The sequence below is a fragment of the Rhinoderma darwinii genome, chromosome 3 (genome assembly GCF_050947455.1).
Source record: "Rhinoderma darwinii isolate aRhiDar2 chromosome 3, aRhiDar2.hap1, whole genome shotgun sequence".
NCBI lineage: Eukaryota > Metazoa > Chordata > Amphibia > Anura > Rhinodermatidae > Rhinoderma > Rhinoderma darwinii.
The window spans coordinates 94,710,044-94,854,222 of NC_134689.1; the positions used below are offsets into that span (position 1 = coordinate 94,710,044).

A 144,179-nucleotide genomic window follows, 5' to 3' on the forward strand; every position below is an offset into this window, starting at 1 on the left:
GCTGTGCGCAGCGCATGACGTCACAGCGCTATGCGCCGTGCACAGCATTGAGACGACAGAACTCCCGCCGCGGCCGAATAGGAAGGTAAAGTTAGCCCTGACTGGCGGGGACCGACTCCCGGGACCCGCCAATCAGCTGTTTTGAAGAGGCCGCAGCACTCGTACGAGAGCTGCTCCCCTTCATTCCTGTTACTTCATTCCGGTCACACTGAATCCGTGTCGGCGATTCACAGTGTGAGCGAGTAGTGAAATGAAGGGGAAGCAGCTCTCGTACGAGTGCTGCGGCCTCTTCAAAACAGCTGATTGGCGGGTCCCGGGCGACACATCAGCTATTGATGGCCTATCCTGCGGATAGGCCATCAATGTTTAGGGACTGCACAACCCCTAAGCCTACGATGTTGCAGGCTTAGGGGGCCCATGAGACAGGATCACAGATTGTGTGATCCTGTCTGCTGGGCCCTGTATCTAAGCCAATCACATGGTAGGCTTAGATACATGGCCCATGCGTGATCCTGTCTGCTGGGCCCTGTATCTAAGCCAATCACATGGTAGGCTTAGATACATGGCCCATGTGTGATCCTGTCTGCTGGGCCCTGTATCTAAGCTAATCACATGGTAGGCTTAGATTCATGGCCCATGTGTGATCTTGTCTGATGGGCCCTGTATATAAGCCTACCACACTGTAGGTTTAGATACAGGGCCCCAGCACACAGTAATCTTATACTGTATAAGATTACTGTCTGCTGGACCCTGTATCTAAGCCTACGTTGTGGTAGGCTTAGATACAGGGTCCCACAGACAGTATCACACATGGGCCCTGTATCTAAGCCTAACACATGTGTTACTAATCATTTTTTGTGTGTTTTCTTACAGGTTCGGTCGTTGGACTACGTCGGATTCCAGGACTACTTCGATGACAGCTTTTTTTTTATTATCAATAAAATGGTTAATGAGGGCTGTGTGGGGTTTTTTTTTTATTTCAATAAAATATTTTTTCTATGTCTTTGTGTTTTTTTTTTTTAAACTATATTACTACCGCCTTAGTAATGGCCGCCGGCTGATTGACGACGTCCATTGCTAAGGCGGGGCTTAGTGTTAGCCGGTGCAGCGGCTAACACTAACCCCCTTTATTACCCCGGTACCCACCGCCACCAGGGGTGCTGGGAAGAGCCGGGTACGATCCAGTACCTGACCATCTGTAGTGATGGTCGGCCACTGGGGTGGCCGCAGGCTGGTATTATCAGGAGGGGAAAGGCCAAAAACAGTGGCCCTTCCTACCCTGGTGATGCTAGACTGCTGCTGCTTTATTGTATCTGGCTGGTTATGAAAAATGGGGGGGACCCCACGTCATTTAAAAAAAATTGGAAAGAACGATGTGGGGTCCCCCCCAATTTTCATAACCAGCCAGATACAACACAGCAGCAGCAGGCAGCATTACCATGGTGGGATGGGCCACTGTTTTTGGCCTTCCCCAGCCTAATACTACCAGCCTGCGGCCACCCCGGTGCCTGCCCGTCACTACAGATGGTCGGGTACTGGTTCGTACCCGGCTCTTCCCAGTACCCCTGGTGGCGGTGGGTATCGGGGTAATAATGGGGGTTAGTGTAGCCTCTGCACCGGCTAACATTAAGCCTCGCCTTAGGGCGGCCATTACTAAGGCGGTGATAATAAAGTTTAAAAAGATACAAGCACATAGAAAAAATATTTTATTGAAATAAAAAAACAACCCTCATTAACCATTTTATTGAGAATAAAAAAAAAAAACGCCGTCATTGAAGTCCTCGTATCCGAAGTCCAACAACCGAACCTGTAAAAAAAACACAAACACAAAAATAATCAGTAACACATAAAGAAGCAAAATTATTATTCTTACCTGTCCTGGGTCCAGCGCTGGAGCCGCAATGTCAGCGAGCTGGGCCCTGTATCTAATCCAATCATGTGTGATACTGTCTGCTGAGCTGTGTATCTAATCCAATCATGTGTGATACTGTCTGTTGAGCTGTGTATCTAATCCAATCGTGTGATACTGTCTGCTGGGCCCTGTATCTAATCGTATCTTGTGTGATACGGTCTGCTGAGCTGTGTATCTAATCCTATCATGTGTGATACTGTCTGCTGAGCCACTGTATCTAATCCTATCATGTGTGATACTGCCTTCTGAGCCACTGTATCTAATCCTATCATGTGTGGTACTGTCTGCTGAGCCACTGTATCTAATCCTATCATGTGTGATACTGTCTGCTGAGCTGTGTATCTAATCCTATCATGTTTGATACTGTCTGCTCAGCCACTGTATCTAATCCTATCATGTGTGATACTGTCTGCTGGGCCACTGTATCTAATCCTATCATGTGTGATACTGCCTTCTGAGCCACTGTATCTAATCCTATCATGTGTGATACTGTCTGCTGGGCCCTATATCTAATCCTATCCTGTGTGATACTGTCTGCTGAGCCACTGTATCTAATCCTATCATGTGTGATACTGCCTTCTGAGCCACTGTATCTAATCCTATCCTGTGTGATACTGTCTGCTGAGCCACTGTATCTAATCCTATCCATAGTTTATAGGGTCGTAGTGCTATAGATATGCTATGCTTATACACACACTTTTTTTTGGGTGGACACATATGTATTGGGGCTATTTCCCCTGACATTGTAAGCCCTGAGGGTATGTTCACACGGCAGCGTCCGTTACGGCTGATATTACGGTGCTGTTTTCAGGAGAAAACAGCACCGTAATTTCAGCCGTAATGGCATGTGCAGGCGTCTTTCGCTGCGTCCATTACGGACGTAATTGGAGCTGTTTTTCTATGGAGTCCATGGAAAACGGCTCCATTTACGTCTGAAGAAGTGACAGGCACTTCTTTGACGCGGGCGTTTTTTTTACGCGCCGCCTTTTGACAGCGGCGCGTAAAAAAAATGACCGTCGGCACAGAACATCGTAAGACCCATTCTAATGAATGGGCAGATGTTTGGCAACGCTTTTGAGCCGCATTTTCGGACGTAATTCAATGCTAAAACGCCCGAATTACGTCCGTAAATAGGGTGTGTGAACGCAGCCTTAGTGACGCCCCGGCTGCTAGTGCTGCATTGTTGGGTCACTTAGGAGACCCAGCGATGCAGCTGAAAGCGGACCGTCGGCCATGAGAAGTTTGCGGGGGGGGGGGCCCAGTAAGAATTCTTGCATCGGGGCCCATGAGCCTTTAGCTACGCCCCTGCTTATAGGACAATAACATTCCATCACAAGACAAAAGCCTGGCATTTATCATTCTTCACAAAAATCTTTGACAGTCTGGGCAATAATAGTGGGTTACTGCAACACACTTAACTCCTGTGTTGAAATAAATGGAATTCTATCTTGGTGAAGGAGTCTCTGAAGTGAAAGTAATAGAGCTCTGGCATGACATGCCTAAGGAAATGATAAAGGTTGGGTTAATGAGCTTTGTGATGTTTAATAGACTACATAGCGTGATGCCTTGTTCTGGATAATATGAATAGTTACACTTCGCACAAGAAACCAAATGACTCTTTCCTGTAATAGTGAGTTGTATAGGCCATTTGACATTGACAGCACATAGGAGTCTCCGAGGATGGCAGCGACATTACAGTCATTCGAGCAATAGGATCTCCAGACAGTGTCTGGCAAACTATTGGGTACAGCTAAGAAGATATTTCAAGTGGCTTAATGTATCTTGATTTTGAAACTTCTTTTGACCAAACAGCTTTGAACAAAAAGAAAAGAAAAAAATATATATTTTGTCCCAAAAACAAAAATTCTTCATTATGTAAAAGAATATAAATAAAAAAAAGTACACATAATTGGTATTGCTGCATGTGTAACGATCTAAACTATAAAACGATCGTGTTTTTCAACCACGTGGTGAATAAAAAAAAGCAATGCTAGAAATGACTTTTTTGGGGTTAATTCTGCCTCCCAAAAACAGGAATAAAAAGTGATCAAAAAGTTGTATGTACCCCAAAATGATACCAGTGAAAGTATTAATTCGTCCTGAAAAAGCCCTGACACAGCTCCATCGATAATAATATCGTAGAATATGGTGACACAAAATCAAATCATTTTAATTTTTTTAAGTGTTTTTATTGTACAAGAGCAGTAAAACATAACATAAACAATATAAATTTTGTATCGCAGCAATTGTACTGACCTGCAGAAAAAAGTTTACATGCTATTGATACCGCATGGACAATTCTGTAACAATGAAATGCAAAAACAATTGTTTTTGGTTTTATCAAAGTGTGTGAACCCACCTGTCATAATAAGGCAACCTCTTTTAAGTGGTTCCTAGTCTAAACAGACACTGAGCTGAGCGTGTATGTGTATTCAGAGGTGGATCAAGGATTGAATCCTGGGAGGGGGTGAAAATATTGCAATTGGTGACTCACTTTGCCTCTCTCTTAAATATGTAAACAAGACCATTCAGACAAATAAGAAAATTAAAGTGGAGCATAGAAATACCTAATCATATGGTCAAGGACAGACCTACACTCGCTTTTTCAGTCAGGGACAAGTGTACACAATACAAACAGAAATATAGCCAATAATACCGCCATACAGTGATGATATGGTGGTCAGATACCAGTTCTACACTGACGGTCTGCAGATTATTATTAAAGGGTAACAAAACTCTCCAAAAACTTTTAACATGTCATAGTGACATGTCAGAAGTTTTGATTGGTGTGGATCCGAGCACTGGGACCCCCACCAATCGCTAAAGCGAAGAGGCAGAAGTACTTGGGTGAGAGCTGAGCAGCTTAGTTTCTGATCAGCTCATGCTCCTACGCGTTTCACCAGTTGTACTGGCTCGTCAGGGAGATATAGAGCCTCACGGCTTGACAGATAATGTGGCAATAGCAAGCTCTATATCTCCCTGACGAGCCAGTACAACTGGTGAAATGCGTAGGAGCATGAGCTGCAGTTAGAATACGGTCTTTATTATAGGGTCAGGTTCCAGAGACAACTGGGTCATTCTTGTTAGAATGGGGGCCCGGAATGTTGTCAACAGTGAGGGTTTAACTAGACGCAAGGGACAGACAAAAAACGATTGTGTAACCGGAGTGATCCTGAGCAACCCTGCTGTATACGTTCTGGATGTTTAACAAATACTTGGCAAGCTAATACTAGTGCTGCATTGGCTATTTGTTTCAATAGCACAACCTAAACACATATTGTTATTCCGTTTTATATGATGTAAAAAATGAAAGGTTATATTTGATACATTATCCCTCCTCTATATATTTGTATCTACTATGGGGGCTGTATGGCACTATTTACAAGGGGGGGGGGGTCTGTGTGGCGCAGTCTACAGGTGGCTGTGTGTGGCGAAATTTACAGGGGGCTGTGTGTGGTGCTGTCTACAGGGGGCTATGTGGCAATATCTACAAGGGAGGCTGTGTGACACTATATACAAGGGGTGCTTTGTGCCACTATATACAGGGGGGGGATTTATGGTGATATTTACAGGGAGGCCTGTATGCCACTATGCACAAGGGGGAGGTGGGGGTGCTATCTACAAGTGGGTGTAACACTGTCTACAGGGGGGCTGTATGGCACAATTTACAGGCGGCAGTATCTACAGGGGTCACTATCTATAAGGGGGGCTGTATGTGGCCCCTAGGTTGGGGGTCCAGTCAAAAGTTTGCTATGGGGCCCAGTCTTTCCTAGTTACGCCCCTGGTCACCCCTCCTGACATGTCTGTTTTAGTAAATACTTGTATTAGCTAGGAAAATTGCAGATAAAAAACAAGGATCTATACGGCGCTGCTGGTTGTTGTGGACAGATAAGATTCCTGAGATCGGGTATATAGTTTTGTAAAAAACTGTTTAATTGCAACGCGTTTCAGCACCGAACCGGCGCTTTCATCAGGCATAGGTTTACAGAAGAAAAGAGACAAGTTTATATAGCGCCAGTTCAGACTGGATAATTGCACAAAAAACCGCGAAAACACAGCAGCAGGTCAAAGTTCAAAAATGTACAATCTAATAAAACATATCATAATATAAATACATGGGGGAAAGGTAAAAGGTATAGATAATAAAAGGCTGTGTGCTCTATAAAAGAATGTTTTTGGAGCGTAGCAAGTTAAAACGTAAAATGTGTAAACTATTATCATCGTTTTATTAATTTTATTGACAGGAAAAATGTGAAGGTGACATCGGGAAACTGGGGTGGGTAAACGTTGTTTAACTAAGGGTTTGTTTGTGTTGTTTTCAAGAAGTAATACTGTATATTATGTTTTGTTTACATGTCGCCACGGGAACCAGAAGGGTAACGGAAGCCGAAGCGCTCCAAAAAGAAGTGGAACGCAAGATGGAACGCAATACGCGAGAGAAGGATGGGATGCTCAAGCAGGACCGGCGGAGGCTGCCGGGCCGAGACGGAATATGAGCATCGGACGATGGGTGAGTAAAAGATGATTATCAGATATAGATGCGTGACAGAAACTTAGATTAAATAGGCGGGTCTATCACTTGTGGGTATTTGAAAAGGGCCGTACATCAAAACTAGCAGCTGAGGATAGCAGCGGTCGTATGTCCACAGCTGGAAGGTATGTTTGACATCATGTGTTATATTTAGCAGGAGAACTGGATCATTCGTTTAATGAAGCAAATGACACGTGAAGTGCCCTCGGATAAGTGTAGTAGTTGACCATTTGAAATCTGCCCGTTTTGCACATTCCTACGCAAATCTGTACATGGGGTCATTCGAAAAAACATATATCTATGGCGAACACCCCTATAAAAACAATATACTACTTTACAAAAGATACATCGATGATCTGCTTCTAGTGTGGAAGGGCACTGAGGAGGAAGCTGTGCGCTTCATCGATACTCTCAATAAAAACGATTATGACCTAGCATTCACATATACCTTTTCTCCAACATCCATAGACTACCTAGACCTGACTATTAATTACGACATTGTCAGCAAAGAATTTATAACAAAGACACACTTTAAACTAGTTGACGTCAATAGCTATATTGACTTCAGAAGCGCCCATCATCGTCCCTGGTTGAAAAACGTACCCTTTGGTCAATTCCGTAGGATTAGAAAAAACTGCAGTACTGACAATGACTTTGACAAAGAATGCGCGGTCCTTGAAAAAAGGTTCAAAGATAAAGGTTTCCCAAGAAATCTCATAAAAGGTGCACGATTAAAAGCTTCTAAGCTTACTCATATATCTTGCCTTAACCCCTCAATTAAGATTCCAAAATTGGGTACAATTAGTCCCAATCTCAATTTCATCACCACCTACAACAGGGGCAATAAAACAATCAGGAACATACTTTCGAAACATTGGCACATTCTCAGAACTGATCCGTATTTAAAGGACGCATTACTATGTAAACCTAATATTACTTTCAGACGGTCCCTATCCCTTAAAAACATTTTGGCCCCCAGCAGAATAAATAAACATCCTATAACTAACACAGACTTTCTTTCCAGTATAAAAGGTTCATATAAATGCGGGCACTCGCGTTGCCTTTGCTGCAAGTCCATTAGCCACAGAAAATTGGATTACACATCCACAGTCACCAATGAAACCTTCAGCATACAGTCTCTCTTAAATTGTGGCAGTTCTTATGTCATCTACTTATTAGAGTGTCCGTGTCATTTACAATACATTGGTAGAACCACTCAGTGTCTGAGAACCAGAATTAATAACCATCGGTTCAATATAAACAACGGATACCTTAAGCATAGTGTTTCTAGACATTTCTTCCATATGCATAACTGCAAATTCAATAATATCAATATCACTCCAATAGAACACATCAGTAGTGACGTCCCAAATAGATTCAGCAAATTAAAACAGAGAGAAAACTACTGGATTTTTAAAATGAACACACTTCACCCTTTGGGTCTAAATGATATTACAGAATCATCTTTAGATTAATCGAACCGATTATCCTTCAGACCTCCCCAATATTGCAGTATCCAGACACTTCCAAATTTCAAATGGTCAACTACTACACTTATCCGAGGGCACTTCACGTGTCATTTGCTTCATTAAACGAATGATCCAGTTCTCCTGCTAAATATAACACATGATGTCAAACATACCTTCCAGCTGTGGACATACGACCGCTGCTATCCTCAGCTGCTAGTTTTGATGTACGGCCCTTTTCAAATACCCACAAGTGATAGACCCGCCTATTTAATCTAAGTTTCTGTCACGCATCTATATCTGATAATCATCTTTTACTCACCCATCGTCCGATGCTCATATTCCGTCTCGGCCCGGCAGCCTCCGCCGGTCCTGCTTGAGCATCCCATCCTTCTCTCGCGTATTGCGTTCCATCTTGCGTTCCACTTCTTTTTGGAGCGCTTCGGCTTCCGTTACCCTTCTGGTTCCCGTGGCGACATGTAAACAAAACATAATATACAGTATTACTTCTTGAAAACAACACAAACAAACCCTTAGTTAAACAACGTTTACCCACCCCAGTTTCCCGATGTCACCTTCACATTTTTCCTGTCAATAAAATTAATAAAACGATGATAATAGTTTACACATTTTACGTTTTAACTTGCTACGCTCCAAAAACATTCTTTTATAGAGCACACAGCCTTTTATTATCTATACCTTTTACCTTTCCCCCATGTATTTATATTATGATATGTTTTATTAGATTGTACATTTTTGAACTTTGACCTGCTGCTGTGTTTTCGCGGTTTTTTGTGCAATTATCCAGTCTGAACTGGCGCTATATAAACTTGTCTCTTTTCTTCTGTAAACCTATGCCTGATGAAAGCGCCGGTTCGGTGCTGAAACGCGTTGCAATTAAACAGTTTTTTACAAAACTATATACCCGATCTCAGGAATCTTATCTGTCCACAACAACCAGCAGCGCCGTATAGATCCTTGTTTTTTATCTGCAATTTTCGTACCTAAGCGGTCTCCTCTGGCGACCGGCCCGGATCTGGCAGCAGCTACCCCGTGGACCCCAGTGCTCAACTCTTCTAACCCACACGGTGAGCATTATATTTCTTCACCTTCTTACATCATCTTCTTTGATCCATACCAAGTGGTGCCGTGGCTTTTTTTTTTTTTTTTTTCTCTCCTTGTATTAGCTAGGAAATAACAGTTCTGGAGCACCTTCTCTTAGAACCCTGCATTGTGCAAATTCCTGTTATTTTTTTCTAGAAATGTATAACTAATTTGACTACTAGGTGTTACCACTCCCCTTGTCACAGAGCTGTGCTCCTACATACTGGTCTAATCCTCTGAACCAATCATTGCTGACATTATCAGACTGTGTAGGGATACATTCTTTTGACAAGGGAAATGGTAACACTCAGGTCAACTAGTCAATTAGACCTGGGCTACATGTAGCACTACTGATTGATTTGAACTAGCAGGTGACAGCTACAGTCCACAAGACAGCTGCAGCTCTATAGATAACATGTATGAGTTGCATTACAAAAATTGTCCATGTAGGCCAGGCCTTATTCATAAATTTTCAAGAGGAATAATAGAGGAAGGTCAGAACACAGAATTCTAAGAAAAGATGCTCCAGAATTTTTATCTCATTGGTATATAAGCATTTACTATAACAGACTTGTCAGGATAGCGGACAGCTTCTCTATAAATCCAGTGACTTACAAGTGACGTCTTCTCTGATTACAGACATTCTTTTCCCTTTCCTTCTCCATCCTACCCAGACTGCTATGATGACTTCTCTTGACAAATGCAAAATTTCCTACTGAGACATCTTTGGCCTCGTGCTTTTAAAGCCGTCCACAGCCTCTGTAGCAAGACAAATAACTTAAGACCCCAGACCAAAACCCTAAATTAATAAGACCCTAGTTCAGATCCCTTTAATTAATCAGAGCCCAGATAAGACCACCTAAATCGATCAGATTATCTAAATCAGACCCCTAATATAATCACACCACAGATCCCTCCCCCTAAATTAGTCGGACCCTAGATCAGAGCCCCTAAATTAATCAGACCCCAGATCAGACCCTTTTAATTAATCAGACCACAGACCAGAGAAAAAAAATTACAGATTCCAGATCAGACGCTTATACTGCTGCTTCTCGTTTCCCACTTCTATTCAGCTTCAACATGTTGTGTGGGCCACCGCACACTGCATCCTGACACTGGAGGGTGTTAGGTCCCAGAGGAACGACTATTAGAGCTGAAAGGAGTCCGGGAGCAAGGAAAGGAAAGATAATTGGAATCGGCCGCTATCTATTGGATAAATCTACCAGATAGCGACTGATTAATAAAGTCAGCATAGATTGTTTGTGTATGGCCAGCCTAGCAATAGCTAAGTTAAAATAATAGACAGCTTAGGGCCCTTTCACATCAGCATTCCTTCCCGCTGAGGGGCTCCGTCTGAGGTTTTTTCAGGTTAACCCCTCAACGGAAAGGCAAACTGAAACCTTAGCTTCCGCTTCCCTAACCATTGAACTCAATGGTGAGGGAAACCTAGCTAATGGTTTCCGTTTGTCACCGTTGTGACAGGGTTTCATAGCGCAGTCGACTGAGGGGTTAACCTGACGGAAACCTCAGACGGAACCCCTCAGCGGAAAGGAACGCTGATGTGAACACAGCATAACACAGAGCTGAGTAAGACAACAATGTTATTTGGGGACACCTGGTGATGTTACTGTTCCTCTTCAATTGTATGTTGATCCTGCTGTAAAACACACCCTCTCCTGTTGTGCAGTAAATATTACATTTAGGATGGCCCGCAGGAAGAAACGACAGCATAATCTTAACTAAATTAATATGATGTTATCACATAAAAGAGATGAATCGAAAAAAAAAATGGCTTGTTATTGTGTTTTTCAGTTTGTTTTCAGTGCTGTGACTAATGTCACAGTAATAGATGTTGAATAGATCTGCAGAGAATTTCACTTGTTTTTTAGGATTTGCACTAAAATTGAATGGAAAATAGAATGGTCAATGACAAAAAAAAAAAGGAAATATGTATTGAAATTCATAGAAAGGATATAACAATTTACTGTTTGTGTTATAACAATTTACATACCTTGTTTTCTGAGAGAATATGACCTTCTGTGAATAATGTCAAACTTTTTGGCAACAAAGCTTTTATTTCTCTATAATTACATGTTGTCTCTTCTTCTTTTTTCCTTTCCTAGGAGATATTCTAAACTGTAATTGCTGAACATTTGAGGAAGTCAAAGAGCCAAAATTATTTCGTTGGTCCTAAAGATTTACAGACTAAAAATAAGTCTGCATTTAACTTGGCATATAACTAAAACGATTCCTAAGAGAGAATAAATGGTACCAAAGAACAATATTTCAAAACAAGTTGTGTACAATGAGCATCGACTGTAATACTCCGCTTCTTGCTCTAACTGTGGATATACATTGGAAACCAAGATTAATGATCACAATGTAATTTACTACTAATTGTGTCATTTATCACTTTCATATTTAGACTGGACCTCTTAATGTGGCCATAGGCTTGACAAGACTGTCAGCTCATTCATCTGACATATAAAGCCCCTATAAACATACAAACTTAGATTCGTTCATCTTCCAAAAGAACAAAGGATCAGGCGAGTTCAAATCCAATCTATCTGATCCTTCTTTCCTCCAACGGCAACACTTGAGGGATCATAGACCGTAAGAACATGATATTTTTAATATTTTAATGCTTCTTATAATTTTATATAAATTTTCCCATTATAAAGTTGTCCAGTAATGGTACTGAATGTTCTTATTTGTTGGGTGCCAGTATATGTGTCCCTAGGTGTACCCAGATAGATAAGTGGATAGTGAGTTATATGCAAGATATATGAATAAAAGGGTGCAGGTGGAATTTCAGTAAATATGCTATTGGCTACATTTTTTTTAGCATTGTTCTGAATGTAATTTGATATTTTATAGGATCATCCAGAAAAGGGACACGTCATTATGTTTAGAAATTAAATTTTAGATCTATAAGTGGGAAGCAGCTTATTTTGGTACAGACGTAAAACCAACTACTCAATGGTTACTTACGTTACACTGATGCTACATAACATGTTTATACTGACTTTGTTTCATAATGAATAATACCAGATTCATAAGATCCCTTTAATATCAAGAATGCAGAGAAGTTTGATGTGAAGTCTGAGGTGACTCATTCATTCTTAAAGGGACATCTTAGTCTTCTGTGAAAAAGCAAAGTTTTCTCATTTCCAAGAAAGTCCGGGTTGGTCAGAAATTCGAAATTGTTCAGCGCGCTGGAGAGTTGTATCACAGAGACAAGTTGGTGGGTTGTCAAAGTGTCTGCTCTAAAGAGCCGATGCCCTGTAACTTTATTTATACCAATTGTATGCTTCCTCATTAACATAGAAGGACTCAAACATTAACCAATTACAAAGCAACAAGACATTCTAAACTTCTATTGGCTATTAGGAATTATCCAATCAGCATTAGCACGTTAAGGCTGAAGTTCCCCATATATGGGGAATGCCTATGTGTCTGGAGCATGGCCTAAAACCAGTCTAAAACCGGTTTTAGGGACTTTGGTCTAACTCAATAAACATGTTTATTTTAACTGATGGAACCCTGTATATGTGAGGACATGAACACATTAACCCTACGCTCACAATACCTAAAGGATGTGTGCACCTATCAACTATCTTATGTTTTTTTGGGTTTGTGATTCAAGACCCCCACAACGTGCTAAAACTAATAGTTTGTTCCCCCTAGTTAGCTCTTTACGGCTTCAGTTTCAGTCCACTGCACTTAGAGATTTCCTTATTTCTGTGTGAAGTTGACATCATTTCCCCATTATTCTTTATAGTTACATAGTTAGCACGGATAAAAGAAGACATATGTCCATCAAGTTCAACCAAGGGATGGGAGAAAGTGAAGGGATGGGAGAAATGGTAGAACTTTGTTTTACCCCTATTGATTCAGAGGAAGAATAAATAAATAAATATAAAAATTACCCATAAGGCATTAACCAATCTTCCCTAAAAAATTCCCTCCTGATCCCAAGTGGTAATCTGACTGGATCAACATTCAAACAGGAATTCTATACATTGATACAGGCGATGATATTTTTTAGTTCTAGGAAATTATCTAAGCCTTTTTTAAAGCCATCTACTGTTCCTGCTGTGACCAGCTCATGCGGTAGACTATTACACAGATTCACAGTTCTCACAGCAATTAAAGTAACCGAAGGGTTAAGTAGTTTACCCCTTATCATTCCGACTATGAGAATGAGATAAAGAGCTAACGATTGATTTTGTGTACCTGGTTTGTGAAACCCCCAGAAAAGTTTAAAGTTCAGTTTAAAGAGGCTCTTTCACCAGATTTTGCAACCCCTATCTGCTATTGCAGCAGATAGGCGCTGCAATGTAGATTACAGTAACGTTTTTATTTTTAAAAAAACGAGCATTTTTGGCCAAGTTATGACCATTTTTGTAGTTATGCAAATGAGGCTTGCAAAAGTCCAAGTGGGTGTGTTTAAAAGTAAAAGTCCAAGTGGGCGTGTATTATGTGCGTACATCGGGGCGTTTTTAATACTTTTACTAGCTGGGCGCTCTGAAGAGAAGTAACATCCTCTTCTCTTCAGAACGCCCAGCTTCTGACAGTGCAGATCTGTGACGTCACTCACAGGTCCTGCATCGTGACGGCCACATCGGCACCAGATGCTACAGTTGATTCTGCAGCAGCATCAGCGTTTGCAGGTAAGATCGACTTACCTGCAAACGCTGATGCTGCTGCAGAATCAACTGTAGCCTCTGGTGCCGATGTGGCCGTCACGATGCAGGACCTGTGAGTGACGTCACAGATCTGCACTGTCAGAAGCTGGGAGTTCTGAAGAGAAGAGGATGTTACTTCTCTTCAGAGCGCCCAGCTAGTAAAAGTATTAAAAACGCCCCGATGTACGCACATAATACACGCCCACTTGGACTTTTACTTTTAAACACACCCACTTGGACTTTTGCAAGCCTCATTTGCATAACTACAAAAATGGTCATAACTTGGCCAAAAATGCTCGTTTTTTAAAAATAAAAACGTTACTGTAATCTACATTGCAGCGCCTATCTGCTGCAATAGCAGATAGGGGTTGCAAAATCTGGTGACAGAGCCTCTTTAACTTGTGTTTTTTCAAAGGTGGGCACTCAGGGCCTTTCCGACAGGCTCCCTCTTTGTTTAAAGAGGCTCTGTCACCAGTTTATAAGTACCCTACCTCCTACCTAATCTGAAAGGCACTGTAATGTAGATAACAGTTGTTTAAAAAAAATAAAAAAACGTTTCTTTTTGACTCAGTTATGATGATTTTTTATTTTATGTTAATTTGTTCTAACGCCCAACTGGGCGTTTTTTTTACTTTTGACCATTTGGGCTTTGTAAAGAGAAGTGTATTGCGCTGACCAATCAGCGTCATGCACTTCTCTTCAGTCATGCCCAGCTGTACTCACAGCGTGATCTCGCGGGATCACGCTGTGCTGTCACTTACTCACAAAGTAACTTCAGGCTGCGATGTCTCTTCATTCCGCCGATACTTTGGTAAAGTTACTGTGGGAGTAAGTGACAGCACAGCGTGCATACAAACTGTTTCACCCATGCCTGTGGCATTAGCCAGTGGACTGTCCCAAGCTGGGTCCCATAGACTCCAGCCTCCAGAACAGTATGAATGTGACAGCCTATGATCACAATTTGTCTCTTGTAACACTTGACTGTGTGTTTGTAGGTTTGTCTTGTTTGGAGGTTGTTTCTTTCTGTTTGTACTGTGTTTGATGATAAAGATCTCTAGAGACTAGAGAAAAGGTTATCCTATTGTAAGACTATAAAAAGGACTGGCTCGAAAGTGACATTAATTCCAAGTTCTGGGAACTGGTAGTAGAAGCTCCAAAAAGGATAGTTCTTCAAGTAAACACCGTCCAGGGGGTGGTGGTCATCTAGCGGTTGATATAGTGGCCAGTAGAGATCTCCTACTGCCTTTTTGTTTTAGAGAGACTGAAAAGACTATAAAAAGTGCTGACTAGAATAGAATTCCAAGTTCTGGGAACTGGTATTAAGAAGAACTCCAAATGGGTAGTTCTTTAAGTAAACACCGGACGGACGGTGGACATCTAGCAGTTGATATAGTTGCCAGTAGAGAAGGAAAGGAGTCGGTAGAAGGTTGTGACAGAATGTTCAAACAAACAGGAATGTCAAAGGGAGGTTGTTTAGATAGTTCAAGATGGAAAACTTTCATAGAGCAAGAATGAAAAGCAGAGCTATGGAAGAGTGTTTCAATGAATGTTGAACAAGGTGGCTACAAGGAAGTTGATATGAATGGTATGTGTATACAGGAATAGATTTTAACAAGAAGAGTTGCTGTACTAGTGATGATGAAGACTAATACAGCAAGGCACATTGCAATGAGTAATGTGGATTATTACGAGAAGTACGATGTAGATATGTATACTGTGTGTGTGTGTGTGTGTGTGTGTGTGTGTGTGTGTGTGTGTGTGTGTGTGTGTGTGTGTCGAAGACGAGTCTGAAGTGCAGACTGGTGCAAATGAGAATGGACTGACAAATGTGGGAAATCTCTTCCCAATGTTAGGAACACAAAAAGAAAGAAAACAAATGAAAAGGGTAGCAAAGCTTACAAATTGAGCCCGTATTGCATAGCTGATGGGCTGGAAAACCAAGTGGCCACAGTATAAGATTGATTTTAGATATATACTGCATGCTCTCCCAATCTTAAAACCATATGTACTGCTTAATGTGAGATGTTTGCCTTGATCCAGATTGAGAACATTTTGTGTATCTACTGAACTAATTGAACTGTTAGTTGTTTTAGAGTATGTAAAAAAGCCCTAGAACACTGATCTTAAATACAAGGTTGTGAAAATAATCTGCCTTTTTAACGTATCTTTCTATAAGATTTAAATAACTAAGTTAGCTGTGTAAAATTAGGTTTTAGAATTATAAATACAGCAGTCTTAGTTTCTTTCAGCATTTTGTCTTTCTGAGACTCATAGTACTACAAGAATGGGTCTGAGAGTAGGGGGTGGTGAGGCAAGACGCAGCTGATTAGAGTATGTGGGATTGTCAGAAGGGATGTAAGCGGTAATTGTGTCTTATCTCCACACACTGCTGTTTTTAGTGCCACCCTTAGTAACACACAATACTGTGAGGTGCTCTCTCTTGTGACTAAAGGACAAAGCTATTGATATGGTCTGAACCATGATCTCATCATGGTCTCACACGCTATAGTTAAATACTACAACAAGCTAAGACCAAGTAGTTGTCCACATAAAAGATAGATCACAAATGTGGACTGCTGGAAATGCAGTGCCAGGCATGAGGTGTCTTGGGGTGTCTTGGTGGAGCTAGACTAGACTCACTGAGTATGATGTCTCCCTCCTTGCATTTTCACATGTTATAATCTTTAACCCGGCTACATTGTTCAAACGTATGAGAGGAAGAGAAATAAAATACAGATAGAACATAAAGATATTGAAAATTCTGAGCCTCGCCATGATTGCTTAAAATTAGTAAAGGGTAAGACACAGGGTCTAGAAAATGTATGTATAGACCCTATTCCTAATGCATATCTTGAGTGTTTTTTAGATTGATCCAGATACCACAAGGATGGAGAATACAAAATTGGATATGCCGTGGTAACCACTAATGCCTTAATGAAATGTTGTATAGGTATGGTGTACCTGAGGTGCTTGAAAGAGAAAGAGGTACACATTTATTTTGCCAGGAGAAAATCACTTTTCTAGGCCATTACATATCCCAGGGGGCCAAACATTTGTCCCCAGCTAGATTGGTAGCAATACGAGACACTCCTGTCCCAGCCACTCCCAGACAACTCAGTGTTTTTCTGGGACTGGTGGGATACTGTAGGGAGGGGATAACAGGGACGTCCAGCCTCCTAAAGCCCCTGTATGACTGTCTACCCCTCAAGCCATTCCAATTGCCGAATGAGGCCCTCACATGTCTTCACCAATTAGTCTTACTACTGCAAGAAGGTCCTGATTTAGGACAGCCCAACTATGAGCTTCCACTACAATACTACAGGGTCCAAAAGAGGGGAGTAGTGATGAGACTGATCAGTTAAATCCCATTGAGACACTGCACAATTGTGTTTACTTAATGAACTAGGAGGTCTACTACAAAATGTGCATGAGACACCAATAAGTAACGCAGATTTTGAGATTTTTGTAGATGGTTCCAGATTCCACCATGAAGGCACCTACAAGACAGTATATGCAGTAGTCACGATGCATGAGGTGATCATACAAAGACCACTCCCACCTTCTTGTTCTGACCAAGAAGTGGGGTTGGAGGCATTCACTGAGGTTTGCAACCCAGAAAAAGGTAAGACGGCCAACATTTACACTGACTCTAGGTACGCTTTTACCATCGCCCATGATTATGGGCACATCTGGCGTAGTAGGAACATTGTTAGATCATCGGGTAAGCCAATGATGACGTAAGAGCAGTAACCAAAGTATTACAGGCCTGGTTAAAACCCAGCCAAGTAGCCGTAATAAAGGTGCAAACCCACATCGAGGAGACCACGCATGAGGCCGTAAGCAATACAAGGGCTGATAAGGCTGCCAAAGCGGCTGCAATGTTGACCCTAGACAGTGAAGAAGGGGTTAGCAAGTTCACCCAACTGACTGGGACAGGAGTAGACCTCCAGGTGTTGAAGGGACTCCAGCCACAATTAGACAAGGTAAAAAGCACCAATGGCAAGAGAAAGGGGCTGCCCTGAGAGAGGATGGCCTCAGGGCTGTAGGGACTAAGTAATGTCTTCCCAGGTCTCTATACTCAATGATGACACACCTGGCGCATGGATGTACGCACCTCTCCAAGGAGAGTATGTGCAGCCAGGTATCAGCAAATTGGCTTGCCCCTGAAATTAATAATGCCGCCACTAGGCTTGTAGCAGCCTGCATGATATGCGCACAGCATAACATAGGAAAAACAGCAAAGGTGTCACGGACACAGGGTATGTGGACCCACTAGGCCGCTCCACCATAGCGGGGAGGCAGCTGACCAGGTCACAGTCTATGCGAAAGTCAATGGCAGACAGTAATGCTTGGGTACCTGAAATAGTCCGGGCGGTGGCTGTGGCTACAGCACAGATGGAGGCTGGTGCGGCAGGTGGCGCCAGACGTGGAGGGCAGTATGCGATGAAGCAGAAGACACTGGACGTGGCAGACGACACTGGACGTGGCAGAAGACACTGGACGTGGCAGAAGACATTGGACGTGGCAAACGACACTGGACGTGGCAAACGACACTGGACGTGGCAGAAGACACTGGATGTGGCAGAAGACACGACTCCAATGCTGGTAGGCACAGGAACTGGAGCAATACGGATTACAGGAACGGGTAACAGCTGGAACGGGAAACACTAAGGGATCATTTGCGAGACAGACTGGGATAGACTAACAACGCTCAAGCAAGGATTAGAAGGCCTGGGGCCTTCTTATAGACCAGGAAATCGTGGCAGTTGATGATGATGACGACTTCCTATTTGCGCGCGCTGGCCCTTTAAGGCCGGGCGCGAGTGTGCGCGCGCACCCTACGGGACACAGCCAAATGGAGCGGAAGTGAGCGCTGGCGTCTCCTAGGAGGGAGACGGGGACCAGCGCTCACGGATCCATGGCTGCGGGCGTCAGGAGGTGAGTAAACCCGACGGCCCACGGCCATGGACGCTACAAAAGGTATCAATGAAAAGTGCACTATGGCCAGATTACTCATTTCGGAGACTGCAGATTGATTACATACAACTACCCAAATTAGGTGTGTATGAATATGTTTTCGTATGCGTAGACCTGTTCTCTGGGTTCCCTGAAGCCTGGCCAGTATCTTCCCCCACTGCAAAGAACACAGCCATGAAAATTCTCAGTAAAGTTGTGTGTAGATATGGGGTCCCTGAGACCATAGAGAGTGTCAGGGGAACCCATTTTACTGGAGAAATTATGAAAGAGGGATCAGTGGGAATAGAACAGCCTTTCCACACTCCCTACAACCCCCAGAGCAGTGGTAGGGTGGAAAGTATGAATGGTACTCTGAAGTTGAGGATACAAAATCCAATGGAAGAGACAGGGAAGCCCTGGACTGAATGCCTTCTCTTACTTTGTACTCAGTCCGGATAACACCTAACCGAAAGTTGAGCCTTAGCTCCTATGAAATCTTGTTTTGTCTCCAAGACAGGCTTGTACTTCCCTCAGCAGTTACAGGCATTGCATGGGGACCTTACCCCGTATGTCGGGACCTAACAGAAGCATTTACAACAATTGCATAAACGTGTATTTTCTTTTTTTTTTTAAACCTTAAAGAGTAACTAAACGTTCAACAGACTTCTGACATGTCATAGTGAAATGTCAGTAGTTTCTCTAACGTTTAGTTACCCTTTAACTCCACAGACGGTACACACAATACAATCCAGTGATTGGGTCATCCTCAAAAGACATGTGAAGAAAAGACTTGAGCTAAGGTTTTATGGGCCCTACCTTGTCCAACTGTCCATGGCCACTTCAGTAAAGCTTGTGGGAAAAACTGACATTGGCCAACGCCAGCCTCTGCAAGCAGGTGCAGGAGCCTGGACTGTCGTCCTCCTCTGCCTGATGACATTCTGTGGCTCAACCCTAAATGAACATTTGAAAGATAATGGAACAATAAGTGGACACATGTTAGTGTCCCTCTTCCAATAGTGAGGCATGTTTTTGACCTTTGGTGGGTCTTTGAAAAAGGGTGAATATTACGTCACTTAAGTTAAGGTATACTACTAGTTGTAAATTGAAAATTAGCTACTGTTTGGGCCGGTATGATTTTTCTTTAAATCTTGCAGGTTTAGCAGTTAAGAATGCACATAATATAGTGGAATGTATGTTTGATGCTTTGAATATATATTGTACTATTAATCCTAGTAAGCAGCTAGCATATAATAGTCCTACCTCACTGTTGCACAAGGAGGAATGTGCCAGGTAATAGGTCCCACATGCTGTCATTATATAGATCCGAAAGGCAACATGCAAATAAAAGCAGAGATACAAATAGTTGATGAAATGAGGAAAAAGTGGCACCAGGAACACTAAGAAAAAGAGGATTCATGGTGGGGGGGGGGGGGGACGACGACACTTTTGAATTTATGAACCCAACTAATTGGTTTATTGGGATAGGCGGATGGATCTCTGGACTACTACATGTCGCCGCCCAGCTGCTTATAGTCTTATTGTTGCTATAAGTAAATTGCCTTCATGTATGTCTAAAGTGCCAAAAAGTATTACCCACAGGCCAGCCACCAGGCCAGAACTCCCGACCTATGAATTTTTACAGATGGGATAATAGAATACTGAATGAGATCCGAACAAATGGGATAGGTGACCAAGCGGGGCCAGTGCTCTGATGGGGGGAATGGAGTGAAGATGGTTGGTGAACCCTCCCTTTACCAGCTATGAATAAGACCCTGGCTGGGGCAGAAGTACCTCTGTGAGGTATCCTGATGTACTGTAAGCCAAATTATACAAACATAAACAAAAGAGGGGTTTATGAAAGTAACCGTAGGGTCAAGTAGTTTGCCCTGTATCATTCGCACTATGAGAATGAGATAAAGAGTTAATGATTGTTTTCATGTAGTGGTCTGTAAAACCCCCAGGAAATGTTAAAGTTCAATTTAACTTGTTTTTTTTCCAAAGGTCAGGGCTCAAGGTGTTTCTGACAGGCTCCCTCTTTGTTTAAGTAACATGTATGTATATACCATAAGTAATCTTAAACCTAATTGGTTAAACTGCCTCTGCAATAAGGCTATACTTGTAATCGTGCGTTTTCTGTTGGCTTTTGTATGTTATCTCTCTTTGGCACCCTGTCCGGTATAAATAAACGGCACAGGGCATCATTCTACAGAGAATTCTACATGAGATACTGAAGTACTTGTCTGTGTAAATTTCTCTGATGCATCATTATCTAATTTGAACTCCGAGACTGGATTCTTATGCTTCATGCCCACTTCAGTCTTTTCCTTCAGGGTGCTAGCCGTTTTTCTGACGGCTTGCACCCTGACCCATTCATTTCAATGGGGCCATGCACACTTCAGTTTTTTTTGACGGTCCCGTTGCTCCGTTCTGACAAAAGTAGAGCATGTCCTACTTTGGTCCGAGATTCCATGATCGTGAGGCCCATACAAGTCAATGTGGACGTCAAAAAAACTGAAGGCACACGGAAGGCATTCGTGTGCCGTCCGTGTGTGACAGAGACGTTGCCTAGCATCTGCCGGGCGGGCAGAAGTACATTACAGATATAACACTAATCGGCAGCCACTTCTCTCTATCCAGCACTGATAAAATAAAAAGCAGTTCATATGTACCCCGGTCGTTGTCTTGGTGACGAGTCCCTCTTCTTCGTCCAGTCCGACCTTCCTGTATGACGCGGCAGTCCATGTGGCCGCTGCAGCCTGTGATTGGCTGCAGAGGCAGTCACATGGGATGAAGCGTCATCCCAGGAGGCCGGCCTTCTGACATCATCCTGTCCGGCCTTCTGTTATGACTTTTATCCCATGTGACCGCCACTATAGCCTGTGATTGGCTGCAGCGGTGACATGGGATGAAACGTCATCCCAGGAGGCCGGACAGGAGGAAAAAGCAGGGAGTTCTGGGTAAGTATGAACTTATTTTATTTTTTTAAATTTCATTAGAATTGTATTTTGCGAGCGCCGAGCATAGTCATTCTTCAGCGCTAGTCACTGTCCAGGGTGCTGAAAGAGTTAACGCCGATCAGTGCAGCCCATTAAAGAGGCTCTGTCACCAGATTTTGCAGCCCCTATCTGCTATTGCAGCAGATCGGCGCTGCAATGTAGATTACAGTAACGTTTTTATTTTTAAAAAACGAGCATTTTTGGCCAAGTTATGACCATTTTCGTATTTATGCAAATGAGGCTTGCAAAAGTCCAAGTGGGCGTGTTGAAAAGTAAAAGTACAAGTGTGCGTGTATTATGTGCGTACATCGGGGCGTGTTTACTACTTTTACTAGCTGGGCTTTCTGATGAGAAGTATCATCCACTTCTCTTCAGAACGCCCAGCTTCTGGCAGTGCAGATCTGTGACGTCACTCACAGGTCCTGCATCGTGTCGGCACCAGAGGCTACAGTTGATTCTGCAGCAGCATCAGCATTTGCAGGTAAGTAGCTACATCGACTTACCTGCAAACGCCGATGCTGCTGCAGAATCATCTGTAGCCTCTGGTGTCGATGTGTCCTCGCTCGTCTGACACGATGCAGGACCTGTGAGTGACGACACAGCGTGATCTCTAGAGAACACGGCTGTGTCTGCACTGCCAGAAGCTGGGCGTTGTGAAGAGAAGTGGATGACACTTCTATACACAACGCCCAGCTAGTAAAAGTAGTAAACACGCCCCGATGTACGCACATAATACACGCCCAGTTGTACTTTTACTTTTCAACACGCCCAGTTGTACTTTTGCAAGCCTCATTTGCATAAATACGAAAATGGTCATAACTTGGCCAAAAATGCTCGTTTTTTAAAAATAAAAACGTTACTGTAATCTACATTGCAGCGCCTATCTGCTGCAATAGCAGATAGGGGTTGCAAAATCTGGTGACAGAGCCTCTTTAACTCTTTCAGCATCCTGTACAGTGACTAGCGCTGAACAACCATGCTCTTTCAGCAACCTGGAGAGTACCATGCTCGGCGCTCGGAAACACGGAGTGCACACGAGAACCACACGGATAACAAAACGGGCATACGGATCCGTCAAAAACTACCGATAAAACGGTGAAGGAAGTGTGCATGAGGCCTTAGAGTACCTTTAGTTCTCCTGAACCTAGGCTACTCTGACACAGTAAAGAAGGCTTGTCACTTCTGGAGATTGAAACATTTTTTCTCCAGACAGAGGGAGTGCCCCCTTGTCTTTTGAGGGGATTTTACATGGAACAGGTTATCACTATATTTCTTCTATGGGTCATTCATATATTTATACAAGTTAATCATGTCTCCTCTTAGTTGTCTCTTTTCAAGACTAAATAGGTTTAATTATTTTAATCTTTCATTATAACTAAGATTCTCCATGCCCCTTATTAGTTTAGTTGCTCTTCTTTGTATTTTTTCCAACTTCAAGGCATCCTTTCTATGAACTGCAGTCCATAACTGCACTGCATATTCTAGATGAGGCCGCACTAAGGCTATAGCGTTCATGGCCGCGGTCCTTCAAGTTTACTCACCCCCTGAGAACTATCTAAACAACCTCCCCGGGAAGCATCATCATCAATTAACCCATGATTTCCCGGGACTATAAGAAGGGCCCTGCCCCTTTGCTCATTGCCTGAGCATTGTTAGTATTCCCATGTCAGTCTTGCAAATGGTCCCTCAGTGTTATCCAGTTCCCGTTGTTTCCCTTGCCCTCCTACCTGTATCCCGTGCTGTGTCCTTGTCCCTGAGCCAGTTAGTGTTTTAGTCGTGTCCTACTGCACCTGCTGTCTTCTGCCATGTCCCGTGTCAGTTGCCTCATCCTGTGTCGTCTGCCACTTCCAGTGTCATCTGCCACGTCCAGTGTCATCTGCCACGTCCAGTGTCATCTGCCATGTCCAGTGTCATCCGCCACGTCTGGCACAACCTGCTGCACCCACCTTCATCTGTGCTAAAGCCTCAGCCACTGTCTGGACTATTCAGTTACCCTAGTGCGGGACTTTGCATTGCTTGGGTGCTCTGTTGTTTGGCCGTCTGCCTCCCCGCTACGGCGGTGCGGCCTAGTGGATCCACATACCCACAGACTGTGAATACAGGCTTTGTAAGGTGGTAATAATATGTCCCTGTCCCACGAGTCCATGCCTCTTTTAATACATGATATTATCTTGCTGGCCTTAGAAGCAGCTAATTGACATTGAATGCTGTTATTTAGTCTATGATCTACTAGTTCAATCAGATACTTCTCAACAAGTGACTATCCCAGTTTAGCTCCCCTAGGATATATGATGCATTCAGATTATTAGTATCTAGATGCAAACTTTACACTTATCCACATTAAACTTCATTTGCCAAGTGGATACCCAAACACTTAGTTTGTCCAAATCGGCTTGTAATTTATGAACATCTTCCATAGACTAAACAATACTACATAGCTTGGTGTCATCTGCAAAAATATAAACAGTACTCTTAATCCCATCCCTTATATAATTAATAAGTAAGTTGAATAATAGCGGTCCCAGCACTGAACCCTGGGGTACACCACTTAAATCCGATAACCATTTGGAGAACGAATCCTCCTCATAAAAATCTCTGAGTAAAGCCAATGAAGAATCTGACTGCAATGTTCTGTAGAGTGTGGCTCAGGCAAATTGACGATGGCTGGCTGCTTGCTTGGGGGCCCCTCCCTCATCTAGGGGTTGGTTCTGAAATATAGGCCTAGTAGGCCGCAAATGGCTGACTGATTACGGCTTTACCAGCTGCCTGTGGAAAGGCTCCTGTCTGTATTCACCAATGCTCAAGACTCTTTCACTTATTCGTCGATGGCTACTGTCCGTCACCTGCATCTCGATCCAGGACCACAGACTCAGTCCCAATGATACGCCGTGATCAGCTTGATACATTTTTCCAATACCTCAGAGTAACTCTCCACAACACTCAATTGAAATGCAGCCCAGGTCACTCCCAATCCTCCACCCTACACTGAACTACATTAGGTACCGCCCACTGCGTGACAACATGGCCTAGTCACGCAGGACGTCATAACCCAGTTATGGCACAGCAAAGCAGACAAAATAGCATCTGGGCTATTCATCTTGGCGTTAACAGTTTTAGATGCCCAAATAGCTAACCATCATGCCACCTGTCAAAGAAAGGTAACATTACAGAGCACAACAGCAGCACAACATAAATAACATATACACAAGCTACTCCTCCTCCTCGAGTGCCACATAGGGGGAGTAAAAGGCACAATGAAAAAAAAAAACGCATGTTACCACACAGTGCACATCAATAAGCAATATACTATACTTGCATAATATTTACAATGCCATTATGGGACAAAAATACAATAAGTGCCCTTTAAGGGTTGGGGTTCTCTCCCGCCATATACAGTTCTTCAGTGAGATACAGAAAAATGCTTGTCCCTATGAACTGCTTTGTCCTACATATCTCCAGGTCTGAGAACGATTATACATGTGAGTGACTGACAGTGACAGCTCTTTTAAAAAGCAACATTTCTTTATACAGATTTACGTTACGAAAAGGAAAAGTAGGTCAAATACATGGCCCCTAGAAATATAACTAGAATGACAGAGGCAAAGAAAATGTTCACTTTCACCAACACTTTAGCTCAAGTGTAATCATTGGTGATTCCAGCTGTCAAAAGTACTGGAACCCCAACAGACTCTATTGCAGTCAGTGGGGTCTATCAGTGCCCACTAAATTGCCATTCTATTGATCCGTAAGGTTAGGGTCTCGAATCATGGACCCCAATTAATAACATCTTCTGATACAGTATGTCTCAAGGATATGTCTAGAATATAATACTGTATGTCTATAATATTTAAAGGTACACATAACCAGTAAGAAGAAAAGTAATATTTCAATAATGCTATGCATACTATACTTAAAGATGGCCCAATAAAATATACTATATAGAGTAAAAGATCATGTTACACCAAAAAACTATTTACACTTTGAATGCACTAGTGTCATGGCTTCAGTTTGTAATGTAACCATGACTGCTCTGATAGAATTCTGTTGCAAAATGAGCCAAAAATTGGACTTGTGCCAAATGCATGTGTTGTAGAAGCTTTTTAATTTTTTAAATGTCTAGAAAAATAGGTGTACCTAAGAGTGCTGTAAAATGCATCAATTTTGTTAACGATCTGCACCATTTATTGGGGCAAAATATTGGTGTATAGGTACATAAGCAATGAGGTGGCATAAGAATGAGAAATGTGTCGACAATGTCTAAAGTTGTACTAAACTTATCATGCCACATATGCCATCTAGATAACTTTGTTATAATTTGTAAAAATTTCATTGATTCATAAATTCATGCAACCTTCAACATTGTTGATACATGTGCCACATTGTATTTTAAATAGGCTCCCATAGTGAAAAGCATCTAGTGTGCAAAGTTTCTTAAAAGTTCTATGCCAAATTTTCTGAAACTTTTGTTTATGAACATGATAAACCTCCGTATAACCAGTGACTAAAACGGGAACTGGAGGATATTTCTATAGAGATCTATGAATGCATCCCACTAATATAGAGCCATTTTTTTAGAAAGGACAATGAGAAGAAAATAAAGCAAGTAGTCTTCCCTGCGTCAAAATATTGGGCAACTTAAAGCGGTTTTCCCATCAGAGACATTTATGACATCTCCACCTCTGGGACCTGCACCTATCTCTAGAACGGGGCCCCCTAAACCCCGTTCTACTGCGAGCTACGCTGTTTCCGTAACTACCATTCAGTTCTATGGGACTTACTAAAACAGCGTAGCTCAGCGAGCGACACTATTTACGTAATTCAGGACGCAGATGCAATTGAATACTATGACAGAGCAGGGAACTATCTGCTACTTGCTCTGTCATTCACTCCTGGAGTGGAATCCCCGGCCAGAACTTTGCCGATGCTCTGACCAGGGATTCCGCTCCTAGAGGGAGTCCCTGACATCCCTGTCCATATAGGTAATGTGACATTTGGGGCTCCTGCTGGAACAGAATCCCTGGCCAGAGCGTTACCAATGCTCAGGTTGGGGATTCTGCTCCTAGAGGGAGTCCCTGTCTAGGAGCGGAATCCCCGGCCAGAGCGTTGCCAACGCTCTGGCTGGAGATTCCGCTTCTAGAGGAAGCCCCTGACGTCCCTGTCCATTTATATACACCTCCCCTTCATGTAGTAAGCACCATTGGGGCTCCCTCTAGGAGTGTAGTCTGTCCATATAGGTAAAGTGACGTCAGGGGCTCCTCCTGGAACGGAATCCCTGGCCAGAGCGTTGCCAATGCTTTGGTCAGGGATTCTACTCCTAGAGGGAGTCCCTGTCTAGGAGCGGAATCCCAGGCCAGAGCGTTGCCGATGCTCTGACCGGAGATTCCACTCCAGAAACAGCCCCTGACGTCACTGTCCATATATGGATAGTGACGTCAGGGACTTCACCAGAAGCGGATTCCCTTGTCAAAGCGCTGCCAATGCTCTGGACAGGGATTCCGCTTCTGGAGAAGCCCCTGATGTTAAGGGGCTCCTTCTGGAGCGGAAGCCCTCGCCAGAGGGTTGGCAATATCTGGCTGGGGATTCCACTCCTAGAGGGAGCCCCAATGGCTCTATCTACATGGAGGGGAGGTGTAGCGCTATCTACAGGGTGTGGCGTGTGTGGCCCAATCTACAGGGGGGGAGGCGCTATCTACAGAGGGGGGTGGGTGTAGCACTATCTACAAGGGGGTATGTGTGGCACTATCTACAGGGGTTGTGTGGCGCTCTCTACAGGGGGTGTGGTGCTATCTACAAGGAGGTGTATGTGGCCCTATCTACAAGGGGGTATGTGTGGCACTATCTACAATGACCTATGTGCGGCACTATTTACAAGTGGGTATGTGTGACACTATCTAAAAGGGGGTGTGTGTAACACTATCTACATGGGAGTGTAGCACTATCTACAGGGGACTGTGTGGCTATCTACAGAGGGGCTGTGTGGCTCTATCTACAGGGGGCTGTATGGCTCTATCTACAGGGGCTGTGTGACCCTATCTATATGGTGGCTGTGTGGCTCTATCTACAGGGGGCACTGTGGTATTATCTGCACAGGGCACTGTGGCAATATTTAAAAAGGGTGTGTGTGGAACTATCTACAGAGGGCACTATGGCACTATCTACAGTTGGGCCATAAGGCACTATCTGCAGGGGGCCAAGTGGCATTATCTACAGGAAGCAGTGTGTGGCAAGATCTACAGGGAGCAGTGGGTGGCATTATCCACAGGGAGCTGTGTGTCACACTATCTATTGGGGGCAGTGTGGGGCACTATGTACGCTGTTTTTTTCGCTACCAGTAGTGGTCAGCACATATTGCTTAGCCCTATTTATAAAGTGAGACCTCACCTGCCCGCAAACAACCAGATAACAGAGAGATACTGGCCACCATAGTAGTTGTCAGCCAAACTAGTACAGAAATTATTGTTCGTTAATTGGTTTGCAGAAATTCTGGAAAGAAAGCTACGCCCCATTATCCACAACCACCAGATAAATCATGCCCCCATAAGACACAACCACCAAAGAAGCCACACCCTAAGTGTCCCTGGGAAAAAAATTTAAAATATTGTCAACTACGCACTAGGGTATATCAATAACAGCACCATTCAGGTAAATTTGAGTTTTTTTGAGTTTTTGACTGGAGTGACTCTTTATATGTCAATTTCTTGTTACTGACTGGCGGCCTGGATGCTGTGTCGAGCTCTCCTCACTATTGTCAGTATTATATTGATTGATTGTAGTTAGGGCCAGTCTTAGGGTGTGTGCCCTGTGCCATTGCACAGGACGCATCACTCCAGCAGGTGGAAAGAGGCACTGCGCTAGCTCCCTTCCCCTGCTTGTGTTTCAGGAGCACCTGGGCCCGGCGACTCTGCAGCTGCCTTTCCACCCAGGCGCTTCTTCTCTCAGTGGCGTGGCTACCGCTGTAGCAGCCGTAGCAGCTGCTAGCGTTGACACCGGGCTTGAGGGCGCCAGTGCCGCCAGCAGGTATGTACGACCCAGGGGCGTAACTGTCACGTGGCGGGGTGTGGATCCACTGGGCCGTACCGCGTAGTGGGATGGCAGCTCACCAAAGAGGTATGGTACAGAGTCTATTGTCCAGAAAAGGGTACCTGAGGAAATGTAGACAGTAGCAAGGCAGGCTCCGCTGGGACCAGGCAGCAGGTAGATGTCAGGCGTGGTGCAGTAGAACAGGCGTGGAGATGTAGCAAAACACGACTACAGCTCAGCACGGCAGTAGACCAGGATGGTACTGATAGCATGGGAAACAGGATACAGGTACGGGGAACACTGGGAAGCTGGAAGACACTTAGGAGACCATTTGCAAGACAGACTAAGGGAAACAACAACAACGCTCAGGCGAGGATAATAAGGGGGGTGACCCTCTTATAGTCCAGGAATTCATGAGTTGATGATGATGATTTTCCCTCCGGGAGACAGGCTCGTTACCCGGAAGTGAGTGCCAGTGCCTCACAGGGAACGATGCAGCACAGCAGCAGGATTTCCATGGCCGCGGTCGTCGAGGGGTAAGTTAGAACAACAGACCGCGGCCATAGAAGTTACAGTAACTAGGAAAGACTGGGCCACATAGCAAACACGTAACTGGGGCCCCCTTTATAAATAGTACCCCCTTTAGTATGTGCCATACAGCCCCCCTGTGGACAGTGCTATATAGCCCCGCCTATAGACAGTGACCCTTTAATGAGTAATTAGCATATAGTGTGCACCGTTTTAAAGGATTTGGATTTTAAAGATTTTGCTGCATCTGAAAAAAATATACCAGGGAATGTTTGGAAATATTGTCAGGTCATGTATTACTGCATGGTGGCGGTTCAAGGGGTTAAACTACTAGACAGGTTCCCATTAAATATACAATGAATTGAGAACAATTCCATCTGCACAGAAATTATGTTATTATAAATATATCCTATAGAATTTCAGCTCGAGAACCAAGCTCTTACATATATTCAACACAAGAACCAAGCTCAGTACAAATATACAGCACCAGTACAAAGCTCAGTACATAAATACAGCACTAAAACCAAGCTCTGACATATATACAGCACCAGAACCAAGCTCAGTACTTATATACAGCACTAGAATCAAGCTCAGTACATATATACAGCATCAGATTCGAGCTCTTACATATTTACAGCACCAGAACCAAGCTCAGTACATATATACAGCACTAGAACAAAGCTCAGTACATAAATACAGCACTAGAACCAAGCGCTTACATATATACAGCCCAACACAACCAACCTATGTACATAAATACAACACCAGAACTAAACTCAGTACATAAATACAGCACTAGAACCAAGCTCAGTACATATATACAGTGCCAGAACCAAGCTCAGTACATATATACAGCACCACAACCAAGCTCAGTACATAAATACATCCCCAGAACAAAGCTCAGTACATATATACATCCCCAGTATCAAGCTCATTACATATATACAGCACAAAATCCAATCTCATACGTATATACAGCACCAGAACAAAGCTCAGTACATAAATACAGCTCAATTTAGTGCAAACCCTGCCGTATAGGTTTGTATGGTGTAAAACTACAGCTCCCAGCATGGCACGAACAATGGTAAGGAGATTCTGGGAGATGCTGTTTCACAAAAAAAAAATCATACCACCCATCATCTCGCTGCAGATCATACAGTGACTACAGTGCTGATTAGAGGCAGAATAAACATTTACATTAAGTGTCTCACCGGTGATGTCTCAGATTCTAGTTATTTTCTTCTCCCTCCAGACCTCTATGATGGATTTCTTTCGGCCACGACCCATTTCTGCAGTTTTCCGCTCAGATGTCTTCAGCTTCTCACTTTTAAAACATGTCTGCACCTATAAACGAAGTTAAAATTCTCAGCACCTCTAAATATAATAAAGCACCATACACTGCACCTCTAACTATAATAGCGCCATACACTGTATCCCTGATTATAATAGTACCATGCACTGTGTCCCGCACACACCCTGCCCCCTGTAGATAGTGCCCCCATAGCCCCTTGTAGATAGTGACCCCCATAGAGCCTCTGTAGATAGTGCCCTACATAGAAGCCCCTGTAGATAGTGTCCCACATATAGCCCTCTGTAGATAGTGCCCACATATGGACTCCAGAGCTGTAAGGCAATAGTGCTAACCACTGAGCCACCGTGCTGCCCTACATATAGCTTCCCCTATAGATAGTGCTCCACGTATGGCCCACCTCTGTAGATAGTGTCTCACATATAGCTCCCCCTGTATATAGTGTCCCACATATAGCCCACCCCTGTAGACAGTGCCCTACATATAGCTCCCTGTAGCTAGTGCCCCACATGTAACCCACCCCTGTATATAGTGATCCCGAAATATAGACGACCCCCCCCCCTGCAGATAGAGCCCCCACTATAGATAATGCCACTCACAGTTTTGTCTGCTGGAGCTGAACGACGCGTCATTCAAGGGCGCTGAATGGCAAGGCAGAATGACTTGCCCTGTCAATCAGCGCCTTTGAAGTCGTTGAAAGGCGCTGATTGGTGGGGCAAGTAATTGCCCCACCAATCAGCGTCATTGTAAGTCCCGGCCATTCAGCGCTAATGCATGTATTTGTACCTGCGTGCTATAGACGCAGGTGCAATTACTGCAAGACGGCGTGGCTGTCGCTAGCACCAGGGCCCCCCGTCGGTGCTAGCGACGCCTACGGGCATGAGAGGGCTTGTGTCGCCTGGTCCATACATGTTGGAGGCTCGGTGGCGCGGGCCCCGTAGTAGCAGCGCAACCGCTATAGCAGCCATAACAGCTGCTAGCAGCGCCCCTGGGCATATGGGGGGGGCGTGTCAGCTGGCGGCGGTATGGGCCCCCTCAAGCCGTGGGCCCCGTAACAGCCGCTACAGCTGCTACCGCAGAAGTTACGCCACTATACCCCCATGCCCGGTGGCACTGCTAGCAGCCGCTGTGGCTGCTACAGCGGTAGCGACGCCACATTCAATAGTATCTGCAGCCTTAGGATGCATATACTATTGAACACTATAGCAGAGCAGGGAGGTACCTCCCTGCTCTGCCATCTACTGGGCTACAGGCCGTTAGTCCTGCAGCCTATCAGGCGCAGGGAAAGGATCCCTGCGCAGGCCGGCGTGAGGACGTTACTGGATCAAGTATGGATCCCGACGTCGACGTTATGGAGCGGCTTTGTTCATCGTTGGAACAGGGCCTAGGTGAGTACAATTTATTTTGTTTGGGGGCACTGTCTACAAGGGGAGGTGGGGGTTATATGGCACTGTCTACAAAGGGAGTTGGGGGGCAGTATGGCACTGTCTACAAGTGGAGGGTTTTATGGCACTGCATAGAAGGGGGAGGTGGGGGACTGTATGGCACTGTCTACAAGGGAGAGGTGGGGGGTTGTATGGCACTGTCTACAAGGCGGAGGTGGGGGCTATATGGCACTGTCTACAAGGGGGTGGTGGGGGCTGTATGACACTGTCTACAAGGGGAGGTGGGGGCTGTATGACACTGTCTACAAGGAGGTGGGGGCTGCATGGCACTGTCTACAAGAGGGAGGTGGGGGCTGTATGGCACTGTCTACAAGGAGGTGGGGGCTGTATGTCACTCTACTAGAGGGAGATGGGGGCTGTATGGCACTGTCTACAAGGGGGGAGGTGGAGGGCTCTAAGGCACTGTCTACAAGTGGGAGGTGAGGGCTGTATGACACTGTCTACAAGGGGGAAGTGGGGGCTGTATGACACTGTCTAGAAGGAGGTGTGGGTTGTATGGCACTGTCCACAAGAGGGAGGTGGGCGCTGTATGGCACTGTCTACAAGGAGGTCGGGATGTATGTCACCCCACAAGAGGGAGGTTGGGCTGTATGGCACTGTCTACAAGGGGGAAGTGAGGGGCTGTATGGCACTGTCTACAAGGGGGGAGGTGGGGGCTGTATGGCACTGTCTACAAGGGGGAGGTGCGGGCTGTATGGCACTATCTACAAGGGGGATTGGGGGGCTGTATGGCACTGTCTACAAGGGGGAGGTGGGGGCTTTATGCCACTGTCTACAATGGGGAGGTGGGGGTCTGTATGGCACTGTCTACAAGGGGGAGGTGGGGGGCTGTATGGCACTGTCTACAAGGGGGAGGTGGGGGCTGTATGGCACTATCTATAAGTGGAAGGTGGGGGATTATGACACTGTCTACAAGGGGGAGGTGTGGGGATTATGGCACTATCTACATGGAGGCTGTTAGGCACAATTTACAGGGGGGACTATTTACAAGGGGGGGGGGCTGTGTGTGGCAGCCAGGGGAGGGAGGCATTATACTGTGTGGGGGCCACTAAGCGGACATTATACTGTGTAGGGGCATTACAGTGGCAATATACTGTGTTTGGCACTTAGGGTACATAATACTGTGTGGGCACAATTAGAGGACACAATCAGTGTTCCCTATAAGGTGCGCAGCTGCGCGGCCACGCACCTTCCACAGTCCACCCGCTCACTAATGTTTAAAGGCCGCACACTGTCACAGGCGGCAGGCGGATGCAGTGGCGTCGCTAGTACTGGAGGGGGCATCCTCAGGACGCACATACAAATGAGTACTATAGGCTGCAGGCCACATTAGGCCTGCGGCCTATAAAGTGCTGGGAGTCATGCGTCCCACCGGAGAGGCAGTGTATCGCTCCGTCTGTCGCAGGAACGGAGCAAGGTAAGTACAATCTTTTTTTTTTTAAGGAGCTTTTGGGAGGTGGGCTGTGTACCGCTATATACAAGGGGAGGAGTGGGGCTGTGTAGCGCTATATACAGGGGGGCGAATTGCAGTGTAACACTATATACACAATGGGAGGAGGGGGGCTGTGTAGCACTATATACAAGCGGAGGAGTGGGGCTGTGTAGCACTATATACAAGGGGAGGAGGGGGGCTGTGTAGCACTATATTCAAGGGGAGGAGCAGGGCTCTGTAGCACTATATACAAGGGGAGGAGGGGTGCTGTGTAGCACTATATACAGGGGGAATTGCTGTGTAGCGCTATATACAAGGGGAGGGGGGCTGTGTAGCGCTATATACAAGGTGAGGGGGTTCTGTAGTGCTATATACACAAAGGGAGGAGGTGGGCTGTGTAGCGCTACATAGAGTGTGATAGGGGGGCTGTGTAGCACTATATACAAGGGGAGAGGGGGCCTGTGTATCACTATATACAGGGGGGGAATTGTTGTGTAGCGCTATATACAAAGGGAGGGGGTCTGTGTAGTGCTATATACAAGAAGAGGGGGGCTGTGTAACGCTATATACACAAGGGAAGGAGGGGGCTGTGTAGCGCTATATACAAGGGGAGAGGGGGCTGTGCAGTGCTATATACAAGGGGAGGGGGGTCTTTGTAGAACTATATACAAGGGGAGGGGGGGCTGTGTAGCACTATATACAAGGGGAGTGGGCCGCTATGTGTAGCACGATATACAAGGGGAGGGGGGCTGTGTAGCACGATATACAAGGGGATAGGGGGCTGTGTAGCACTACATACAAGAGGAGAGGGGGGCTGTGTAGCACTATATACAGGGGGAGAGTGCGGCTGTGTAGCACTATATACAAGGGGAGAGGGGGCTATGTAGCACTATATACAGGGGGGATTGCTGTGTGACACTATCTACAAGGGGTCTGTGTGGCATTATCTACAGGGGGTCTGTGTGGCACTATCTACAGGGGGGTCTGTGTGGCACTATCTACAGAGTGGTCTGTGTGGCACTATCTACAGGGGGGCTGTGCGGCGCTATCTACAAGGGGATCTGTGCGGCGCTATCTACAAGGGGGCTGCGTGTGGCCCTATCTACAGGGGGCTGCGTGTGATGCTATCTACAGGGGAGTGACGCTATCTACAAGGGGATGCCTGATGCTATCTACATGGGGCGGCTGTGTGTGGAGCTATCTGCAGGGGGGTGATGCTATCTACAGGGGGATGTGTGTGACGCTATCTACAGGGGGCTGTGTGGCACTATCTACAGGGGGCTGTGTGGCACTATCTACAGGGGGCTGTGTGACACTATCTACAGGGGGCTGTGTGGCAGTCTCTACAGAGGGGCTGTGTAGCGCTATCTACAAGAGGTCTGCATGTGTCGCGATCTACAGGGGGCTGCGTGTGATGCTATCTACAGGGGGATGTGTGATGCTATCTACAGAGAACGGCTTTGTGTGGCGCTATCTACAGGGGGGTGACGCTATCTACAGGGGGTTGTGTGTGACGCTATCTACAGGGACTGTGTGGCGCTATCTACAGGGTGTCTGTGTGGCACTATCTACAGGGGGTCTGTGGCACTATCTATAAGGGCAGTGGTGTAATGAAGGATTCTTCCATTGATGCCTAAAATTGGTGTTTATAATTGTCTCTTTTATTGGTGTACTTGTAATATTATAGCATTTAAAAAAGTAATTAAGACTAATTTAAAATAAGTTTTTTTATTCTCTTACTTAGTACGCTATATTAGCATTTTCTGGGGGTATTACTTTTGGTCATCAGATCGCCCTCCATTGATGGAGACTCGCCCTGCTCCCTAAGTGCTCCGCTCAGGAGCTGCCAAGACGTAGAGGAAACATGGGACTCCATAGTGTGTCCTTGAAGGGGTTATAATATATTATGTTATTAAATATTATTATACTGTATGGGGCAGCTATGGCGGCATTACAGTGTATGGGGGGCACTAAAGGGGCATTACACTGTGTGGGGGCACTACCTATCGGTGTGTTGGGTGTTACGTTCTTAATTTTGTTTTATGAAAAATTATTTTTACTTTTTGAGATACAGCTGCTTTGTATCCTGTATACAGAGTAGCTGTATCTTTCACTAAGACCTGAGTCCGTCAGATCAGTGGCACTGACGGGTTCAGTGTCAGCTGGTCCTGCATGTCTCTGACATGCAGGATCCACCTGTCATCGATCACATCTAAGTTGTGATCGGTAACAGGTCGATCCTGCCTGTCAGAGAGACACCCGACCTGCTGACACTGAACCCAACAGTTCTGCGGACCTGATGGATACAGGTTTCAGCGCAAGATACAGCTGCTCTGTATACAGGATACTGTCACAAAGGGTCTGTGGACCCACTGGGCCGTACCGCCTTGGAGGTAAGGCAGCTGGCCAACAGGGAGCAGGTGATTGTCTATAGTTCTATAGGTACCTGTGGCAGCTCAGACAGCAGCGGGGCAGGTTCAGCTGGGACTTAGGTAGCAGACGGACGTGAGGCGAGGTGAAGCAGGTCAGACGTGGATACAGCACGACACGACTTTGGCACAGCACAGTGCTAGACCAGGAAGGTATGGATTGCTAGGAACAGGAACTGGAAACAAGTATAGTTACAGGGACAGGGACTGGAACAGGGACTGGAACAGGAAACACGCTAGGAGGCCATCACATAGACAAACTATAGGGAACACAACAACCCTGAGACATAGAACTAGGGGGCTGGACCCCTCCTATAGTCCAGGGTACTCACGGGTCAAAGTTCGTCCATGAGGTCCGGTGCGCGCGCTGCCCCTTTAAGAGCGGGCTCGAGCGTGCGCGCGCACCCTACGGGATCCGGCCGAGGTTAGTAGACACGAGCGCTGGCGTCTCCTGAGGAGGAGGCTGGGGCCAGCGCTTGCCGACTCGTGTCTGCGGCTGTCAGGGGTAGGTTGGAGCTGACAGCCCGCAGCCACGGACATTACAGATACAAAGCTGTATCTCAAAAATATATATTTTTTTTAAATAAAAAGTGTTTAGAAAGTTGCACCAAACACACCAATTTTTATAAAAAAACAAACAAACAAACAAACAAATTCAAAGGTGTACATAGCCTTCAAAGGAGTTATCCAGGTTCCCAAATTTATTTTCTGATGGCTACAAATGACATGAATTAACAAAACACGCGCTCATATGCTGCCTGCATGTAAACTATCCCTGGGGGAAATTATAGGTGGGTCAGTGCTGCTTGTTTTGTTAATTTATGTAATTTTGCAGCCATTAGTAAAAAAAAAATAAGAACCTGGATAACCCCTTTAAAATAAATGTTCATAAAGGACCACAATGTGCTCTGTTATGTTACATAGAGGTCATAAAGAGTGGGAAAGATTGAACAATAAGTAACAGAGGGGTAAAAATAAGAAAAAAGTCTAATAGCACCCCTAGCGATCCTTTATCCCTTAGGGTATGTTCACACGGCGGGGGTCCGTAACGGCTGAAATTACGGGGATGTTTCAGCCTGAAAACATCCCCGTAATTTCAGCCGTACCGGCATGTGCAGGCGCTTGAACGCCGCGTCAATTACGGCCGTAATTAGCGCTGCTCTTCATTGGAGTCAATGAATAGCGGCTCCAATTACGGCCAAAGAAGTGACAGGTCACTTCTTTGACGCGGGCGTCTATTTGCGCGCCGTCATTTGACAGCGGCGCGTAAATATACGCCTCGTGTGAACAGACAAACATCTGCCCATTGCTTTCAATGGGCAGATGTTTGTCAGCGCTATTGAGGCGCTCTTTTCGGGCGTAATTCGGGGCAAAAACGCCCGATTTACGGCCGTAAATAGGCCGTGTGAACATACCCTTATTGTTCATGTGAAGTCCCAGGAACCAAATACAGTAGACTTACCCTCTCTTTCCCTTAATATAGCTCTACCTCAACTATCTATATATCTATAGATACAGAGAAATATGACAAGAATACAAATTAGGGTTAGTCTCGAATAAAATGCATTGTTCTACAATGTATAAAGGACCCAGCAATGTAGGCGTTAATAGTAGTAAAACCCATTCTGTTGATTGGCTCGTACAACCATGTGATGTCTGAGAACCTGCCTGTGGTGTGAGCATAGGAATCTGTAAGAAGAATTCAGAAGCGAGCCAGCAGGAAATCTTAGGACGAGCTCCCTTGCAGGTAAGGATGCTTCAATCCTCTTACAGTCTCTGCAGGTAAAGATATAATGATAGAGAACATGCAGAACTGTAAATAAGATAATGCATATTAATACATGTAAGGTTGAGAATTCTTGGATTGAGTATCTATAGAGTTCAATTATTCCTGTGATATATTATACATGATGAGCAGAGTCAGGGATTATACAGTTATACATAGGAACCATGGTACATGTATAGGAAGCAAACTGCAATTATTCCTACGGATGATATTGTCTATATCGTTCGGCTACTAACGCTTTCTCTACCTCTCTGTTGGAGTCTCTAAAGAGTTTTCCATCACAATACATTTACAAACAAGCATGTCATCTCAATTTATAACAGACGGCCCCTCCATTCTCAGCCCCGCAGGCACCCCTCCTGCTCTTTGTACTTAGTGGATGAGGGAAGATTCATCAGTTGGCATTCCGCGTTCTCTATCTAACTCCGCTTACACAATGGGAAATATATGTATTAAATGAGGCGCGTGTCATAGACATTTGATTGTCAGAACATCTAGTGTTTTATATAAAAGCAGATTTTCTTTTTAATTCGTAACTGTCATAATGGATGTTCTACAATAAAGCACATCAATTTTCTGTCTGGAGTGTACCTGAAAATACATTTCATATGTATCTGCGAAATGATAGGTTACAAAGCAAGTGCAGTATATGGGCCCATAAATGAAATCGTATTATGTAGCCTTTCCTTTCATATAATGCTCAGCAGAGATTCTATAAATTGTACAATATGTCATTTAATATTCTAATAATAAATAAAAGTCAAGAAGTTACAAGTGACACATTATAAAAGGTCCGTCTGGATATTTTATACCACTACTATCATTGACTGATGATCTAAATGGAGTCGGCACTTGTCGATAAGAACATGGACTCTGTAACCTTGTTGACCACAATATATGTTGCAGTGGTTTCACAGCAATAATATATAGGCTTCATCTGTTGTACAAGCAGATGACTGAAATAAGGCAATAAAGTAGGCAACTGGTTCTTTCATTTCACTAAATGCTATATATCCTTGCAATGTAAAAGAATAATAGACTTAGTCTAAGGTATACTAGTATGTTATATTTAAATTTTTGGAGTTTATATGGCAAAAGGTATGGCGCCAAAGCTATCTCCTAATTTCATGATCTTTTGCTAGATATGTTTACCGAATACTTGTTAAGCAAGTCATACCCATGAGGCAGCCTTCGGCTAACTGCTCGTTTGGCCAACAGCTATCTCTCCCATAAACATGCATGCTCACATTGGCCCAGGCCTGCATGTTAATTTCAATGTGAAAAGGGGAATAAGCCTAACCTATGCCACAGGGAAACAAAACATCAACAAACATGCCCGATCCTTCTTACCTGCAACGTCTGATTGTCAGTTTGTCTCCATACACATAAGATCATCATCAGCTGATCCCACTAGAATCGGTGGGTTTGGCCAACATGAATATAATTAGGGTATGTTCACACGGCCTATTTACGGACGTAAATGGGGCGTTTTTGCCCCGAATTACGTCCGAAAATAGCGCCTCAATAGCGCTGACAAACATCTGCCCATTGAAAGCAATGGGCAGACGTTTGTCTGTTCACACGAGGCGTAATTTCCGCGCCGCTGTCAAATGACGGCTCGTAAATAGACGCTCGCGTCAAAGAAGTGACCTGTCACTTCTTTGGCCGTAATTGGAGCCGTTATTCATTGACTCCAATGAATAGCAGCGCCAATTACGTCCGTAATTGACGCGGCGTTCAAGCGCCTGCACATGCCGTTACGGCTGAAATTACGGGGATGTTTTCAGGCTGAAACATCCCCGTAATTTCAGCCGTAACGGACGCCCTCGTATGAACATACCCTTAAGGTTAAGGATAATAGCTAGCCTTAAAGACAACTTTTTCTGATAGAAGTTGTCGGGAATTGGCATCAGAGGGAGAATTTTTTTATACAGATGATGAGCGTTACTATGGCAGCACTTTGTGTAGTACAATAGCTGCACGGCACTCCGTTTATTGGTGATGCTCGAGTAGAACTCCACTCCATGAACCAATATAAAAAATGTAAGGTGGGGTGGTTATGGTGTGATGCGTATCCACTTTAACATTTAGATTAACAATATGTACAGTTTGTTTGCCATTGCTGATGGTGCACTCGGCCACATTTATTATATACATTCTTCCCATGTGGGAGGTACAGCACTTAGTTACAACTATATATAGGTGGAGCAGGCTGGCAAGATAGCTGGCTTGTTGTTCTGTGTGACTGGCATAGTAAGAGCTAAGGGCACCCCATCCTTAAAGCGGAAGTCTGCTCCGCCCAAAAAGTCTGCACCAAGGTTGCTGCGTTTGCGTGGTTCGGGCCTATCGCACCTCTTTGTAATTGGTGGTGGCTGACTGCTAACTAAGAAGGCCCCTATAGACCTATTATATAAGAACCTGCTATTTCTAAGTACTGTATTTTTCGGACTATAAGACGCACCTGACTATAAGACACCCAGGTTTTAGACAACAGAAAATAGGAAAAAATGACATATTTTACCACTCTTAAAAAAAACAAAAAAACAACTATTGGTTAACAAAAACGAATTTGTTCAGTTTCACCACATTCTGAGAGTCATAACTTATATTTTTCCATTGTTTGAGTGGTGTGAGAGCTTATTTTTTCCGGGACGAGCTGCAGTTTTCATATTTCACCATTTTTTTGGTACGTACGATTTCTTTATCACTTTTTATTTCATTCTTTTTAGCACTATAGTGACTAAAAGATAATGATTCTGGGGTTTTACATTTTATTTTTTTTACGCCGTTCACTGTGTGAGTCAAATAATGCTATATTGCAATAGTTTTGGACTTTTACAGATGCAGCGATACCAATTTTTTTATTTTTACATTGTGCTTGGGGAAAAATGGGAAAAGGGTTTTTTTCTTACCTTGTAAACATTTTTTACACTCCTAAAAATGTATCTAACTTTTTTTTACACACATTTTATTAGTTCCCATAGGGGACTTGAACCAGCAATCATTAGATTGCTAGTACAGTACACTTCAATACATGGATGAGGTAATTCGCTGAGCTATGCTGTTTCCATAACTCCCATAGTAGTGAATAGCAGTTACAGAAGCAACGTAGCATGCTACGCTGTTTCCGTAACTATTATTCAGTTCTATGGGAGTTACGGAACCTGCGTAGCTCAGCAAGTTACGCTGTTTCTGTAACTCGACCATGTAACCAGGAAGTGGCAGGAAAACAGCGGAGCCGGGTAAGATAGAACGGGGTTTAGGGGGCTCCCACTCTAGAGATAGATGCGGGTCCCAGAGGTAGGACCCACATCTATCTGACATTTATGACATAACCTGTGGATATGTCATAAATGTCCTTCATGGGAAAACCACTATAAATGCTGCGGTCGCAATTTAACTAGTTAAACGGCCAGGAACAGCGCCATCACTGTTGCTGGCCATTAGAGCAGCGTGTCAAAATCTGACACCTGCAGTGTAATGTGCAGGCTCAGCACGTGAGCCCGCTCCATACATCATCCCCTCCCAGCTCCATGATGTGCCGGCACATCAGGGGTCGGGAAGGGGTTAAGTAAGGAGCGGTCAGGGGTCCCGGCGCTGCCGGGTCCCTTGACTGCCGACTATAAGACGCAGGGACTTTTTAGCAAGATTTATTCTTGCTAAAAACTGCGTCTTATAATCCGAAAAATACGGTAGTTTTCATGTTGCTAGACACTGCAGGATCACGCATAGCTTTTGCTTATAACAAACGTTTCATTTATGTTCCTCCTCTAACCGCCTAGCTAGATCTCTTTACAGTGTAGGCTACCTCCCAACTACTGTTTGCTCTCCGGGACCCTGCTGCAGCTCAGGCCAATAGCGGATTGTCTACCACAGGCCCTGGGCTGTTACCCAAACTTGGGCCCGCCTTCTTCACCGCCGCCCTGTTGCGCCGTAACTATTATTAACACTACCTTTTTGTGCAAGCATTAACAAATGGATGTTACGATTCCCCTTGTCAAAGGGCTGAGTCCCTACATACTGACAATCTCCAGCCATTGATGACAGTATCACACTGTGCAGACACACATCATCCTGACTTGTCTATCAGTTCTGGACTGCACAAAAAAAATTATATGGAATACAAGTATTTCCTATAATAAACATGTGAGGAGAGGTGACAGATAACTATATATATGTGACTCTATAAATCCAGTTACGCACAGGTAATGCCTTCTCAGATTCTAGTAGTTTTCTTTTCTTCCCCATACGGTCCAGACCGCATGACGACTTCTCCCGGCCATGACCCATTTCTGCAAAATTTGCCACTCAGATGTCTTCGGCTCCTCAATTTTCCAACATTTCTACACGAAGCTAAAATTCTCATGTTGCCACACACTGTGCCCCTAAATATAATAATAACCATACACTGCACCCCTGGATAAAATAGTACCAAACACTATTCCCCTGAATATAATTGTGTCAAACACTGTAAAGTACAGCACCACATACACAGTGCCCCCTGTAGATAGCACCACACCTCCATGTAGATAGCGCCACACACAGCCCCTGCAGATAGTATCACTGTGGCGAAACCGGGTCAGTGGGGGTCGGTTTACGCCAAGAGAATGTGGGCGATAGATTCAGGCGACACAGATTAACAGGGGACAAGCCACAGAGGCGCGTTTATTAACAGGGACAGACACACACAGAACCAATGCATTGCTGCTTCTCCCCTCTGGGCTGGATGTGACAGGATACCTCACTATGGGGTCTCTCCACTGTACCTTTCATCCTTTGGGGTGTCTCCAGATCCTCCTTAGTTAGATGGGACTCCAGCACTTGTCCTCTATTACTGTCCCTAGGTCAGGTACCATCTCTGAGGTAGACAGCCCCTGCCTGCAGCTCACACTGCTATCTCATCCTCTCCTGGGCAGCAACTAACTCAGTTCTCACACAGCACCACAATATCCCTCACTCACCCCCCCCTCAGGAATCAGGCTTCCTGCTCTTGCCCCCTCCTTTTTCTTATTTACATTAGACAAGTTCCCGCTCTCAGTCTGTGACTCATTCTGCTACAGTGTAAGATTAACCCTAGAGGGGAGGACATTGAAGCAGCACTGAATACAATACAATATAAAACAACTGGTTATCAAACATAACGTAATGTAGTTTGAGGGGACATATCCCCATCTAGCACCGGGCGCCATCTAAGCTATGGCACCCGGATGGCGGGAGTGCGACGGTTTGCGGCAGGCTTAACCTTTATCTGGGTACAATGCCTGTAACCGTCACCCGTTCCGCCACAGACCTCCCCCAGCTTAGATCCAGAATCAGTCCTGCTGACCCTCTGTCGGGTCAGTGATGAGATCTGGGCCCGGTGCTGTCAGTCTCCGCCCATCAGTGTCCTGCTGCCGAGAGAGTCCATCAGCATTCCCGTGGTCCCGGACCTTTTTATGAGAGATGGTAAAGTTATAGGATTGTAAGGCCAGGCTCCACCGTAGTAAACGCCCATTGTCCCCGGCGGTTCGGTTCAACCAACTGAGAGGACTGTGGTCTGTGACTATGGTGAACTCCCTCCCATAAACGTAGGGCTGGAGCTTCTTTAGAGCCCACACGACAGCCAGGCACTCCTTCTCAATGGTTGCGTATGCCCTCTCTCGGTCCAGCAACTTCCGGGAGAGGTACGCGACCGGGTGTTCATGGCCCGCCTGGTCCACTTGGCTCAGTACCGCTCCCAGCCCGACGTCTGAGGCACGGTTTGGACTATGAACCGCCAGTGGAAGTCAGGGGCAGCCAGGACAGGGGAGGTGTAGAGGGCAGTCTTAAGGCTCCCGAAGGCCGCCTCACAGTCAGGGGACCAGGGCATCAGTCGACTGAACCTTTTGGACGTCAAGTCGCTCAAGGGCTTGGCCAGGGTACTATACTGCGGGATGAATTTTCGGTAGTACCCTGTGACTCCCAGAAAGGCCCTAACCTGCTTCTGGTTGGCCGGCCGGGGCCATTGGAGAATGGCCTCCACCTTGGCCGGCTCGGGGCGGATCTGTCCGCTGCCCACTCGGTGCCCCAGGTAGGTGACTTCTGCCATCCCCATCTGGCACTTGTCGGGGCGGATGGTGAGGCCGGGGTACCGGATGCGCTCCAGGATCTGCGCCACGTGCCCCAAGTGTTCCTCCCAAGTCTCGCTAAAGATAGCGATATCGTCCAGGTAGGCCTGGGCAAACTCCTGACACCCCACGAGGATCTGGTCGACCACCCTCTGGAAGGTCGCGGGGGCGTTCTTCATCCCGAATGGCATGCAGGTAAATTCAAACAGGCCGAACGGGGTGATGAACGCCGAGTGCTCTTGGGCTTCCTTGGTCAGAGGAATCTGCTAGTAGCCCTTGCTGAGATCCAGAGTGGACACGAAGCGTGCCCCTCCCAGCCTATCGAGCAGCTCATCAATGCGGGGCATCGGATTGGCATCCGTAACGGTTACCTCGTTCAGCTGCCGGTAGTCTACACAGAACCTCGTGGTTTTGTCCTTCTTGGGGACCAACACAACGCCGGCGGCCCAAGGACTGTGAGATGGTACAATGACCCCCATCTCCAGCATTTCTTCTACTTCTTTCCTCATCGCGGTCAGCACTGAGGGAGCCACTCGGAACGCGAGCTGCCTCAGGGGTCGGGCTCCTCCAGTGTCGACCTCGTGAGCGACTAGGGAGGTACGTCTGGGGGACGCGGTGAACAGGGCCTCCTGGGCTGCTAACACCTCCCCCATCTCCCTACTCTGCAAGCGCGATAGCTGGACATCAAGCTGCACATCTGCCAGCCCTGTCTGGCGTCGGCCCTCTGTCAGTAGGTCAGGGATGCGGTCCACGTCAGGGTTGTCCATGGGCGGGCAGCATATCGCGACCGCTCCTACCTCCCTTACCACATAGGCCTTGAGCCGGTTTATGTGGTAGTTCCGTACCCACTTTTCTGCCTTGTCGTGGGCTACTAGGTAGTTCGTCGTCCCCTGTCGCCCCACTACAGTGTACGGTCCAGCCCAATTGGCCTGCAACTTGTTGCCTCGTACTGGTGCGAGGACCAGTACCTTCTCCCCCACCCCCAGCTCTCGGGGTCGGGCGCTACGGTTGTACTCGTCCCATTGACGGCTTCGAGCTACTTCCAATCGCTGATGGGCCAAATCCATCAGCCGTGCTAGGTGCTCCCGCATTTGGCTCACATAGTCTACTACCGGGATCTCCGGGCTTGCAAACTTCCCTTCCCAACCTTCCCGGACTAAGTCCAAGGGTCCCCGGACCCGCCTCGCGAACAGCAACTCGAATGGGGAGTGCCCGGTAGACTCCTGCGGCACCTCTCGATAGGCAAAGAGAAGCTGCTGCAAGGAGCAGTCCAAGTCTCTCCCCTCCGAGTGGATGTATCGGAGTAGCAACTGCTTGAGGGTACCGTTGAACCTTTCACACAGTCCGTTCGTTTGGGGGTGGTAGGCGGTGGTTCTTAAAGAACTCACCCCGTGCCGATTCCAGAAGTCCTGCATGAGTTCTCCCTGGAATTCAGATCCCTGGTCTGTGAGTACCTCACGCGGGAACCCCACCCGGCTGAAGATGTCCATGAGTCCCTGGGCGACGTGCTCAGCATCTATGGAGGACAGAGCCACTGCGTCCGGGTATCTGGTAGCGAAGTCTACCAGGGTTAGGATGTAACGCTTTCCCCCTCGGCTGGGTGGATTAATGGGGCCAACCAGATCTATGGCCACCCGCTGGAAGGGCTCTCGGATGAGGGGCAGCTGCCTGAGCGGCACCTTGCGCGGGGGCCCCGCCACCCGTTGGCAGACAGGGCACGAAGCTCGGTACCGCCGCACGTCATCAGTCAGCCCTGGCCAAAAGAAAGCCTTAGAGAGCCGGGCCCTGGTGGACCTGGTCCCAGTGTGACCCGCCGCGGGTATATCGTGGGCCAGGGCTAACAGTCGTGCACGGTAGGCTTGGGGAACAAGCAGCTGTTTGGAGGCGGTCCAGGGCGACTCGGGCTTGGTCGGGGCTTCGACCCGGTACAACAGCCCGTTGTCCCACTGGAACCCTGCCTGGGCGCCTCCACTGGGTGGTCGATCGGTCAGGCTACGGGCAGAGGACAGGGAAGGATCCGTATGCTGGGCCTCCCTAAAAGCGACCCTATCCACCTCCCCCAGGTCTGTCGGGGGGTTCGTTGGGTGGGTCAGTTGTGAGGCGTCAGGGCCTTGGGTACTTACCACCGGCGGTTCGGGGAGCGGGGCTTCCGGGAGAGGAGCTTCGGTGGTTACACTGGTCGGTGGTGGAGGCCGGTAAAGGTTCTCCATGGCTTGGCTGCAGGTCACGGCCCCAGCGAACTGACTTGTGAGACCGTTCCCAAGGTCGTTCCCCAATAAGACATCGGCGGGGAGATCCGGCATGAGCCCGACTTCGACCTCCCCTTTTCCGGGGCCCCAGTCCAGGTAGACTCTGGCGCGGGGAATGGACTGCTGCTGTCCGTCCGCCAGGGCAATCCGGGCTAATCGCTGGGGAAGAACCTTAGACTGGGGAACCAGGTCCGCTCTTACCAGGGTCAGGGATGCCCCCGAGTCACGGAGTCCTTGGACGGTGCGGCGTCCCAGCACCACGGGCTGTCGGTGGCCCTGCATGTTGGCAGAGACCTGGTTCGTCACGAGGCTCGCAAGCTCTACGTGGTAGACCCCCTCCTCCACCTCTGGTGCATCTAGGAGGTGGTCACACTCATCGAGGTCGCCCGCCTCCGGGCAAAAGGCAACCCGGGTTGGGGTTGGTCTGGGAAAGGGCACCGTTGATTGGGGCAGTCCCGTCGGATGTGCCCCGGCTGGTGGCACCCATAACACTGGCGGGAGTCCGTAGGGCCGCGGACCCTTGGAGGGATCGGGGCGGCCGTAGGCTGCGGCTGGGGTCTCATCGAAGTTGGCCGTGGTGGTTCCGCTATTTTGGTAGGGGCTCGGAGCTCTCGGCGTTGGTCCTGGTGCGGAAGGCTTCTCCACTGGGGTCGGTGGGCCAAGAACTCGTCGGCCAGGGTGGCGGCATCTTCAGGGGTGCTGGGGTGGCGGTCCGCGACCCAGGCACGAACGGGGATCTCCATCCTGGAGAGGAGTTGCTCCAAAATGACAAGGTCCTCCAGGGCCTCCCGACTGAAGGCCTTCTTCCCCTCGGCCCACCTGGAGCAGCTTAAGCGGAGCTGGGCTGCCAGTTCCACATGGGTACCCTGGCCGGCGAGCGTCAAATTACGGAACTGCTCTCTGAAAGTCTCTGGGGTGATCGCATACCTCTTCAGCAGGGCGTCCCGGAGGCAACCGTAGTCCCGTCTGTCCTCTGGACCTAGGCTCCGGTAGACTTCAAGGGCCCTCCCTTGCAGGCTGGGCCCCACGTAGCGAGCGCATTCGGTGGTGGGGATGTCATGCACCTGTAGCTGTGTCTCCAGCATGGTTAGGTGCGCATCGATATCCGTGGACAAAGGATCCAACTTGGGGAGGTCGTTGTATCGTAGTTGGGGTCTTCGGGGCCCGGCAGGGATTGGGGTTGTTGGTTCTGGCGGTGCCACTGCACAGGCCACAGCCCCAACGATGATCAGGCGCTCGGCCTCAGAGCTTTGAGGCCCCAGAGCGGTCATCAGATCCCCCATCCGCAGGGCCTGGGCATCCGAGATGGTGCTACGGCCGGTTCCCTGGCGACTGGCCGATTCTTCGGGGCAGTAGTCAACGTCACCCTCGGCCATCTCTCCCATCTCGGCCGGGTTCGCCAGGTCCGAGGCTTGGAGCTTCTCAATCAGCCGATCCTTGATGTCGCGGGACGAGAAGGCAATGCGCCGCAACCGGCACAGCTCTTGGAGTGTAATTCGGAGGTAGCTGCCATAGGGGACATCCTCTGCTCCGCCGGGAGGATCCATAGAGTCAGGCTCCATGACTGGGGATTTAGGTGCCTGTGGTCCCCCTGTACTGCAACACGTGTGGCAGTCCGCCCTTGAGGTCTGGCCGCGAAGCGCCGGATGGTACCAGGGTACCTATCCCCTGCCGCTTCCCCAGGAACGGGCTGAATCTATCCCACCGCTGCCACCAAATGTGGCGAAACCGGGTCAGTGGGGGTCGGTTTACGCCAAGAGAATGTGGGCGATAGATTCAGGCGACACAGATTAACAGGGGACAAGCCACAGAGGCGCGTTTATTAACAGGGACAGACACATACAGAACCAATGAAACCAATGAAACCAATGAAACCACACTTGTCCTCTATTACTGTCCCTAGGTCAGGTACCATCTCTGAGGTAGACAGCCCCTGCCTGCAGCTCACACTGCTATCTCATCCTCTCCTGGGCAGCAACTAACTCAGTTCTCACACAGCACCACGATATCCCTCACTCACCCCCCCCTCAGGAATCAGGCTTCCTGCTCTTGCCCCCTCCTTTTTATTATTTACATTAGACAAGTTCCCGCTCTCAGTCTGTGACTCATTCTCCTACAGTGTAAGATTAACCCTAGAGGGGAGGACATTGAAGCAGCACTGAATACAATACAATATAAAACAACTGGTTATCAAACATAACGTAATGCAGTTTGAGGGGACATATCCCCATCTAGCACCGGGCGCCATCTAAGCTATGGCACCCGGATGGCGGGAGTGCGACGGTTTGCGGCAGGCTTAACCTTTATCTGGGTACAATGCCTGTAACCGTCACCCGTTCCGCCACAATCACACACACCCTCCTGTAGATAGCGCCACACACAGCCCCCTGTACATAGCGCGACACCCCCCCAGTAGATAGCGCCACACACAGCCCCTGTAGATAGCATCACCCACACCCCCCTGTAGATAGCGCCACACACAGCCCCCTGTAGAATGTGTCATACACCCCCCTATAGATAGCATCACACACAGCCCTGTAGATAGCATCACACATAGCCCCCCTATAGATAGTGCCACACAGACCCCCTGGTGAAAGTGCCATACAGCCCCCCTGTAAATAGCGCCACACAGCCCCACTGTAAATAGTGCCACACACCCCCTTATAGATAGCGCCACCACCTTGTAGATACCACGCCCCTGTAGATAGTGCCACCCCCTGCAGATAGTGCCACAAACCCCTTGTAGATAGCGCCACCCCCCTTTAGAAAGCACTACCCCCCTGGAAGTATAAATAGTGCCATACACCCCCTGTAGATAGCACCACCACCTTGTAGATAGCACACTCCTGTAGATAGTGCCATCCCCTGTAGATAGTGCCACACACCCCCTGCAGATAGCGCCACCCCCCTTTTGAAAGCACTAACCCCCTGGAAGATAGCGCCACACATACCCCTGTAGATAGCACCTGCCCCCTGTAGATAGCACCATCCCCCTTGTAAATAGCAAGCAACACCCCCCGGTGATAGTGCCACACACCCCTATAGATAACACCCCCCTTTTAGATAGTTCCACCCCCTGTAGATAGTGCCACACACACCCTGTAGATAGCGCCACCTCCCTGTAGACAGCACTACCCTCCTTGTAGATATGACACCCAGCCCCCCTGTAGATACCGCACACAGCCCCTCTGTAGAATGCGCCACCCCCTGTAGATAGTGCCACACTTACCTGTCCCCGTCCCAGCGCCGTCCTCTTCTCCGACGACGCAGGCCTGGTCTCTTTTGACCAGGCCGCATCCAGTGGACCGCCTGCATGACAAAACAAGACCGAATGGTGAAGAAGGGAACCGATGGTTCCCTTGCCTTGCCAGTGATGTCCATTGTACCTGCGTCCAAAGGACGCGGAAACAGTTGAGGGGCCTTCAGTTTTGTGGTGATTCGCAGCCAAAATGTGATAAAACTGCGATGGGGATCCGCCACTGTCTCAGGCCCTAACACAGATACTGCTGCGCACTGTTCTGTCCAGACTTCGTATGTCTCCTCAGTTCCAGCTCTTTCTCTTCTCTGAGACTCATCGCTCCTCTAGTCCAATCCACTGCAGCAACGGAGACGGCTAGAAGCTCACTGCCTCAAAAGCCACTACACTCTCTTCTGTTCAGCTCACAGAACGCAGTTTAGGTCCCATTTGGCAGGCTCATTGCCCTTTTAACCCCTTAACAAAGAAGGACGGATATATCCGTCCCAAGCAGGAGCTAGTTTCCGCATAGAGACGGATATATCTCTGATCTCGTGGGTACTGCACAGCCAGGCTCCTGCTGCAACTGTCGGAATCGAAGCGCTATCCGATTCCGGCAGTTTGACACAATAGATTTTGCTGTCAAAGCGACCGCGGTATCTAAGGCATCTATTGTTTTTGAGAGAGGGAGGGAGCTCCCTCTGTCATCACATCAGCAACCCCGTGACGAGTTCTCTGGGTGCCGATTGGTTTCCAAGGCATGGCCAGTGACGTGGCCTACTAGATTTTACACTGACAGGCAATAATGATTTGGCATACTAAGTATACCAAAGCATTATATCTGCGATTAGATAGCAAAGTGAAGTTCCCTAGTGGGACAAAAAAAATGAAAACAATTAAATAACGTTTATGAAAAAATATATATATTACAGTGAAAATAAAATAAAACCACATTTTTTTTCCCTAAAAAGTGATTTTATTTAGTAAAAGTATCCCAAAAAATAACACATACACATATTTTGTATTTCCGCGATCATAAGGACTCGAACAATAAAGTTAACACATTAATTAAACAGCCGGGTGAAGGGCGCCCAAAAAATGCAAAAAACAACGCCAAAACGTATTTTATATTATATTTTATATTATATCTTCCCCCATAAAAAATTTAAATAAAACTTAATCAATAAGTCCCATGTACCCCAAAATAGTACCAATGAAAACTACACCTTGTCCTGGAAAAAACAAGGCCACATATGGCTATATCGACGGAAATAAAAAAGTTACGGGTCTTGGAATGCGGAGATGAAAAAACAAGTAATTATTTTTTTATTTAAAAAAAAAAAAAGGTTTTTATTGTGCAAATGAAGGAAAACATATAAAACCTTTATATATTTGGTATCCCCGTAATCGTGCTGACCAATAGAATAAAGGCAACATGTTATTTGTGCCGCATAGTGAACGGCATAAATTTGTAAAGCGAAAATCAATGCTGGAATAGCTGCTTATTTTCAATTCTCTCCTAAAATAAAGTTAATAAAAGTTAATCAATATATTATATGCATCCAAAAATGTTGTAATTAAAAAATACAACTAGACCTGCAAAAAACAAGACCTTATACGGCGATGTCGACGAAATAAAAAAAAAGTTAGGACACTTGGAATGCGACAGTGAAAAAGAAAAAATAATCCTTGGTCATTAACGCGCAACAAGGCTTGGTCATTAAGGGTTTAAATACAAAACGCCTCCTTCAGGCAGGATGACGCACTGTTACAGAGCTTTAGCAAATGCAGCCAAAGATCTGGGCTGTACATCCTGGCTTAAACAAAGCAAGCCAACATCCACCTCACCTTAGGGTATTTTCACACACACAATTAAAAACGGCTGAAAATGACGTAGCTGTTTTCAAGGGAAAACAGCTTCTGATTTTCAGCCGTTTTTGAAGCAGAAAATGTTTTTTGGAGGCTTTTTTAAGCCGAATTTACGTTCATAACGTTCGTAAATTGACCTGCGGCGCGGAATTTAAATCTGCAGCATGTCAATTTATCATGTGTTTTCGTTGCTTTTCTGTTGCGGGTTTTCCCCATTCCGCTGCAAAAATCGCAACTGAGAAAAAAAAATAAACCTTCATACTCACCCTGAACTCCCTGCTTCTTCCTCCAGTCCGGCCACCTGGGATGACTTTTCATCCCATGTGACAGCTGCAGTCAATCATAGGCTGCAGCTGTCACATGGGCTGTTACGTCATCCAGGGGGTGAAAAACTGGATAGAAAAAGACTTGATGCTTTTCCCATTAAGTCTCAATTATTCACAGAGTATTAAAAGAGTTTATACTAAACATGTGCTTAATGAATTTCTGCTACCAATGAGCATATTTACTAATTCAGATGCGGACAAAGAGCCTCTGTGCAAGAATGTGCGTCGGCCCCTCCCTTAAAGAGGCTCTGTCACCAGATTATAAGTGCCCTACCTCCTACCTAATCTGATAGGCGCTGTAATGTAGATAATAACAGTGGTTTTTATTTTGAAAAACAATCATATTTGAGTAAGTTATGAACAATTTTAGATTTATGCTAATTAGTTTCTAAATCTAAAATTGTTCATAACTTGCTCAAATATGATCATTTTTCAAAATAAAAACCACTGTTGTTATCTACATTACAGCGCCGATCAGATTATGTAGGAGATAGGCCACTTATAATCTGGTGACAGAGCATCTTTAAGTGACACAGGCCGTAAACAATACACACGTTATGCACTCATCAGATGTATGCACACACACATATCAGACAAATGCAGCACACACGTCAGAAAAGCGCAGCACACACACCAGATACAGACATTATGTTTATGGAACTAACTGAGGTAGCCGAGCGCTCTACTCAGCTATCACTGTCAGTCCCATAGATAGTAAAAGGAGTAGTGGTCACGCATGTGCATTACAGCTCCATTCACACACGGTGCCCGCATCCTATTGATCTCTGGGGTTCCAGCGGTCAGACCCCCAGTGATCAGGCTTTTATCAATTTGATGAATGTTGTTTAATGAAAAACCCATACTTGTCAACTGTCCCACATTTGCTGGCACTGTCCCGAATTTACAGAGATAGTCCCGGCAAATTACTGTCCCGGCAACTGCTACATTCAATCGTATCTACGTACTCAGGACGCAAATACAATTGAATACTATCATTACTATGGCAAAGCAGGAAACTATCCGCTTCCTGCTCTGCCATTCACTCCTCCTGGAGCAAAATCCCCGGCCAAAGCGTTGCCGATGCCCTGGCCGGGGATTCAGTTGCAGGGGGTGCCACTGACGTTACTGCCCTTATGTGGACAGTGAAGTCAGGGCTCTCACTATGAGCAGAATTCCCAGCCAGGGCATCAGCAACGCTTTGGCCGGGGATTCCGGCACTCCAGGAATAGCCCATGACTTCACTGTCCTTATAAGGGCAGTGATGTCAGGGGCACCTCCTGCAGCGGAATCCCTGGCCAGAGCATTGTCGACACCTGTCCAGGGATTCCGATTATAGAGGGAGCCACAATGGCTCTACCTACAGTGAGGGGGGGAGAGGGCTATCCACAGTGGGAGTATATGGCACTATCTACAGTGGGAGTATGTGGCACTATCTACAGTGAGAGTATGTGGCACTATCTACAGGGGGAGTATGTAGCACTATCTACAGGGGGCTGTGTGTGGCACTATCTACAGGGGGCTGTGTGTGGCACTATCTACAGGAGGGCTGTGTGTGGCACTATCTACACGGGGTCTGTGTGGCATCCTTTACAGGGGGTCTATGTGGCATCATCAACAGGGGGTGTGTGTGGCATCATCTACAGGGTGTGTGTGGCATAATCTACAGGGGCGGTGTGTGGCATCATCTATAGGGGGATGTGTGGCATCATCTACAGGTGGTCCGTGTGGCATAACCTACAGGGAGTATGTGTGGCATCTACAGAGGTTGTGTGTGGCATCATCGACAGGGGGGAGTGTGGCACTATCTACAGAGGGCATTGTGTTATTATCTATAGAGGGCATTGTGGTATTATCTACAGAGGGCATTGTGGCACTATCTACAGGGGGAAGTGTGTGGCACTATCTACAGGGAGCATTGTGTGTCATCATCTACAGGAAGCAGCATGTGGCATCATCAACAGGGAGCAGTGTGTGGCATCATCTACAGGGAGCAGTGTGTGGCATCATCTACAGGGAGTACTGTGTGGCAATATATACAGGGAGCAGTGTGTGGAATCCTCTACAGGGAGCAGTGTGTGGCACCATCTACAGGGAGCAGTGTGTGGCATCATCTACAGGGAGCAGTGTGTGGCAATCTCTACAGGGAGCAGTATGTGGCAATATCTACAGGGAGCAGTGTGTGGTACTATCTACAGGGAGCAGTGTGTGGCAGCAACTACAGGGAGCAGTGTGTGGAGTCATCTATTGGGGCAGTGTGGAGCACCATCCAGAAGGTGCACTGAGTGTGGCACTATCTACCCTGGTTTTTACACTGCCATTAGTGGTCAGCACATATCGCCTAGCCTTAGTGATAAAGGGAGACATCATCTGCCTGTAAACAACCAGATAACCACAGACATACAGGCAGCATGTGTGGCATCTTCAGGGGTTGTGTGTGGCATCATCTACAGGGGGAGTGTGTGACATAATCTACAGGGGGTCTGTGTGGCATAACCTACAGGGGTCTGTGTGCTATCATCGACAGGGGGAGTGTGGCACTATCTACAGAGGGCATTGTGTTATTAAATGTGGCGAAACCGGGTCAGTGGGGGTCGGTTTACGCCAAGAGAATGTGGGCGATAGATTCAGGCGACACAGATTAACAGGGGACAAGCCACAGAGGCGCGTTTATTAACAGGGACAGACACATACAGAACCAATGAAACCAATGAAACCAATGAAACCACACTTGTCCTCTATTACTGTCCCTAGGTCAGGTACCATCTCTGAGGTAGACAGCCCCTGCCTGCAGCTCACACTGCTATCTCATCCTCTCCTGGGCAGCAACTAACTCAGTTCTCACACAGCACCACGATATCCCTCACTCACCCCCCCCTCAGGAATCAGGCTTCCTGCTCTTGCCCCCTCCTTTTTATTATTTACATTAGACAAGTTCCCGCTCTCAGTCTGTGACTCATTCTCCTACAGTGTAAGATTAACCCTAGAGGGGAGGACATTGAAGCAGCACTGAATACAATACAATATAAAACAACTGGTTATCAAACATAACGTAATGCAGTTTGAGGGGACATATCCCCATCTAGCACCGGGCGCCATCTAAGCTATGGCACCCGGATGGCGGGAGTGCGACGGTTTGCGGCAGGCTTAACCTTTATCTGGGTACAATGCCTGTAACCGTCACCCGTTCCGCCACAATCACACACACCCTCCTGTAGATAGCGCCACACACAGCCCCCTGTACATAGCGCGACACCCCCCCCAGTAGATAGCGCCACACACAGCCCCTGTAGATAGCATCACCCACACCCCCCTGTAGATAGCGCCACACACAGCCCCCTGTAGAATGTGTCATACACCCCCCTATAGATAGCATCACACACAGCCCTGTAGATAGCATCACACATAGCCCCCCTATAGATAGTGCCACACAGACCCCCTGGTGAAAGTGCCATACAGCCCCCCTGTAAATAGCGCCACACAGCCCCACTGTAAATAGTGCCACACACCCCCTTATAGATAGCGCCACCACCTTGTAGATACCACGCCCCTGTAGATAGTGCCACCCCCTGCAGATAGTGCCACAAACCCCTTGTAGATAGCGCCACCCCCCTTTAGAAAGCACTACCCCCCTGGAAGTATAAATAGTGCCATACACCCCCTGTAGATAGCACCACCACCTTGTAGATAGCACACTCCTGTAGATAGTGCCATCCCCTGTAGATAGTGCCACACACCCCCTGCAGATAGCGCCACCCCCCTTTTGAAAGCACTAACCCCCTGGAAGATAGCGCCACACATACCCCTGTAGATAGCACCTGCCCCCTGTAGATAGCACCATCCCCCTTGTAAATAGCAAGCAACACCCCCCGGTGATAGTGCCACACACCCCTATAGATAACACACCCCTTTTAGATAGTTCCACCCCCTGTAGATAGTGCCACACACACCCTGTAGATAGCGCCACCTCCCTGTAGACAGCACTACCCTCCTTGTAGATATGACACCCAGCCCCCCTGTAGATACCGCACACAGCCCCTCTGTAGAATGCGCCACCCCCTGTAGATAGTGCCACACTTACCTGTCCCCGTCCCAGCGCCGTCCTCTTCTCCGACGACGCAGGCCTGGTCTCTTTTGACCAGGCCGCATCCAGTGGACCGCCTGCATGACAAAACAAGACCGAATGGTGAAGAAGGGAACCGATGGTTCCCTTGCCTTGCCAGTGATGTCCATTGTACCTGCGTCCAAAGGACGCGGAAACAGTTGAGGGGCCTTCAGTTTTGTGGTGATTCGCAGCCAAAATGTGATAAAACTGCGATGGGGATCCGCCACTGTCTCAGGCCCTAACACAGATACTGCTGCGCACTGTTCTGTCCAGACTTCGTATGTCTCCTCAGTTCCAGCTCTTTCTCTTCTCTGAGACTCATCGCTCCTCTAGTCCAATCCACTGCAGCAACGGAGACGGCTAGAAGCTCACTGCCTCAAAAGCCACTACACTCTCTTCTGTTCAGCTCACAGAACGCAGTTTAGGTCCCATTTGGCAGGCTCATTGCCCTTTTAACCCCTTAACAAAGAAGGACGGATATATCCGTCCCAAGCAGGAGCTAGTTTCCGCATAGAGACGGATATATCTCTGATCTCGTGGGTACTGCACAGCCAGGCTCCTGCTGCAACTGTCGGAATCGAAGCGCTATCCGATTCCGGCAGTTTGACACAATAGATTTTGCTGTCAAAGCGACCGCGGTATCTAAGGCATCTATTGTTTTTGAGAGAGGGAGGGAGCTCCCTCTGTCATCACATCAGCAACCCCGTGACGAGTTCTCTGGGTGCCGATTGGTTTCCAAGGCATGGCCAGTGACGTGGCCTACTAGATTTTACACTGACAGGCAATAATGATTTGGTATACTAAGTATACCAAAGCATTATATCTGCGATCAGATAGCAAAGTGAAGTTCCCTAGTGGGACAAAAAAAATGAAAACAATTAAATAACGTTTATGAAAAAATATATATATTACAGTGAAAATAAAATAAAACCACATTTTTTTTCCCTAAAAAGTGATTTTATTTAGTAAAAGTATCCCAAAAAATAACACATACACATATTTTGTATTTCCGCGATCATAAGGACTCGAACAATAAAGTTAACACATTAATTAAACAGCCGGGTGAAGGGCGCCCAAAAAATGCAAAAAACAACGCCAAAACGTATTTTATATTATATTTTATATTATATCTTCCCCCATAAAAAATTAAAATAAAACTTAATCAATAAGTCCCATGTACCCCAAAATAGTACCAATGAAAACTACACCTTGTCCTGGAAAAAACAAGGCCACATATGGCTATATCGACGGAAATAAAAAAGTTACGGGTCTTGGAATGCGGAGATGAAAAAACAAGTAATTATTTTTTTATTTAAAAAAAAAAAAGGTTTTTATTGTGCAAATGAAGGAAAACATATAAAACCTTTATATATTTGGTATCCCCGTAATCGTGCTGACCAATAGAATAAAGGCAACATGTTATTTGTGCCGCATAGTGAACGGCATAAATTTGTAAAGCGAAAATCAATGCTGGAATAGCTGCTTATTTTCAATTCTCTCCTAAAATAAAGTTAATAAAAGTTAATCAATATATTATATGCATCCAAAAATGTTGTAATTAAAAAATACAACTAGACCTGCAAAAAACAAGACCTTATACGGCGATGTCGACGAAATAAAAAAAAAGTTAGGACACTTGGAATGCGACAGTGAAAAAGAAAAAATAATCCTTGGTCATTAACGCGCAACAAGGCTTGGTCATTAAGGGTTTAAATACAAAACGCCTCCTTCAGGCAGGATGACGCACTGTTACAGAGCTTTAGCAAATGCAGCCAAAGATCTGGGCTGTACATCCTGGCTTAAACAAAGCAAGCCAACATCCACCTCACCTTAGGGTATTTTCACACACACAATTAAAAACGGCTGAAAATGACGTAGCTGTTTTCAAGGGAAAACAGCTTCTGATTTTCAGCCGTTTTTGAAGCAGAAAATGTTTTTTGGAGGCTTTTTTAAGCCGTTTTAGGGGCTGTTTTTCTATTGACTCTATGAAAAACAGCTCCAAAAAACGGCTCAAAAAGTTACATGCTCCTTCTTTTTACGCGGCGTCTTTTTAATTATTGCAATCCGTAAAGAGCATCTATAATGTTTTGGTCTCTAAATCAGACTTTCTTCAGGCATCTGTCAGAAAAAATTATAAAGCTTAACAAACTGTCCTATGAACACTATGTTAAGATTTGTCAGGAAGGTCTGATTTATAGACTGAAACGTTACAAATACTATTTAGTGATTGCTAGAAATAAAACTATATTTCACAAGCAAATCATAAAAGTGCTTAGTGTTGTGTTTATACATCACATTGTGCAGATTGTAATGTTGTCATAAACCTCTCAAAACAAAATTCATAGGACAGAAGAGTAGATATCTCAACATGACTAAACTCCAGATGAGTAAGATATGGGGTTTTAGGGGATATGTCCATCTTATGGCAAAAAAATGTATTTGTATTTATTGTCCACACATTAGCCTTATTCTGGGTTCCCACGTAGCGTAAACGATGCCGAATTTACGTTCATAACGTTCGTAAATTGACCTGCGGCGCGGAATTTAAATCTGCAGCATGTCAATTTATCATGTGTTTTCGTTGCTTTTCTGTTGCGGGTTTTCCCCATTCCGCTGCAAAAATCGCAACTGAGAAAAAAAAATAAACCTTCATACTCACCCTGAACTCCCTGCTTCTTCCTCCAGTCCGGCCACCTGGGATGACTTTTCATCCCATGTGACAGCTGCAGTCAATCATAGGCTGCAGCTGTCACATGGGCTGTTACGTCATCCAGGGGGTGAAAAACTGGATAGAAAAAGACTTGATGCTTTTCCCATTAAGTCTCAATTATTCACAGAGTATTAAAAGAGTTTATACTAAACATGTGCTTAATGAATTTCTGCTACCAATGAGCATATTTACTAATTCAGATGCGGACAAAGAGCCTCTGTGCAAGAATGTGCGTCGGCCCCTCCCTTAAAGAGGCTCTGTCACCAGATTATAAGTGCCCTACCTCCTACCTAATCTGATAGGCGCTGTAATGTAGATAATAACAGTGGTTTTTATTTTGAAAAACAATCATATTTGAGTAAGTTATGAACAATTTTAGATTTATGCTAATTAGTTTCTAAATCTAAAATTGTTCATAACTTGCTCAAATATGATCATTTTTCAAAATAAAAACCACTGTTGTTATCTACATTACAGCGCCGATCAGATTATGTAGGAGATAGGCCACTTATAATCTGGTGACAGAGCATCTTTAAGTGACACAGGCCGTAAACAATACACACGTTATGCACTCATCAGATGTATGCACACACACATATCAGACAAATGCAGCACACACGTCAGAAAAGCGCAGCACACACACCAGATACAGACATTATGTTTATGGAACTAACTGAGGTAGCCGAGCGCTCTACTCAGCTATCACTGTCAGTCCCATAGATAGTAAAAGGAGTAGTGGTCACGCATGTGCATTACAGCTCCATTCACACACGGTGCCCGCATCCTATTGATCTCTGGGGTTCCAGCGGTCAGACCCCCAGTGATCAGGCTTTTATCAATTTGATGAATGTTGTTTAATGAAAAACCCATACTTGTCAACTGTCCCACATTTGCTGGCACTGTCCCGAATTTACAGAGATAGTCCCGGCAAATTACTGTCCCGGCAACTGCTACATTCAATCGTATCTACGTACTCAGGACGCAAATACAATTGAATACTATCATTACTATGGCAAAGCAGGAAACTATCCGCTTCCTGCTCTGCCATTCACTCCTCCTGGAGCAAAATCCCCGGCCAAAGCGTTGCCGATGCCCTGGCCGGGGATTCAGTTGCAGGGGGTGCCACTGACGTTACTGCCCTTATGTGGACAGTGAAGTCAGGGCTCTCACTATGAGCAGAATTCCCAGCCAGGGCATCAGCAACGCTTTGGCCGGGGATTCCGGCACTCCAGGAATAGCCCATGACTTCACTGTCCTTATAAGGGCAGTGATGTCAGGGGCACCTCCTGCAGCGGAATCCCTGGCCAGAGCATTGTCGACACCTGTCCAGGGATTCCGATTATAGAGGGAGCCACAATGGCTCTACCTACAGTGAGGGGGGGAGAGGGCTATCCACAGTGGGAGTATATGGCACTATCTACAGTGGGAGTATGTGGCACTATCTACAGTGAGAGTATGTGGCACTATCTACAGGGGGAGTATGTAGCACTATCTACAGGGGGCTGTGTGTGGCACTATCTACAGGGGGCTGTGTGTGGCACTATCTACAGGAGGGCTGTGTGTGGCACTATCTACACGGGGTCTGTGTGGCATCCTTTACAGGGGGTCTATGTGGCATCATCAACAGGGGGTGTGTGTGGCATCATCTACAGGGTGTGTGTGGCATAATCTACAGGGGCGGTGTGTGGCATCATCTATAGGGGGATGTGTGGCATCATCTACAGGTGGTCCGTGTGGCATAACCTACAGGGAGTATGTGTGGCATCTACAGAGGTTGTGTGTGGCATCATCGACAGGGGGGAGTGTGGCACTATCTACAGAGGGCATTGTGTTATTATCTATAGAGGGCATTGTGGTATTATCTACAGAGGGCATTGTGGCACTATCTACAGGGGGAAGTGTGTGGCACTATCTACAGGGAGCATTGTGTGTCATCATCTACAGGAAGCAGCATGTGGCATCATCAACAGGGAGCAGTGTGTGGCATCATCTACAGGGAGCAGTGTGTGGCATCATCTACAGGGAGTACTGTGTGGCAATATATACAGGGAGCAGTGTGTGGAATCCTCTACAGGGAGCAGTGTGTGGCACCATCTACAGGGAGCAGTGTGTGGCATCATCTACAGGGAGCAGTGTGTGGCAATCTCTACAGGGAGCAGTATGTGGCAATATCTACAGGGAGCAGTGTGTGGTACTATCTACAGGGAGCAGTGTGTGGCAGCAACTACAGGGAGCAGTGTGTGGAGTCATCTATTGGGGCAGTGTGGAGCACCATCCAGAAGGTGCACTGAGTGTGGCACTATCTACCCTGGTTTTTACACTGCCATTAGTGGTCAGCACATATCGCCTAGCCTTAGTGATAAAGGGAGACATCATCTGCCTGTAAACAACCAGATAACCACAGACATACAGGCAGCATGTGTGGCATCTTCAGGGGTTGTGTGTGGCATCATCTACAGGGGGAGTGTGTGACATAATCTACAGGGGGTCTGTGTGGCATAACCTACAGGGGTCTGTGTGCTATCATCGACAGGGGGAGTGTGGCACTATCTACAGAGGGCATTGTGTTATTATCTATAGAGGGCATTGTGGTATTATCTACAGAGGGCATTGTGGCACTATCTCCAGGTGGCATTGTGTGGCATCATCAACAGGAAACAGTGTGTGGCAATATCTACAGGGAGCAGTGTATGGCAATGTCTACAGGGAGCAGTGTGTGGCATCATCTACAGGGAGCAGTGTGTGGCATCATCTACAGGGAGCAGTGTGTGGCATCATCTACAGGGAGCAGTGTGTGGCACCATCTACAGGGAGCAGTGTGTGGCAATCTCTACAGGGAGCAGTGTGTGGCAATATCTACAGTGAGTAGTGGGTGGCACTACCTAAAGGGAGCAGTGTGTGGCATCATCTAAAGGGAACAGTGTGCGGCAATATCTACAGGGAGAAGTGTGTAGCACTATCTACAGGGAGCACTGTGTGGCAATATCTACAGGGAGCAATGTGTGACATCATCTACAGGGAGAAATGTGTGGCACTATCTACAGGGAGCAGTGTGTGGAAATATCTACAGGGAGCAATGTGTGGCAATATCTACTAGGGGCAGTTTGGAGCACCATCTACAAGTGGCACTGAGTGCGGCACTATCTACCCTGGTTTTTATGCTGACATTAGTGGTCAGCACATATCGCCTAGCCTTAGTGATAAAGTGAGACATCATCTGCCTGTAAACAACCAGATGACCAGAGACATACCTGCCACCATAGTAGTTGTCAGCCAAACTAATGCAGAAATTTTGTTCGTTTTTTTTGTATGCAGAAATTCTGGAAAGCCATGCCCCACTAGCCACACCCACCAGATAAACCATGCCCTTAAGACACACCCACCAAAGATGCCACACCCTAAGTGTCCCTGAAAAAAAAAAAAAAGTTGGCAACTATGAAAACCCCTTTTATATGTTGCATCATTCACATATTGCTAACAGTACTAATCCCCACAACCAAAATCAACCTTATGAATTTGTTGGGTGTAAGCTCCTAAACACATTAAGCGCATTACATAATAATTTACATAAATCAGTAGAACTTTTGAGTATAGGAAAAATATTTCTAATTAGGAGAAAGTGACATCTTCCAGCATTCTGTAGTTCTCCTTTCCCTGTCTGCAGGCTCCCTGTAAATGTTCAAAATCCTCAGTCACCAAAAAAGTACATCTAGTTTGAAATGGTAATAACAAAACAGGGAAAGGAGCCAAAATCATGTTACAGTCACCCTCCATCAGTGTCTGTGCAAGACTTCTGTGTCAGGATTTGAATCCAGAAACCCCTGTGTCTCAAGCAGCAGTTTTTCTCATTGAGCTCAGGAGCGTTGCAGATGAGCTCCACTGCTGAATCTGTTGTCTACTTTATCTTGACTTTTGCCTCTGAAATCCTTGCCTTGTTTGCCTGATTGGTCTAAACCTACAAAAGCCAGGCCCTTGCACTTTCTAATTGCAAGACTATTTATCTTCTTGCCTCAAGTCAAGTACCTTTCTGCCCAGGTCCAGGGCTACATCTACACTTTTTGTAGTACTACTGATTGATTTGATAAATTGAGCTGCAGTCTAAATGAATACATTGAGTTGCATGCACTTCTGTGAACTGCAGCTGTCACCCAAGAGTTAAAATCAATAGCACTACAAAAAGTCTAGGTATAGACCGGGCCTTACTTTACAAACTGTTGCTGCTCATTTACTTACCCTACTTGGATTGTATCTTGACCACATCCCTGCCTTACTCTACAAGCTGTTGCCACTTACCTGTGTAACAAACTTGGATTGTTTCCTGACCATATCTCTGCCTCACGCTACAACCTGTTGCCACTTATATGTGTACCAAACCTGGACTGCTACAGAACTACTCTTGCTATTATCAGTTCTAACTTTTCACCAGGGAAAGCTCACCCACTTAGCACAATTTTAGAGAAAAAAATGGCCATCCACAAAATGTAACAGATATAAAGAAACAGACCTAAAATCTGCAGACTATACTGCCTTAGGAGGTATTGTGATTTATTTTTTTCAACAATAGATACTGTACGGTTTAATATAGGAAATAAACTACTTTTTTTAAATGGGTATTTCAAATTGACAAAATTCTGGCCACGGGGGAAGGGGGAAATGACATAAAAAATAAAAGACCTGACAAATTCCCTGATGTTTCAGTACAGCAGCTTCGGTGCTCCCTGCTGCTCAGTTTACTGTGCTGTAGCAATGACATGCCCGTATATCCCTGTGATCACTGCAGCCAATCGCTGGCCTCAGTTGTCTCGTGACATATACCACTGTGGCCTGTAATTGGCTGCAGGGATCATGTGGGTATACAGCCAAGTCATCGTTACAGAACAGTAAACAAAGAGTGGCGGGTACCAACAGAGCGGCTGTCTGGAACGCCAGAGATTTTGTTAGGGTAGTCGTCTTTTATTATTTTATTTTTTTATGTACGTTTGGCAAGATTTTTACCAATCTCAGAAAACCTCTTTAAATTAAACCCTGTGTACATCCCCTTTGATATGTCCCTGCCACATCTTGCATTCGGAAGTGTAGCAAAATCAAAACCTAGATGCAGGGGAAATTTGAGGAAGATATTCCCAGTGAAAAGATCTGAATTCATGCCCACAGCCTTGTCTAGGTTTAAAAAACACAGACATTTAAGACAAGTAAGCTTCTTTAGCTTGATGTAATGAATAATGTAGGAGCTAACTACATGTCTGTGATTTTGTATAGAGGTTAACAGTGTAAGACATTTTAAAGAAAAAAATACCCATATTATTGTATTTCAAATGTTATGCAGATTGCTTTCCATAAATATGCAGACAATCTTGGGTATACTGTTAATTGCGTTATTACTTCAGTAATGTCAAGCAACTATTATTCATTGACTTCTCATCCTGGTGTTAGCTGGGAACAACTACAAGCATAATTCATTTTAAATGTGTATGAATCCAGTAAATAAGTGGCACCAGAAACCAATGCACAGGGTCAACATTTGGGCCCACTCTTATGTTATCAGTAATGCTTCACATCTGGAATACATGTACATAAGAAAGAGGGCACTTCAAAGCAAAAATCTAAATTATGCCCCACCAATGCTACTAAATTAACCCACCAGAGAACCTGAAGTTTATTTCCCCCCTTATCACCCCTTGTAGGAGAGGTCAGCATGACAAGCCTGCACCTTCCTTCCTTGCTTGTTTGCTAATGTTAAGGTTCCTGTGGAGTGAGCCATGTTCACACTGCCCATGTGTAAGGGGGCAAGACTTTCAATTCCATCAGCTCCCTAGCAGCCACACAGGCTTCCTCTGTTGCGTATATCCTTGATCTGCAATTACTTCTTCCATGCCATGGTGGTGGAGATAACAAAATTGCCACATTTTATTGTTCAAAACAAAACAAAATATAAAACGATAAATATTAGAGGAATGACAGCACCTATAGATATAAAATATAAATAGTACATGCTGGAGATGACCCCAAAGGTGTGAATTAAATTTTTATAAAAATCTATAAAATAAGTGTTTAAAAAAAATCATGTGTGAAGGTTATGTTCACGTTTGGACTATTCTGCTATTGGTTTAATATCCTACAGGGGTGCTGGCCTAGATGAAATGACCAAGTTTTTTGCATTTATGAATGTGCTGTTTTTGGGTGTAACAAATTAAGTTGAGGCACTTTTCTTGCATCAGATTGCCGATACTACATTTAAAATGCCCAATGTTTCATGTGTACAAATTATATTATAGAGTAATAACTACAACCAGTAATACATTATATACAGTCTACATGTGCAGTAAGGATGTCTATCATTGTCAAAGGATTAGTCAACACTAAATAGACACCATCTCAGTTGCTCTTCTGAACTGTGTAATTGTAATAGACTTTTTTTTAATTCTTCTTATTGAAAGGAAAAGGTCCCTGTCTGGACAAGATAAGTCACGCTGGTTACATAATTGGCTCCGTTGTGAGACTGTCGGCTTGGAAATGGACCCAAAGGTGAGATAGGTCACAGCTATTATTCCAGTAGCATTGACACAAAGGAGCCAGTATCCTCACATTTATTATACATTGGCAGAATGTTAAAGGCTTTACCTAGTATAATCCCTTAGAAAGGATCATCATCTCAGAATAAATTGAAGACTAATGAGTTTTTAATGAAGGAATTAAATTCCAGCTGATTCTTGAAGTAATTTACGTTAAATATTTAATGAATGGGTTCTAGGAGTTTTTATATACATCTGTCATCATGGTAACTCGAAGGTTGGGTGAGGGATGGTTCATACAGTTAGGTCCAGAATTATTTTGAAGGTGACACAATCTTCATGATTTGGGCTCAGCATGCCACCGCATTGGACTTGAAGTGTAGACTTTCAGGTTTAATTCAAGGGGTTGAACAAAAATATCCTGTAAAACGTTTAGGAATTGCAACCATTATTCTACACAGCCTCCTCATTTCAGGGGCTCAAAAGTAATTAGACAAATTAACATTACCATAAATAAAATGTTTTTTTAAAATACTTTGTAGAGAATCCTTGGCAGGCAATGACTGCCTGAAGTCTGGAACCCATGGACATCACCAAACGCTGAGTTTCCTCCTCTGTGATGCTTTGCCCGGCCTTTACTGCAGCTGTCTTCAGTTGTTGCTTGTTTCTGGGTCTTTCTGCCTTAAGTTTTGTCTTAAGGAGGCTCTGTCACCACATTATAAGTGCCCTATCTCATACATAAGGAGATGGGCGCTATAATGTAGGTGACAGCAGTGCTTTTTATTTAAAAAAAACGATCTATTTTCACCACGTTATTAGCGATTTTAGCTTTATGCTAATGAGTTTCTCAATGGACAACTGGGCGTGTTTTACAATTGACAAAGTGGGCGTTGTACAGAGGAGTGTATGACGCTGACCAATCAGGGTCATACACTTCTCTCCATTCCTATCCTCAGCAGATAGGGATCCTTTTCGATCAGTATGTGCTGTCTTATACGAACAAATTAACGATACTGAAGTGTTTAGACAGTGAATAGACATTCCACGGGATCTAAAAAGATCCCTATGCTTTAGATCATGAGCCATTCCAAGCCTTCTCCATACTTTCTTCCTCCCATCATTCTGGTACAGGTTTCATCTGTCCAAAGAATGCTGTTCCAGAACTGGGCTGGCTTCTTAGATGTTGTTTGGCAAAGTCTAATCTGGCTTTTCTATTTTTGAATTAATGACTGATTAATGGTTTGCACCTTGTGGTCAACCCTCTGTATTTGCTCTCATGAAGTCTTATCTTTATGGTAGACTTAGATACTGATACACCTACTTCCAGGAGAGTTTTCTTTACTTGGGTAGATGTTGTGAAGGGGTTTTTCTTCACCATGGAAAGGATTCTGCGATCATCCACCACTGTTATCTTCCGTGGATGTTTAGGCCTTTTAAGAGTTCACGAGATCACCAGTGCGCTCTTTTTTTTCAAGAATGTACCAAACTGTTGATTTGGCCGCTCCTAACATTTGTGCTATCTCTCTTATCGATTTCTTCATTTTTTTCAGCCTAACGATAATCTGTTTCACTTACATTAAGAGATCCTTTCACCTCATGTTGTGGATTCAAAGCAACAGCTTCCAAATGCAAATGCCACACCTGGAATCAACTCCAGACCTTTTACCTGCTTAATTGATGAATTAACGAGGGAATAGCCCATTAAATAGCTTTTGAGATAATTGTTCAATTACCTTTGGTTCCTTGAAAAAGAGGCAGCTACATATTAAAGAGCTCTAATTCCTAAACCCTTCCTCAAATTAGGACGTGAATACCCGCAAATTACAGCTGAGAGTCTGCACTATAAGCCCATATAAATGATAGAACTGTATATACAATATGTTTTGGTGATCAGCTAAAATGCCAAAACTTGTGTCACTGTCCAAATAATTCTGGACCTAACTGCATTTGTTCAGCAAATATTTTTTATCTAGGTTACTGAATACAGCACTGTCCATAACATTGTATAAGGTTAGTAAGTAGCTGTTAATAGTGGGAAAGTTCCTGGTATGCTATATGTGATAGGTGGCCAGTTCCTACGAGAGAGGGAGAGGCAGTGAGAATTTTTATTATTATTTCATGGATACTAATAAACAGCCTTGTGTAGTGCTCTGTTCAGTATCTGATATTGATACCCCCACCTCCTAGTGTACCACATTAAGTGCCAAATGATGCAATATAGAAATAATGTTGCCATAAGTTGCCCAAATAGCAAAGCCGGACAGCTGCCTTAATAACACAGTACAATTATTCAACTAGAACATGTAGCTGGATCCAATGTAGATGTTTCTCCATAGGTTTAGGTATCAAGTGTGGGACTGGCTGTGCATGTTCCTGGTGCCGAGGCCACCAGGGACAGTCAAGCCCTCTTCAGTAGTGACAAGTGATGCTCCCTATGCAACCGCAAAAGTTTCCTGCAACTAAGTTTGGCCTTGATTATAAATATTAGACCAGTTTCTGGAAGCCTACTTGCATTGTGTAGGATCAGACACAGTTGGCCTTGTGGTACACAATGATTCATGATCAAGTGATAGACATTAGTCTCATAGTGACCTTTATAGTATGTGCTAAGGTCAGTCTAAGTGCCTGGTGGTATTCACTGAAGATGGTTACCCATGGCTTAAGGAATATGTTGTGGCTTTACCTTCGTAAATGACTAGTCAGTTAGCTTACTCTCAGGGGCGTAACTAGGAAAGACTGGGCCCCATAGCAAACTTTTGACTGGGGCCCCCCCTCCCCTGGGTGTCACACAACCCCCCCTTGTAGATAGTGCCTTTTTTACAAACCCCCCCTTTTGATAACGCCATACAGCCCCTCTGTAGAAAACGCCATACAGCCCCCTTTGTAGATATATACAGAGGGGGCTGTATGGCGCTATCTACAGAGGGAGCTGTATGACGTTATCTATGGGGGTACTGTATGGCGTTATCTATGGGGGGACTGTATGGCGTTATCTACAGGGGGTCTGTATGGCGTTCCCTACAGGGCGGGGTGTATGGCGTTCCCTACAGGGGGGGACTGTATGGCGTTCCCTACAGGGAGTGACTGTATGGCGTTCCCTACAGGGGGGGACTGTATGGCGTTCCCTACAGGGGGGGCTGTATGGCGCTATCTACAGGGGGGGGGCTGTATGGCGCTATCTACAGGGGGACTGTATGGCGCTATCTACAGGGGGGGCTGTATAGCGCTATCTACAGGGGGGGCTGTATGGCGCTATCTACAGAGGGGGCTGTATGGCGTTATCTACAGGGGGGACTGTATGGCGTTATCTACAGGGGGGCTGTATAGTGTTACCTACAGGGAGTCTGTATGGCGTTCCCTACAGGGGGGTCTGTAGGGAACGCCATACAGCCCCCCCTGTAGGGAACGCCATACAGCCCCCCCTGTAGGGAACTCCATACAGCCCCCCCTGTAGGGAACGCCATACAGGCCCCCCCTGTAGGGAACGCGATACAGCGTCCCCCCTGTAGGGAACGCCATACAGCGTCTCCCCCCCTGTAGGGAACACCATACAGCGTCGTCCCCCTGTAGGGAACGCCATACAGCGTCCCCCCCTGTAGGGAACTCCATACAGCATCCCCCCCCTGTAGGGAATGCCATACAGCGTCCCCCCTGTAGGAAACGCCATACAGCGTGTCCCCCCCTGTAGAGAAAGCCATACAGCCCGTCCCCCCCTGTAGGGAACGCCATACAGCCCCCCCTGTAGGGAACGCCATACAGCGTCCCCCCCCTGTAGGGAACACCATACAGCATCCCCCCCCTGTAGGGAACACCATACAGCGTCCCCCCCCTGTAGGGAACGCCATACAGCGTCCCCCCCTGTAGGGAACGCCATACAGCGTCGTCGTCCCTGCAGAGAATGCCATACAGAGTCCCCACCCTGTAGGGAACGCCATACAGCGTCCCCCCCCCTGTAGGGAACGCCATACAACGTGTCCCCCCCTGTAGGGAACGCCATACAGCCCCCCTTGTAGGGAATGCCATACAGCCCCCCCCTGTAGGGAACGCCATACAGCGTCCCCCCTCCCAAAAAAATGCGACCTACAGTGTGTCCTAATAAAAGACATGTATCCCCTATCCACAGGATAGGGGATACATGTGTGATCGCTTGCAGCGATAGGGAGAACGGGGGACTGAACGTCCCCTGAAGTTCTCCATGACTAACCTCTGACTTCCGGCGGCAGGGCAGCTCACTAAAAATGAAAGGAGCGCTGGTCACGCATGCGCACAAGCGGGGCCGGCGCTCCATTAATTTCTCCGGAGCTGCCGACACAGACCCCGGAAGTCCGAGGTTTGTGATGGAGAACTTCAGGGGACTTTCAGTCCCCCGTTCTCCCTATCGCTGCTAGCGATCACACATCTATCCCCTGTCCTGTGGTATACTGTTAATTGCGTTATTACTTCAGTAATGTCAAGCAACTATTATTCATTGACTTCTCATCCTGGTGTTAGCTGGGAACAACTACAAGCATAATTCATTTTAAATGTGTATGAATCCTGTAAATAAGTGGCACCAGAAACCAATGCACAGGGCCAACATTTGGGCCCACTCTTATGTTATCAGTAATGCTTCACATCTGGAATACATGTACATAAGAAAGAGGGCACTTCAAAGCAAAAATCTAAATTATGCCCCACCAATGCTACTAAATTAACCCACCAGAGAACCTGAAGTTTATTTCCCCCCTTATCACCCCTTGTAGGAGAGGTCAGCATGACAAGCCAGCACCTTCCTTCCTTTCAGTCCCCCGTTCTCCCTATCGCTGCTAGCGATCACACATCTATCCCCTGTCCTGTGGATAGGGGATACATGTCTTTTGTTTAATGGCAGAGCGGGGAGATACCTCCCTGCTCTGCCGTAGTGTTCAGTGGCGTCCCGCTGTAGCAGCCATAGCGGCTGCTAGCGGAGCCTCCGGCCATGGTGGGGGCCCGTGCCGGCGGGTGACACGGGCCCCCTCATGCCGCGGGCCCCGTAGCAGCCGCTACGGCTGCTACGGCGGTAGTTACGCCACTGCTTACTCTAAAGAACATTCAGGTTAACAATGATCTAACCAGAACTTTATATGAACATTGTGTTAAATTCTTAAATTCTTGTTAAATTCTGTGTTAAATTCTTTTAAAGACAGTAGGAAGCCACTCATACAGTTGGGCCTGAATATTGCTGTGTTACTCCAAAGAGAGATTTATATTTTCAGCCATCAAATGTGCTTCATCAAATATTGAATGAAAGGAATGTCATATCCGATGACATCAGAAGCTAGGGAATTGGTCATGTATGAGGATTTGTATTCCCTAGTCGGTGAATTGAATTAGAATGTACATCAGTTGTATGCAAGAACTACCCAAATCAAAGAAATAGCTACATACATAGTTTGCTTGTAAATTGCCTTGGAATACTTGCTGACATTTTCATACATTCATATGCAGATGATCATATCACCAAATAATAAATTATGTACAAAAAGTAACGATAAAAATGGATTTCCAGAAGATTAAACCATAATTTTCGTTTTTCCTTTTATTATATTGTGACAGTGACTATTCTCGTTCAGCTTTCTTATTAGCTTCTTCTTTATGTGTCTGTTGTACAAAAATGATTACCTCTGTTGAGTTACTGCTTCGTTCCTCACTCACTTGCTATGAGGAAAGAATATAAAATATCTATTGCGTACTGAGAACAATTTTCTTCTTTTAAATGGTCTGTTCTGTGGCATCAACCATTTCGGGTTAGGAAGGGGATGAGTGTAATGTTGTTGAATGGGATTAATAATAGGAAGTGAAAAACATTTTTCTCTAATTTGTCATTGTTTTGAGACCTCTTGTCTAGGACAGCTGATGGTTTAGGCTGTATTCACACAACAGTTAAAAACGGACATCACACTGCTGTTTTCAGGACAATGAAGCTATATGGGTGTATTCACACTGGTGTTTTATGAACGGCACGTGAATACGGTCCATCAAAAAATAGGGCATGTCCTATTTCGTCTGTTTTCACAGGCCAATGGCCCCCATAGATGTGAATCGTTTTTTAACTGCCGTTTTTCAAAACGCCGTCCTTGTGGTGGTGTTAGAAACTAATCCTGGCCCTCACAAGGGGACTCAGTTGTATCCGCGTCCTTAGGATGCGGATACAATTGAGACCCTGTTGACATTACGCTTTTTACTTCCATTATAAGGAATATGTCAGGAGGTGTCCAGGCGTATACCCCCGACGGATGGCACCGACATATCCGACTGTATACGTATATAGGGGGACAAGTCGCCCGATCTCCCCGGGCACAGCACTACTTTAAGTGCTGAGCCTGGGGGAAGCCCCTGATATAATTTTCTATATATGAACTGTGTTGTCAGAGACTTTCAACTATGGAGTCCCTAGCCAGAGCAAGCGCAAGCGCTCTGGCAGGAGTCACCTCTCTTGGGAAACCCCTTGATGTCACTTTACATATATGGACAGTGAAGTTAAGGACTTTGTAATGTGAGAATCCTGACGTCATTGTCCATATATGGAAAGTAAAGTTAGGGACTCTAAGATGCCGGAATCCCCGGCCAGAGCGTGACGCTATTTACAGGGGGCTGTGTGTTGTGCTATCTACAGGGGGGTGTGGTGAGCTATCTACAGGGGGTACTGTGTGGTGCTTTCTACAGGGGGTGGTGCTATCTATGAGGGGGGCTATCTAAAGAGGGTCTGTGGCACTATTCACATGGGAATTATGGCACTACATGAGCACTATCTTCAGGGGATACTCTGACCTACATGGGCACTGTGGCATTATGTGGGCACTGGAGCACTATATACATGGGCACTGGCACTATCTATGTGAGCACTACCTACAGTGGGCACTATGGCACTATCTACATGGGCACTGTGGTGTTTTCAGGGGGTTGGGACAAAAAATTCCCTGACAAATTAAATGCAATCTTTTTTGTAACGGTCATGAAAAATGGATGGCAAATGGATGACAAACGGACATTAAAAACGGTCCGACGGCCTGGAAAATCGATGAAAATTTGAAGACACACTGAAGCAAAAGGACCATGAAAAACTGACAGTTTATATGTTTTGCACGGCAGTTTTTTTCACTGTCGTGTGAATATAGCATTAAGCTGATAGGTGCAGCACAATACATTTGGTAATGGAGCTACTATGATATGTGATGGTGCAATACAACAACACTGCTTCCCTTTGCAGCTTTAATGTTGCAGTGCACCCCTAGCATTCACTTCATGTTTGCCATCTACATTATGATTGCCAACTATATCATGTTTGCCAACTACCTCAGCATATACGTTTAAAAGGTTTATATCTAGAGAAAACCTAATGAAAAGTTTCCATAGAATTCTATAGGCCACATGTATGCAAAAACAATATACATGTGGATACCTTTTTCCTTAACTGAACTGAAAAGCTTAGTCACTTAACACATGAACAGTACAACAGAATACCATTAAAAAACAAAAAAAAAACAATGTATAACTTAAAGTGCATGTACGGGCTTGCATACAATTTTTTTCTCTTTTATCTTTTCCATTTTTAAAAATAGTTTTGAAATTTCTGATTAATTTCTTAATATATCTTTATAGTCGGAGCTAAGTTTCAGAGCTCCAAATCCCCTGCATAGACATAGATTTAAAGACTGTGATAATTATTTTTTTTCCTTTTAGAAGTAAATGTTTTATTTGATTTAAAAAAACTTTTAATTTGACTTTCATCAAAAAGGATCCAGCTAATAATGATGACATTTAAGTTCTTTATTAGCTGGATCCTGTGTGTCAGAGACACGCGACATCAGCTTTCAGCCAAGCCATCAGTTCACCTAAACTGACGAAATTGCCTTTGACGAACGATACAGCTTCTAAGTATACAGGATACAAATAAGCTGCATCTTAAAAAGTAAAAAAAATTAAATTAATAAAAGTCAATTTAAAAGTTGTTTTAAATCACATAAAACATTGATATATTTTTTGGGGTTTACATGTTTAAAAGACAACATGTAGCATTCTGGCTGCCTGTGGCCACAACAAGGGGGAGCTAAAGAGCTTACATGCATACTGCATACTTTTATACTTTATACTCAATAATAAGACAGTACGCAGTCTGCTCCCATGCTCCGTCTGTTTGCTTTTAAATCTATATATGTGCATAGTATTTGATGCTGTGACTGCTATAAAGATATATTAAGAACTGTGTAAGCATAGAATTTTGGATCTAAAAACAACATGATGATAAAAGTTGAAGATTAATTTTTTATACTGGAAATGGCAGACATAAAACTGTGTAGGCATATAGTTGCATACATCGGCAGTATATGTTTTTATTTACATGTATAAGGCCTCATGCACACGACCGTATTTTTTCCCACCCGTAAATACTGGCGTAAATACGGGTCCGGTGTCACACGTATTCGACCCATTTTGCACCAGTATTTACGGACCCGTGCCCGTAAATATGGGTCCGGTGTCACCCGTATTCCACCCGTATTTACGGGCACGTTTTTGGCGGCAAAATAGCACTGCACTAATCGGCAGCCCCTTCTCTCTATCAGTGCAGGATAGAGAGAAGGGACAGCCCTTTCTGTAATAAAAGTTAAAGAAATTCATACTTACCCGGCCGTTGTCTTGGTGACGCGTCCCTCTCTTCACATCCAGCCCGACATCCCTGGATGACGCGGCAGTCCATGTGACCGCTGCAGCCTGTGATTGGCATGTGATTGGCTGCAGAGGTCACATGGGCTGAAACGTCATCCAGGGACGGCCAGGACGTCGGGCCGGATGTCGAGAGGGACGCGTCACCAAGGCAACGGCCGGGAGACCGGACTGGAGGAAGCAGGAAGTTCTCGGTAAGTATGAACGTCTTTTATTTTTATTTTTTACAGGTTGCTCTTTATTCTGATCGGTAGTCACTGTCCAGGGTGCTGAAAGAGTTACTGCCGAACAGTTAACGCTTTCAGCTCCCTGGACAGTGACTATTTACTGACGTCGCTTAGCAACGCTGCCGTAATGACGGGTGCACACATGTAGCCACCCGTCATTACGGGAGCTCCATAGACTTCTATGGACTGTCCGTGCCGTTATTACGGCCTGAAATAGGACATGTTCTATCTTTTTTAACGGCACGGGCACCTTCCCGTAAGAAAATGGGAAGGTACCTGTGGCCAATAGAAGTCTATGAGCCCGTTATTACGGGTCGTAATTACGACCCGTAATAACGGGAGTTTTTACGGTCGTGTGCATGAGGCCCAAGCTAAATGTATTCAGCAAATGTGAACAGAGCCTAACAGTTGAACTTTTCCACAAGATATGAGATATTTTAGAATTCTGTACACAAATTTTATGTAGGTAACGTATGCAGTGTACTTTTTGCCATTTATGTCCAGTATAATAAACACATCACTAAGCCTTGAGCCGAAAACATTTTTAACCCCTTCCCGCTCCTTGACGTACTATTACGTCATGGCAGCTGTATCGTTCGCGCTCCATGCCGTAATAGTACGTCTCGGGAGTAACGGCCGTTTCGGCCGTCCTCCCGACACATACAGGAGCTGTGTCGCTGCTGTCTTGTTCAGCAGCTGTCACAGCTCCTACAGCGGGGACCGATCGCTGTGTCCCCGCTGATTAACCCCTTAAAAGCCGCGTTCTATAGAGATCGCGGCTTTTTAGGGGTTAAGCTGCCATCGCCGGCCTGCTACGCGATAGCGGCCGGCGATGGCGACTATGGCAACCGGACACCAAACAATGGCGTCCGGCTATGCCATAGACGGAAGCCTAGTGGGTCCTGACAACGTCAGGACCCACTATGCTTGCTGTCAGTGAGTAGCTGACAGTTCTAATACACTGCACTACGCATGTAGTGCAGTGTATTAGAATAGCGATCAAGGCCTCCTGCCCTCATGTCCCCTAGTGGGACAAAGTAATAAAGTTAAAAAAAAGTTAAAAAAAGATGTGTAAAAATAAGAAAATAAAAGATTTAAAAGTAATAAAAGTAAAAATCCCCCCTTTTCCCTTATCAGTCCTTTATTATTAATAAAAATATATAAACAAACAAATAAACTATACATAATTGGTATCGCCACGTCCGTAACGGCCTGATCTACAAAATTATTTCATTATTTATCCCGCACGGTGAACGCCGTAAAATAATAATAAACCGAACCACAATCACAATTCTTTGGTCACTTCACCTCCCAAAAAATGGAATAAAAAGAGATCAAAAAGTCGCATGTACCTAAAAATGGTACTGATCGAAACTACAGTTCGTTACGCAAAAAATAAGTCCTCGCACGGCTTTATTGATTGAAAAATAAAAATGTTCTGGCTCTTAGAATAAGGTAACACAAAAAGTGAATGATTTTTTGCAAAACTTATTTTATTGTGCAAACGCCATAAGACATAAAAAAAAACTATAAACATCTGGTATCGCCGTAATCGTATCGCCCCGCAGAATAAAGTGAATATGTCATTTATAGCGCACGGTGAACGCTGTAAAAAAAAAACTAAAAAAAAAAACAATCGTACAATTGCTGATTTTTAGTCACCACGCCACCTAAAAATAGAATAAAAACTGATCAAAAAGCCGCATGCACCCCAAGAAAACTACAATGGATTCCTCAAGGGGTCTAGTTTCCAAATTGGGGTCACTTTTGGGGGGTTCCCAATGTTTTGGCACCACAAGACCTCTTCAAACCGGACATGGTGCCTAATAAAAAAGAGGCTTCAAAATCCACTAAGTACTCCTTTGCTTCGGAGGCCGGCGCTTCAGTCCATTACCGCACTAGGGCCACATGTGGGATATTTCTCAAAACTGCAGAATCTGGGCAATAAGTATTGAGTTGCGTTTCTCTGATAAATCCTTTTGTGTTATAAAAAAAATGGTATAAAGAGGATTTTCTGACAAAAAAAAAATGTAAATTTCACCTCTACTTTGCTCTAAATTTTTGTGAAACACCTAAAGGGTTCATAAACTTTCTAAATGCTGTTGTGAATACTTTGAGGGGTCTAGTTTCTAAAATGGGGTATTTGATAGGGGATTCTAATATATGGGCCCCTCAAAGCAACTTCAGAACTGAACTGGAACCTAAAAAAATAAATAAATGAGGCAATACTTCGCTTCTTACATTATACTGATAATAAGCCGTGCCCACCCCGAGATGACCCCAGTTTTGACCGTTTGTATAAACGGAGACCCCTATTAGACCGTTCCAGTGCCCGGTTTTCCCAAGCATACACCCCTGAGAAGTGTATTTCTATTGATGAGTCCCTGGTACATTTTAAAGGGAGGGTTCAATTCCGCGAGTACCTGCCGGGTAAGAGGGCAAGGTATGGCGTGAAGATGTATAAGCTGTGAGAGTGCATCAGGGTATACCTACAGGTTTAGGATATATGAAGGAAAGGCCACCCCCAAACCAGACTGCATCCTGGACTACAATAGGTACATGGGAGGGATGTACTTGTAAGATCAAGCCCTGAAGCCCTACAGCGCCATGCGGTGTGGTATAAGAAGCTGGCCGGGCACATCATACAGATGGCATTGTACAATGCGTACATGCTACGTCGATGTGCAGGCCAGACGGGAACTTTCCTGGAATTTCAAGAGGTGATTATCAAGAACCTAATCTTTAGGGACCAAGAAGGGGGGGCACCCAGTACTTCTGGAAGCGAGCCCACACGCATCGTACCAGGGCAACACTTTCCAGGAGAAGTTCCCCAAACTGGCAAGAAGGGAAAAAGTCAAAAGAGGTGCAAAGTCTGCTATAAGAGGGCGATAATGGATGACACAATATATCAATGTGACACGTGTCCCGAATAACCAGAGCTCTGTATGAAAGTGTTTTAAAATTTATCATACATCCCTTGGTTTATAATTTACCCCAATTTTACTTACCCTGATGCACTCCACACAGCTTATCCCCCCTCGTCTTTCCCCTCTGGGCCCTGCTGTGTGTCCAGGCAGCTGATAACAGCCACATGTAGGGTATTGCCATACCCGGGAGAACCCACATTACAGTTTATGGGGTGTAGGTCTCCGGTCAAAATGCTCACTACACCTCTAAATGAATGCCTTAAGGGTGTAGTTTTTAAAACGGGGTCACTTCTTGCGGGTTTCAACTGTACTGGTACCTCAGGGGCTTCTGCATACATGACTTCGCACTAGAAAATCCCCAGTAGGCCAAATGGTGGTCCTTTCATTCTGAGCCCTGCCATGGGTCCAAACGGCAGTTTATCACCACAAATGGGGTATTGCGGCACTCAGGACAAATTGCGCAACAGAATGGGGTATTTTGTTTCTTCTGAAAATAAGAAATTTTCAGCCAAAACTACATATTATTTGAAAAAAATAAATTTGTTTTCATTCCCAGCCCAATTCAAATAAGTTCTGTGAAAAAACTATGGGGTCAAAATGGTCACAACACCCATAAATGAATTCCTTGAGGGGTGTAGTTTCCAAAATGGGGTCATTTGTGGTGGGTTTCTATTGCTTTGATACCTCTGGGGCTCTGCAAATGCGACATGGCACCCGAAAACCAAACCAGCAAAATCTGTACTCCAAAGAACACACAGCGCTCCTTCCCTTCTGAGGCCTCCCATGGGCCCAAACGGCAGTTTATTGCCACAAATGGGGTATTGATGCACTCAGGAGAAATTGGGCAACAAAATTGAGTATTTTGTTCCCTGTGAAAATAAGAAATTTTGGTAAAAAATTACATCTTATTTGAAAAAATGTCATTTTTTTAATGTCACAGCCCAATTGAAATAGGTGCTGTGAAAAAACTGTGTGGTCAAAATGCTAACAACAACCATAAATGAATTCCTTGAGGGGTGTAGTTTCCAAAATGGGGTCACTTTTGGTGGGTTTCCATTGCTTTGATACCTCTGAGGCTCTGCAAATGCGACATGGCACCCGAAAACCAATCCAACAAAATCTGGACTCCAACAAACATATAGCGCTCCTTTCCTTCTGAGCCCTCCCATGGGCCCAAACGGCAGTTTATCACCACAAATGGGGTATTGCCACACTAAGGACAAATTGGGCAACAAAATGGGGTATTTTGTTCCCTGTGAAAATAAGAAATTTTGATCACAAATGACATTTTATTGGAAAAAATGAATTTTTTTTTATTTCAGAGCCCAATTCAAATACGTGCTGTGAAAAAACTGTGCGGTCAAAATGGTAACAACAACCCTAAATGAATTCCTTGAGGGGTGTAGTTTCCAAAATGGGGTCACTATTGGGGGAATCCTACTGTTTTGACACCTCAACACCTCTTCAAACCTGGCATGCTGCCTAAAATATATTCTAATAAAAAAGAGGACTCAAAATGCACTAGGTGCTTCTTTGCTTCTAGGGCTTGTGTTTTAGTCCACGAGCGCAGTAGGGCCACATGTGGGACATTTCTAAAAACTGCAGAATCTGGACAATACATATTTAGTAGTGTTTCTCTGGTAAAACCTTCTGTGTTACAGAAAAAAAAATGAATAAAATTGAAATTCAGCAAGAAAAATGAAATTTGCAAATTTCACCTCCATTTTGCTTTCATTCCTGTGAAATGCCTGAAGGGTTAAAAAACTTTCTAACTGCTGTTTTGAATACTTTGAGGGGTCTAGTTTTTAAAATGGGGTGTTTTATCAGGGTTTCTAATACATAGGCCCTACAAAGCCACTTCAGAACTCAAGAGGTACCTTAAAAAAAAGGCTTTTGAAATTTTCTTAAAAATATGAGAAATTGCTGTTTATGTTCTAAGCCTTGTAACGTCCAAGAAAAATAAAAGAATGTTCAAAAAGCGATGCCAATCTAAAGTAGACATATGGGAAATGTGAACTAGTAACTATTTTGGGTCAGATGCATTTAAATTCTGAAAAATGCAATTTTTTCAAAATTTTCTCTACATTTTGCAATTTTTCACCAATAAACACTGAATATATCGACCAAATTTTACTACGAACATGAAGCCCAATGTGTCACGAGAAAACAGTCTCAGAATCGCTTGGGTAGGTTTAAGCATTCCGACGTTATTACCACATAAAGTGAAATATGTCAGATTTGAAAAATGGGCTCTGAGCCTTAAAGAGGCTCTGTCACCAGATTTTGCAACCCCTATCTGCTATTGCAGCAGATAGGCACTGCAATGTAGATTACAGTAACGTTTTTATTTTTAAAAAACGAGCATTTTTGGCCAAGTTATGACCATTTTTGTAGTTATGCAAATGAGGCTTGCAAAAGTCCAAGTGGGTGTGTTTAAAAGTAAAAGTCCAAGTGGGCGTGTATTAGGTGCGTATATCGGGGCGTTTTTAATACTTTTACTAGCTGGGCGCTCTGATGAGAAGTATCATCCACTTCTCTTCAGAACGCCCAGCTTCTGGCAGTGCAGACACAGCGTGTTCTCGAGAGATCACGCTGTAACGTCACTCACAGGTCCTGCATCGTGTCAGACAAGTGAGGACACCGGCACCAGAGGCTTCAGTTGATTCTGCAGCAGCATCGGCGTTAGCAGGTAAGTCGATGTAGCTACTTACCTGCAAACGCTGATGCTGCTGCAGAATCAACTGTAGCCTCTGGTGCCGGTGTCCTCGCTCGTCTGACACGATGCAGGACCTGTGAGTGACGTCACAGCGTGATCTCTCGAGAACACGCTGTGTCTGCACTGCCAGAAGCTGGGCGTTCTGAAGAGAAGTGGATGATACTTCTCATCAGAGCGCCCAGCTAGTAAAAGTATTAAAAACGCCCCGATATACGCACCTAATACACGCCCACTTGGACTTTTACTTTTAAACACACCCACTTGGACTTTTGCAAGCCTCATTTGCATAACTACAAAAATGGTCATAACTTGGCCAAAAATGCTCGTTTTTTAAAAATAAAAACGTTACTGTAATCTACATTGCAGCGCCTATCTGCTGCAATAGCAGATAGGGGTTGCAAAATCTGGTGACAGAGCCTCTTTAAGGCCAAAACTAGGCTGCGTCCTTAAGGGGTTAAATAGGATTTTCCAATAGTTTTCATGTATACTATTATATATTACTTCTGCTGTTTAATGATATTTTAAAAAGCATAAACAGGGAACAGTTGATGATTAGATGTGGGAATCCTAGACAGAAAAATTAGATTTTAATGGGAAAGTACATTACAACAGCAAGAATTGATTAATTTCTGGCAAGCTGCTGGAGACAACTAGAATTCGGAGTCCCAAAAATTTGACAGAAATCCTGGGAGAGTTGGCAGGTTTTGCATTATGGGTGATTGCTGGCTGACTGCTGGAAGGGACCTTGGATCATTTGGCATAAATATCACCAAGGCTGTAAAGTGTATTTAGCAAGCAGGCTAAACATACTTAAAGGGTTTTTCTGTGCAGATGTTTTAACTGCAGTAAGATTAGTCATATACTAATGTACTGTCTGTAGCTGAAATGCCCCTGTTGCCAACCTCCCATGCAGTCTCATGAATATGTTCCTGGTGTTTATATCCTGCTTGTGTGATTGTTCACTGAACACCTGGTTATCCCCTCTCTCCCTGTAATTTTTGATTTCACACATCATGTGCCTGTTATCTCCACTTCTCCTGCTCCGCGGCTCTTGAGGTGTGTTTCACATGTTGGGCAGCATAGAGTGCAGAGTTTAGCAGCAGAACAGCAGAGCTGTGTCTCAGTAGCAGCACTACTTTACAACTTGTAATAGATAGTAAGTGGTATGCAGGCTGCTGTAAATGTAGGTAATGTCTGTGAGAGGGTAGAGGAATGGTGGGAACTGTAGTCCTTAAATTTTAATCCCACCCACAGCAAACCCTTGCAAAATTAAAACAACAGTACTGGACAGAGCGCTGCACGATAATGAAAATGAAAAATAACTACTTCTGAATTATGGTACTATAAGTGACTACTAAGACACATATAGGTATTTTTTTAAATCTTTTTCTTAAGCTCAGAAAACCCCCTTAATGCTGATGAGCAGATAAAGGAAATCGCTTGAAACGTTTTTACATTTTCAGCAAATGAATTAGCAAAGTAAGGGTATGTTCACACGGCCAAATTTCAGACGTATACGAGGCGTATTATGCCTCGTTTTACGTCTGAAAATACGGCTCCAATACGTCAGCAAACATCTGCCCATTCATTTGAATGGGTTTGCCGACGTACTGTGCAGACGACCTGTTATTTACGCGTCGTCGTTTGACAGCTGTCAAACGACGACGCGTAAAAATACAGCCTCGTCAAAAGAAGTGCAGGACACTTCTTTGGACGTTTTTGGAGCTGTTTTCTCATAGACTCCAATGAAAACAGCTCCAAAAACGGACGGAAAAAACGCAGCGAAAACGGCGCGAAAAACGCAGCGAAAAATGCGAGTTGGTAAAAAAACGTCTGAAAAGCAGGGTCTGTTTTCCCTTGAAAACAGCTCTGGATTTTCAGACGTTTTTGTTGACTACGTGTGAACATACCCTAACCTAGATTTTAGAAAAGCATATACTGACTGTTTCCTAATTGTTGACATAGTCTTAATCTTACAGCATTGAATTCTGTGTGCAGGCTTCTTCTCCCCAGAAGCATGCAGTGAAGGGACGATCAAAATCCACAGAGGAAATCCAGCAAGCAAAAAAGGTGAATTTGGCATCAGTGAATCACTTTAAATGTTATAGTTAGAGGACTTAAATAAAAAAAAAAAAGGGAGGCTGGCCTGAGGCATAACTACAAGCATCTGAACTGCAAAGCAATGTTATGGTTAGGGTACCTCTGATGATACACACAAAACAAATATATATTATATACTAAATCAATACACATTACAGAATAAGGGTACTTGCACACGCTGTATGTAGAGAGCTACACCATTCCAGTAGTGTGAAAATTCTGCCAAAAAGTATGGGTAGATATTTGCAGCTTTTCTAAAAGGACAGTTTAAGGAACATGTTCCTAGGACTGTCTATATGAAAAACTACATTGCCGTACTGCACATCAAATTCAATTGTCATGGTTTGCATGCCGTTTTAATGTCGTAGTTTTCCCTATTGAAGTCAATAAGGGGAGTTTCATAAAAACTAGTGCAAGCAAATGTAGCTAACAATCAGATCACTACTTTAATTTTCTAAAGGGCCAACAAGCTGCAGTTGAAAGATATGCTACTCATAGGCCAAGTTTGTTTTTGTTATGTGTTTTTTACTATGTCTCTAAAGCCTGCTGGAGTAAAATGTGCCACAAACTGAGTTCTAGGCGAGGTAACTCCCACCCAATTTTTAGAAAAGAAGCTAAAGCGCCGCAAAACTGAAAAAAGTTACAAAATTTAGCACAAAATAAGTTTTTTCTCCCTAGAAAACTGGGGCAAATTGCATAATAAATTTTGCCCTATGTCTTTTATATGTAAATTTTTTAATATATATTAAAAAGCCTATTAAAGAGAACCTTCCACCTGCCCATACATGTGCAGCATGTAATGGGCAGGGCTGCACAAACCCTGGGGCACTTTACATTTTTATTCTACCATCCTCCATTATTTAGATATCGGTGCCGTTATATTTGGCGCCCGATATTTAAATAACCCCCCGGGCGTGTTACTATGGATGTGACACATGGCCAGCTGAAAGATGCGACCCATTTATTATTGTTCGCCTCTTAATAAATGTGCTTCATCTTTATTAAAACTGGCTTATGTAATGCCAGTCTTAATAAATGTTCCCATAGCATATTTGAAACTATTGCAGACCACGTTATGTAGAGCAGAGCTTTCCTCTGGGTATAACCAAGCATGTTTCCATTCACTGACAGCAGAGCTCTGGAAAATGGTAGAGGAATTGAAACAGAGTTTATTAGAAAGCAGCATATCGATTAATTATACAAAACTCAAGCTTTATTTAAGCTGATTTAATCAGACCATTTGGCTGCTGTGTACATGAGGTGTGCTCATGTGTACAGTATATCAGGTATTCATGTGATCTTCAGCTGAGCTGTCATGGGGAGTCAATTCATATTTACAACAAAAATAACAAGATCACCCAATTTGCTGATGGTTTGCAGATAGCATCAATGAAGACAACAGAAAAGGTAACAAAAACATATTACAAACATGATAAATTTATAGGCAAGGGCAAAGTTTCAAGTAAAAGTGTTTTTCTACTCTATATGGCAAAATGTCTTATACCCTACCCCATCAGAAGGGCTTCAGTTTATTATACTTGCTGTAAGAGAAACAAAAAAAAAAACCCTGTTTACGATACTGTTCTATCTCTTTTTAGGCATTCCATACCCCTCAGAAGTCCCTCCCAAGCACAGGAGAGGAGAGTAACATACAGGTTAGTAAAATATAGTGTACACTTCTGTGCGTTTTATGAGCAGTTAAGGAGCAAATGTGCAGGTCTGTAGTTTGATGTCATTATGAGGAGTGCATGGATGTCCCTCCCCAAATTTTAATGTTCAAAGTTTGGAATCTGTACCTGGAGTATGATAGTTTGGAATAGAGAATGAACATGGACATGCTGTTACTAAAAGTCAAAAATGGTCCCAAATAAAGAGTTGCACACAAAATCCAAATTAAGTCCATTCAACTATTAAATGTGTTTAAAGAGGATCTGTCACTAGTTTATCTTCTAACTAATCTAGTAGGCGCTACGATGCTAATAACTACAGTGTGATTTTTTTTTAAATGTTTATTATTTGCAAAGTTATGCCATATAAAAGATTAGAATCTCATCCTTAATATGCCACCAGAAGCACTGTTCCACGTGGTCCACCACCCGAGATATGGCTATTTGAAGTGATCCACCTTCCAGCCTCAGTCTGTGTGAAGCAGCTCCATGCTGATAGGACAGCTTCAAAGGCTGTGAGGTAGCTCCACCTCAGGAGAATCGCTGGTGTTGACACCAACAACTTTTTTAGTATAGCCTAATTTGCATATTTAGAAAAAAGCTCATAACTTTTAAAATAATAAACTTTTTGTGACACAATTTCCACTAGCATTATCAGTGTGACAGTGCCTATTAGATTATCTAGAAGATTGGGCATTACTAAACTAGTGACAGATCCTTTAGGTCACCAGCATTAAAGTGGTTTTCCGAGCTTTGGGACTTATATGGTAAGTATATTACTAGTTTGACTTTTTTTAAATTTTTCACAGGTTTAGAAGTAAATTGAAGACACCCTCAAGGCCCGTAATATTCCTTTAAACTTTTTGCCAGGACACGTTTTCCACTTTTGACAAACATAAATAAAACCTAAATTATAAAATAAAAAATTATAAAATAAAAAATCATATTATACCCCCTATACTTACATAGTTTCTGAAAGTAGACACATTGTGAAAATGCTACCCAGCGCTTCACAATCATTGGCACCTTCATGCAATTTTGCATCAAAACATAAAGCTTCGTAAAGATGCCAAAAAATTCATGCTTGTGGCTAAAAGTCTGAACCAAGCAGAGTATGAGATGAAAAACATCTCCTAAGGCCACTTATGCCTATGCAGGGCTGATTTTAGACAAAGTGTGGCCCTGGGCAAAGTTAAAAGTGGGGCTGAATTATTGTATCAATAATGCAGTCAACACAGAAGGCGGAGTGCAGAGCAATGCATCACTTATTTCTAGCAAGTCCAGGAGTGTTGCAAGCCACAAGTCATATATTCCACTCTTATACAAAAAAATGATCTATATACATATACAGTTATTAAATCATACCACTATACCAGATTAAATATTACCTGCATACTGTTACTGAATACAACTCAATATTATAAGACCAATGTTACCAATAATAACATAATTGAAAATCCAAATAATACAGCCACACCATAACCACCTAGTGACTAAATAATACCCCCATACTGTTACTAAATAAAAAATATTATACAAAGACCAATATTACCACCATATAGTAATCATAAAGGTAGATGCTAGTTATACACGGGAGCTCTGCAGACCATATAATATTACAACCATATAGTGACCATATAGTGGTAGATGCCAGTTATACACAGGAGCTCTGCAGACTATCTAAGTGATTACAGCACATTTACATCCAGTTACTCGAGGTAATGTTTGCTCAGATTTTTTTCTCCATTCGGCCCAGACCACTGTGATGACTTATTCCAGCCATGACTTGTCTCTGCAGAATTTGACACACAGACATGTTGGTTTCTTGCTTTTCCAGCACCCTCCCCACCTATACCCCATCCTCTAAACAAACTTGTAATCCACAGTGCAACCAGATGGTAATAATAATCGCTTAGTGCTCGACACAATAATAATCTCCCCTTTGTGCCCACTGTAGATTGTGCCACAGAGACCCCTCTAGATAGTGCCACACACAGTCACACTTGTAGATAGTGTCACACACAGCCCCCCTTGTAGATAGTGTCACACACAGCCCCCCTTGTAGATAGTGTCACACACAGTCTCCTTTTAGATAGTGCCACACAGCCCCCCTTGTAGATAGTGCCAAACACCCCCTCTTGTAGATAGTGCCAAATACCCCATCTTGTAGAAAGTGCCACACAGGATAATGTGGATGTGCCACACAGCCCCCTTGTAGATAGTGCCCTACAGCCCCCCTTGTAGATAATGCCACGCAGCCCCCCTGTAGATAGTTTCACAAAGCCCCCCTTGTAGATAGTGCCATACAGCCCCCCTTGTAGATAGTGGCACAAAATCCCCCACACACAGCCACCTTTGTAGATAGTGCCACACAGCCTCTCTTGTAGATAGCGCCACACAACCTCTTGTAGTACTGATAGTCCACCTTGTATATAGTGCCACACGCAGCCCCCCTAGTAGATAGTGCCACACAGCCCCATTGTAGATAGTGCCACACATCTCCCTCTTGTAGATTGTATGGCATGGCCCCCTGTAAAGGATCTGCCAGGCACAGCTTCTGTGTCAACGCCCATAGGTAATCAGTCTGCACCTGCTTCTATGTCTGTGAGACTGACTCCATCTTCCACCCCACTCAGGATGGCAGGCTTAGGAGTGGGAGAGCCTATTACAGCCTGGCCAGACGGAGCTAGCTCCCGCCCTCTGTCTATTTATACCTGCCTTTCCTGTTCCTCCTTGCTTGTGATTCTTCTCGTTTGGTTTCCTGGCCCTGCTGCAGCTTCTGAATTATTTGACCCTACTTCATACTGACCCTGGCTTACTGACTACTCTCCTGCTCTGCGTTTGGTACCTCGTACACTCCTGGTTTGACTCGGCTTGTTCACTATTCTCCTGCTCTGCGTTTGGTACCTCGTACACTCCTGGTTTGACTCGGCTCGTTCACCACTCTTGTTGCTCACGGTGTTGCCGTGGGCAACTGCCCCATTTCCCTTCGCTTCTGTGTACCCTTGTCTGTTTGTCTGTCATGCACTTACTGAGCGTAGGGACCGTCGCCCAGTTGTACCCTGTCGCCTAGGGTGGGTCGTTGCAAGTAGGCAGGGACTGAGTAGCGGGTAGATTAGGGCTCACTTGTCTGTTTCCCTACCCCCATCATTACATAATCACAAGCCCATATACCTAGTCTACCCTGGTCCCTCACACTACTATGGACCCCCTTGAGACCCTGGCTCAGCAAATGCAGGGTCTCTCCCTACAGGTCCAGGCCCTGGCTCAGAGGGTCAACCAGCCTGACGCTACCATGGTAGTGCCCCTCACCTCACCTCTTGAATCTCACCTCAAGTTGCCTGACCGGTTCTCAGGGGACCAGAAGACTTTTCTCTCCTTTCGGGAGAGTTGTAGGCTCTATTTTCGCTTAAAGCCTCACTCCTCAGGATCTGAGAGCCAGTGGGTGGGTATAATTATGTCCCGGCTCCAGGAAGTGCCCCAAGAATGGGCCTTCTCCTTGGCTCCTGACGCCCCTGAACTTTCCTCCGTTGATCTTTTCTTTTCTGCTCTCGGACTCATTTGTGACGAGACTGACAGGACTGCCTTTGCCGAGAGTCAGCTGGTGACCTTACGTCAGGGTAAGAGACCTGTTGAGGAGTATTGTTCTGACTTTAGGAAGTGGTGCGTAGCTTCTCGGTGGAATGACCCTGCCTTAAGGTGCCAGTTTAGGTTGGGTCTGTCGAACGCCCTGAAAGACCTGCTAGTTAGCTATCCCTCTTCTGACTCCCTAGACCAGGTTATGGCTTTAGCGGTACGACTTGACCAACGTCTCAGGGAATGACAACTTGAACGTTTTTGTGTTTTCCCCTCTGACTCCCCCATGATGCCTCCCGAGGTCCCATTGCTTCGTTCTTCCACGGAAGACTCGGAGGTACCTATGCAACTCGGGGCCTCCGTGTCCCCCCGACAGCGTACAGAGTTCCGCAGGAAGAATGGTCTCTGCTTCTATTGTGGGGATGACAAGCATCAAGTGAACACTTGTTCTAGGCGTAAGAATAAGCAGCCGGAAAACTTTCGCGCCTAAGTAATCATCGGGGAGGTCACTTGGGCGCACAGGTATTTCCCGTAAATATGAAACGTAATAAAATCTTGCTTCCCTTTCAGGTCTCTTTTGGTGGTAGGTCTGCTACCGGCAGTGCCTTCGTGGATTCAGGGTCTTCTGCTAATATCATGTCTGTGGAATTTGCTATGTCTCTAGCTATGCCTTTGATTGATTTGCCTAAACCTGTCCCGGTAGTGGGTATTGACTCCACTTCTCTTGCTAATGGTTATTTTACACAGCATACCCCTGTTTTTGAACTCCTTGTTGGCTCCATGCATTTGGAGCCGTGCTCTGTACTGTTGATGCAGGGATTATCATCCGATTTGGTTTTAGGCCTTCCCTGGTTGCAGTTGCATAATCCCACGTTTGACTGGAATACTGGGGATCTTACCAAATGGGGTCATGAATGCTTGACGTCATGTTTTTCTGTTAATTCTATTTCTCCCCCTGAGGAGGTGAACACGCAACCTGAGTTTGTTCAAGACTTCGCTGATGTTTTCTCTAAGGAGGCCTCCGAAGTGTTACCTCCTCATAGAGAATACGATTGCGCCATCGATTTGGTACCAGGAGCTAAGCTCCCTAAGGGTAGGATATTTAATCTCTCTTGTCCCGAACGTGAAGCCATGAGAGAGTATATCCAGGAATTCGCCCCTCTACTTCTCCGGTAGGTGCTGGCTTCTTCTTCGTAGGGAAGAAGGATGGTGGTCTTAGGCCATGCATTGACTACCGTAACTTGAATAAGGTCACTGTAAGGAACCAGTATCCCCTTCCTTTGATTCCTGATCTCTTTAATCAGGTTCAGGGGGCCCAATGGTTCTCTAAGTTTGATCTACGGGGGGCGTATAACCTTATCCGCATCAAAGAGGGGGATGAGTGGAAGACTGCGTTTAACACGCCCGAAGGTCATTTCGAATACCTCGTCATGCCCTTTGGGATGTGTAATGCTCCCGCGGTCTTCCAGAATTTCATAAATGAGGTTTTAAGGGATTACCTGGGGGTATTTCTTGTAGTGTACCTTGATGACATACTTGTGTTTTCCAAGGACTGGTCCTCACACATTGAGCATGTCAGGAAGGTGCTCCAGGTCCTTCGGGAAAACAAACTGTTTGCGAAGACCGAAAAATGTGTGTTTGGGGTGCAGGAGATACAATTTTTGGGTCAAATCCTCACTCCTCATGAATTCCGCATGGACCCCGCCAAGGTCCAGGCTGTGGCGGAATGGGTCCAACCTGCCTCCCTGAAGGCGTTACAGTGCTTCTTGGGGTTCGCTAATTATTACAGGAGATTTATTGCTAACTTCTCGGTCATCGCTAAGCCTCTTACGGACCTCACTCGCAAAGGTGCTGATCTCCTCCACTGGCCTCCTGAGGCTGTCCAGGCTTTTGAGGTCCTTAAGAAGTGCTTTATCTGGGCCCCGGTGCTGGTTCAGCCCAACCAAATTGAGCCATTTATCGTGGAGGTTGACGCTTCCGAGGTGGGAGTGGGGGCTGTCTTGTCCCAGGGTACCAGGTTCCTCACCCATCTCCGTCCCTGTGCCTACTTCTCCAGGAAGTTTTCGCCCACTGAGAGTAACTATGATATTGGCAACCGCGAACTCTTAGCCATTAAATGGGCATTTGAAGAGTGGTGCCACTTCCTGGAGGGGGCTAGGCACCAGGTAACGGTCCTTACCGACCACAAGAATCTGGTTTTCCTAGAATCTGCCCGGAGGTTAAACCCGAGACAACCTCGATGGGCGTTATTTTTTACCAGATTCAACTTTTTGGTTACCTATAGGGCTGGGTCTAAAAATATTAAGGCTGATGCACTGTTGCGTAGCTTCATGGCCAGCCCTCCTTCGGAGGAAGATCCTGCTTGTATTTTGCCTCCAGGTATAATCATTTCCTCTATTGATTCTGATTTAGTCTCTGAAATTGCGGCTGATCAAGGTTCAGCTCCCGGGAACCTTCCTGAGAACAAGCTGTTTGTTCCCCTGCAATTCCGTCTAAGGGTACTTAGGGAAAATCATGACTCCGCACTATCTGGTCATCCAGGCATCCTGGGTACCAAGCACCTTATTGCCAGAAACTATTGGTGGCCTGGGTTGCCTAAAGACGTTAAGGCCTACGTCGCCGCTTGTGAGGTTTGTGCTAGGTCCAAGACTCCCAGGTCCCGACCAGCAGGCTTACTACGTTCTTTGCCCATTCCCCAGAGACCTTGGACCCATATCTCCATGGATTTTATCACCGATTTGCCTCCATCTCAAGGCAAATCGGTGGTGTGGGTTGTAGTAGACCGCTTCAGTAAGATGTGCCACTTTGTGCCCCTCAAGAAACTATCCAATGCTAAGACGTTAGCTACCTTGTTTGTCAAACACATCCTGCATCTCCATGGGGTCCCTGTCAATATTGTTTCGGACAGAGGGGTACAATTTGTTTCATTGTTTTGGAGAGCCTTCTGTAAAAAGTTGGAGATTGATCTGTCCTTCTCCTCTGCCTTCCATCCTGAAACTATTGGCCAAACTGAGAGGACTAATCAGTCTCTAGAACAATATTTAAGGTGTTTTATCTCTGACTGTCAATATGATTGGGTCTCATTCATTCCCCTCGCCGAATTTTCCCTTAATAACCGGGTCAGTAACTCGTCAGTGGTCTCCCCCTTTTTCTGTAATTTTGGGTTTAATCCACGGTTCTCCTCCGTTTCACCTGGTAGTCCCAACAATCCCGAGGTAGAGGTCGTTCATCGGGAACTGTGCACAGTCTGGGCCCAAGTTCAGAAGAACCTAGAGGCGTCCCAGAGCATACAAAAAACTCAGGCAGATAGAAGACGTTCTGCTAACCCCTTGTTTATTGTCGGGGATCTGGTGTGGCTATCGTCTAAGAACTTGCGCCTTAAGGTCCCCATCCAAGAAGTTTGCTCCCCGGTTTATAGGGCCGTACAAGGTCATTGAAGTCCTCAATCCTGTCTCCTTCCGACTTGAGTTGCCCCCATCTTTTCGAGTACACAACGTGTTTCATGCCTCCCTCCTTAAACGCTGCTCCCCGTCCTTGGCTCCCTCGAGGAAACCTCCTGTCCCCGTTCTCACCCCTGAGGGGGTGTAATTCGAGGTGGCCAAGATTGTGGACAGCAAGATGGTCCAAGGCTCCCTCCAGTACCTGGTCCATTGGAGAGGATACGGGCCTGAGGAGAGGACTTGGGTACCCGCCCGGGATGTTCACACTGGGGTATTGGTCAGGAGGCTCCACCTTCGTTTCCCCAATAAACCAGGTCCACCTAGAAAGGGTCCGGTGGCCCCTCATAAAAGGGGGGTACTGTAAAGGATCTGCCAGGCACAGCTTCTGTGTCAACGCCCATAGGTAATCAGTCTGCACCTGCTTCTATGTCTGTGAGACTGACTCCATCTTCCACCACTCAGGATGGCAGGCTTAGGAGTGGGAGAGCCTATCACAGCCCGGTCAGACAGAGCTAGCTCCCGCCCTCTGTCTATTTATACCTGCCTTTCCTGTTCCTCCTTGCTTGTGATTCTTCTCGTTTTGTTTCCTGGCCCTGCTGCAGCTTCTGAATTATTTGACCCTACTTCATACTGACCCTGGCTTACTGACTACTCTCCTGCTCTGCGTTTGGTACCTCGTACACTACTGGTTTTACTTGGCTTGTTCACTATTCTCCTGCTCTGCGTTTGGTACCTCGTACACTCCTGGTTTGACTCGGCTCGTTCACCACTTTTGTTGCTCACGGTGTTGCCGTGGGCAACTGCCCCATTTCCCTTCGCTTCTGTGTACCCTTGTCTGTTTGTCTGTCGTGCACTTACTGAGCGTAGGGACCGTCGCCCAGTTGTACCCCGTCGCCTAGGGTGGGTCGTTGCAAGTAGGCAGGGACTGAGTGGCGGGTAGATTAGGGCTCACTTGTCTGTTTCCCTACACCCATCATTACACCCCCTTGTATAAATTGCCACACACAGCCCCCTTGTAGATAGTGCCACACACACTCTCTTGTAGATAGTGCCACACAGACCCCTTGTAGATAGTGCCACACAGCCCCATGTAGATAGTTCCACATAGCCCCTATTTGTAGACAGTGCCACACAGCCCTCCTTGTAGATAGTGCCAAACAGCCCCATTTGTAGATAGTGCCACACACCCTCTTGTAGATAGTGACACACAGCCATCCTTGTAGATAGTGCCACACACAGCCCCCTTGTAGATACTGCCAACCACACCCTCTTGTAGAGAGTGCAACACAGACCCCTTGTAGATCGTGCCATACAGCCCACCTTGTGGATAGTGCCATACAGCCCCTTTTGCAGATAGTGCCACTACCCCCCTTGTAGATAGTGTCATACAGCCCATGTTGTAGATAGTGCCACAACCCCCCCTAGTAGATAGTGCCATACAGCCCCCCTTGTAGATAGTGCCACACAACCCCCTTGCATATAGAACCACACACAGGCCCCTTTGTATATAGTGTCATACAGCCCCCTTGTAGATGGTGCCATACCCCCTCTTGTAGGTAGTACCACACAGCCCCCTTGTATATAGTGCCACATACAGCCTCCCTTGTAGATAGTGCCACACAGCCCCACTTGTAGATAGTGCCACAAAGTCCCCTTGTAGATAGTGCCGAACACCCTATCTTGTAGATAGTGCCAAACAGGCCCTCCGTTGTAGATAGTTCCACACAGCCCCCTTTTATAGAAAGTGACACACAGCCCACCTTGTAGGTAGTGCCGAACTCCCCTTATTGTAGAAAGTGACACACAGGATAGTGTGTATAGTGCCACACAGCCCACCTATAGATAGAGCCACACAGCACATCTGTAGATAGTTCCATACAGCCCCCCTTGTAGACAGTACCACACAGCCCCTCTGTAGATAGTTCCACAGCCCCCCTTGTAGATACTGCCATAGAGCCCCCTTGCAGATAGTGCCATACAGCCCACATTGTAGATAGTGCCACAAAATCCCCACACAGCCCCCCTGTAGATAGATCCATACAACCCCCCTTGTAGATACTGCCATACAGCCCCCTTGCAGATAGTGCCATACAGACCCTCTTTTAGATAGTGCCGCAAAACACCCACACACACAGCCCCCCTTGTAGACAGTGCCACATACCCCCTCTTGTAGATACTGCCACAAGTGCCACACAGCCCCCCTTGTAGATAGAACCGAATACCCCTTTTTGTAGAAACTGACCCACAGGATAGTGTGGATAGTGCCACACAGCCCCCAATAGATAGTTCCACACAGCCCCCCTTGTGGATAGTGCCACACAGCCCCCCTTGTAGATAGAACCGAATACCCATTTTTGTAGAAACTGCAGGATAGTGTGGATAGTGCCACACAGTCCCCTATAGATAGTTCCACACAGCCCCCCTTGTAGATAGTGCCACACAGCCCCTCTGTAGATAGTTCCCCACAGCCCCCCTTGTAGATAGTGCCATACAGCCCCCATATAGATAGTGCCATACAGCCCACATTGCAGATAGTTCCACAAGACCCCCACATACACAGCCCCCTTTGTAGATACTATCGTGCCACACAACCCCACTTGTAGATAGTACCACATAGCCCCCTTGTATATAGTGCCACATACTGCCCCCTTGTAGAGAATACCACTTAGCCCCCTTTAAAGATATTGCCACACACCCCCTCTTGTAGAAAGTGTCACACAGCCCCCCTTGTAGATAATGCCATACAGCCCCCTTGTAGATAGTGCCAAACAACCCACGTTGTAGGTAGTTCAACAAAACCCACACACACAGCCCCCTTTTATAGATAGAGTCGTACAGCCCCATTGTAGATAGTGCCACACACCCCCTCTTGTAGATAGTACCACACAGTCCCCTTGAATATAATGTCACATACAGCCCCCCTTGTAGTTGTAGATAGTGCCAGAGAGCCCCACTTGCAAATAATGCCATACCCCCCCTTGTAGATAGTGTCACACAGCCCCCTTGTAGCTAATGCCACAAAGTCCCCTTGTAGACAGTGACAAACACCCTATCTTGTAAATAGTGCCACACAGGCCCTCCATTGTAGATAGTACCACACAGCCCCCTTTGTAGATAGTGCCACACAACCCACCTTGTAGATAATTCCGAACACCCGTTCTTGTAGAAAGTGCCGCACTGGATAGTGTGGATAATGCCACACTGCCCCCTATAGATAGTTCCACACAGCCCCCCTTGTAGATTGTGCCACACAGCCCCCTTGTAGAGAGTGCCACACAGCCCCTAAGTAGATAGTTCCACGCAGCCCCCCTTGTAGATACTGCAATATAGCCCCTTTGTAGATAGTGCCATACAGCCTACGTTGTAGATAGTTCCACAAAACCTCCACACACAGCCCCCTTTGTAGATACTATCGTGCCACACAACCCCACTTGTAGATAGTACCACATAGCCCCCTTGTATATAGTGCCACATACTGCCCCCTTGTAGAGAATACCACTTAGCCCCCTTTAAAGATATTGCCACACACCCCCTCTTGTAGAAAGTGTCACACAGCCCCCCTTGTAGATAATGCCACATAGCCCCCTTGTAGATAGTGCCAAACAACCTATTATATAAATAGTGCCACACAGGCCCTCCATTGTACATAGTGCAACACAGCCCCCCTTGTAGATACTGCCATACAGCCCCCTTGTAGATAGTGCCAAACAACCCACGTTGTAGGTAGTTCAACAAAACCCACACACACAGCCCCCTTTTATAGATAGAGTCGTACAGCCCCATTGTAGATAGTGCCACACACCCCCTCTTGTAGATAGTACCACACAGTCCCCTTGAATATAATGTCACATACAGCCCCCCTTGTAGTTGTAGATAGTGCCAGAGAGCCCCACTTGCAAATAATGCCATACCCCCCCTTGTAGATAGTGTCACACAGCCCCCTTGTAGCTAATGCCACAAAGTCCCCTTGTAGACAGTGACAAACACCCTATCTTGTAAATAGTGCCACACAGGCCCTCCATTGTAGATAGTACCACACAGCCCCCTTTGTAGATAGTGCCACACAACCCACCTTGTAGATAATTCCGAACACCCGTTCTTGTAGAAAGTGCCGCACAGGATAGTGTGGATAATGCCACACTGCCCCCTATAGATAGTTCCACACAGCCCCCCTTGTAGATTGTGCCACACAGCCCCCTTGTAGAGAGTGCCACACAGCCCCTAAGTAGATAGTTCCACGCAGCCCCCCTTGTAGATACTGCAATATAGCCCCCTTGTAGATACTGCAATATAGCCCCTTTGTAGATAGTGCCATACAGCCTACGTTGTAGATAGTTCCACAAAACCTCCACACACAGCCCCCTTTGTAGATAGTGCCACACAGCCCCCTTGTACATAATCCCACACACCCACTCTTGTAGATAGTACCACACAGCCCCTTTCTATATAGTGCCACACACAGTACCCTTTGTAGATAGTGCCACACAGCCCCACTTGTAAATAGTGTCACATCCCCTCTTGTAGATAGTGTCACACAGCCCCCTTGTAGCTAATGCCACAAAGCCCCCTTGTAGACAGTGCCGAACACCCTATCTTGTAAATAGTGCCACACAGGCCCTCCATTGTAGATAGTACCACACAGCCCCCTTGTAGATAGTGCCACACAACCCACCTTGTAGATAATTACGAACACCCATTCTTGTAGAAAGGGCCGCTCAGGATAGTGTGGTTAGAGCCACACAGCCACCCTATACATAGCTCCCCACAGGCCCCATTGTAGATAGTGCCACACAGCCCCCCTTGTATATAGTGCCAAACTGTACCCCTTGTAGATAGTGGCATACAGCCCCCGTTGTACATAGAGCCACTAAAACCCCCCCACACACAGCCTCTTTTGAAGATAGTGCCACACAGCCCCCCTTGTAGATAGTGCCACACAAATCCCCCCTTGTAGATAGTGCCACACACACCCTCTTGTAGATACTGCCATACAGCCCCCGTTGTAGATAGTGCCACAAAACCCCCAGGTCGATAGTACCACGCAGCCCCCCTTGTAGATAGTGCCATACAGCCCCATGTAGATAGTTCCACACAGCACCTATTTGTAGATAGTGCCACACAGCCCCATTTGTAGATAGTGCCACACACCCTCTTGTAGATAGTGACACACAGCCCTCCTTGTAGATAGTGCCACACACAGCCCCTTTATAGATACTGCCAATCACACCCTCTTGTAGAGAGTGCAACACAGACCCCTTGTAGATCATGCCATACAGCCCACCTTGTGGATAGTGCCATACAGCCCCCTTTGCAGATAGTGCCACTACCCCCCTAGTAGATAGTGTCAAACAGCCCACGTTGTAGATAGTGCCACAAACCCCACCTAAACATGCAGCCCCCTTTGTAGATAGTGCCATACAGCCCCCTTTGCAGATAGTGCCACAAACCCCCATAGTAGATAGTGCCATACAGCCCACGTTGTAGATAGTTCCACAAACCCCACACAAACACGCAGCCCCGTTTGCAGATATTACCAGACAACCCCCTTGTATATAGAGCCACACACAGCCCACATTGTAAATTGTGCCACTCAAACCCCCTTGTAGATAGTGCCACACACCCCCTCTTGTAGATAGAGTCACACAGCCCCCTTGTAGATAATGCCACAAAGCCCCCTTGTAGATAGTGCCGAACACCCCATCTTGTAGATAGTGCCACACAGCCCCTCTGTAGATAGTTTCACACAGCTGCCCTTGTAGATACTGCCATACAGCCCCCGTGTAGATAGTGCCATACGGCCCACGTTGTAGATAGTTCCACAAAACCCACACACACAGCCAACTTTGTAGATAGTGTCATACAGCCCCCTCGTTGATAATGCTACAGTACCGCTCTTGTAGATAGTACCACACAGCCCCCTTGTATATAGTGTCACATACAGCCCCCTTGTAGAAAGTACCACATAGCCCCCTTTGTAGATATTGCCACACAGCCCCTCTTGTAGAAAGTGTCACACAGCCCCCTTTGTAGATAATGCCACAAAGCCCCCTTGCAGATAGTGCCACACAGGATAGTGTGGATAGTGCCACATAGCCCCTCTGTAGATAGTTCCACACAGCCCCCCTTGTAGACAGTGCCACACAGCCCCTCTGTAGATAGTTCCACACAGCCCCCCTTGTAGATACTGCCATAGAGCCTCCTTGCAGATAGTGCCATACAGCCCACGTTGTAGATATTGCCACAAAACCCCCACAAAGCCCCCCTTGTAGATAGTGCCACACAGCTCCCACTGTAGTTAGTGCCACACAGCCCCTATCGTATATAGGGCCACAAAGCCCCCTTGTAGATAGTGCCGAACACCCTATCTTGTAGATAGTGCCACACAGGCCCTCCCTTGTAGACAGTGCTACACAGCCCCCCTTGCAGATAGTGCCACACAGTTCCCCTTGTAGATAGTGCTGAACACCCCTTCTTGTAGAAAGTGCCCACAGGATAGTGTGGATAGTGCCACACAGCCCCCTATAGATAGTTCCACACAGCCCCCCTTGTAGATTGTGTCACACAGCCCCCCTTGTAGATAGTGCCAAGCAGCCCCTAAGTAGATAGTTCCACACTGCCCCCCTTGTAGACACTGCAATACAGCCCCCTTGTAGTTAGTGCCATACAGCCCACGTTGTAGATAGTTCCACAAAATCTCCACACACACAGCCCCCTTTGTAGATAGTGCCACACAGCCCCCTTGGAGATAATCCCATACACCCACTTTTGTAGATAGTACCACACAGCCCCCTTGTGTATAGTGCCACACACAGCCCCCTTGTAGATAGTGCCACACAGCCCCACTTGTAGATAGTGCCACACCCCCTCTTGTAGATAGGGTCACACAGCCCCCCTTGTAGACAATGCCACAAAGCCCCCTTGTAGACAGTGCCGAACACCCTATCTTGTAGATAGTGCCACACAGGCCCTCCATTGCAGATAGTGCCACACAGCCCCCCTTGTAGATAGTGCCACACAGCCCACCTTGTAGATAATTCTGAACATCCGTTCTTGTAGAAAGTGCCACTCAGGATAGTGTGGATAGAGCCACACAGCCACCCTATAGATAGTTCCACACAGACCCCCTTGGAGATAGTGCCACACAGCCCCCTTTGTAGACAGTGCCACACAGCCCCTCTGTAGATAGTTTCACACAACCCACTTTGTATCCAGTGCAACACAGCCCCTCTGTAGACAGTTTCACACAGCCCCCCTTGTAGATACTGCCATACAGCCCCCCTTGCAGATAGTGCCATACATCCCATGTTGTAGATAGTGCCACAAAACCCCCACACACAGCCGCCCTTGTAGATAGTGACACAAAGCACCCCTTGTAGATAGTGCCACACAGCCCCCATTGTATATAGTGCCACAAAGCCCCCTTGTAGATAGTGCCGAACACCCTAACTTGTAGATAGTGCCACACAGGCCCTCCCTTGTAGACAGTGCCACACAGTCCACTATGTAGATAGGACCACACTGTCCCTTGTAGATAGAGCGACACACAGCCCCGCTTGTAGATCGTGCTACACAGACCCACTGTAGATAGTTCCACGCAGCCCCCTTGTAGATACTGCCATACAGCCCTCCTTGTAGATAGTGCCGAACACCCCATCTTGTAGATAGTGCCCCACAGGCCCTCCATTGTAGATAGTGCCACACAGTCCCGCTTGTAGATAGTGCCAAATACCCTTTCTTGTAGAAAGTGCCACACAGGGTAGTATGGATAATGCCACACAGCCACCCTATAGCTAGTTCCACACATCCCCTCTGTAGATAGTTCCACACAGCCCCCCTTGTAGAAACTGCAATAGAGCCCCCTTGAAGATAGTGCCATACAGCCTACGTTGCAGATAGTGCCACAAAACACCCATACACACAGCCCACCTTGTAGATAGTGCCATACAATTCCCCTTGTAGACAGTGTCACAAATCCTCCTTGTAGATAGTGCCACAAACCCCTTTGTGGCCCCCCTTGTAAATAGTGCCATACAGCCCTCCCTTGTAGATAGTGCTACACAGCCCACATTGTGGATAGGGCCACTCAGCCCACTTGTAGATAGTGCCCTACACAGCTCCTTGTAGATAGTGCCATACAGCCTTCTATGTAGATAGGTTCACACACAGCCCCCCTTGTAGATAGTGCCATACACCACCTTTTGTAGAGAGTGTCACACAGCCACCCTTGTAGAGTGCCACACATCCCCCTTATAGATAGTGCCACATAGCCCCCTTTTAGATAGTGCCATACAGCCCCCCTTGTATATTGTGCCACAAAACCCCATCTGTAGATAGTGCCACCCAACCCACCATGTAGTAGGGCTACCCAGCCCCCTTTGTACATAGTGCCACACAGCCTATAATGTAGATAGGGCCACCCAGTCCCCTTGTAGATAGTGTGACACAGCCCCCTTTGTAGATAGTGCCACACAGCCCCCTTGTAGATAGTGCCACCTAGCCCACCATGTAGATAGTGCGACACACAGCACCCTTTGTAGATCGTGCCACACACCCGCTTGTAGATAGTGCCACACACACCCTATTGTAGATAGTACCACACACACCCTCTTTTAGATAGTGCCACACAGCCCCCTTGTAGATAGTGCCACCAACAGCCCCCCTTGTAGATAGTGCCACACACCCTCTTGTAGTCAGTGCCACGCACACCCTCGTGTAGAGAGTGGCACAAAGCCCCTTGTAGATAGTGCCACACAGCCCCCTTTGTAGATAGTTCCACACACAGCCCTCCCTTGTAGATAGTGCCACACGCACCCTCTTGTAGAGAGTGCCACACAGCCCCTCTTGTACATAGTGACACACAGCCGACCTTGTAGATTGCCACACAGCCCGCTTGTAGATAGTGCCACACAGCCCCCCTTGTAGATAGTGCCATAGAGCCCCAGTTTTAGGTAGTGCCACACAACCCCGATTGTAGATAGTGCCATAGAGCCCCAGTTGTAGGTAGTGCCACACAACCCCGATTGTAGATAGTGCCACACACCTCCCTTGTAGGTAGTGCCACACAGCCCACCATGTAGTTAGGGCCACCCAGCCCGCTTGCCACACACAACCTTTTGCAGATAGTGGCACACAGCCCCCCCTTGTAGATAGTGGCACACAGCCCACCATGTAGATATGGACACCCAGCCCCCTTTTAGATAATGTAGATAGTGCCACACAGCCCACTCTTGTGATAGTGACACACAGCCCACCATGTAGATAGTGCCACCCATGTAAATAGTGTGACACACAGCCCCCCTTTCAGATTGTGCCACACTCAGCCCCCCTTTGTAGAAAGTGCCACACAAAGAAGCCCTTGAAGATAGTGACACACACTGCCCCCTTGAAGATTGTGCCATGCAGCACCCTGTGTAGATAGTGCCACACACCCACTCTTGTATATAATGCCACACAGCCCGCCCTTGTAGACAGTGCCACACAGCCCTCCCTTGTAGATAGTGCCACACAGGCCCACCTTGTAGTTAGTGAGTGCCACACAGACTCACTGTAGACACTGCCACACATTCCACCTTGTAGCTAGTGCCATACAGCCCCCCTTGTAGAGAGCGCCACACAGCCCCTTGTAGATAGTACCACACAGCCCACCTTGTGGATAGGTCCACACAGCCCACCTTGTTGATAGGGTCAGCCAGCCCACTTGTAGATAGTGTCACACACAGCCTCTTGTAGATAGTGCCACACAGCCCTGTTTGCAGATAGTGCCACACACAGCCTACCTTGTAGTTAGTGCCACACACACCCTCTTTCAGAGAGTAACACCTAACCTCTTGTAGAGAGTGCCACACAGCCCCCTTGTAGATAGTGCCACACAGTCCACCTTGTAGAGAGTGCCACACAGCCCTCCCTTGTGGACAGTGCCACACAGCCCGCCTTGTTGATAGTGCCAAACAAACCCTCTTGTAGATAGTGCCACATACACCCTCTTGTAGATAGTGCCACATACACCCTCTTGTAGATAATGCCACACACACCCTCTTGTATATAGTGCCACGCAGCCCACCTTGTGGAGTGCCACACAGCCCCCTGTGTAGATAGTGCCACAACCCCCCTCTTGTATATAGTGCCACACAGCCTGCCCATTGTATTTAGTGCCATAAGGCCCACCATGTAGATAGTGCCCAACCATGTAGTGCGATACACAGCCCCATTGCAGATCATGCCACATACAACCCCCGTTTGTAGAACGTGCCATACACAGAACCTCTTGTAGATAGTGCCACACACAGCCCCCCTTGTAGATAGTGCCACTCACACCCTCTTGTAGAGAGTGCCACACAGCCCCCTTGTAGACAGTGCCACACAGCCCGCCCTGTAAATAGTGCCTCATATCCCCCTGTAGAATGTGCCACACAGCCCACCTTGTAGATAGTGCCATAAAGCCCACCTTGTAGATAGTGCCACAAACCCCCTTGTTGATAGTGCCACACATAGTCCCCTTGTAGATAGTGCCACACACACCCTCTTGTAGATACGGCCACTCACCCCCTCTCGTAGATAGTGCTAAACAGGCCCCCCATTGTAGATCATGCCACACAGCCCCCCTTGTAGATATTGCAATACAGTCCTCCTTGTAGGTAGTGCAACAAACCCCCATTGTAGATAGTGTCACACAGCCCACCTTATAGATGGTGCGACACAGCCCCCCTTGTAACAAATTGTACTCACCTAGCCCCGTTCCCGCAACAGATGGAGCTGCTCGACAGACTCAAGACACCGTGATGGAACCCTTGCATAGGCCGTCGTTATCCAGTGGCCCCTGCACAGGGATTCTATCCCAGCGTTTTATAGGCTGTGGGCATTTTGTTGTGCAGTAATACAGCTTAAAGGATTAGAAAACATGGTCTGTTTTTTTCTCTTAAACAGCACCACATCTGTCTATGATCTGTGCTCAGCCCGATTCCTCCCCCCTACGACTTTTTTTTCTTTATCCTGGACAAACCCTTTAAGTTTATTGTAGAAGTAAATATAAGTATAAAACAGAATGTTATTAAATTCAGTCCAGTCCTTTTTCCTATAGCAGATCAGAACATTTGCCACCTAAAATTTTCCAACCTAAAATTAGTATTCTTTCCTATGCTGTGCCTTTTAAGTAGTGTAGAAAAAGATAGAGTCTGAAAAAGAGTCTGCCCAATCTATACATTTACGGAATGCTTAAAGTAATGATATAATTTACAAGCGGTCTACATGATTATTTAACCCCTGCTTGCTCCATTACGGATTTATACATCATATGCACTAACAGATGGCTGCACATTTTTTCTTTACAGAGGCAATCATTTATTGGAAAACATATGTATATAATCTAAAAAGCAAATCTTTATTCACATCAATTCCCTTACATCTTATTTTTGCTCTCTGACCAGCTGTTATTCCACAATTTACTTTAATCTATTTTTTGCCTTAATTTTTCTAAGCATGCCATGGTTACTCCGTTTCATGGCTGTATGTTCTGGACCTGTACAGGGAATAATTTCTTGTGCTTGCTGGATTTTCAACTCTGAGAGGGACACTTTAATCTGATTTCTCTGACACATTAGATAAACCCCACATCTACGCACATTCCATTGCTTTGTCTTAATAGACTCTTTTCTATCCTGGACAACCAAAGTAAAAAAAGGAATGGGTGGACTACAGCACTGAAAAATATTATCAAAATTATGGTTATTTAGTTTAGAAAAAAGACGGCTGAGGGGTGACCTAATAACTATGTATAAATCCATCAAATACAGAGATCTCAGTCATGATCTACAGGGTGGGCCATTTATATGGATACACCTAAATAAAATGGGAATGGTGGGTGATATTAACTTCCTGTTTGTGGCACATTAGTATATGGGAGGGGGGAAACTTTTCAAGCTGGGTGTTGACCATGGCGGCCATTTTGAAGTCGGCCATTTTGTATCCAACTTTAGTTTTTTCAATGGGAAGAGGGTCATGTGACACATCAAACTTATCGAGAATTTCACAACAAAAACAATGGTGTGCTTGGTTATAACGTTACTTTATTCTTTCATGAGTTATTTACAAGTTTCTGACCACTTATAAAATGTGTTCAAAGTGCTGCCCATTGTGTTGGATTGTCAATGCAACCCTCTTCTCCCACTCTTCACACACTGATAGCAACCCCGCAGAAGAAATGCCTCCCGATCTGACCCCCTTAGACTTTTATCTTTGGGGTCATCTGAAGGCAATTGTCTATGCTGTGAAGATACGAGATGTGCAGCAACTAAAACGACGGATACTGGAAGCCTGTGCTAGCATTTCTTCTGCGGTGTTGCTATCAGTGTGTGAAGAGTGGGAGAAGAGGTTTGCATTGACAATCCAACACAATGGGCAGCACTTTGAACACATTTTATAAGTGGTCAGGAACTTGTAAATAACTCATGAAAGAATAAAGTAACGTTAAAACCAAGCACACCATTATTTTTCTTGTGAAATTCTCGATAAGTTTGATGTGTCACATGACCCTCTTCCCATTGAAAAAACTAAAGTTGGATACAAAATTGCCGACTTCAAAATGGCCGCCATGGTCAACACCCAGCTTGAAAAGTTTCCCCCCTCCCATATACTAATGTGCCACAAACAGGAAGTTAATATCACCAACCATTCCCATTTTATTTAGGTGTATCCATATAAATGGCCCACCCTGTAGTTATACTCAGAACTATAAGTATAACAAGGGGGCATCCACTACGTCTAGAGGAAAGAATGTTTCTACACAAACATAGAAGCCGATTCTTTACTGTAAGAGTAGTGAGACTATGGAACTCTCTGCCAGAAGAAATTATCATAGTGAATTTACTAAAAGAGCTTAAAATATGTCTTTTCTGAATGTAATGAGATAATGGTTACTAGATTTTTAGAGATGAGTCATGGATCCAGGGATTTATTCTGATTGCCATATTTGGAGCCAGGAAGTAATATTTTCCCTAAGATGAGGAAAATTGGCTGTTGCCTTATGTTTTTTTTGTTTTGCCTAACTCTGGATCGACATTGCAAGAGAATTTGTTGAACTTGATTAAGGTATTACTTTTTTTTCAGCCCTACTAACTATGTTACTGTGTGGGGGTATGTTCATTGTGTCTACTTCTCATTAGAGTTCAGTGCTAGGTGTTCTTCTTCCATTTTCTCTTTACACTGTCCCAATCATGAACATTATAAGGAGACTTGGCTCAAGGTACTATCTTTAGGCTGGTTTAGCTATCCATTGAATATTGTGAAATCTGTCCTAACATGAGAAACACCAGTTAGGGCCTATTCAGACGACCATAGTATACGTTCGTGTGATGGCCGTTAAAACAACGCAACATGTGAAGGGTCCAGTGTTATATAGAACATGTCCTATTTTATTCAATTTTCACGGATCCCTCCATAGAATCAAGTCTATGGGGAGCTGTGAAAACGGAATGCACACGTGTGCAACTCGGACGTGAAAAACTACAGTTTTTCACGCCCGAGTTTGCCCTCGTTCGTGTGAATCTGGCCATAGTGTCTGCTAGCTTCTCTGCTGTTACGTCCTTGATATAATTCAAACATCTGTGCCGCATACCACTGTCCTAACACTTTAGGCTTGCCATCTAAGAATTATATTTGATTCAGGTCTGTCCTTTATTCCTTACCTTTAGTCTATAGAAAAACTATGCCACCTTCATCCTAAGAATACATACAATATGTCCTCACTATTAACACTGCTAAAAACTATTCTAGGTCTTAATCATCTTAACCAATGTAACATACGCTTTGCTAACATTAGTGTTGTGAGCCTCTGTAAGTGTTCCATCGCTTTTGACAGTAAGCTAGTGCAGCATGCAACAATATTCTTGCTGTCAAAATGGTGGAAAATTTGATAGAACCTTGACAGACCCCATAATAAAATCAATGGGGTGCGTCGGTTACAATTTGGTTTTGTTGTACAACATATCTGGCACAGCATTATGACTTCAGTTATCAATGGAAGACATGATGTCATGAATAAATAAATAGTTATTATCTACTGGTATTTAATGGCATCATTGTGACGGGAGACACATTGGCAGAAGCTATAGGGAGGGTAAATGACACATGGTAGCAGGACTTTATTGGGGGTATGTTAGGTGGCACAAAGTGACAGAGCTCTGTTGGGGGAAGAGGGGGCTGTGGGAAAAAAAAGTGGTGGGAAAGGGTGAGGCTACCTACTAGGTGCTCTGTAGAGGAGCAGGGCAGGGACAGTAGATGGGCAGGAGGACCTTTGGGGACAAGGGGGACACACTAGGTGGAAGAGCTAAGTGAGCTGGGAGAACCAAATGTTGCAGGTGGGAGAGGTGGGGCAGGGAGAGACAAAACCTTGCAGAGGCTCTGTTTTGGGACAGAGGGGACAGTATGTGGGTAAGGGCACTGTCAACACGGCAGAGTTCTGTGGGGGGAGAATGGGACTGAGGGAATTGTGAGTGGCAGAAGGGAGATGAAACCTTGCAGGGGCTAGAGGGGTAGGGGGAGAGAATAGGTGGGCTGGGGAACTTTGGTAAGACAATGGGGAGACAGTAGGTGTGCAGGGGATCTATAGAGGGCAAGGAAAGATAGTAGGTTGGCAGGAGCTCTGTGGTAGCAAGGAAAATACAGTAGATGGGCATTGGCTCTGTGGGAAGGAAATTAAGAGACAGTAAGTGGGCAGGGGCTCTGTGGGGGGCAAGGGGGAGAACGTGGGCAGTCAGGGGTTCTGTAGGGGCGCAAGGGGAGAAAATATGTTGGCAGGGCCTCTGCGGGGGAGTAGAAGGGGGCACATAAAAACTTATTTCAATGAAGCTGCTGCCTATACAGAAAAATGTTGGTGCACAGTGGTGTATTTTAAAACATGCACCTTTTCACAAAGACACAACATTTTCAAGACACTTTTGAAAAGTGTCTAATGAGGAGCAAACATCCGTTCTTTTTGGCGTAAATCAATAATAATTTTGACTAAATTGACTTGCGACAAAAAAAATAGATGCAACTTATGCAAGAATATAAATTTTGATTTACTTACGTCATCGCCTTTAAAAGATAGGGGCAGTTTTGCAATTATTTTTTATTGATCTATTGCTTCTAAAATAAAAAATGAAGCAAATTTTGTATCCTACCGTATTATATGTAAAGTTCCTATGAAGACCTATGTTTTTCGATGGTTACAGACTGCAGATGGTTAGTCTGATACGGCACTTATATGTTAATGTTCGTTTATATGTATCAAATATCGTCACGATTTATATGTTTCTGAGTGTTAATAAGAATAATAAAACAATATAAATACACATAGCCTTTAAGCTGTTGTAAACTTTTTAACAGGCAGGGTCCCCTCTCCTTTCAGATGTTTCTTTTCCATAGTTGTCATTTTATGTCTGCTTCCCCTGTTTGTCATTTTATAAATGATCTCCATATTATACTTAGTAGAATACAATATTTATTGCCTATAGGTCAATTTATAAAACCTTATTTATATCCTGTACAATAATATCATTATCTCTCTGCATGATGTATTTTTTTTAGGATTCTGCAGAAGCTACAGAGGAGAATTCTCCAAAGGAGAGGACAAAGGAAGGTCAAACACAGAATTGATTTGCAGAAGCTCGTGTCAAGATATCAACTATGAGGCCTCCCAAGTCCCAACCTCTTATCATATGTCTGTCTGTTCTTTGTTGTTACTTTGTGTATGCTGGTGTGCCTCTGGTAGACTAGGATGTATGTGTATGTTCCTGGATGTTTCATGTTTATAAATCTGATAACAGAAAGTCTACATGACTACATCTACAACATACGGTCTGTGTGTTTCTAATTTTATTAAGCTCATATAAAGCAGTATATCACACATGAACAGTCTGGAATTAACTCAACTACTGTATTCTAACATGGTTATATACTGTCAAGTATTTTTCTTAATTCTGTCTTGTTAATATTTTATATTGCAACTTTTTCATTTGCTCGGTAAATCTATCTATCTATCTATCTATCTATCTATCTATCTATCTATCTATCTATCTATCTATCTATCTATCTATCTATCTATCTATCTATCTATCTATCTATCTATCTATCTATCTATCTATCTATCTATCTATCTATCTATCTATCTATCTATCATCTATCTATCTATCTATCTACAGGTCCTTCTCAATGAATTAGAATATCATCAAAAAGTTAATTTATTTCAGTAATTCAATTCAAAAGGTGAAACTCATATATTATATAGATTCATTACACACAGATTGGTCCATTTCCAGCATTTTTTTCTTTTAATGTTGAAGATTATGGCTAACAGTTAATGAAAACCCCAAATTCAGTTTCTCAGAAAATTAGATTATTGTGTAAAAGTTCAAGATTGTAGACTCCTAGTGTCACAATCTAATCAGCTAATCTACACAAAACACTTTCAAAGGTATCCTAAGCCTTTAAATAGTCCAACTGTCTGGTTCAGTAGGCTACACAATCATGGGGAAGACTGCGGACTTGACAGTTGTCCAGAAGACAGTGATTGACACCCTCCACAAGGAGGGTAAGCCACAAAAGGACATTGCTAAAGAAGCTGGCTGTTCACAGAGTGCTGTATCCAAGCATATTAATGGAGAGTTGAGAGGAAGGAAAAAGTGTGGTAGAAAACGGTGCACAAGCAAGAGGGATAACCGCAGACTTGAAAGGATTGTCAAGAAAAGGCCATTCAAGAATCTGGGGGAGATTCACAAGGAGTGGACTGCGGCTGGAGTCAGTGCTTCAAGAGCCACCACACACAGACGTATCCAGGACATGGGCTACAACTGTTGCATTCCTTGTGTCAAGCCACTCATGACTCAGAGACAACGTCAGAAGCGTCTTACCTGGGCTAAGGTGAAAAAGGACTGGTCTGTTGCTCAGTGGTCCAAAGTCCTGTTTTTAGATGAAAGTAAATTTTGCATTTCATTTGGAAATCAAGGTCCCAGAGTCTGCAGTGGAGAGGCATCAATCCAAGTTGCTTGCAGTCCAGTGTGAAGTATCCATAGTCTGTGATTGTTTGGGGAGCCATGTCATCAGCTGTTGTCCACTGTGTTATAGCAAGTCCAGAGTCAACGCAGACGTCTAACAGGAAATTTTAGAGCACTTTATGCTTCCCTCTGTTGACAAGCTTTATGGAGATGCCGATTCCATTTTCCAGCAGGACTTGGCATCTGCCCACACTGCCAAAAGTACCAATACCTGGTGCTTGATTGGCCAGCAAACTCGCCTAACCTAAACCCCATAGAGAATCTATGGGGTATTGTGAAGAGGAAGATGAGACACCAGAACCAACAATGCAGACGAGCTGAAGGCCGCTATCAAAGCAACCTGGACTTTCATAACACCTCAGCTGTGCCAGAGGCTGATCACCTCCATGCCACGCCGCATTGATGTAGTAATTCATGCAAAAGGAGCCACGACCAATCGAATATCTATCTATCTATCTATCTATCTATCTATCTATCTATCTATCTATCTATCTATCTATCTATCTATCTATCTATCTATCTATCTATCTATCTATCTATCTATCTATCTATCTATCATTTCTCTATCTCATATCTATCTATCTTTATCTATCTCTATAACTGAATATTTTTATATGAGCTTACTCTGATACTGTATATCCTGGCCAGTGACTGCAGTAAACATTGCTTCCTAGTAATACCTATGTATGTATGTCAGTATTTGTAGTATAAGATGTGCGCTCTATTTCTAGACAGGTGCCTAGATATGACATATTTCAGAAAGACCTAATACTTAATTGGGCATCGACATCTGATGCTAAATTGAAGGTCCACTTTAAAGTAAAACTCTGGACAAAAAAAAAATTAAAACTTAGCTCTTGTCCAAGGTTTTCCCCAAAGGTTTTACTTAATTGAATGCAGCTATTTCAGAGATTACCTACTGTCCTCTACTAGACTGGAGTTGAAGCCTGTTCTGGCTATGACCACATGGCAACTGATCAGAACCGGCATAAGTTACAGTACTTGGCAGGCAGCAAATACGCATATTATTACTCAAATATTCAAACAAGTGTTATGAAGAACTTATCCTTTTAGTTTAAGAATTTCAATACTTTTGCATTGCTCTTCCTCTTTCAATAACTGCGCATGATGAAATTTTATACATGCCTGTAGGTGGCGTATGGGTTACAGACTGCTAACAAATCCGGTAGGAGAATTAGCAGATCAGGAGTTCTGAATTTCCTGAGCTGAGAGGCCAGTTCTTCATATCCAGTGGCCAAACTTGTAGCTGCTGGGCCCAATGCAAAATCTTTAACATGTGCCATATATACCACTGGTGTCTTCTTATGTGGCAGAGGGGCCTGGAGGGGCCCTATAGGCACCAGGACCCATATGCGATAGTTAACTTAACACTCCCTATATAGTAGTTACACCCTTGGCTCTAATACCTAAACTGAGCATTTTGTTAGACTTTTATTTAATGTATGTACAAATAGTTTATCATAGATATGTCAAGTGCAGGCACCAGCAAAATGTTTGGCAGCAAGATAGATGAACATTTAATTCTGAAACTTTTACAGCTCCATGAGGAATAAGATTCTGCATAGTATAATGTTCTGCCAGAGATTGTGTTCCCTATTGGAGGGTTAATCCCAGAGTTGTGTTTTGCATTATAGTTTTACATATAATTGAATTCAGTTGAGTGTTTTCCATTGCATAAATAAACAATGGTTTTTTTTTCCTTCCAACAACTTCCACTAGTCAAGAAATCTAGAACATTAATTTTTTTTGCACACTAAAGATTTTTATTTAACATAAAAAGTCTCCTTCTGAGCAGAAGGCTCTGTTTACATCACGTTTGTGAGTCCTAACACTCTGCCTGGGACTCCAGCTCTACTCCTGACATCACTGTCCATATATGGACACTGATGTCAGGGGAAACCCCAGAGCTGGATTTCCAGAGCAGAGCGCTAATAGCGCTCTGCCTTTAGATTCCAGCACTGCTCCTGACATTACTGTACATATATGGACAGCAGTGATGTCAGGCATTCCCCCAGAGCCGGAGTCCTAGAGCAGAGCGCTACTAGCACTCTGCCTGAGACCCCAGCTCTGCTCCTGACATCACTGTGCATATACGGACAGTGGTGTCAGGGGCTTCCCCAGAGCAGGAGTATCAGAGCAGAGTGCTAGTATAGTCTCTGCTCTGGGACTCCTTCTCTGGGGAAACCACTGACATCACTGCCCATATATGGACAGTGACTTCAGGGGCTCCTGCAGCAGAGGAATCCCCAGCCAGTGCTCTGGCTGGGGATTCCACTCCTGGAGTGAGCCCCAATAGAGCTATCTACTTCAGGGGCTGTGTGACGGCATGAAGGAGCGCCGGTGCAGTTCTCCTTCAGACTGCTCTCCCCTCTCCCGAGGGAGCTACAGTGCCCCGCGGGCCACAGATTACTGTCTCAGGGGCCGCATGCAGCCCGCGTGTTTCAGACCCCTGTGCTAGATGGTATGGGCCGACATGCCTTTTTTTTCACAATATGGAATAGCTTAGTGGATTACACTATTCTTTTCAGGGGACTATAGTAAAAAAAAAAAAACGCTATATCTGATACACATGTTCAGCTGTTCAGGAGTGATTGTGAGTTGTTTTGTATAGAGTGGTATATTTAAGTTCCGCTAGAGTTATCTAAAAATAAACTTAGGCTCTGTTCACATCACCTTTGAGACTTCAATTGGAGGAAAATATCGGGAGGATTTCCCAATGTATACCTCTGACAGAAAGCTGTGGCGTATGCTACTGTATAGGCATACAGTGGCATAAATCACTAAAGGCTCCCATTGTAAAAAAAAATGTAACGTATACTGCGCATTACAAATGTTTACATTTGTTAACTATGTTTATTTTCCAGCCAGACACAGGTTTGTGAGAAAGAGTTGAGTGAAATGAAGGATCCCCTGAGACACATAAAGATGTTTTTCTCACAGTTTTAAACGCAATATGACTTAAAGTCAAAGGAGAGGAACAGATCAAAGGAGTTGTCTCATAAAGACAACAACTTTTTAAGTTGAGGCTGGCCCAGTTCAGACTTCATAAATCGTCAGGGGAAGCTGCGGCCATCCAAACATTTCTCCTGAAACAGAAAATGTTACATGCCAGCCACGGAAATCAATATGCATTCATGTAATACATTCAGGGGCGTAGCTAAAGGCTCATGGGCCCCGATGCAAAAGTTCTTATTGGGCCCCCCCCCGCAAACTTTTCATGGCCGACGGTCCGCAGCTTTCAGCTGCATCGCTGGGTTTCCTAAGTGACCCAACAATGCAGCACTAGCAGCCGGGGCGTCACTAAGGCTGGGTTCACACACACTATTTACGGACGTAATTTGTGCGTTTTAGCCCCGAATTACGTTCGAAAATGTGGCTCAAAAGCGTCGGCAAACATCTGCCCATTCATTAGAATGGGTCTTACGATGTACTGTGCCGATGGTTATTTTTTTTACGCGCCGCTGTCAGAAGGCGTAAAAAAGACGCCTGCGTCAAAGAAGTGCCTGTCACTTCTTCAGACGTAAATTGAACCGTTTTCCATGGACTCCATGGAAAAACAGCTCCAACTACGTCCGTAATGGACGCAGCGAAAGACGCCTGCACATGCCATTACGTCTGAAATTACGGTGCTGTTTTATCCTGAATACAGCACCGTAATTTCAGCCGTAACGGACGCTGCCGTGTGAACATACCCTCAGGGCTTAAAATGTCAGGAAAGATAGCCCCAATACATATGTGTCCGCCCCCAAAAAAATGTGTGTATAGGAGACAGCATAGCATATCTATAGCACTACGACCCTATAAACTATGGATAGGATTAGATACATTGGCTCAGCAGACAGTATCACACATAATAGGATTAGATACAGTGGCTGAGCAGACAGTATCACACATGATAGGATTAGATACAGTGGCCCAGCAGACAGTATCACACATGATAGGATTAGATACAATGACTCAGCAGACAGTATCACACATGATAGGATTAGATACAGTGGCTCAGCAGACAGTATCACACATGATAGGATTAGATACAGTGGCTGAGCAGACAGTATCACACATGATAGGATTAGATACAGTGGCTGAGCAGACAGTATCACACATGATAGGATTAGATACAGTGGCTGAGCAGACAGTATCACACATGATAGGATTAGATACAATGACTCAGCAGACAGTATCACACATGATAGGATTAGATACAGTGGCTGAGCAGACAGTATCACACATGATAGGATTAGATACAATGACTCAGCAGACAGTATCACACATGATAGGATTAGATACAGTGGCTCAGCAGACAGTATCACACATGGTCGGATTAGATACAATGGGTCAGCAGACAGTATTACACATGATTGGATTAGATACAGTGGCTCGGCAGACAGTATCACACATGATAGGATTAGATACAGTGGCTCAGCAGACAGTATCACACATGATAGGATTAGATACAGTGGCTGAGCAGACAGTATCACACATGATAGGATTAGATTCAGTGGCCCAGCAGACAGTATCACACATGATCGGATTAGATACAGGACTCAGCTCGCTGACATTGCGGCTCCAGTGCTGGACCCAGGAAAGGTAAGAATAATAATTCTGCTTCTTTATGTGTTACTGATTATTTTTGTGTGTTTGTGTTTTTTTACAGGTTCGGTTGTTGGACTTCGGATACGAGGACTTCAATGACGGCGTTTTTTTATTCTCAATAAAATGGTTAATGAGGGTTGTGTTTTTTTATTTCAATAAAATATTCTTTCTATGTTCTTGTATCTTTTTAAACTTTATTATCACTGCCTTAGTAATGGCCGCTGGCTGATTGACAACCTCTATTACTAAGGCGGGGCTTAATGTTAGCCGGTGCAAAGGCCAACACTAACCCCCATTATTACCCCGGTACCCACCGCCACCAGGGGTACTGGGAAGAGCCAGTACCCGTCCATCTGTAGTGACGGGCAGGCACCGGGGAGGCCGCAGGCTTGTAGTATTAGGCTGTGGAAGGCCAAAAACAGTGGCCCCTACCACCCTTATAATGCTGCCTGCTGCTGCTGTGTTATATCTGGCTGGTTATGAAAATTGGGGGGGGATCAGACATCGTTCTTTCCAATTATTTTTTTTTTAAATGACGTGAGTTCCCCCCCATTTTTCATAACCAGCCAGATACAATAAAGCAGCAGCAGCAGCCTAGCATCACCAGGGTGGGAAGGGCCACTGTTTTTGGCCTTTCCCCCCCTGATAATACCTGCCTGCGGCCACCCCAGTGCCCGACCATCCCTACTGGATGGTACCCGGCTCTTCCCAGCACCCCTGGTGGCGGTGGGTACCGGGTTAATAAAGGGGGTTAGTGTTAGCCTCTGCATCGGCTAACACTAAGCCCCGCCTTAGCAGCGGACGCTGTCAATCAGCCGGCGGCCATTACTAAGGCGGTAGTAATAAAGTTTAAAAAAAAAAACACAAAGACATAGAAAAAATATTTTATTGAAATAAAAAAAAAACCCACACAACCCTCATTAACCATTTTATTGATAATAAAAAAAGCCGTCATCGAAGTAGCCCTGGAATCCGACGTAGTCCAACGACCGAACCTGTAAGAAAACACACAAAAAAAACGATTAGTAACACGTGTTAGGCTTAGATACAGGGCCCATGTGTGATACTGTCTGTGGGACCCTGTATCTCTAAGCCTACCACAAGGTAGGCTTAGATACAGAGTCCAGCAGACAGTAATCTTATACAGTATAAGATTACTGTGTGCTGGGGCCCTGTATCTAAGCCTACAGTGTGGTAGGCTTATATACAGCGCCCATCAGACAGGATCACACATGGGCCATGTATCTAAGCCTACCATGTGATTGGCTTAGATACAGGGCCCAGCAGACAGGATCACACAATCTGTGATCCTGTCTAATGGGCCCTCTAGCCTGCTACATCGTAGGCTTAAAAGGGGTTGTGCAGTCCCTAAACATTGATGGCCTATCCTCAGGATAGGCCATCAATAGCTGATGTGTCGGGGTCCGTCTCCCGTGACCCGCCAATCAGCTGTTTTAAAGGGGCCGCAGCACTCGTACGAGAGCTGCTTCACCTTCATTTCACTACTCGCTCACACTGTGAATTGCCGACACCTATTCACAGTGTGACCGGAATGAAGTGACCGGAATGAAGGAGAGCAGCTCTCGTACGAGTGCTGCGGCCCCTTCAAAACAGCTGATTGGCGGGTCCCGGGAGTCGGACCCCGCCAGTCAGGGCTACTCTTACCTTCCTCTTCAGCCGCGGCGGAAGTTCTGTCTTCTCGATGCTGTGTGCGGCGCATAGCGCTGTGACGTCATGCGCTGCGCACAGCGCTTGACGTCAGGACCTCCACTGCGATCCGGAACCAGGAAGGTAAGTACAGTCTGTTACTATAGTAACAGGGGCCCGCGGCCCGAGTTACTATAGTAACTTTTTATTGATGTGGTGCGGGGGGCTGTGGGCCCCCCTGGCTTCGGGGCCCGGTCGCAATTGCGACCGCTGCGACCCCTATAGCTACGCCAGTGAATACATTGATGGGCAGGGTCTGCCGAGAGTTGCTCTTTGCCTGCAGTTCTCTGCTCTGGCTAATAAAGGGGGTTCTCTCTATAATGTTCACATTACTTAATAGTTTAGAATAGCATTTCTTTTCATATGCCTAAGGCCTCATGCACACGACCGTATTTTTTCCCACCCGTAAATACTGGCGTAAATACGGGTCCGGTGTCACACGTATTCCACCCGTTTTGCACCAGTATTTACGAACCCGTGCCCGTAAATATGGGTCCGGTGTCACCCGTATTCCACCCGTATTTACAGGCACGTTTTTGGCGGCAAAATAGCACTGCACTAATCGGCAGCCCCTTCTCTCTATCAGTGCAGGATAGAGAGAAGGGACAGCCTTTTCTGTAATAAAAGTTAAAGAAATTCATACTTACCCGGCCGTTGTCTTGGTGACGCGTCCCTCTCTTCACATCCAGCCCGACATCCCTGGATGACGCGGCAGTCCATGTGACCGCTGCAGCCTGTGATTGACCTGTGATTGGCTGCAGCGGTCACATGGCCTGAAACGTCATCCAGGACGTCGGGCCGGATGTCGAGAGGGACGCGTCACCAAGGCAACGGGCGGGAGACCGGACTGGAGGAAGCAGGAAGTTGTCTGTAAGTATGAAAGTCTTTTATTTTTATTTTTTACAGGTTTATACTGATCGGTAGTCACTGTCCAGGGTGCTGAAAGAGTTACTGCCGATCAGTTAACTCTTTCAGCTCCCTGGACAGTGACTATTTACTGACGTCGCTTAGCAACGCTGCCGTAATGACGGGTGCACACATGTAGCCACCCGTCATTACGAGAGCTCCATAGACTTCTATGGACTGTCCGTGCCGTTATTACGGCCTGAAATAGGACATGTTCTATCTTTTTCAACGGCACGGGCACCTTCCCGTGAGAAAACGGGAAGGTACCTGTCGCCAATAGAAGTCTATGAGCCCATTATTACTTGTCGTAATTACGACCCGTAATAACGGGAGTTTTTACGGTCGTGTGCATGAGGCCTAATAGTGTTAGGGATCGCAGGCTGTTTTAGGCATGGGAGCCTCTGACTGTATGTCAGTTTTTTCTTAAATATCCCCAAGATGGCGAACTGGCGAACTTAATATGAGTGATCCAGAGGGACACATGGGGGGGAGGGCTTAAAGTTATAAAATAGGAGGCATTTCCGGGAGTTAGCCTCTTTCCCGCTTCCCCAGCAGAGTCAGAAACGCCCGCCCAAGAATTTTTTTTCTGATGAATGCAAGCACTGGAAACTTTAACTTTGTATATGTAATCATTTGTTCATTTGTCACAGCTGGCGTTTTTGGAGGCTTGTTCCGTTCGTTGATGTGTAATGGTAATACGGGTCACCTGGCAAAACAATTAAGACATGCCCACCGCGGGTGCGGTGGCCCGGAATGCGAGGTGATAGTCATCTGAAAAACATCAAGCAATTTATGTGCAATGAACGGACAAGGTTTCCTTTTGGTATTGTTAAATAAAGCTGTGGCCACCCCCACTTTCTATTCCACAAAGATGACTCTGTGTTTATTTTATATAGTTGTTATGTTAAGTATCACTCAGAAGCATTTAAATAGTACATACAGTCTTGCTTTAAGGAGGAAGTGGCCTTTTTTTTTTTCTTTTTTTTTATAAACTGAGCGGAGGTTCTTTCTCCTACCGCTCTCTGTTATCTTTTGGCCTAGCATGAGAATTCACTAGCATAGAACTCTTGTGCCAATCTCTAACAGAAGATATTGGCACAATAAGAGGAAGTTACACATAACAGCTGCTGACAGTCTGTAACATCTTGGCTGCTGACAGTGAAAGAGGGAGCAGTTTGGGAGTGTCAAACAGGTAAATGTGTTGTATTCTATGATGAAGCTGGCATTATGGGTACCAGTAAGCGCTATGTGTATAGTCAATAGTGTATTTGACTTCAATGGGTGCGTGCTGCGCGAAACACGGGCAAGTATAGGACATGTCGTGAGTTTCACGCAGCGCGTGAAAATCACTGACAATCTGAACGGCCCCATTCACTAACATAGGTCCGTGCGACGCCTGTGAAAATCATGCGCGTATCATGGACGTATAACACGTTCGTGTGAATAAGGCCTTAAGCTATGAATGCCAAAACAGATATTATGTGTTCATATATTAATCAGCATTTTTGGATGTTTACTTTCTGATGGTTTCTAGGTAGCAAAAGATTTTTTTTCCTGCACTTCACCGAGAAAAAGCAAAATCAAATATAAGTGAAGATAGCAAAAAGGATAAAAAAATATATACATACAAATATAAAAGATTTTATTTTCTCTGACTATATCCAATGTTAATCAAAAGCTGAGACTAAAAATAAAAGCAAGGATGTACTTTAAATCTGTTAATTTAGAATCATATAAACAAATTACAGGAAACTGTCAAGAAGTATGGAATGTAATTATTCTAACACTTTTGATCTGATCGCGTGAGGCAAATCCTTATTAACCCTTAATCCTCTTTTGAGTTTGCCTCTATTGTTATAAAGTATTAGAGGCTCATTTTCCAACTGTCCGGCAGCGGCTTCCGGTTCACATGAAAATGGCAGCGGATTTCGCTCTGCGAACGAGCTTAGTTTTGGTCTGTGTGGGAGCGGCGCATGTGCTGTTCCCACACAGACGGCGTACGCTGCAGAGAATGGAACGGCTCGCATTCTCTATGGGGTTGTATGTGCCGTATTTCATCTCTGTATGTGTCGTTAATCGACACATACAGAGATGAAAAAAAAATGGCAGCCCCCATAGTGAAGTAAAAGTAAGTACAAAGTAAAAAGTAGAACACAAATAAATACATTTTATGTTCATATCATTATAAAAGCAATATGTTAAAAAAATAATAATTCATGACACCTTCCCTTTAAGTCTAACTGTTATCAAAAAGAAAAGACAAAAAAAACTTGGAGCATGTTCCCAAATTCTGACCCTGTGAAGGGTCAAAAAGCTTGAATACGAACAAGCATACAGTTATGTAATTGTTCTGCATTGCTGAATGTTCCTGTAGGTACCACCAAAGCAGAAAAAAATGCTGAAAATAAGACCAGGATGAATATACATTGATCCCTCAGGTTATAATGGCTTCAGGTTACAACATTTTCAACTTATAACGGCCTTTCTAAGGCCATCATAACTTGAAGCCACACCCGACTCACAATGTCTCACGCAGTGCAGATATTTGATACATGCGACTGGCTGCAAGAGCTATCATCAAGCACATTTCACTAGTAAAATGATGGCACCCAACCAAATAGGGAGGGGGCACTCTGACTGTAAGGGGCGAAGGGTACGGGTTCAGGACTGGGCAGCTGCAGTGTTGAGCTCCCCCCCCCCTCCGTTTCTCTCCCATCTCCTTTTATCCTGTTATTAATATAAGAAGGGTGGGGGCCAAGTGAGTGGCCTATTAGAGCATACCTTTATGCTGTGTCCCGCCCACCAGAGAGGTGATATAGGGGGAGGATGCCCAGCAAGCTTCCTCTTCCTAAGAACCTCGAGGCGAGTTTGCATCCACTGCCCTGTCCAGGGAGGAGAACCGCCATGGCTTCCGCTGATGAGAATTTGCTGCAGACAATCAAGTCTCGTATAATACATGAAGGGGAGGGCTGGCTGAATCAGTTCCTTGCGGAACTCGCCTCCCCTCTCACCTCCGCTCCCATAAGGCCGGAGGTGTTGCACAATACTGTGGGAGGCAGACGCACTGCCAGAATCAGCTGCCCCCCCCCCCAGCGACTTAGCCCCAGTGATCCAGCCCCTTCACTTACCAGGCGGAGAGGTTGTGGGATCCAGCAAGCAGGCGCTCCCTCTCTTTCCACAGAGCAGCGATGTGCGTCCGTAGCTCCACCCATTCCTTCTGACCGCGCTTCCCTCCCGACACTAACTGCTGCTGCTGCTGCTAGTATGGGAAGTCACGCTAGCAGCTCTTCCGCCTCCAAGGTCCCCCCACTCCTCCTGAGGTACAATTAAAACAAGGGGGTCTGTTCCTCCCACCCCACCTGAGTTGCAAGTCCCCTTAATAGGAATTGCTAAGGTAGTAGACTCACCGAGCACCTTTATGTTTCCTAGTGCGCTTGCTTCCCAGAAGCCCCCTGCTCCTGTGGGTCCACCTCCGGCTAACAGGACTGTATCACCTTTAACCCTCCCACAGTCAGAATCTGGTCACAGGGTACCTGCTAGGAGACATAGAACTCCTTCCTCCTCATCCTCCAGGGGATCCAGGAGGCGTAGTCACCATGGTTCCGCCGGGCATGGTAGGCGCCACGCCTGACACCACTCCAGGGTATCGAGGCGACGTGGACGCTCCAGGTCCTCCAGATGGCGCTTCCCTTGCACATCTGAGGTGTCTACAAGCGCATCCGAAGAGTCTGGCAGAGCTTTGTTTCATAAACGCAAGAGGCCGGGAGCCTTCTCATCATTCCAGGGTCCATAGCCTGGTTTCCAGGACTCCTTCGAGGTGTACTCCTAAAGCATCTCCAGCAAGACCGGGACCTTCCCAGGCGTAGCTGACGACAATTGTTCCCTCTACACCACAGTTACAAGCTGCTCCTTCAGGATCTGGTGAGTTTTCATACACTGGGGCGTGGGGACCTGGGGCTAATGGCTCTGAGATTGTAAGTACACTTAAGACTATTTTAGATAAACTATCCCCTTCCATATCAACTCCAGTAGTTAAACATGTGGACAGTTCCTCTCCGACGGTAATGGCGGGTGTACATAAAGATTCCTTTTTCTGTGGTATAAGTCCTTTGGGTGCTCATCTGGATGATGAGACAAAAGCGAAAATTTGGAAAAATCAATACTTTGATATATGGTCACTTATATCGGTTGACCAACATACGGTAGATAAGGAATGGAGAGTTATTGATGCAAAACCGTATGATCGTAAACCCAGAGTAGCAAAAATGATGAATAATTGGTTGCAGGCTTTTTCAGTAATGGGATGCGTTATGGGCCAACAACACCCTGAACATTGCGCCGAGCTGTTTATTTACATGGATAGAAAATATATAGCGCATATAAATCACATGGCGGTTCCGCGTGGTGGCGTTATGATGAGGATTTTAGGTGACGTTTAGCACTGCAACCAGATATTGGATGGGGGGTTAAGTCCACCGATGTATGGTTACGTCTAATGATGTCTCAAAAACAACCCCTTTTTTCAACACTGCCAGCCAGCTCATCAGGAGCACATGCGATATCGGTACGCAGGCCTGGTGCCTGCTGGTTATTTAATGAAGGACACTGTAAATTTGCAGGATTGTGTAAATATAAATAAGAGTGTTCAGCCTGAAGAGGTTCACATAGGGCTCCTCAATGTGTTTGTCCAACTGCAAAAACACCTCAAAAAATAACTGTTCAAGGTGACGCAAAAGACCCCAGTGAGCGTAACCGGGATGGGGCAATGAACAGACAACTCTCTTAAAAAAAAAAAAGTAGATTTATTGTGTCCTTACCCTCTGTAATATTTAATTTACTAATTTTCATTTTCATTGCCAGGAATTCCGATTCTTGCCTCTCAATGCACTGACCTACAAACAGCAATGCACGGAGCACTTGTGGGAGTTGGTGGTCCACAGCTCATGTCACTGGTTAGTTCATCTGTGGCCCCGGCTACATGGCAAAGGAATGGTAAGGCCTTGTTGGAATTGGTAAACATGATTAAGGGTAGGAATGTTTTTTCATCAGATAATCTTCGAAGGGAGGTCACAATTGAGTATCTGCTTGCACTACATTCTTCAGGTGCATCTGGTTTAGTTGCACGAAGACGTTTATCTGGTATTGCCTTTTACTTCAAACCCCTAATTTGGAATGATGTTACCAAGTGTTTTCTAATCACCCAGGCATTAAAAGGTTGGAAGAGGACGCACGTTAAGACTGAATGTCGGCGCCCTGTTTCTTACAAATTGTTATGCCAATTAGTTCTTGCCTGTAGTACAGTGTGCGTATCTCCATATGAGATAGGGTTATTTTCACTTAGCTTTAATTTAGCTTTCTTTGGAGCCTGTCGTATCAGCGAGCTGCTATCGCCTTCTAAAAATAAGGCAGGTGGTTTACAAGACTCAGATGTCATTTTACACAATGACACAGCCCGTATACGTCGTTCAAAAACTATCAATTTTGGGTATGGGGTTTGGATACCGTTACGAACAGTCCCTGCGCGGTTTGCCCTGTTCATTCACTCCTGGCCTATTGCCATATTCACCCTCAACTCCCACTATTTTTAAGACATATGGATGGGACGCCCCTTACCATTTACCAATTTAGAGCCATTTTTACACGATGCCTAGTGTTGTGTGGGGTGCCTCCAAAACAGTTTGGCACTCATTCATTTAGAATCGGGGCAGCCACTGAGGCCGCCAGGGCAGGACTTACAGATGCCGAGGTTCAGCGGATAGGAAGGTGGCACTCGACATGTTTGTCAACATATATACGCCCTGATCTGTTGTTGTTATGATTTTATTTGTTCATATGCCCTGAACTGTTGTTATAATTTATAATATTGAATTGTCATCTACTACCTATAATTGTTTACATTCCATCTGTTACGACTCTGTTCCTTTTATTTAGATCACCACAAGCCCACAGTATGGATGCTTGGCCATTCCTATATATTTTGGGCGGCACAGAGAGCCGAATGTAGGCCCGGAGGCCATGCTCTGGGTTTCCGCGATGTTAACGTTTCCTGGAGAGGAATCCGGGGCTTGAGATGGTGTCAAGTGCTACCTGAGGTGGTAAATCTGAGTAGAGGGGTCACAGGCCCGGTCATTTTAGTTATACACGCAGGGGGCAATGATATTTGTTTCCTGCGGATGGCCGAGCTGATGACGCTGATGCGCTCCGACATGGAGCGGTTTGGCTCATTCTTTCCAGAAATTATCCTTGTCTGGTCGGAAATAGTCCCTCGTGTGGTCTGGCAAGGCGCACGAGATGCAGATGCGGTGGAACAGGCTAGACGTACCATCAACACCCGCATTTCCAGATGCGTTCGGTCTCGCTCTATGGTAGTTATACGTCATCATCAGCTAGAGGGTGACAACAGTGGACTTATGAGATCTGATGGGGTACACCTTAACGATATAGGTGTTGACATCTTTCTTAGTGGTTTACAGGATGGTGTAGAGCAGGCACTCTTTTTGCTAGGTGGGGGTCGGAAACCTGTGTAGGTATACAAGGGCTCCTTCGTGGCGGTTTTGAGATCACGGTGGTGTGATGAGGAGCTACGAGGGCGGACTTGCCCGTCGGGAGTCTGGCCGACCGGCATAACGCTTCATAGTTATGCGGATAATACTGGTTTGCCGCTAAGCGGTTTTGTTGAGAAATTTAATAAAAGCTGTGGCTGATCGCCATCCAGCAAAAAATGAAGAAGTGTCTTGTGGTCGTTATTTAATTAGAAGAGGCAAAGATGCCCCTCAGTTAGATGTTATTATACCACGCTTGCAGTCTGATGGCACCCAACCAAATAGGGAGGGGGCACTCTGTAAGGGGGGAAGGGTACGGGTTCAAGAGTTCAGGACTGGGCAGCTGCAGTGTTGAGCCCCCCCCCCCCTCCATTTCTCTCCCATCTCCTTTTATCCTGTTATTAATGTAAGAAGGGTGGGAGCCAAGTGAGTGGCCTATTAGAGCGTACCTTTATGCTGCGTCCCGCCCAGCAGAGAGGTGATATATGGGGGGGAAGCCCGGCAAGCTTCCTCTTCCTAAGGGTTTGTTCACACAGCAGCCTCCGTTACGGCTGAAATTACAGAGCTGTTTTCAGGAGAAAACAGCTCCGGAATTACAAACGTAATGGCAAGTGCAGTCGCTTTTCGCTGCGTCCATTACGGATAGGGTGTGTGAACCCAGCCTAAGAACCTGGAGGCGAGTTTCCCACCCTCCCTCCCTGGTTTAAATAATTAAAGGGATTAGGACAGGGAACAGGAATATTATGGGTTGCATATTGGTATTATTAAGATGTTACACTGTTAACTTTTAAAAAAAATGAAAGAAGATGATACCTTTTATATGCTATTTTTCATTGCGATGTAAATTTCTTATACTGTTATGTATTAAGCCACAGCTGGCGGTTTTGAGATCTTGGTGGTGTAATGAGGAGCTACGAGGGCGGACTTGCCCATCGGGAGTCCAGCGGCCGGCATATCGCTTCATAGCTATGCGGATAATACTGGTTTGCCGCTAGAGAAATATATATATATGTTGAGAAATAAATAAAAGCTGTGGCCGATCACCATCCAGTAAAAATTGAAGAAGTGATTTGTGGTCGTTATTTAATTAGAACAGGCAAAGATGCCCCTCAGTTAGATGTTATTATACCATGCTTGCAGTCTGCCAGTGATTGATCACATTGAACAGCCAATCAGCACATAGCAATGGATCCAAACGGGGCGCTCTACAGTAAAGTCTGGAATGCCTTTTTCTGTTCCAGCATGACTGTGCAAAAATTGCTCAAAGCAAGGTCAATAAAGGCATTGTTGAACGAGTTTGGTGTGAAAGAACTTGACTGGCCTGCACAGAGCCCTGACCTCAACCCCATCTAACATGTTTGGGATGAACTAGAACAGAGATTGTGAGCCAGGCTCTCTCATCCAATATCAGTCTGACCTCACAAATGCTCTTCTGGATGTATGGCCAAAACTTCCCACAGACACTGAAAAATCTTGTAGAAAGCCTATCCAGAAGAGTGGAAGCTGTTTTAGCTGTAAGCGGGGGGTTCCAACTCGATATTAATAGCTATGGATTTACAATGGGATTTCATAAAAGCTCCTGCAGGTGTAATGTGTATGTGTCCCAATACTTTTGTCCATATAAGGTATATATTAGAGCTATTGCTCCTGCAATATAAAAGTTTGTTTTAATCAATATATATGCTCCAGTAGCATTAGTACTGTGGGCTGGGTACGTTTCACACAAAGAGAAAGGTCCCCCCATAAATTTATTGAATAGGCAACTCCAAGATATATAACAACAATATTTTTTAATCTTGTATAAATATTTGTTAATAAAAATATTCATTATTTATACATATGTTTGGCTATAAACTCTTTTTTGTGTTGTTGGTATATATCTTGGAGTTGCCTATTCAATAAATTTATGGGGGGACCTTTCTCTTCGTGTAAAACGTACCCAGCCCACAGTACTAATGCTACTGGAGCATATATATTGATTATAACTTATTCTGTGTTGTTCACAGCGTTCGGCTCTCAGCATCAAATGGACTTTAGAGTCCGTGACCAATCATGGCTCGCACAACTCGATGAAATCTTTAAGGAGGACTCTAGTTTGTTTTTAAATGATAGTGGTAGAGATTGTAGAGAAATGAGCAAAAAACTTAAAATTTTACTGAATCAACGTATTAAGATTTGGTGGAACAAAGCGTTCCTAGAAAAATATTTGGCCAAAAAACGAATCCCTCGTGGGCCGAGGGTACAAGTTTTTCCCTCGTTTGAAATGGATAATGAGGAGTTTAGAAAGAAATGGGAGGAACTCTCAGATAATTGCTCCAGGGGATTTATGGAATTACTTGTCAGTTCCAATCACACAAGCTTGATAGGAATTGAGAAAGAGATTGATGATATTCAAGGAGTACTCAAATCAGAACTCTCTAGTACAGCACTAGATAAACTCTCAGATGACCTTGATAAGGATTTTGTTAAATGGGAAAAGGAGATTTGCGCAGTAAAAGCGGGGAAATTTCAGAGGGATACCCATGATTACCAGCAAGGTCGGGTGTATAAGTGGCACATGAGTAGAGGAAGGTCTGGAAGTATGGCCAGCTCCAGATCTTCCTCGATATCGTCCCGTAATTCTGTAGATGAATCCCCTAGACTTAGGGAACCTAGAAAAATTGCAGAACTGGGGAACTCACAAGGCGCTCAGGGCCCACGATGGCGGTTTGACCGACAAGCAAAAAGGAAGAACTTTTCTAATCACCAACGGGACAAAAAACCGAGGAACAATCTAGAGGTAATCAATCTCTCCACACATGCCCTCTCTGATGCCCAAAGAGATGTTCTGGGAAAGGGCTTAACTTTTTCACCGACCAATTCTTTTAACTTTTTTACAGCTCTGAAAGATTTACATCTTTTTTCTAGAAAATTGGTCCTAAAGAAACTACATAGTAATCCATCTTCAGAATTTACCAGTCAGTTAGAAAGAGAAGCCCTATTAGCGCTTGAGGAACTCTTGCGCGAACAAAATACGGATCTGCCAGGTACGTTCCCCTCCACCGTTATGTGCAGATCAACTAGATTTCCTCCCTTGTCTTTATGCCCACAGATTGAAATTTTTACGAAAATGGTTGTTGATGATTTTAAGAGACTGTCCACATTTAGGACAAACGATAACATAACTAAAGATCAAAGGCTTGCCCTTAAAGAACTCCAAACGTGGAATGATGTTGTTTTAAAAGCGGCGGACAAGGGGGGGAAACGTAGTGATCTGGCCTACGGTTAAATACGAAAAAGAGATATTCAGGCAATTACGGGATAGACAAACGTATCTGAAACTGTCTTCTAGTCCTCTATGCCACTTTGCTCAGGAGCTACGCACAATTTTAGACTTAGCGTTTGAACAAGGAATCATTCCGAAAAAAATCTATGATGGTATGATGATTAGCGATCCCAAAATCCCTACTCTATATCTTTTGCCAAAAATTCACAAAGATCCCATTGACCCCCCGGGACGCCCAATCGTGTCCGGGATCGACGGTTTATGTGATCCCATTTGAAAAATTTGTTGATTACTATTTAAAAACTTTGGTGAATGATTTACCTTCTTTTGTAAGGGACACGATGGACATCTTGTGCAGGATCAATGGGATCCAATTTGAATCGGATATGTATTTGGTCACAGCTGATGTAGAGTCTCTCTACACAAACATTAGACATCATGACGGAATGGAGGCGGTCCGCTTTTTCCTGGGGACTAGCAACCGGGATGGTCCCCTATGTGATCTTATTTTGGAGTTGCTAAAGTTTATTCTTACTCATAATTTTTTCGTATTTAAAGACTGCTTTTATTTACAGAAACAAGGTACAGCCATGGGCGCGGCATGTGCGCCGTCCTATGCAAATCTGTTTCTCGGTTTCTGGGAGAGGCAGATTTTCCATGGGGATGGCGCATGTGCCGCAGACCATGTGCATCTATGGTTACGCCATATAGATGACATTTTCTTTATTTGGCAAGGATCCGAGTCTGGGCTGATGAATTTCATGCAGCAACTTAATGTAAACCCTTTCAACATCAAATTGACATATAAATATCATCAGCAAAATGTTGAATTTCTGGATATACAGATATTTGCAGATAATTCTGGTTTCTTACAAACTGATGTTTTCCGTAAACCAACAGCAGTGAATTCTTTGCTGCATGCTTCATCAGCCCACACCCCATCCACTATTAGAGCCATCCCGGTTGGACAATTCCTCAGGATCAGGCGGATCTGTTCTTCTAATACTTTATTTGAACAACAATCTGAGGACCTAAGATCAAGATTCAAAGACAGAGGATACAGTAATAGAATGATAAAATCTGGGTACGGGAGAGCTAGAGCTACCCCACGTGAAGCGCTTCTGAGGCCTAAGCCACAACGATCAAGTAATTCAGATGTACGTTTCATTTCCACTTTTAATGGACAATGGAACCAAATGAGAGCCATTTTAGAGAAACATTGGCCGATCTTGAGGTCTGAGCCACAATTAGCTCAGAACCTGTCAGAAAGACCCTTGATGACGGCAAGAAGAGCTATGAATTTAAAAGATTTTTTGGTCAAAAGCCACTATATACCTCGTAATATCTGCCCATTTGGGTCTCGAGGACCTAGAAAGGGCTGTTATCCCTGTGGCGATTGTAAAGCCTGTAGCAATATATGCCGGGCAACCAATTTTTCGTCAGCCGACGGTCTAAGACATTTTGACATTAGGGAGTACATTTCATGTAGCTCCACACATGTGGTATATTATGCCACATGTGGTTGTCAGAAGATATACATAGGGCTCACGTCGAGGGAACTAAGAACGCGTACGAGAGAACATGTACGAGATATCATCAAAGCCAATGAAATAGAGGATCCGTCAAGTTTAAAAACATTACCCAGACATTTTAAAAAATACCACGAATGTAATCCAAAAACATTATTGGTACGTGGTATTGATATAATACATTGTGGCATCAGAGGGGGCAATGTGAAGAGACTCCTAGCCCAGAGGGAATGTAAATGGATCGTTATGATTGGATCCATGAGACCACACGGCCTGAATGAAAATTTGAGCTTTGTTCCATTTTTATAATCTCTATCCTATAGTACTTTTTAATTGGGTCTTGTCTTACATCTGTTTTTTATTTTAGGTGTCTGTATAGTGCTCTTATATGTTTGCTGTCCGACTGTGGATGAGGGAGTCACCTATCCTTTTCGTCCCAGATTGAAAAAATAACAAGTTCGAATCATCATATTGAATACTGCTGGTCTTCGAATATGACCGTTATTTATACAATATCTAGGACCTTTGTATCTTCAGCCATCTTCTCAAACGCCTATATATTGTGTTGAGGTTTCTTTAGATTTATATGCATATTTTGTAGTATCTGTATCCCTTAATCATCACGATTTTAAAAACACGTGACACGTGCCAGATATATATGCCATCATAGATGAAACAAATGTATTCATATTTATATTAAATATTGATGTATGCTCGTAGTGTTTTAGGTTGATTAATCTACACATTCAAGATTCCTCTAACAGATATGGATAATCTAGCTAGTTTTAATGTATTTATGTATAAATTGAGGTATAGAGGGGCATGTAATTGGGTAAATTTAAGTATACCTATATATGTATCTTTATTAGCTTCTATGTATGACTCAACTGTATCATATGACTATGTATTATTATTACTATTTTCTGTATGTTCTTATTATAATATAGATATTATGTTTCCATTTATATCTGTTGTTGGTAGGATATATCATAACTTGCACTTTTGTCACTATGTACATCAATAGCATTATTGCTATTGTCTTATTATTATTTCTCTTTTCCATGTTTAGTAGTTTTCTTTTCCTCTTCCTTTTGCTGTATTTTTTGGCACAATTACTTTTTTTTACTAAGGTCTCTTATTTTATATATTTATCTCTTCTTTTTTCATAAACATATACTCATGTCATTACATATTTTCGGAGACTAGATACTTATCTCCTTCTTTACATTAACCCCTCTTTTTAGCACGGTTTTTATAGACATGCTTAGATTTCTACTTGTTTGTCCCTACGAAGCTAGCGAGGCACGACTTTGAGGTACATACATAATTAATTATGTCCATAACACATACGATCTTACTTACATATTCCAAGTTCTCCCATGCGATGAGTGCGAATGCCCGTGTCAGCTGCTGATGTGACGCTGCCTCCGCTCCGTCTCCTTTAGTGCACTGCGCATGTCCGGAACTCCCGTTACGCGTCGGGAATCCGGATGTGCGCTCCAGCACCTGGGGGCGGAAGTGGGGCAGTCCTCGCTTCCGGTCGCGTCACGGCGCATGCGCCGACAGTCATTGCCAGCTATCCTGATATGTATCACAGTATAAAAGGACAGCTAGGCATGGTACATACATATGCACATTTCCCCCTGAGGAAGCAACTGAATAGCGAAACGCGCGTTGTGGCTAATGTGTCGGAGCGAGCACTGACTTTCACTACCATCATTATGGGTAAGCTGCTGTCATCTGTTTCTGACTACTAATTGCATTTGGCACTTTACTATGAATCTTCTCCTGATCACCTAAAGTTCACTTATAACATGGAGAGTTTGAGCTATATAGCATCTCTATTTTTGGCTCACTTGTTCACAATTTAAAAGGGGAATTTTCTGTACTGATCGGAACTAGTGGACAGCATCTTTATTTCCCATGTTCTCACTAGATATATCAGTAACCGCTCCCAATCCTTTTTACTAGGGTCTTGTCCTTTTGTTATATTTTTTAATCTTGTATTAATATGTGTTAATAAAAATATTCATTATTTATACATATGTTTGGCTATAAACTCTTTTTTGTGTTGTTGGTATAAAAGTTTGTTTGCTGCATTCACTTTAGTAAAGAAAGAGTTAATCACAACCACTACCAAGTCATTTGTCACCAGTCCAACTTCACCTTACAGCATCAGAGCTGGCTTCTGTCAGGTAAGTAACTGTGATATTATAAGAGCAGCTCAGTCAGGTAAGTAGGCATGACATCACAACTCTCTAGGCTGCTATGACATTATAGGTGGATTTCAGTCAGGAAAGCTTCTGTGACATCACAACTGTGTTTTCTTCAGGTAAACTACTGTCACATCATAACTAGTTTCTTACAGGCAAGCTCAGGGGTGGACTTAGCACATGTATTAAATTACCATCGGTATTGAAGTAGCAGTTGGAAATCAAGGAGACCAAGTGGCGTAACGATCTCGGTAGCAGGAAATGCAGCCGTGACTGAGCCCAGAGGACTGGCCCCCGTGCACTGTCAAGATGTTGTATGCGGGCATCGTCAGGATCAGGAGTCATGGACCGGATCTAAGTAGCTTCCTTTTATCCCTGGCAGATTTATGTGCCTTTTTGTACAAGAAACCGGTCCTTCCACAGTTACTTAGAGCGACCCTTCTGGAACCTGACAGAAACAACACATTGTCAGTTTAACATATGAACATTCTGGTTACCTACATTAAGTTCAGCAGAGGGTTAAAATGAAATGTGTACTTTTTGTGAGGTTTTCCCATGCAGAATTTACCCAGCAGGTAGCAGCTGATGATGGGAGGTCCCAGCATTGAAGTTGGTTAATGCTTGGTCTAGGGTAGTAAAATGGTTAATGATAACATCCCTGGTGGTTTAGGGCAGTAAAGGTGTTATAATAACATCTCTGGTGGTCTACGGCAGTAAAGGGGTTAATGGTAACATCTCTAGTGGTCTAGGGTTGTGAATAGTTCATGTTAATTTCCCTGGTGGTTTTGGGTTGGGAAGGGGGTTAATGATAATGTCCTTTGAGGTCTAAGGCAGTAAAAGAGTTAATAAAAAAACAAAAACATGAGTGGATCCAGCACTTCCCCAATATAAAACTTGTAACATGTAGCAATGCCCAGAATATGTTAATGTTAACATTACTGGTGATCTAGGGTAATGGAGGGGTTAATGCTAACATCCCTGTATGTCTAGGGTAGTATTGGGGTTAACTCGGGGCAGCACGTTTATGGAACAATGAGAGTTTAGTTTCCCTCTCTCTCTCAAGCATCCTTATGCTCCTCTTTACCAGGACATGGTGCAGACATCTCTCTTCCTCTGGTCCTCAGGTACTGGATTATCAGCTATCAACCAATCACAGAATAGCTCAGCCAGTCATAGCGGTCTGTGATTGGCTGATAAAGTGCCTGTTTAATCTGTCAGAGACAAGAGGAAAGCCTGAAGAGGAGGAAGATCTGGGGGATGCAGCATACTTATGTTGAAATTTCCAGTGACCAGAGTGGGCTCCCCCCTCAGGGCCCCTGTGCAGCTGAACAGGCTGCAAAAGCAATATGTCTAACCCGACCTTGGACCATGATCTCACTAAAGGTCCTTCACCCCTTCTAGTCATGGAGCTGTTGAGGCTTTGCTGTGCGCTTATGCAGGGCATAAGGGCATTTTCCCAATTTGCAGCCCCTGAAGTCAGGAAAGAGCACCACCCGAGGCAAAGTGCTTGTCTCACTTCATGGATAGCGGATCCCTAAATCTTACAGAATGAACTATTAGACAATAGAAATATCTAATGGAAATTAATGGGGGTGCTGATGGAAACAGGTCTCTGTTTTTCCATAAAAATGACAGAACAAAAGATACACCAAAACATAAATGTGAACAGAGCTGGAGCACAGAAACCATATGGCCAGATGGCAGAACTCAGAATGAGCTTCACGCCAATAAAAGCTTTGCTAAATGCACTATGTATTTATTACAATTAAATTGGATGTCTGGTTAAGATAACCTATATTTAAATGCCCTACAGTATATAGAATTCAGGGGAGCCCTCCATTCCGAACCTTTATCTATTTGCAAGAGTAGAGAGCAGCTGGAGGACATGCGCATTACACAGACATCCCATTGATATCAATGTGTACTATTTGGTGCCTCATTTACCTTGTGATGTTGCTCCAGGAGAATTGTGTTGTTAAGTCATTTCGTAATTAGAGATGAGCGAATCTTTAAAAATGTTCCTTGTTGCAATTTTGCCGTTCTAGTGTAAAGCCAAACGAAGGATAAATTACGGGAATATAGATTAGTATTTCCATTATCCTGTATGAAACAAATACGGCTTTGTAATTGAAACATTTACTCTTTGGTAAAATGCAGAGAAGGCAAGTTTTTAAATACTGTATATAAATTTTGTGATACTGTATATCTGCATATTTATTACAGTTACACCTTTAGAAATCAGGAACACTTTAACTATTGGGCAAATGGAGCAAGTGCACCGGGCCACCCAGAGACGGCACTACTTTTATCTGTATCTCCATCCTCATGGTGCAGATACAGTTAAAAGCAATTGCCATCAGCTCCCTGCCTCATCATTCTTTCTAGCAGGTCACAGACATCATCTGCAGGTGGCACAATTCAGTGACGTCATTCTGCCCCATGCGCCTAGCTGCTGATGTTCTGTGCTGTCAGCGGCCTGATAACATCACTGCATTGTATCGCCTGCCCTTGGCTGCTGACAGCACAGGCCAGAAGGTGCTTCAGCCACTCCATTTGTTGGAAATGGGTTTCGTGAGTATTCATTTTATTATTTTCAGGGCCACTTATACTGTTTGAAGGGGCACAAAAGACGACAATATCGTTGTGCAGGAGGAACAATGGGGGCCATTTTTTATGCATGAGGCACATAATTCATGTAGGGGGCAGAAACTGGGACATTATTATTGTTTGAGGGCACAAAGCATTGTTACTGTGTGGAGTAGAAAGGGGATCCTTTTACTGTGTTGGGCACAAAGTGGCGCATTGTTACTGGCTGGGTTACTATCTATCTACCATCTATCTTGTTATTATGGGCACGATGTGCCTGTTACTTTTATTCTGGGGTCATTATCTGTGTGTCACTTTTACAATCTATCTTGTTTTTAGGGGCACTATTTGTCTGCCACTATTATTTTGTAGTCATTATCTGTGTGGCAATTTCATTTGTTTCTGAAGTACATTATTATGATGCATTGTGCAAAACAGCAGGTACAGTAATGAGGGCAAATGGGGCACCAACGGGTACAGTATTGAGGGTAGTAGCAGGAAGGGAACTTTGGCTCCTTGCCAAGTCTTCATGGTAGTCTGGGACAGATAGGGTAGGAGAAGAAGAAGAAGACGACGACGAGTGAACCTGTAAATCATAACCTTTCTCATTATTGTGTCTAAATAATTGCACCGCTAAATAGATAATTGTTTTTAGGATTTTTAATTAACTGTGTAGAAAAAGGAACAAAATATTTGGGAGAGGGGGCACTCATGGAAACTTTACGTAGGCCTATCAATATGTTTAAATGGTCCCGTTTGAGACGACCATCCAAAATTACTGTGTAAAATTTTCTAACGGTGTGGTCCTCTAAAGGAAAAGATAGATAGAAGAATTGAAAATCTGTCACAGAAAAATCAGGTCTCGATGGGGGTGGTCTTCTCAAAGAGGTTGTCTTTTAGAAAGGTTTAACTGTATATCAAAGTATCTAGTACATGATGGGGCATAGTAGGGAGGGTAGAATTTATGGGGTAATTTTTTGTTTTTGTGTTTATTGTATTTTCTTGCTAATTATGTATATAATATATCTACTTGCAGATTGTTATTCTACTTTTTACAGTGGCTCTGGAGCAGCTGCATGGTATCATGTATCTCATGCCTCATTTAACATAAATTACTTTTAGGCAAATTATATGCATTGGTATAGCATAGAAATACTGTTCTGAAACAGAACTTGTAGCTGTGTCATGTTGAAAAGGCTTTGTTCCATATTCAGTATAGGATAGTCTATGACATACATAGAAATGATAAGCAGGTTCTTGAGATATTGAGTGCATGCAATACCATGTACACTATGTCTCCTGTTATATTTAGAAATGACAAGTGTGACTCTTTGTTTAACAGATATGTCAATGCTTTATATCTCAGGACAAAGCCCAACTCCTGATGTGAGCTGGTTTACTAAAATAATTTATTCATATCGAATATGAGATTCTTGAATGCGTTCTACTGAAGTACAAAATATGTATTTTAAACTAGTTTAACGAATACATTTTGATTTATATGAATTATGTAAATTTTGTTTTATATATTTTTATTAATAATATTATTATTATTATGACATATTTCAAGACAGAAAAATAACAGTAATACAAAAGGAGAAGAAAATAAAACAAACAAAAAAATAACACCTCTCTCATTATAAATATAATTTTCTTAGAACAATTATATTCTCACCGCCTCTAGAAAATTTATTAATATTCACAAAGCCCCCAAAAGGGCTCATTCCTTCTCAAAATGAAATCCATTATCCCTTTTTATAGCTTCAATCTTGTTACTTATCAGAATCACATTCACCCTTTCGATTACTTTTTCCACTCTTAATTCTGGACCTTTCTAATTCTGCGCAATATGAACATTTGCCACCAATAAGATGTTTTGAATTTAATTATTTTCTAGTCTTGATACATTTTTAAATTGATCATCCAATAAGTAAATCATCGCTGACACCATTGAGATATGTTTTTAACACATCATCTATCAACCGACCAGTATCAGTAAACAATGGCAAATCACTGTTAGACACTGTAACAAAACCGGCCTGACCAATAGATCGTCCTTCATAGGCCTCATCACTCATATATAATGAGCTGGAAGCTGCACCCCTTTAGTAGCTAAACAGAGACATCCTACAAATAGAAAAATCATCTAAGTAATGTAAAACTGCAGAAGACCCAGTTTCATAATGAACCTTCTGAAAAAAAAAAAAATATATATATTATAAAATAACTATTCAAGATAGTCATATTTCAGCCAATTCCAGTGGTTGCCATCCAATACTAGATGCCATATCTTCCTCTTATTGATAAATGAGGAACTTTTTATAAATTGAAGGCCTCTCTCTCATTTCACGACTCAATTGGACTGCATATATAAGCCTCTTTCTGAACACGAACAGAGGCCAGAGTACTAGGACCCATCCTACATCCAGCATCCTTGTAATTGTCTATTCGTTTACCTGACTGGCTTGTGACTCCATTTCTGAACTTCATCCTGTGACTCTGACCCAGGCCTGTTTACCATCTTTGAACCTCTGCTCGTCACCCAGACCTAGACCTCGTTTGACCATTCTCTTAGATCTCATTTTGACACTGTATCCTGATACGTCACCTGTCTGTCTCTACCTAGCCATGTTAAAGAGGCAGTTAGAGGGCTGCGATCTGCAGGTCTCCAGAAACAAAATCCATACTGACTTGTGGTGGTCCCTGGTGTAGACCTGGGGGCCTGTTAGACTCCAAGCCTTGACACTGCCAGCGCTAACCCTAAACTGCCAAAACAGAATCCAATATGTCGTGACAGGTTTGTGACAAGCCTCTAGGCAAACATATGTCTCAACACACCCTAACAAGTGAAAACCACTTGCATGAACTTTAAAGAGGCTCTGTCACCAGATTATCAAATCCCTATCTCCTATTGCAGGTGATCGGCGCTGCAATGTAGATAACAGTAACGTTGTTTTTTTTTTTTTCAAAGCGATAATTTTTGGCCAAGTTATGAGCAATTTTAGATTTATGCAAATGAGCCTTTCTAATGGACAACTGGGTGTGTTTTCTCTTATTTCCAACTGGGCGTGTATTGTGTTTGTAACATCTGGGCGTGTTTACTTGTTTTACTAGCTGGGCGTTGTGAATAGAAGTGTATGATGCTGACATATGATGCTGACATACACTTCTATTCACAACGCCCAGCTAGTAAAACAAGTAAACACACCCAGATGTTACACACACAATACACGCCCAGTTGGAAATATGAGAAAACACGCCCAGTTGTCCATTAGAAAGGCTCATTTGCATAAATATAAAATTGCTAATAACTTGGCCAAAAATGATCGTTTTTAAAAAAAAACAAAAAACTTTTCTGATAACTACATTGCAGCGCCGATCACATGCAATAGGAGATAGGGATTTGATAATCTTGTGACAGAGCCTCTTTAAGCAAACGAAATGCAGACTCAATGTCTGACTTAGCCAGGAGAGAGCCTTTGCCAACATTCCTCACAAATTGCACCTCTGCATCAAAACAAGTATAGTACACCACTGAATCCTCCTTGGAAATCCCATTTTAGTAATCCTTCAAAGCTAACATATGTGTTAAACAAATAGTGTAAAGAGAGTGTAAATCTACATGTTTATTCCAGGGGTCCTGTAACACATGGCTAATTTTCTAAGATGGACACCAAAAGCAGAGGGCCCCTATGCAGGAACAGTATATGGTCTCCTTGATTTCCATCTGCTAAATTGATTGTAGATATGGTAGATTGCCTATCTGAAACTAGTTTTGATGTCACAGTAGCTAACCCGACTGAAACATACTTATGATGTCACAGCAGGTTAGAGAGTTGTGACGTCCTGGCTACTTACCTGACTGAGACATGATTAAAAATAGTGGTAATGTTACAGTTTACCTAACAAAACACAGCTTTGATATCACACCAGCTTACCTGACTAAAACGCACATGTGATGTTATAGTAACTTACCTGACAGAAGAGGCTGGACGCAGCACGAAGGGCTTCAGAGGGAAGCCTCCATGACAGACATAGTAGGGAAAGCGTTAAGAAAGTTGAGAGAAGGAGGGAGTAGAAGGGGGAGTTGGAAGAGGGGAAGGGAGGAGTTAGGGGACGTTACTAGTCTTCCCGCTGTTTTCGGCATTGAGCCGGAAGCAGCGGGAGGAAGAGCAAGCAAAGTTACAAGCTCCCACCCTCCCGCCCTTTATTTGGGTTGTGTCCCTTGTTTTGTTCTATGTGTGTGTTTGTCTACGATTGTTTCTGTTTTGTTGTATGCTCATGTAACGTGTTGTTTCTTTTTTCATTTTTGAGCAGGTCCAGGTGTCATAGCGGCTGGCGGGGGGAGTCCTTGAGGTTGGTCAGTACGACAATGGTGGGGGGGTCGCATCGGGGGTATGCGTCCCCCAAAAAAGGTACATGGTTTGAAGACTTCATAGTGTGTTATCCCTTTGAAGTGGTCTTCTGGTGGTTGGAGCCATCTGCAGATGTGAGCGGTGCCTCCGAGCTGGTTTACGGCTGGAGGTAAATTGTTGGTGGTGGTTGCAGATGGCTAACTCGAGGTAAAACATATCTAAAAAATGGCTTCAAGGACTTCCCCTGCTCTGATTAATGTTAATGTTAATTGTTATTTATGATTCTGACCCATGTTGGGTCATGTGAATTATAGGAGGAATTCTCTGGTTGGATTCCTAATTAGTTATACGAATGTTTCGGATCAAAATTGCATTTTATAAACAATGTAAATTAATAAACGGCTGCTGTGGCCATTTCACATCCAACCTCGGTTGTCACGTGTCTTTTTCTTAGAGGAAGGGGTGATAAAAGAAAGGATAAGTAGAATGTTCAATAACACACGACTCTACTTAGGCAAGTCATGAAATAGTTGGAATGTTGTAAGGGTGTGCCCCATATATATGGCAAGTTTATTGTGTTCTTTATTTTATTGCAAGGCTAAAACACTTGTATTGTTTACATTGTAAATGTTTACGTTGTTGAGCTATTTTGTGCAATGAGTAATGGTGGTGGTTCTCTTGGTGGTCAGAATGGGCAGGGTAGTTCTCTAGGGTGTGGGCCTCCTGGTGCGGTCCAGCGGAATGACAGCAGGAAGTGGGGTCCTGGCCACCATTTTGGTCATTCTGGTACCCTGTGATGACATCAGGAAACGCAGGTGAAAATGTACTCATGGTGTTCTGAAGAGCTGGAAAGCAGGACATAATAAATAGAGTTAGATTGCACCAGAATGTTGATTGGGCGTAAGCAATCCCCTTGGAGAGGTAAGGTCACATGTGTGTGATTCAGCAGAGAAAACACTGGAGCAAGAAACATATTAGGCTGATGCAGAGCCTCCCCATGAGAGTGACCCAATACCAGAGGGATAGCTACCACCAATTGTCCCAATAAAAATAACAAGTATACCGCTTGAAGATCAATTTACTTCTGATAAACCGCAAACTATTAGCGGCTTAGGTTTTGAACTGTGCTTGTGAGCCTTGGTGCGGCTCATGCTCAGGACGCAGAAGGGAAAAGAGGCCAGATGGACTTCTAGTGTGGATTATTTTCCCTGAATGTGACTGATTATTTTCCCCTGGATTCTTATGACAATGCAATAAGAAAGCGTAGTGAAACTACACTGTAGAAGAGGCTGGACGCAGCTGCAGGCTTGAGGGAAGCCGACATGACCGTCCTGGTAGGGAAAGGGTTAATGTTAAGAGGTGAGGGAAAGGTGAAGAAGCTGAAGGAGGGACGGGGAGGAGCTAGGGGGGACGGGGGGGCCGTTACTGCGCTTCCCGCTGTTTCTCGGCATTGAGCCGGAAGCAGCGGGAGGAGTAGTACACAAGAAGCAAAGCTCCCCGTTGCCCGGCTTTTTAGTATGGCAGAGGCCCTGATTTTAGAGCGGCTGCGTGCCGCTGCTGTGCACCACGGTCCCGGATGGCTGGAGGAGACCGTGGCTGCATTAACGCGGATCCCGGACGCCGTTTCGCCACGTCGGGCACGGCGTTCGGGGTCTGTTGTAAGGGACAGGCTCCCCTCCCCCGGCCCCCCTACGAGCATGGCTATGGCGGCGGGGGGGGAGTCGGCAACAACCGCTCCTGCGCTGGGCAGGCAGAGAGCGGTAGCAGGGGTGACGGCGATGCAGGCTGTGTCGACCCGTCCCTCTCGGCGGTCCCGACCTCCAGAGCGCCTGAGTCCGGAGGTAGTCCCGCGGACACGGCGTCGCAGAGGGAGCCCGATCCCGGACGCTGCAGGCCAGGCAGCTGGGAGGACCGCCCCTTCCCAGGCCCTGCGTCCTGGCAGGAATCCCAGGCCGCGACGGGGTCCGGCGGTAAGCAGGGAGTCGCAGGCCGGGCTCCCTGTCACCCCTCCCCCATCAGATGGAAGATGTCAAGAGCAAGGTACGGCCGCCCCGCATGGTGATGTTCCGGCCAGGGGGCAGGCTTCGTCAGGATCGTCTAGACGGACGACTAGATCTGCAGCGACGTCGAGGCAACAGGTCCGGTCGGAAGTCTGGGTCCCGGCGGTCGGGCGGCAGGTTGCCGGCCCATCGGTCAGCGCGTCCTCATCCCCTTTCCGAAGAGGTCGTTGGGAGGGACAGTCGTCGGCGAGAGAAGAACTGGAGGAAGGTGAACTGGACGTCTATCGTCGAGGTCAGGATGGTCCGGCTGACGGGAACACAGCGCCTGTGCAGCCCGGTGAGTGTATAACTCCTTTATTGTCTTATCCAGCGATTTTTATGTCGGGTGTCGGCGGGGGGGCTGCTAGCATAGCATCGGGGGCCGGTAGTGGCGCGGGCGGACGCGACGGAGCGGGTTTGGCAGATTTAGTGGGTTGCTTACGGGAGCTGGTGGGGCGCCTGGATAGGGCCGCGGCGCCGGTAGTAACGGAAGTGTCCCCTGCGGTAGTTTGGGAAGGCTCCAGGGAAGTGGGATCGTTGCAGGCGCGTCCTGTGGTGGCGGTTAGAGAGGCGGTCGCGGTGTCGGTGCAGACTGAGGCACAGAAGGACGGCGATCGAGTGCGCATGGACGATCGTGCTCGGGGGGAGGTGTATGTTTGTTTTGAGGGTCCGTTGGGGGCGCATTTAAAGCAGGAGGTGCGTGATCGGATCTGGAAAGATGAATATGTTGAAATTTTTTCTCTCTTGCCGCTGGCTAAATTCAATTTGGATAAGAGCAAGCGGGATGAGAGTAAAAAGGACGAGGAGGAACGGCGGCGGTATAGGCTTATCCCGCAGACGTTCGTTAATTGGTCGCAGGCGTTCGCCATATTGGCTAGTGTGATAGGGGAAAAGGCGCCGGAAAATTGTTCGGCGTTATTTTGTTATTTTGATGCTATTGGGGAGGCTCATAGGGCGTATGGGGGTCAGGCGTGGCTGCGATATGATGAGCAATTCCGTCAGCGGAAGGCGGTTCGGCCGGCGATTCGGTGGGACCAGAAGGATATTGCTCTCTGGTTACGGGTTACGGTTCCGGTTAGGCAGCCCTTTCCCGGGAGCGGTGGCCAGGGAGGCCAGACTAGTCAGAGTGGACCAAGCGGCGGGGGAAAGGCGGGGTTTTGCTGGCAATTCAATGAAGGCCAGTGTAAGTTCGGGGCCACGTGCAAGTTCAAGCACGTGTGCTCCGAGTGTAATGGTGCATCACACGGGGCGGCAAAATGTCTGCGTAAAAAGAGGTCCGGGAACCAGCACGGGGCTGGTCAAGGGGGTGTCGCCGGTGAGGGTGGAAAGGATGGCCCCTTATCTAAATGAGTATCCGGATAGGGCGGCGGCTAAGTTGCTTTATGAAGGGTTTAGTGTTGGTTTTGTTATTCCTCCGCCTCCTTATGAGGTTCCGGTTACGCGGAGAAATTTAAAATCGGCTTACGTGCATGCGGAAGTCGTGTCGGAAAAGTTGTTAAAAGAAGTTTCGTTGGGGCGCATGTCGGGGCCATTTGTGGAGTCGCCGGTGAAAGATTTAGTTGTGTCCCCTTTGGGTATTGTCCCTAAACGCGAGCCCGGAAAGTTTCGTTTGATTCAACATTTATCGTATCCCAAAGGTTCGTCGGTAAACGACGGGATTGATCACGAGTTGTGTTCCGTAGTTTATACCTCATTCGATAAGGCGGTGGGGTTAGTGCGGGCTGCGGGTCCGGGGGCGCTGCTAGCAAAAACCGACATCGAGGCGGCGTTCAGGTTGTTGCCGGTGCATCCAGAAAGCCAACGGCTGTTGGGCTGTTTTTGGAATGGGGCCTTTTACGTGGATCGGTGCCTTCCGATGGGGTGTTCTCTTTCTTGTGCATACTTCGAGGCGTTTAGTAGCTTCGTGGAGTGGGTAACGAGGGGAGTATCCGGGGTCGATTCGTTGATCCATTACTTAGATGATTTTTTGTGCGTTGGCCCGGGGGGTTCGCCGGTTTGCGGTAACTTGCTTCATGCCCTGCAGAAGGTGGCGAGGGATTTTGGGATCCCTTTGGCGCCGGAAAAAACGGAGGGCCCGGTAGCGACGATTTGTTTCTTGGGAATCGAAATTGACTCGGTGGCAATGGAGTGTCGGCTCCCGGCGGATAAGCTGGGTGCTTTGAGGCTGGAGGTGCGACGGGCTTGTAGAAGGAAGAAAATGTCGTTGAGGGAGCTTCAGTCGCTGCTGGGGAAGTTGAATTTCGCCTGCCGGATTATGCCGATGGGGAGGGTGTTTGGTAGAAGGTTGGCGGCGGCAACGGCGGGAGTGCGGGCGCCGCATCATTTTGTGAGGCTCAAGGAGGAGCACCGAGCTGATCTTCAGGTTTGGGATGACTTCTTGGGCCAGTACAATGGTCGCTCGCTATGGATGGCCCCAGCGCAGGATACGAGTGATCTGAATATTTTCACGGATGCGGCTGGGGCGGGTGGCTTTGGAGCTTACGGGGGAGGTCCGTGGTGCGCAGGTCAATGGCCGGCTAGCTGGGTGTCCAGTGGATTGACGCGGAATCTGGCCCTGCTCGAGCTGTTTCCCATCGTGGTGGCGGCTACCATTTGGGGGGACAGGCTCAGGGATAAGAAGGTCCGTTTTTACTGCGACAACATGGGTGTGGTGCTTGCCATTAATAACATCACGGCGTCCTCTCCTCCGGTAGTTCAATTGTTGCGACATTTAGTGTTGGTGTGTTTGTCGCTGAACGCGTGGGTGGTGGCGGTGCATGTCCCGGGTGTACGGAATTGTGTTGCTGATGCTCTTTCTCGCTCGCAGTGGGACCGGTTTCGGCAATTGGCTCCGGGAGCGGAACGTATTGGTTTGGCGTGTCCGGATCATCTATGGGATCTGGTATCGGTCCCGTAGAGCAGCTGTTACAAAGGTCTTTGGCGGGCACGACGTGGAGGGCTTATGCTGCTTGTTGGAGGCAGTGGGAGGAGTGGGTAAGAGAGTTGGGTGATGTCAATACGGATAGAGACAGGTTGGTGGCACTTTTGTATTGGTTAGGGGATGCCTGGGAGGCGGGGTTTTCAGTAGCGAAGGTGAACCGGTTTATATCCGCGGTGGCGTTTGGGCTTAAGTTGCGGGGCTTGCGGGATGTATCGAAGGAATTTCTGGTATCGCAGGCTTTGAAGGGGTTGCGCAGAGGTAGGGTGGAGGCGGATAGTAGAAGGCCGGTGTCGTTTGCTTTGCTGGGCTTGTTGGGTGGTTCATTGGCATCGGTATGTCGTTCTTCAGATGAAATGGATTTGTTTCGGTTGGCTTTCTCGTTGGCGTTCTTCGGAGCATTTAGAATAGGTGAGTTGGTGTCGCCAAGTACTAAACAGGCAGGGGGGCTGAGATCTGGGGAGGTGAGCCTTTTTGCAGATCGGTTGGAGGTATGGTTGCGTAGATCAAAAACTGACCAATTAGGGAAGGGAAAACTGATAGTTTTGTTCGCTCTCCCGGGGTCGGTCATGTGCCCAGTAGAGTGCATGCGTGGTTTTACAAAAAACAGGGGGTCTCCAGATTTGCCTTTGTTATGTCATGTGGACGGATCGTTCTTGTCCAGGTTTCAGTTTGGAGCTGTTTTTAAAAAATGTTTGACGGCGGTTGGGGTTGCGGCAGGCTCATATTCATCTCATTCCTTCCGGATTGGCGCAGCAACGGAAGCAGGGCGCTGGGGGTTGGATGATGAGGGGGTGAGGCGTATTGGTCGTTGGGAGTCTAAAAGGTTTAAGTCCTATGTCCGCCCCCATATGTTGTAATTTTGTTGTTTATGCTTGCAAATGTATATGGTGGTGCCTAACTGTGTTTTCCGTTTCAGATTCGCCTCCTTGTCTGGTGTGGTTGATGGGTCATTCGTACGTGCACTGGGGGGCTTTGAGGGCGGACGTCCGCCCGGATGGTCGCCAGTTGCGCATTCCGCGACAGGATGCGGTTGTGCATTGGCTGGGGTTTAGAGGTATGTCGTGGAACAGGGTGTTGGCGGAATTCCAGACATATGTGCGGCTTGATAGGGTTCCGGAGGTTTTAGTGTTGCACGTGGGTGGGAATGACTTAGGAGTCCGCCCTTTTCGTGAGTTGGTGCGGGATATCAAACATGATTTGTTGTGTTTGTGGGTATCTTATCCCAAGTTGGTGGTAGTGTGGTCGGACATAGTCCCAAGGAAGCATTGGCGGTTAGCTAGATCGGTGGAGAGAGTCAATAAGGCTCGGATAAAAGTTAACCGGGCGGTGTCCCGTTTTGTGGCAAAGAACGGGGGCATTTGCGTGAGGCATAGGGATTTGGAGTCAGGATTGGGGAATTTCTGGAGGAGTGACGGGGTTCATCTGACCGAGGTTGGCATTGATATTTGGAGCTTGGCTATAGCAGAAGGCATAGAAAGGGCGGTGGTGGTGTGGAGGAACTCACAGGCTTAAGGTGGTCAAGGCCTGTTTCGCGGTGGCGGGGGGAGTCCTTGAGGCCAGTCAGTACAAAATGGTGGGGGGGTCGCATCGGGGGTATGCGTCCCCCAAAAAAGGTACATGGTTGAAGACTTCATCGGGTGTTATCCCTTTGAAGTGGTCTTCTGGTAGAAGGTATGTCACTTGAAGGCTTCATCGGGTGTTATCCCTTTGAAGTGGACTTCTAGTGGGCGGTATATCACTTGAGGGCTTCAACGGGTGTTATCCCCTTGAAGTGGACTTCTAGTGGGTGGAGCCATCTGCAGAGGTGAACGGTGCTTCCGAGCTGGTTTACGGCTGGAGGTAATTAGTGGTTTGCAGATGGCTAATTCGGTGTGTTCTTGAAAGGAACATCTGAAGGGGCTTCAAGGACTTCCTCTGCTCGGGTTAATGTTAACGTTTAATGGTTATTTATGATTCTGACCCATGTTGGGTCATGTGAATTATTAGGAGGAATTCTCCGGTGGATTCCTAACTAGTTATCCGAATGTTTCGGATTTAAATTGTTTTTATAAAACTGTGAAATTAATAAACGGCTGCTGTGGCCATTTCACATCCAACCTCGGTGTCATGTGTCGTTACTAAATGGGGGTGGGGGATAGTATGGTTTAAGGTTAACACACGACTCTACCTAGGCAGGTCAAGAAGAGGCTGGACGCAGCTGCAGGCTTGAGGGAAGCCGACATGACCGTCCTGGTAGGGAAAGGGTTAATGTTAAGAGGTGAGGGAAAGGTGAAGAAGCTGAAGGAGGGACGGGGAGGAGCTAGGGGGGACGGGGGGGCCGTTACTGCGCTTCCCGCTGTTTCTCGGCATTGAGCCGGAAGCAGCGGGAGGAGTAGTACACAAGAAGCAAAGCTCCCACCCTCCCACCCTTGTTTTGTTACTCCTTAGGTCTTCTGTACGTCCGTATATGAGCGTTGTGTTTTATTTTGTGTGTTTATTTAACATGTTTTTCTTTTTTCCGGAGTAGGTTCTGTTGTCATGGCAGCTGGCGGGGGGAGTCCTTGAGGCCAGTCAGTACAAAATGGTGGGGGGGTCGCATCGGGGGTATGCGTCCCCCAAAAAAGGTACATGGTTGAAGACTTCATCGGGTGTTATCCCTTTGAAGTGGTCTTCTGGTAGAAGGTATGTCACTTGAAGGCTTCATCGGGTGTTATCCCTTTGAAGTGGACTTCTAGTGGGCGGTATATCACTTGAGGGCTTCAACGGGTGTTATCCCCTTGAAGTGGACTTCTAGTGGGTGGAGCCATCTGCAGAGGTGAACGGTGCTTCCGAGCTGGTTTACGGCTGGAGGTAATTAGTGGTTTGCAGATGGCTAATTCGGTGTGTTCTTGAAAGGAACATCTGAAGGGGCTTCAAGGACTTCCTCTGCTCGGGTTAATGTTAACGTTTAATGGTTATTTATGATTCTGACCCATGTTGGGTCATGTGAATTATTAGGAGGAATTCTCCGGTGGATTCCTAACTAGTTATCCGAATGTTTCGGATTTAAATTGTTTTTATAAAACTGTGAAATTAATAAACGGCTGCTGTGGCCATTTCACATCCAACCTCGGTGTCATGTGTCGTTACTAAATGGGGGTGGGGGATAGTATGGTTTAAGGTTAACACACGACTCTACCTAGGCAGGTCATGTGTTCCTTACAATTAAGTGACCGAGCCTCATTTGTGTGTAAGCATTAAGTATTGTGCCTCCCTGAAGTAAAATGTTTGTTTTGCAACGATTCCTGTGTCCTCTACATTCCTGACAGGGTACACACTATATACTCTGTACTCCACATTAAAATGTTACAGCATGTCATGCCTGCGGGGTATGTGGACCCACTAGGCTGCTCCGCCGCAGCGCATTAGCAGCTGGCCAACTACAGTCAATAACAGTCTCTAGGGTAAGAGTACCTGGGAGGATGTTCAGGCAGATGCTTGGAGAATAGCAGACACGTGGCACATGTGATGCTTGGCGTGGCAGATAATACCAGACGTGGCAGATGACACCAGACGTGGCAGATGACACCAGACGTGGCGGATGCACAGACGTGGCGGGTGACACAGAACGTGGCAGATGACAACACGACCCCAAAACCAGATGCAATTCAGGAACACGCACAGATACGGGCCACAGGATACAGGTAGTAGGATACGGGAACACTGGGAGCAGGATAGCAACTAAGGGACATTTGCAAGACTAACATGGGAATATAACAACAACGCTCAGGCAAGGAGCAGAAATGCAGAGCCATTTAAATAGTCTAAGAAGTAAAGGGATTGGTTAGGGAACGTTTAGGTTGGTGTGGGCGCTGGCCCTTTAAGGCCGGAGACAAGCACGCCTCCTAGAAGCAGGGGTAAGCAGCTGCGTGAGTCAACGTCTCCTAGGAGGGAGATGCTGACCAGCTTCTAGTGTCCCGTGATCGAGGCTGCCGGTAAATATGCGTGCCGGCGGTCAGCGGCTGCGGACTCAAAACAGCAGTTACCTGGTAGAAACACAGTTGGGATGTCACAGAAGTTTATCTGACTGAAAACCACTTGTAAGGTCACAGCAGCTTACCTGACTGAAACCCAATTGGGATGTCACAGCAACGTTTCTGACTGAAACCCACTCTTAGTGTCACAGCACCTCACCAGACAAAAACACAGTTGTGAAGTTACAGCATCTTACCTTACTAAAACCCACTTGTGATGTCATAGTAAACACATAACTTGACTATAACTCACTTGTGATGTCACAGGAGCTTATCTGGCAGAAAAACAGTTGTAAGTCCCCACAGCTTACCTGACTGAAAAACTCACAGTAGTAGACAACAACAACAACAACTTAAATGTGCTGACTGTTTTTCAAAGTGGCTTTGAATAGGTTGCCTTCCCTTCTGTAAAAGCGACAGGTGTTCTTCTGCTGTTGTTGTGCTCTGGGGATTTCTGA

The 144,179-nt window shown here is 45.4% G+C and overlaps 3 long non-coding RNA genes across 4 annotated transcripts; 1 reads left to right on the forward strand and 2 right to left on the reverse strand.

The window, feature by feature from the left end:
• Positions 1–37,474: 37,474 nt before the first annotated feature.
• LOC142748995 (uncharacterized) lies at positions 37,475–108,783 on the forward strand. Of its 2 annotated transcripts, none has more exons than XR_012882353.1 (5): positions 37,475–37,563; positions 64,617–64,704; positions 81,223–81,313; positions 82,942–82,998; positions 105,588–108,783. It is a non-coding gene; the product is annotated as an uncharacterized LOC142748995 (long non-coding RNA). The 2 variants fall into 2 exon arrangements; XR_012882352.1 differs by having other exon boundaries at positions 81,242–81,313.
• Positions 108,784–128,029: 19,246 nt separating this feature from the next.
• On the reverse strand, positions 128,030–134,126 carry LOC142751043 (uncharacterized). Its single transcript, XR_012882691.1, has 3 exons — positions 134,038–134,126; positions 129,774–129,870; positions 128,030–128,277 (listed from the first exon to the last, which is right to left on the reverse strand). It is a non-coding gene; the product is annotated as an uncharacterized LOC142751043 (long non-coding RNA).
• A 1,182-nt stretch (positions 134,127–135,308) lies between these two features.
• On the reverse strand, positions 135,309–143,888 carry LOC142751044 (uncharacterized). The gene is made up of 2 exons (XR_012882692.1): positions 143,808–143,888; positions 135,309–135,615 (listed from the first exon to the last, which is right to left on the reverse strand). It is a non-coding gene; the product is annotated as an uncharacterized LOC142751044 (long non-coding RNA).
• Positions 143,889–144,179: the final 291 nt, after the last annotated feature.